General features: G+C 60.2%; 15 protein-coding genes and 2 long non-coding RNA genes across 30 annotated transcripts; 9 read left to right on the forward strand and 8 right to left on the reverse strand.

Moving 5' to 3' along the window:
• Positions 1-6,378: 6,378 nt before the first annotated feature.
• PAFAH2 (platelet activating factor acetylhydrolase 2) lies at positions 6,379-11,271 on the reverse strand. Of its 2 annotated transcripts, none has more exons than XM_076357686.1 (11): positions 11,267-11,271; positions 10,094-10,199; positions 9,778-9,928; positions 9,524-9,578; positions 9,254-9,322; positions 8,962-9,076; positions 8,037-8,150; positions 7,575-7,666; positions 7,290-7,460; positions 7,021-7,169; positions 6,379-6,796 (listed from the first exon to the last, which is right to left on the reverse strand). In XM_076357686.1, the coding sequence occupies exons 2-11, from the start codon at positions 10,181-10,183 to the stop codon at positions 6,702-6,704; spliced, it is 1,101 nt and encodes a 366-aa protein (XP_076213801.1). In that variant the 5' UTR covers positions 10,184-10,199; positions 11,267-11,271; the 3' UTR covers positions 6,379-6,701. The 2 variants fall into 2 exon arrangements, with proteins under 2 accessions (XP_076213801.1, XP_076213800.1); XM_076357685.1 differs by having other exon boundaries at positions 9,482-9,578.
• A 2,455-nt stretch (positions 11,272-13,726) lies between these two features.
• On the forward strand, positions 13,727-21,704 carry EXTL1 (exostosin like glycosyltransferase 1). 3 transcript variants are annotated; one of them, XM_076357358.1, is made up of 12 exons: positions 13,727-14,132; positions 14,339-15,622; positions 18,744-18,837; positions 18,921-19,028; positions 19,459-19,578; positions 19,660-19,792; positions 19,873-19,991; positions 20,371-20,466; positions 20,569-20,655; positions 20,874-21,034; positions 21,113-21,284; positions 21,372-21,704. In XM_076357358.1, the coding sequence occupies exons 2-12, from the start codon at positions 14,688-14,690 to the stop codon at positions 21,558-21,560; spliced, it is 2,214 nt and encodes a 737-aa protein (XP_076213473.1). In that variant the 5' UTR covers positions 13,727-14,132; positions 14,339-14,687; the 3' UTR covers positions 21,561-21,704. The 3 variants fall into 3 exon arrangements, with proteins under 3 accessions (XP_076213473.1, XP_076213474.1, XP_076213472.1); XM_076357359.1 differs by having other exon boundaries at positions 21,483-21,704; XM_076357357.1 differs by having other exon boundaries at positions 21,113-21,704.
• Positions 21,705-22,241: 537 nt separating this feature from the next.
• On the reverse strand, positions 22,242-24,599 carry SLC30A2 (solute carrier family 30 member 2). Its single transcript, XM_076357239.1, has 8 exons — positions 24,519-24,599; positions 24,134-24,333; positions 23,812-23,958; positions 23,324-23,477; positions 23,080-23,236; positions 22,788-22,893; positions 22,561-22,695; positions 22,242-22,471 (listed from the first exon to the last, which is right to left on the reverse strand). The coding sequence occupies exons 1-8, from the start codon at positions 24,566-24,568 to the stop codon at positions 22,326-22,328; spliced, it is 1,095 nt and encodes a 364-aa protein (XP_076213354.1). The 5' UTR covers positions 24,569-24,599; the 3' UTR covers positions 22,242-22,325.
• A 979-nt stretch (positions 24,600-25,578) lies between these two features.
• Positions 25,579-29,167, reverse strand: TRIM63 (tripartite motif containing 63). 3 transcript variants are annotated; one of them, XM_076357284.1, is made up of 9 exons: positions 28,975-29,167; positions 28,648-28,814; positions 27,341-27,506; positions 26,949-27,044; positions 26,562-26,795; positions 26,437-26,459; positions 26,141-26,265; positions 25,953-26,054; positions 25,579-25,841 (listed from the first exon to the last, which is right to left on the reverse strand). In XM_076357284.1, exons 1-9 carry the CDS (start codon positions 29,131-29,133, stop codon positions 25,831-25,833), a joined length of 1,083 nt encoding a protein of 360 aa, XP_076213399.1. In that variant the 5' UTR covers positions 29,134-29,167; the 3' UTR covers positions 25,579-25,830. The 3 variants fall into 3 exon arrangements, with proteins under 3 accessions (XP_076213399.1, XP_076213400.1, XP_076213398.1); XM_076357285.1 differs by having other exon boundaries at positions 25,953-26,030; positions 27,341-27,509; XM_076357283.1 differs by having other exon boundaries at positions 27,341-27,509.
• A 2,635-nt stretch (positions 29,168-31,802) lies between these two features.
• On the forward strand, positions 31,803-40,982 carry PDIK1L (PDLIM1 interacting kinase 1 like). 2 transcript variants are annotated; one of them, XM_076357630.1, is made up of 3 exons: positions 31,803-31,849; positions 33,019-34,445; positions 37,235-40,982. In XM_076357630.1, the coding sequence occupies exons 2-3, from the start codon at positions 34,161-34,163 to the stop codon at positions 37,973-37,975; spliced, it is 1,026 nt and encodes a 341-aa protein (XP_076213745.1). In that variant the 5' UTR covers positions 31,803-31,849; positions 33,019-34,160; the 3' UTR covers positions 37,976-40,982. The 2 variants fall into 2 exon arrangements, with proteins under 2 accessions (XP_076213745.1, XP_076213746.1); XM_076357631.1 differs by having other exon boundaries at positions 31,822-31,849; positions 34,144-34,445.
• A 6,238-nt stretch (positions 40,983-47,220) lies between these two features.
• On the forward strand, positions 47,221-50,071 carry FAM110D (family with sequence similarity 110 member D). The gene is made up of 2 exons (XM_076357629.1): positions 47,221-47,306; positions 48,431-50,071. Exon 2 carries the CDS (start codon positions 48,552-48,554, stop codon positions 49,578-49,580), a length of 1,029 nt encoding a protein of 342 aa, XP_076213744.1. The 5' UTR covers positions 47,221-47,306; positions 48,431-48,551; the 3' UTR covers positions 49,581-50,071.
• Positions 50,072-50,389: 318 nt separating this feature from the next.
• C21H1orf232 (chromosome 21 C1orf232 homolog) lies at positions 50,390-51,376 on the reverse strand. The gene is made up of 4 exons (XM_076357543.1): positions 51,290-51,376; positions 51,095-51,181; positions 50,906-51,003; positions 50,390-50,648 (listed from the first exon to the last, which is right to left on the reverse strand). The coding sequence occupies exons 1-4, from the start codon at positions 51,374-51,376 to the stop codon at positions 50,390-50,392; spliced, it is 531 nt and encodes a 176-aa protein (XP_076213658.1).
• An 804-nt stretch (positions 51,377-52,180) lies between these two features.
• Positions 52,181-53,582, forward strand: ZNF593 (zinc finger protein 593). The gene is made up of 3 exons (XM_076357124.1): positions 52,181-52,390; positions 52,877-52,939; positions 53,105-53,582. The coding sequence occupies exons 1-3, from the start codon at positions 52,194-52,196 to the stop codon at positions 53,244-53,246; spliced, it is 402 nt and encodes a 133-aa protein (XP_076213239.1). The 5' UTR covers positions 52,181-52,193; the 3' UTR covers positions 53,247-53,582.
• Positions 53,583-56,586: 3,004 nt separating this feature from the next.
• On the forward strand, positions 56,587-64,006 carry CNKSR1 (connector enhancer of kinase suppressor of Ras 1). Of its 3 annotated transcripts, none has more exons than XM_076357120.1 (21): positions 56,587-56,641; positions 57,088-57,245; positions 57,598-57,788; positions 57,867-57,951; positions 58,186-58,227; positions 58,314-58,562; positions 58,645-58,704; positions 59,172-59,240; positions 59,709-59,828; positions 59,942-60,078; positions 60,590-60,714; positions 60,800-60,963; positions 61,243-61,273; positions 61,372-61,547; positions 61,630-61,703; positions 62,157-62,228; positions 62,325-62,398; positions 62,681-62,745; positions 62,822-62,936; positions 63,175-63,356; positions 63,440-64,006. In XM_076357120.1, exons 1-21 carry the CDS (start codon positions 56,590-56,592, stop codon positions 63,638-63,640), a joined length of 2,442 nt encoding a protein of 813 aa, XP_076213235.1. In that variant the 5' UTR covers positions 56,587-56,589; the 3' UTR covers positions 63,641-64,006. The 3 variants fall into 3 exon arrangements, with proteins under 3 accessions (XP_076213235.1, XP_076213237.1, XP_076213236.1); XM_076357122.1 differs by having other exon boundaries at positions 59,993-60,078; positions 61,375-61,547; XM_076357121.1 differs by having other exon boundaries at positions 59,172-59,234.
• A 682-nt stretch (positions 64,007-64,688) lies between these two features.
• Positions 64,689-65,288, reverse strand: LOC143169885 (claudin-3-like). The gene has a single exon (XM_076357667.1). The coding sequence runs from the start codon at positions 65,286-65,288 to the stop codon at positions 64,689-64,691; it is 600 nt and encodes a 199-aa protein (XP_076213782.1).
• A 715-nt stretch (positions 65,289-66,003) lies between these two features.
• CEP85 (centrosomal protein 85) lies at positions 66,004-80,231 on the forward strand. 4 transcript variants are annotated; one of them, XM_076357505.1, is made up of 14 exons: positions 66,004-66,051; positions 67,592-67,663; positions 68,264-68,416; positions 70,672-71,399; positions 72,059-72,192; positions 73,026-73,143; positions 73,536-73,721; positions 74,087-74,239; positions 74,490-74,644; positions 75,164-75,284; positions 76,285-76,335; positions 76,422-76,529; positions 77,187-77,415; positions 77,694-80,231. In XM_076357505.1, exons 2-14 carry the CDS (start codon positions 67,609-67,611, stop codon positions 77,855-77,857), a joined length of 2,355 nt encoding a protein of 784 aa, XP_076213620.1. In that variant the 5' UTR covers positions 66,004-66,051; positions 67,592-67,608; the 3' UTR covers positions 77,858-80,231. The 4 variants fall into 4 exon arrangements, with proteins under 4 accessions (XP_076213620.1, XP_076213619.1, XP_076213621.1 ...); XM_076357504.1 differs by lacking the exon at positions 66,004-66,051 and adding an exon at positions 67,409-67,509; XM_076357506.1 differs by lacking the exons at positions 66,004-66,051; positions 67,592-67,663; positions 68,264-68,416 and adding an exon at positions 69,566-69,614.
• LOC143169825 (uncharacterized) lies at positions 78,224-80,231 on the forward strand. The gene is made up of 2 exons (XM_076357508.1): positions 78,224-78,456; positions 79,524-80,231. Exons 1-2 carry the CDS (start codon positions 78,224-78,226, stop codon positions 80,203-80,205), a joined length of 915 nt encoding a protein of 304 aa, XP_076213623.1. The 3' UTR covers positions 80,206-80,231.
• Positions 80,232-80,294: 63 nt separating this feature from the next.
• SH3BGRL3 (SH3 domain binding glutamate rich protein like 3) lies at positions 80,295-82,356 on the forward strand. Its single transcript, XM_076357509.1, is given in 4 exon segments — positions 80,295-80,377; positions 80,380-80,489; positions 80,865-81,032; positions 81,430-82,356. Coding segments are annotated over 4 exon segments (405 nt in total). The 5' UTR covers positions 80,295-80,316; the 3' UTR covers positions 81,496-82,356.
• Positions 82,357-84,047: 1,691 nt separating this feature from the next.
• On the reverse strand, positions 84,048-96,894 carry UBXN11 (UBX domain protein 11). The gene is given in 14 exon segments (XM_076357669.1): positions 84,048-84,080; positions 84,082-84,214; positions 85,028-85,174; positions 85,943-86,010; positions 86,256-86,359; positions 87,537-87,657; positions 89,112-89,189; positions 90,190-90,407; positions 91,839-91,953; positions 92,456-92,532; positions 93,592-93,646; positions 94,422-94,522; positions 94,833-94,925; positions 96,810-96,894. Coding segments are annotated over 14 exon segments (1,428 nt in total).
• An 82-nt stretch (positions 96,895-96,976) lies between these two features.
• On the forward strand, positions 96,977-100,541 carry LOC143169682 (uncharacterized). 2 transcript variants are annotated; one of them, XR_012996910.1, is made up of 4 exons: positions 96,977-97,101; positions 97,189-97,477; positions 97,565-98,409; positions 100,107-100,541. It is a non-coding gene; the product is annotated as an uncharacterized LOC143169682 (long non-coding RNA). The 2 variants fall into 2 exon arrangements; XR_012996909.1 differs by having other exon boundaries at positions 96,977-97,477.
• Positions 97,485-99,755, reverse strand: LOC143169683 (uncharacterized). 2 transcript variants are annotated; one of them, XR_012996912.1, is made up of 3 exons: positions 98,882-99,755; positions 98,374-98,497; positions 97,485-98,298 (listed from the first exon to the last, which is right to left on the reverse strand). It is a non-coding gene; the product is annotated as an uncharacterized LOC143169683 (long non-coding RNA). The 2 variants fall into 2 exon arrangements; XR_012996911.1 differs by having other exon boundaries at positions 98,374-99,755.
• A 1,879-nt stretch (positions 100,542-102,420) lies between the features above and the next one.
• Positions 102,421-110,969, reverse strand: CRYBG2 (crystallin beta-gamma domain containing 2). Its single transcript, XM_076357486.1, has 19 exons — positions 108,850-110,969; positions 108,211-108,258; positions 107,996-108,114; positions 107,559-107,715; positions 107,323-107,462; positions 107,109-107,235; positions 106,752-106,787; positions 106,545-106,672; positions 106,198-106,324; positions 105,747-105,889; positions 105,547-105,673; positions 105,408-105,440; positions 105,182-105,294; positions 104,859-104,988; positions 104,537-104,676; positions 104,263-104,386; positions 103,534-103,692; positions 102,994-103,153; positions 102,421-102,851 (listed from the first exon to the last, which is right to left on the reverse strand). Exons 1-19 carry the CDS (start codon positions 110,884-110,886, stop codon positions 102,763-102,765), a joined length of 4,137 nt encoding a protein of 1,378 aa, XP_076213601.1. The 5' UTR covers positions 110,887-110,969; the 3' UTR covers positions 102,421-102,762.
• Positions 110,970-124,993: the final 14,024 nt, after the last annotated feature.

Below are 124,993 nucleotides of genomic sequence, written 5' to 3' on the forward strand. Positions count from 1 at the left end.
GGTACAGTTTCAGAGCTGGTTGTTTTCTTCACGGCACCAAGCAGATCCTCCAAGACACTAATGTGCAGTTGTGCTCTCCTGGGAGCTACCTGCCAAATATAAGGACAGATCTATACGGATGCTGGCTCCCACCTCCACTACGTCCAGAAACATGCAATGAAAGCTGGCCCGGAGATCTCCTCGCATTGCTTTTCCCCCTTCCTTCCTCCCATAGCTCCCAACCGAGGCGGGAGCCTCGACCCATTTCTCTGCGTCCTGGCTGCTTTTCCCTTTCTGCTCCCAACCGTAGTCAACGAATTTGCATTTCCCATATGGAACACCAAGAGCTTTGCTATTCAAGGAAGCCCGTAAACAACTCACTTCCAAGGGTTCAAAAATAACTGCGCTGCACAGAGCTGCATCGCCCAGCGATAGCGAGCGGCTGGGAGAGAAGCACGAAGAAAGGGTTTATGGGTGGGGTTTTTTTTGCGTGTGAGCCAACGGGAGATGCACTAATTACATTTCAAAAGTGTCAGAGTCAGCCATTTCAGCTGGGATAGAGCAAAGGAGACAGCGTGATTTTGACAACCACATGGAATAGCAATGCATAGGGAAGCCATAAAATATTCAACAGCCAGAGAAGATTCCAGTAAAGACATTTGCTTCGGCTCTTTGAAAATGAAGCGGGGGGAAAGAAAAGCTGGGTATAGCACTAATTATTCCCCAGTTCCTAATTAGTTCCTTGAATTTAAAATATGGATTCAGCTCTACCAGCAGCTCAGCAAGCCTATTGTGCTATTAATACTTCCCCGGCATGATATAGTTAAAAATACTCCCACCCTTTCAAGACAAAATGTAGCTTGGAAGTGTCACGATGGGAGGAGTTCAGGGATGGAAATCCTCTTAAAGGAATACGGCTTCCCCGATGTCAAATAAACAATATGCATGAACTTGTAACGGCCCCGCTAAGAGCAAATTTGAAAATAACGCTCAACGCAGAGCTCTTGGGCCGCTTGCTATCAAAGCTGTTTCACTGACAAGATCGGTGCGCGGCCAAATGGTAACAGGTTTTACTTATTTTTCACAGAGATCTGCCGCCTGGGGAGCAGGTGCATTTGCAATTCTCAAGTGCCCGGCTTCCTTCAGACGGACAGCGCAAGGTCGAATTCAGATCAAAAGGCAGGATTTTGAAGCGTCCCCTCCCTCCTTGCACCCAACCCCGCGCTCAGGTAACGCAGGAGATCCTGACCTGCCCAGTGCAACAGCCACAGCTAATTATCCCATGGCGATATCTGTAGGTGCCGTGTATGGATGAGATCTGTCAGACACCACGAGCGGAATAAAACATGCCTCTTCCCACAGGATCTGTGAGCCAAGGAAACAAGTTTGTGGGGGTTTTTTACGGCACTTTTCGACTTCAGTCGGACGAGGAGGTCCATATCTATGCTTTCGCACTTTAGATCCTCTCAGGAGAATAAGCAGTTCCCCTCCCATCTCCACCGACAATTCTGCATCAAAATGGGTTAATTCCTGCTCCGTCCTGCTGGCTCTTCACCCGCTGCCTGTAATCGCTCAGCAATACCACCATGGAAACAATACCTGCACTTAACATTTGTTCGGTGCTGTTTGATCCCTTTTCCCCCCACTAATTTGAGTTCATAATAGACCAATATATATATATTAAAAGAAAAAAGACCAGACACATCCACTGCAGCTGTGAGAAGAGGCAAACAAAGCCAGCCTTCCTGGAGGAAAAACACATCTCTGTCTTTTATGCAATAAACCAGCAAACTGCTGCCGTACACTAAAATCAATACCCGGAGAGACACGCTCATGTTGCGATTGCCAACATAAGTGCTTCATTTTAATTAAAAAAAAAAAACAACCAAAAAACCACAGAAAAACTCAACCCAGGCTTTGCGTGATGAACGTCGTTAGAGAGCCGCTATCAACGCGAGGAGACGAAGGCATCCTGTAGCTGGTGGGTTCGGGGGGGTCCGGTGCCACGTGTCCCCCCGTGCCCCGGGGAGGGGTGCTGACAGTCTCAGCACCTCCCCGCACCCCGGTCCGGGGTGAAGACGTAAGCCAAAGGGTTAAAAAGGAGGATGGGACATTTGGGGTCCCCGCCTCACCCAGCCCCCTCCCCCCCCCGCCCTGTTCTCCCCCCCCCCCCCCCCCCCGGCTCAGGTGCAAAGCAGGAGTCGGCATCCACTGAGCTGAGCTCAGCCTGTCCTTCCTAAAATGGGGGAAATCTGGATATTGACCAAAACCCATCCCTCCAATCTGTTTCAGGGGCTTTTTTGGAATAGCCTGGAACTAGAGAGACCTCACGCAGCCCTTTCTCTCCTCCAGCACCTCAGTTTCCCTTCTCAGTCCTTTTTTCCCCTGTTTATTCAGGAATCATCTCTAGGGTCAGCAAGAGACTGGCTCCAGCCTGAAATGGGGCTTCTGCTGCGGAGTGAAAACTGTCGAAAAAACAGTTGTGCCCTCAAAATACCCTCGATGCCGCTGGCAGAGAGAACAGGAGCCCACTTGGCCTGTGGCATTGCATTTTAATGGCCCAGCAAGCACCGCGCCTGCAGCCCAGCCCTGCGGTGTTGCACCTCGAAGCCAGCAAGCACGTGCCCTGCGCCGAATCCTAAGGGTCTGCCCGCCTGGCAGAGCCCTGGTCCTACCCTGTAACCCAGCACGGGAGGAACTGGTGCTTGGGAAGATAACAGTATTGAGCTGAATCCCTCGTGACTGCGAGCATCCGGGGTTTCCAGCTCAAGGCAGCCTGGAAGCCGACGCATTAGATGATAACAATTGGCTTCGGAGATTAAGAAACTCGATTTTTTCTTTGGAACTTCACCCAGAGCAAAGTTTTGATTTGCCGATAGAAAAATCAACGTAAAAGCAAGTATATACTCACCGATCAAAGGAATCTAAGGAACTCTGCTCAAGCGGGTGCTGCCCGGGTTTGGGTTAGGAGCGGGGTCAGCACTGCACCTGCATCCACGCTCATCTTCGGGGCTGGTATCGCAGCCCACGGCCGGACTCCTCTACTAGAGCTCGTGCGGTTCTCACCGCACACACTGGGCTCAGCTTGCAGGGCCGTGGACCTTTATAAGCTGTTGTGAATCCAGGCCTTAGTATTTTCCTTAAAAATACAAGAAAAAGGAAAAAAAAAACCCCACGACAGTAAGTGTTACGGTAATTACAAGGAGGTTTTAACACATGTCTCAATTTGCATTAATTAAATCAACAGGGAAGCTTCAATTGAGTAAATGAGGTTTTTTCTAAGCAGCAGCAAATGCTGCGGCAGGCCGGAGCTGGCAACTCCAGTTTGCTGCATGCATGTGCGGTGGGATGGGGAGGGATCTGCCGGCTGGAAGGGGCTTCCCAGGAGGGAGGGAGCCGAAGGCAGGACGAGCTGGGGGTGGGGAAGACGAGAAGAAGACTCTCGGCTCTAAGATATTAAGAGCTCCAAGCGGGGTCTGTGCTGACACTGTCGGATTTCAGCCCCGAGCCCAGAGAGTGGAAAGCTTTGAAGCCGAAGCCGGTCAGAGAGCGGAGGTTGCTCTGCGGAGATAAGCCGTGGGTAAGAGGAATGCGTCCATTCATACCCCAGCCATGCTGCAAGCACAGCTGTGAGGAGAATATAAATGGGCAGCATTTTTTTTTTTTTTTTTATTTTTAAAGCCACCGGTTTGAATATTAAAGCAGATCAGGCACATTGAAATGCTTGGCTGGAAGTGAACTCTTTCCAACGCACAACCCTCCAGGGCAGGGGACGGTTGGGCTGCCAACCTGCAGGCGGGTGCCCCGGTTGCCGACCCCCCCGACATAACGGAGTCGGTGTTTCCTTCCCACGTCCCTGAGAAGCAAAATCCCTCTGTGGATAAAACACGGGGGATTTACGGATGTAAAACCCAGCTAGTTCACGTTCAAACCTGAACCTCTGCGTTGTGAGGACACAGCAACCGAGAGCTGGTGCCGGCGGGCTGCTGTGGCAGATCACGTACCAGGCTAACCCTTAACTCCTGCTTTTTGCCAGAAAACCTTCCAGCGTGGCACAGGCAAGCCTGGAGCAGCCCGGGCCACCCCAAAGACCGGAGGGTTCTCCCCTCCGGCCGTTGGCCTGGGTGGGTGGCAGGGAACGATGCTCTGTCCCTGCCCCACAGCTGGCCTGGGAAATGCTGGCTCCGGCAGAGCTGTCCCAGCCCCTTTCTTTCCGACCTCTCAGGCCCAGCAAAGCAATCCAAGCAAGCTGGGACGTGGGGAAAACACCTTCCTCGCGTGCTACGCCGGGGATTTGTGCCGCATCTTTCATGCACACTGCCTCCAGCCTCGAGGCTGGAGCACGTAATGAGGATCGGGAGGAAAGTGCTGCTTGCAAGGGGAGCCTGGTTGAAGAGATGGCTCCGGGCTGGATTTTAAAGTGGATGCAGTGAGTCAGTGAAGTAGAAAAGTGTTTGCAGAGCGCTCCCGCACCACCACTTCCCACAGAGAGCGGAGAGGGGACGATGGAGCGGAGGAAAGAGGGCGTTTGCCCTGCCCGAGTGACACCGGGGCTTTTCCAAACTCTCCTCTTTCTTCTAGCGGGGTTTTCCTCCAGAGGCGCAAAGACAATTGGGAACAGAAGGTGCAGAAATGGGTTCCGGAGTGGGGAGCAGCCCACGGGTGGGATGCGGGGCCAGGCAGAAGGACATACGCCTGCTTTCTCTCTCCCCCAGCCCCACGGGCACTGGGGATGGTAATAAGAAGCTTTCTGTGAACCGAAGGGTTAACGAATGTCAGAGCCACCCTCTGAGGTCAGTGGGTTTCTGCCACCCCCTTCCCGAAAGCCTTTACATAAGAGTCTTGCAGAATTTATAGCCTGCCTCAGCTGTGCCGTGCTGGAGCCACGACCAGGCTGCTCCCCTGGAACTGCCAGCGCAGATCCCTGGCCGTGCTAATTTGGGGAGGAAAATGGGATTTGATTTCTGCACCAGTCACTGTCTCTCACTGTTAAAACGGGACCTGATGGGCTCAGCCCCCCCTGGCTTGCCCACGCGATTCAGCGCATACATCGACCTTGAATGTCCCCCACCCACCCTCAGCATCTCAACAGAGCGGTCCTGAGGCTCCCTGGGTTGTCGCACCCCAGCCTGCTCCCAGGGCTAGAGATGGTGTTTTAGGTGTAAAACAATGAAAAAAAAAGTATCTGGAAGCCTCAAAAGCACCGTGGTCTTGCGGTTCTGTTCACATCAGTCCTTTGTGTCACTGGAGAGTGGAGGAGACGTTGAAAGATGTCCTGTCTGCTGCTGCACAGCGCTGCGCCTTCCCCCCGAGGCTATCCCGGAGCATCCTCAGCTCTAGGACTCGCCCTCGACTAAGAGGAGCCGGGGGCCACCAGCAAGGCGAGGACGCAGCCGTCACGGTGACACCAACAACTCGGGCACCGGAGGAGTGAGATGCTGCTTTTCCATTCCCCTTTCTTTCCCTGGGAGAAGGGCTTTGCTGGCGCCCGTGTCACCCGCTGTCACTGGGTGAGGAATAGCATGTGCCACCCAAACCCCCCTCTCCTCCAGCCTTGGCGCCCCAGGAAATCCTGCCTCCGCGCGGCACTGGGCGCTGTTGTCTGCAGCAGCTTCTCTCTGCGATGGCAGGAGGTGAAGCAAAGCCAGGGCTGCCGCTGCCGTTCCCCGCCACGTCCCCCAGCAGGAATGCCGCGCCGGCGGTGGCGGGGACAATGCAAAAGCAGATGGTGTGCCAGGAGCCCGGATGTTCCCAGCAGCTGCCGAGGCGGCGTGTCCAGGATTGCCTGCCGCCTCTCCCGCCGCAGTGCCAGCGAGGACCCTGGGGAGGGTCTCCGGCGGGCTAAATACGTGCAGCTCCACCGGCTTCAGCCCTTCCTTGGGATGGCCGAGGATCAGACCCCCCCTTAAAAAGTGCCCCTTGCTCTAACGTCTCTGGTGTTACCCAGGAATGTGCTGTAGGTACTTCCAAAGTACCTTATTCCCACCGCCAACATGTGCCTGCGCCGGCAGTCTGTTTGCAGCAGCGTTGCTCTTCATGGTGCAAAACCAGGCTGGACAGTTTTCCTGCCGTCCCCGGGGCTGATCTCAGTCCCCGTTTCACATCCCTGCGCTGCTGGGGTGCTCAGAGATACTTCCAGCCAGCCCCTTGTTTAAAACCGTCCTCTTTCTTTTTTCCCCCAGATTTTAGGCATGGAGTCAGGAATCTGGCCAGCTTTCCAGGACGACGATAAGATTTTCATTACCTTTCTGCTTGGAGCCCTGATGCTGCATCTCTTTGCGCTGGTTCTTTTGGCCGTGGTTGAACTACCCCCAACCCAGGATGAACGACCCCCCTGCCTGCTCCTGCCAGATGTGCCACAGCTGCAGCAGATCTAGCCAGGCCCAACGAGGGATCGATGCCCACCTACCCCCTGCGTGCAAGAAGGGTGTCACCTCGGGTCCAAGTGACAGCCAACTCAGTCTTTGTCCCCGGGGATTTTATTCCCTTAGCCCCACAGCCCTCACCGAAGGCAGCAGCCACAACAGGCAGCGCTTGAGCATGGAGGGCTCTCCTGGCACACTCGCTGAGCACCCTGGCCACCAGACGTCCTACGAGCACGGTCCCCAGGTCCTGGTGTCCCCGTGGGTCCTCCTGCCCTTGTTGGCTCCTGCGTGGCTCATTTTGGACAAGAAGCAGCTGCTTTCCTGGTACCTGGCTCCTGCCGGTGACCTTGGAGCAGGCTACAGGTTGGAGCGGCAGAATGGTGCTTCTGGAACAACCGAGTCTCCGATGCCTTCAAGAAGCTTGTCCCATTGATCGAACTCCTCTTCCAGGTCTGCACGGGGCAGAGATGGTGACAGGGTTACTACAGCGATTATCAGCCCGGCTCCAGGTGTAAAGGAGGAGCAGCCACCGGACCCCTTTGCTTTGTGCAACGGGATGGGAAGCACCAAACCCAAGTCCAGGGAGGCAGCGGCCACCCTGCAGCCCCCTGCAAGCCGGGGAGCTCTCGTGCCCTCCCGAGCCCCTGGCCAACGTGCCCTCCACCCCGTGCCGTACTGAGATGCCTTTGCAGGAAGGCCAGAGTCGCCCGGCTGGTGATGTCCAGACCCTTGTAGGGGTCGAGGGTCCCCCTCGCGCCGAAGATGCGGCTGACGAGCTTTCCGGTGAGAAAGGTGAAGTCGGTTTGGCTCTGGTGCACGGATCCCCTGGGACAGGGAAGGGATCTGCTTCAGTGGGAGTTGGGGAGAGGTCCTCCTGCTGGGACACAGCTCGTAGGTGCTCCCAGGAGGGTACCGGCAGGTGGGTGCCCCCAGCCCCTGACTCACAGGACGGTTATAATCTTCGTCTGGCTGTTTCTGGAGCTCAGCCTCTTCATTTTGGCAACGCTTTCTGGTGTCTGGAACTTCTCGGTGTTGATGAAGAGCACGGGCTTGGGCACCTCCGGGTACAGCGCGTTCTCCAGGGGGAACATCCAGGCATCGAGAGCCACTGCGCACCTGCAGCAGGACGGACGCCCGGCGCTGCCACCCACGCCACAGCTTCCCTTCCCACTGGGATGAGCCACGTGTCCCCGGAGCTTCCTGCGGCTCCTCGTCCCTGCTGTGGCTTACCTGAAGCCAGGCTCTTTCACCAAGGCCAGCACTGCTGTCACCCCGCCGAAGGAATGGCCCATGACGGCGACTTTGGTCAGATCAATGCTGTCCTGCAAAAAGGAGAAAGCTGAGTAGCCTGTGCCCAAACCTCGCTGCAGAAGGTGCCTAATTAGGGAAGAAAAAGCCAAGGGAAGAAGATCAGCAAAGCCCCACTGCTCTGCCCTCTGCAAGGGACACCGTGTCCTGTTTTCACTGCCGTTGCAATGGGACCCGGCTTCCCCGGCATGCATGGGGGAGAAAAAGAAGAGGGGCACCAAGAAGCCGAGACGTGGAAGGCTGTGGCTCTGCACAGACCCCGCTTGTCCCAGGAGGAAAAGTCTCACGCAACGAGGACTGATCCTGCCAGCAAAGGGCACCCAGACCCCCCCATCAGCCAAACGATCCCCCAGCTGGTCCTTCAGCACAGACAGACCCAGGTACCTTCAGGACGGAGAGATCAAAGTCCTGGTGAAGGACATTTGGGACAGATTTACCACTGCTGATGTCCTCGAAGAGCCGGAGCGCTCGCACGCATTCCTCCGCTCTCTGATGAACCTGGGAGTGAGAGTTGCCCCTTCCCCTGTTAACCCAGCTCCTCCACCCCGCGAGTTTGGGGCCAGATCCTCCCCCCCAACATCCCCCCGCGCTCGTCCCTTTAAAATCGCAGCGCTCAGATGCAACCTTTCCCTCTATTTATAATTTATTTCTCATTCACCCTCAACATTTATGCTCATGGGTTCATCTTTATAGGAAAACTGTTGCCCTTTGTGCAACGTGCCGTGAGGCAGCGCATACACAAAAATAAGAGGCTGGGAGGTGATTTAAGACTGCCAAAAGCACCTCCAACCACTACGTTTCCTAGAGAGCTTTTCTATGACAAATCTCGACTCGATGTTGTCCTTTTAAACGAGGCAGAAACAAGCAGGGGAGAACCTGGCTCAGCAGGAAACCTTCCTGCTCCCCAGAAAGCAGCTGTCCGGGGTAATCCCGGAGAGACAAAAATCAGAACGTGAACAAACCCAGCAGCCGGTCCGGAGCCTCGCCAGCCCGTGACGCTGGGCTGGGCAGAAAGCCCATTTCTCCCCCCGGGGTGCAGGTGACGTTAAGCATCTGGGGACATGGCAAAGCCCAGCCCGGCTCCTGCCAGGGTCAGCTGGAGCCGGACAGAGAAACCCCATGAAACAGAGATAAACAGGTCGAACAGATTTTTTTCAGCTTGCAAGGGGAAAGCTCAGCCCCAGCATCACGGCGGTACGGGTTTGGGAAGGGCAGGAAATTAAGACCCCAGGCATGGGGGGCCAGCTTGGCTTGCAGGAGGGATTTCACGCCTCTTGGGTTGCCCACCCTTAACCCCCCAGCCTGGTACCTGCTTGTTTCGGAAATAAAACTCCTTCTGCCCTTGGGGCACTCGTCGGTAGGGGATCCACTCCTCTCTCCCAGCCTCCACCGTGCAGAAATACGTCACGGCGGCAGAATGGTCCCTGCAGCGGCAGGAGGGCAGGCAGCCGCATCGCAGGGGGCACCAGCAGCTTCCCGGGGCACGGTGCCCTGCCAGCCCCATCCTGCTGGGCTGGCGGATGGGGAGCCACATGGGAAGCCCCAGCAGGATCGCTTGCCCCCTCACAGCTGCCAAATTCGGCAGGGACTGGGGCACCCACCTGTGCTCCAGCGCCGCCACCGCGAAGCCCCAGGATGCCAGCTCCGAGCAGACCGAGGAGTACAGGGTCCTGTCAGGGAGCCGGGGGAGAGCAGGGTCAGGGCTGCCCCGCCAACGCAAGGCAGGTCCGAGCGGGGCCACGGGGGGCCCAGGACAGCCGGGTCCCCATCCTGGCTCCAGCCCTGAGCAGGGGCTCAGCACCCCCGGCCCCGCTTGGGGACCGTCCTACCGAAAGGCTCCCAGGCCATGGGAGAAGATGATCAGTGGGTACCCGCTGCTGCAGGGCTTGAAAGGCCCGTTCCAGCTCACCGGCACTCTGCAGGAGCCTGCGGGGAAGAGAAACCCCCCAGGAAAAGGGGTGCTGCTGCTGCAGCGGGTTGCTGCTCGGCTCCATCCATCCCTGCCACCCAGCTCCCCTGAGCAGGGGGGACGGGCTTGGTGTCCTTGAACCCCGCTAAGGGAGCGGATGCCCAGGGGACGGGGGAGCACCCGGGATGGGGGACGGGGTGCTGGCCGCCCCCTTACCAATGGCGACGCTGAGCAGGGGCGCGCACCAGCGCCGGCTGCAGTGGGCAAAGTCGGCCAGCCCACCGCAGTACTCATAGCGCGGGATCCAGAGCGGCCGCTCGGCCCCTGCCTGGGGCAGGCAGGGGTAGAAGAGGCGGAGGAAGAGCCCCTGCAGGAGAGAGGGGAAGGGGGGACATGGTGGGGACAGCACAGAGCAGCGGTGGCCATGTCCTCGGCGAGCTCAGCCCTTGCAAATCCCGGCTGGCTGCAGCTACCCTGCTGTGCATGGAAGCCTGTCCCCGTCCCCATCCCTATCCCCGTCCCCGTCCCGTACCTGCCGCGTATGGCCCACCATGACATCCGCGCAGCCCACGTGGTGAGGACCCTTCCCCAGGGGCAGTGCCAGCGACTGCATCCCCCCCATGCTGCCGCGGCCAAGCCTAGGCAGAGGCACGGGGTCAGGGTCCGTCCCCCACCTGGGGGACCCCAACTCGGTCCCTCCTCCTTCCCCCACCCCTCTCCTGTTGCCCAGACACCGGGCATCCCTCCCAGCACCGTGCCAGCAAACACACCGGCAGCAAGAGGAGAAATGAGGCTCCCAATTCCCACCCCACCGAATTCCCACGGACGAAGACCCTCGGGGCTGCTCAGGGATGAAACCCCATGGTTTCTCTCCCACGCGCTGCCGGAGCGAGGCAGTGGGGCTGACAGCTGGTTGGTGACCGATGGGGCAGGTGGGGCTCAGCAGGACCTGCCCCACGGCTCCCCTGCTGCGGGGCAGCCGTCCCCGTCCCTGTCCCCCCCTGTGCCGGGGGATGCTGAGGGCTGGGGGGAGGCAGCACAGCCAGATGCTGCAGAGCTGGGGTGGCACAGGGGATGTGCGAGCAAGGGGTCAGCGCGGGGCTGACATGGCCGTCTGCCAGCCCTGAGCACCCACGGGACCCACCGAGGACACGGGGCGGGGGGGGACAGAGCCCTGCACCACCACCACCCCCCCAACCCCCCCTCAGTGCAGAACTACAGCTCCCAGCAGCCCCCGGGGCTGGGGAACCACAACTCCCAGGATGGCCCTGGCCTGGGACTACACCTCCCAGTATGCGCTGGGTCCCCGGACTACACCTCCCAGTATTCCCAGCTGGACTACAGATCCCAGTGCTTCCCAGTGCCCGTCTCCCAGAGCCCTCCCCTCAGCGCCCCCGGTTACCCCCGCAGCTCCCAGTACTCCCCCCAGCTCCCAGTGCCCCCCAGCTCCCCCCCCCAGCTCCCAGTGCCCCCCAGCTCCCCCCCCAGCTCCCAGTGCTCCCCAAGACCTCCCGGTGCCCCCCACCCCCAGCTCCCCCTGCGGCTCCCAGTGCCCCTCCAAAGCTCCCAGGGCTCCCCCAGCTCCCAGTTTCCCTCTGTGCCCCCCAGCACCCCCCCCCCACCCACCCAGTATCCCCCATTCCCCCCGTCCCCAGTCCCCCCCCCGCGCTCGCCGGTGCACCGGGTCACAGCTCCCAGCACGCACCAGTGCGCCCTGCGCGACAGCTCCCAGTGCCACCCGTGGCACGTGGACTACAGGTCCCAGTAGCCACCAGTACAGGACACGGCTCCCAGTGCCCCCAGCGCAACATGACAGCTCCCAGCGCCCCCAGTCCGGGGCACAACCCCAATCCCCCCCATCGCAGCCGCGGCCCCTCCGTGGGGGGGGGGGGGGCCTGTGGGGGACCGTACCCATGGGCAGCACCCTGACCCCGGGGCTGCCCTGTCCCTGTCTGCACCCCAGCCGGGTTCCTGCCCCCCGGGGTTGAGGACTGTCCCCATGTCCATCCCAAGAGCCCCAGAGGTGCCCCGGGGCTCCCGCTGCCTGTCCCCATGTTCCCTGTCCTTCGGTTAATCCGCTTTCTGCAGCTAAGGCGGCCCTGGGCCTGCGGTAATCCCCTCCGCGGCCGGGGATTAACTCCCCACAGGGCCAAACTGGCTGGGCCCGGCGAATAAATATCCAAAGATTTGGTAAAAAACGTCCCTACCAAGCTGCCACGCATGCAGCCCCACACCGGGGTCCCCAGCGTGGTCCCCTGGGTGCACAGGGAAACTGAGGCATGGGCTGGGCTCTGAATGGGGCCCTGGCGCTGTCACTCCGTGTGTGTCTCCTGGGTCCCACCTGGCTGCTGGGGCAGGGAGAGGGGACGCCAGCCCATACCCGCCAGCACAGCCACCCCGATGTGCACAGCTGGGGCTGGTGGCACCCGGCCCCGTGCCGAGCACCCGTCCTGCCCAGAAGCTCGTCCCCCTGCAAGGCTGAGGCCGGCCAGGTTGTTACACCCATGGATGGGATCCAGCACCCTGTCACATCCCGGCTTGCCCGGCAGGCGGGGCAGGGCAGAGGGCGGCTGGCATGGCCGGGGATGCCGGGGCAGGGTGGGAAAGGCAAGCCCTGACCTGCCCCTGCTACCCACGCCTGGCTCCCCGCGATGGGGATCAGCCCCCCCCAGCCCCCCCACACCGCCCCGGCAAAGCCGCCCCCCGGGAGAGGGTCCTGGCTGGAAATGATGGGGGCTGCTCAAGGCAGTGAGTCCGGCTGCTCGGGGCCATCCCGCTCTCACCTCTGATCAAGCCCTGCGGGACAGGGGTGTGGGGGTCCCACAGGTGAACTCCTGGGGTCCCGGTTATGTGGGTGCCGCTGGGGGAGCGCTGGGTGCTGGTTGGCTTTGCTGCTGTCCACGTCCCCCCCATGCTGGGCTCACACGGCGTTTACAGGGGCTTTCTTTAAAGGGATTAACTCGGCCCACGCTCCCGCTCCAGCGAGCCCGTCAAGAGTTTTCACAGCCGTGCGCTGTGGATGGGTGATTTGGAGGGGGTCAGGCCAGGCTGGGACCCCCATGTCTGCCCCGTGGGAGGGTGAACCCCGCAGTCCACCGCTGGCTTTGCGCCGTGGCCCTGGCTCCCGTCCGCGGCTGGGTTTGAAGCCGGGTTCGTCTTAGGCAAGAGCTGCAAAAAGGCGGGTCCCTCCCGCCCCGTGCTGGGAGCCCGGGGGTCGCTGGAGCCCCCGGGGGTCTCACTGGGGCCTGGGGGTGTCACTGGGACCCAGGGGTCACTGGAGCCCGGAGGTGACATCAGAGCCCGGGGGTGTCGCTGGTGGAGGTGGCCCCAGCTGTGTGTCTGTCCCTGCTCCCCATCGCTGCCCCATCGTGACCCCGTTGCTGCCCTATGACTGCCCCGTCCCTTTGGGGGTTCCCCGGGGGTCTCCAGGGCACGGAGGGGCTGGGGGGCTGAAGGCAGCCGCAGCCGAGGGCTGAGACCAGCGGGACGGGCCTCTCCTCTCGGGCCTCCCTGGCACCGGACGCCCCCGCGAGCAGGGACGCGAGTGGGGACACGGGGACGTGCGACGGCCCTCGCGTGGGGTCCCACAGAGAGCGGCCGGCGCAGGGACCCTGCGGAGCCCAGGCCCCCCCCCCCCGGGCACCCCCCCCCGCCGCGCGGGGAACCCCCGTCCCACGTGGGCGCTCTGCGGGCGGCAGGGCGCGGCCAATGGGAAGGCGCCGCAGGGGGGGGCCTCCGCGGGGTGCGCCCGCTGGCCGGCGCGGGCCACGCCCACGGGGGCGCGGACGGCCAATGGGAGGCGGGTGGGCGGGGCCAAGGGCGAATGTTGTGACGGTGGGACTAGGGCGCGGTGTAACAGATGCGGGCGGGGGGGGGTGATGGACCGGGGGGGGGTGATGGACCGGGGGGGGTGATGGACCGGGGGGGGGTGATGGACCACGGTGGGGTGATGGACCGGGGGGGGGTGATGGACCACGGGGACCGGCCGGGCAGCGGGGCCGGGCACTGACCGGGGAAAAGACGGGCAGGCAAGGGGACAGAGGGACGGGCAGCCCCGGGGGGGGACGGGGGACGGGGACAGACAGACGGACGGGGGACAGCCAGCCCCGGGGGGGGGGGGGACGGGGGGCAGGCGGCCTGACACGGGGGCAGGCGGACAGGCAGCCACGAGGGGTACGGGCAGCTGGAGTCTTGCACAGGCAGCCAGGGGGGACGCGGGGACAGACAGCCCAACGCAGGGACAGACGGACAAGGTGACAAGAGGGGGGGAGGACACCCCCAGCCCCCCCAGCCGGGCGCACCCCGCCGGGGGCACCCCCGGGGCAGGCGAGCGGAGGGGGAGACCCCCGCGACCGGGGCTGCGCGGAGCCTCCCGCAGCGGCAGCGGCTCCTCCGTGCGGCCGCGCACCGGGAGCGTTGCGCCGCGGGCGGGGAGAGCCCGGTAGGGCGGCACGGCGGCAGCTCCGCCGCCTTCCCCGGCCGGGGATGCAGCCCGGAGCCGCGGGGAGCCGTGTGTCGAGACTTCGGGGCACGGCGGCCCGAAACCCACCCAGGGCTGCGTGTCCCCAAAGGTAACGGGGGGGACCGGGCTTGGAGGCGGGGAAGGAGCAAGTTGGCGGGGGGGGGGGGGGGGGGGCGCTCCGGAGGGAGCGGGAGGTTTTATTCCTAGGAGGGGTCTGGGGAGGGGGGGTCCCGCCGCGAGGACGTGGGGAGCCGTTTGCGGTGACACGGTTGGCGGCGACAGGACGGCGACGGCGCGACCTCTCCCCGTCTCCAGGGATTTGAAGCTGGGCCAAGCGGCGATGGAAATGTCCTTGTCGCGGCACGGGGGCCCAGCAAAGTAAACGCTGCGCCGCAGGGAAGGGAGCAGGACGACGACGCACCGAGCTCTGCTCCCCAGCCGGAGAGAGGGACGGCCCCAAAAAGCCAGCCGCAGCCCTGGTCGGAGGGGGCAGCAAGAGGACTGTGGGGTTCATCCACGCTCCCACGGTCTGCAAGGGCCACGGGACAATACCTGGGGGCCGGGAGCCATCCCACCACCCGCTTGGGGTTCGGGACGTCGGCCTTTCGACTGGACTCCTGCGCCCATCTGAGCCCGATGAGGAGCCGGGGCTGCGCGTGAACCTATGCAGACCAGGAAGAAATACATTTTCCTGACTTTCCTTGCCTCTTGGCTCCTGCTTTTCTTCTTTGGAGGAGACCAGCTGCGCCGTTTCGGTTTCTTTTCCGAGAGGAAAGCCGAAGCTCGGAGGAACTGGCCCCGCTGGACTGATCGGTCCCTCCTCAAAAGCTTTGCAGACCCCGAGGAGCTCCAGAGCGATGGGGACCCCTCGCTGCCATCGCCCCGGGCACAGCGGGCGGCGCGGCTGAGCGTCTACAAGAACAGCAGATGCCGGATGGAAACCTGCTTCGACTTCTCCAGGTGCGAGAAGCGTGGCTTCAAAGTCTTCACCTACCCCCGGGAGAGGGACCAGCCCCTCTCGGAGAGTTACGGCAAAATCCTCGCCTCCATCAAGCGTTCTCGCTACTACACCCCGAACCCTGAGGAAGCCTGCCTCTTCATCCTCAGCATCGACACGCTGGACCGTGACCATCTCTCGGGTCAATACGTCCGTAATGTCGATGAGAAAATCCGCAGCTTCCCGCTCTGGAACGGCGGCCGTAACCACCTCATCTTCAACCTCTACTCGGGCACCTGGCCCAGTTACACCGAGGACCTGGGCTTCGACATCGGTCAGGCCATCCTGGCCAAAGCCAGCTTCTACACCAAGAGCTTCAGGCCCGGCTTCGACATCTCCATCCCTCTCTTCTCCAAGGACCACCCGCAGCGCGGCGGGGAGAGGGGGTGGTTGTATCAGGACTCGATCCCCCCGAAAAAGAAATACTTGTTGGTGTTCAAGGGGAAGCGGTACCTGACCGGCATCGGCTCCGGCACCAGGAACGCGCTGCACCACATCCACAACGGGAAGGACATCGTCTCGCTCACCACCTGCAAGCACGGCAAGGACTGGGAGAAGCACAAGGACGTGCGCTGTGACAAGGATAACGTCGACTACGAAAAGTGAGTCGGAGATGGGGTGGGAAAGGGGGTCTGGTGGGGGTGACACCCCACAAATGTTCCTGCCCCTCTGCGGGGTGCAGCCCTGCCTGTCTGTCGTGGCTGGACCTCCAGATGTGGGGAGAGAGGAAAGTTGTGGGCTCTCCCGAAATAGATGAGGGTTTCATTTCCATAGTGGGGAGCGAGGCGCTGGTTGTTCAGGGCTTTCCTGTTCTGTATTAAAGTTCGAGTAATCTGGCGAGAGCGGCTCTTATCTGCAATCACCGCGGCTGCCTCTAATACGATTTCCCTTTTTCCTAATGCTGATGAATGATGCTTTTCTTCTCCCCCCTCCTGCCCTCCCCTAACATAAACGTTTATCTTGGAGATGAGCCTGAAACATCCCCCCCTCACTGGCTCCGCTAAAAATCCCGCAAAATTGGCGGGTGGTTGGGCATCCCGGCGCGGGCGGCCCCGAGCTCACCCGGATGTGGTGGGGTGGGGGGTCCCCCTGCATCCCCCCCTCGCCGGCGCTGCAAATGGGGACGGTGGTGGCAGCGTGTGATGGACCCTGGTGGAAAAGTTGGAGGGACAAAGTTCTGAGAGTTTGGGGGGCCCCGTGCTCTGCGGAAGCATGCCGGCTCCTCGCCTTCCCGTCCTGCTGCTTGGGACCCGTCACCAGCTGCCTGCTCCAGGGCTGGTAAGCACAGACACCATCTCACCACCGATGGGCAGGTCCCCGTCCCGCTGCCTGGGGACATCCCGCAGCCACCCGGCCGGAGAGCAGATGGGGAGAGAGGCCACGTTGGGCATCATCCTCAAAGCGTCTTAGGAGGTGCCGGGAGGTAAAAGTGGAGCTGGGGTGCTGCGGGCACCAGGATTAGCCAGGGCTTCAGAGCGGCTCGGGCACCACGTGGCCCCGTCTGGTGGGTGCCACCAGCCCGGCAGGGTCAGCCCCTGCAGCAGAGCCTTTTTGGGGACGGGGAATCGCAGGATGGTGGGAGACACCGCGGGCTGGCGGGATGGGGGGGCCCAAGGTCAGCCCCGCGCTGTGCCGAGGGGCGGTGGGATGGGAAATCCCCTCCCGCTCGGCCCAGGTAATCCCCTAATGCTGTTTGCAAGTACAGGGAGATTTACGCCTCGCCCGGGATGGCTTTAGGTGGCAGATAGATGGGGAACACGTGGCGCAGGGCAGCGTGCTCATGTGTGACCCCAAGCCTCTGCCATTCTGCTTGTCCCCATGGGACACCCAGGCAAAAAGCCATTGGCATCTCCATCGCGCCGGGCCAGCTCTGCCCAACCTCACGTGGGACATTTATGCCTTCCTGCCCCGGGAGAAGATGTCCCCAGACCCAGAGTTGGGACAGTGGCAGAGTGACGATGGGGACAGGCCAGCAGGGAGGGGACACACCGCGGTTGGCAGTGAGACCCCAGCTGCCCCATTTGCCCAGTGCATTGGGGACGTCCCCATTTGCTCGGGGTGGCGGGTGCCGGCGCGGCGGAGGGCAGCACGGGGAGCAGAGGAAGGACTTGCTAGGGGCTCCATCACCCTCCTCACGCCTGGGGGGCTGCCTGAAACAAACCGGTTCTGTGCCCGGATAAAGGGCGGCTTGTAGCAGCGCCGCGGTCCGGCCCCGCTGTGGGCTGCCCCAGGTTTAAAGCAATCAAGGCGGGTCGGGAAAGGCTCTCTGGAGCCGACGGGTCCCCCGGTGGCACCGTGCCTGGCCGGAGCCACGGAGGGGCCGGGCGGAGGGAGCGTGGTGGGCGCCCGTCCCGGCTCCTAACAAAACAAGGAAGCCCTGACGGCATGATTACCCGGAAACCACAGCGCGTCAGGAGCAAAGTATTTCCATCGGGAGGTTTTGGCCCCGCAGCCCGGCCGGCGCCAGCCTCCCCGCGACGGCTGCCTGCAAGGGGAGGCTGCTTGCGGCTGCTCTGCCCCCCGGGACGCATCCTGCTGCCCGCCCAGCCCGGCAGTGGGAATGGCCCCGCAGAGGTGCTGGAGGTCATGGCCGGGCTGGGGTCCCCGAGGAGCGGGTGGCAGCGGGCCTGCCCCAAGGGCGAGCGCCGGCAGCGTCCGGCCCCAGGGATGTGGCCATCGCTGCTGTGGTTTCATGGCGGGGGTCTGGGCCCTGTTTGAGGCGCCTTCGCCCCTCCGGCAGGTCACTCGGCCAGGAGCTGGGGTGTTAATGGGGCAGGGTGCGCTCATGGGGTTTTCGGCATCCATTGGAGACGTTGGGGTGGTTCATCCAGAGGCGGGTTTTGATTGTAAAATTTTGTGCCTTGGGGCCGATTTCCCACATCCCGGGGCGCCGGGATGCTCCAGGTTGGCACCAGCCCCACATCCCCACTGCGGGGAGACCCTTCCCCCGGGGACCAGCACATTTCAAGCAGCCCTTTGACCTCGCGGCCCCCCCCCCGGGCTGGACCACGCGCGTCCCCCCTGGCCCATCCAGGACCCGGCTGCCCCATCTCTCCCTCCCCGCGGGCAGGAACAGACGGGGTCTGTCCCGACCTAATGTCAATATTGGATTTTCCGGCGCGGTCACAGGGACCCGGCAGCGGACGCGCCTCTCCCCACCGGCTGCACAGAAGGGGCTTTCATAGCCCCACTGCGCGAGCCCGGCCCGGAGGGGGCACACTGCCTGCACCCCTGTGGGCGGCCGGCCCTCTGCCCCTGGCCGAAACGCTGCCAGGGCAGGCACAGCCGGTCCTGCCCGGCAAGTCTGGGCACGGCGGCAGAGGAGTCGCCGCAGTTTCGGGCTCGGGGGTTCGGGCGCTGGCTTTGCATGGGGTTTCATTACAGGCAGGCGGAGGGAGCTGGGTAACACCATGGAAAGCCAAGCGCTGCCTGGGCACCAGAGTCCTATCCTGACCCCCTCTTCAAGCTGAATTTTGTTCCTGGCTCTGCCACAGGTTCCCTTTCTGACCATGCACACGTCCCTTCATCACCCAGGGCATCTCTGCTGCACCGGCCCCGTGGAGCCGGGGCTGTTCAGACCCAAAATCAGCCCAGATCAATCCTAACGCTTCCCTGGGCTGGCCCCGTGCCCCCCAGGAGGGATGCTCAGCCTTGCCGGGTGCCAGCGAGACGTCACGGGTTGGGGGTGCCCATGCCTGACCCCCACCCCATCTCCCACCCCAGGTTTGACTACCAGGAGCTGCTGCACAACTCCACCTTCTGCATCGTGCCCCGGGGCAGGCGCTTGGGCTCCTTCCGCTTCCTGGAGGCGCTGCAGGTACAGGGCGGGCGGGAGGGATGGGGAACCCCCACCCCAGGGTCTGGGGGCTCTGTCCCAGCCTGTGTGGGGTCCTGCTGCAGGCTGCCTGCATCCCGGTGCTGCTGAGCGACGGCTGGGAGCTGCCCTTCGCCGAGGCCATCGACTGGGGCAAAGCCGCTGTCGTGGGCAATGAGAGGCTGCTGCTGCAGGTACCGCGGCCGGATCCTGCCCCACGCCGGACACAAGGGACCCCCACGTAATGACGCCAGTGGTGGTGGAGCCCCTGGTCAAGCTTGGGGGTGAAACCTCCACAACCGAGCCCAGCAGCCCTCCAGCGGGTGGATGCAGGGGGGTCTCATCCAGCCCAGAGGGGGGGGTCCCGTCCCAACCGCAGCCCTGAGGCATCGTTCATCCTGGGGGGGGTCTTGAGCATCTCCACAAACCCAAAGCCCTTGGGGGGTCCTGGGCCAGATCCTGCTCCAGGGACAGGAGGTGGCAGAGCCGCAGCAGGGCGGTGGCACAGCATCCTTGGCCACGGGGTGTCCCTCGGGATGGCACGGAGGTCACAGAGGCAAGGCAACCCTGCCGGGGGGCTGGAGGAGGCCGAGGTGAGAAACCAGCTCCCCCCTGCCGCCACAGATCCCCTCCGCCATCCGCTGCATCCACCCCGAGCGCGTGCTGGCTTTCCAGCAGCAGACCCAGTTCCTCTGGGACGCGTACTTCTCCTCCGTCGACAAGATCGTGCACACCACGCTGGAGGTGAGCCCCCCCCCCCGAACCTCCCCCCAGCCCTTGGGGTCACAAGTGGGGTGCTGAGAGCATTTCTCCGGCCTCTGGCAGATCATCAAGGACCGGCTGCTCCCACATCGCTCTCGCTCCCGCTTCCTCTGGAACACGCTGCCCGGGGGGCTCCTGGCCCTGCCTGACTTCTCCACCCACCTCGGGGACTTTCCCTTCTACTACCTGCAGCATGGTAGGACCCCGCCTGCCACAGCTGAGCACGGCAAACTCAGTGCATGCCACAACACCTATCCTCTCTCCCCGCTTTTTCAGGCTCCGGCCCCTCCGAGAAGTTCACGGCTTTCATCCGGGCCGTCTCGCTGGCCTGTTCCCTCTCCCAGCCCATCCTCAGGCTCATCCAGGCCGTCTCCGGATCCCAGTACTGCGCCCAGGTGGGGGGAGCTGAGTCCCACGCTGCTCAGTGCAGCTCCTGGGGATGCAGCGGGAGGGACGGGGCAGGATCCCGTGGGCTGGGAAGGGCGAGGGTGGTGTTGGGGGTGAGAGGGGGTGGCTGATGGTGTCACACTTGGGTGGGCAGAGCTGTTTCCCCAGCCCGCTGGGGGGGAGGTGGGACCACCCCTGGGTTTATTGTGGTCCAAACCCCCGTGAGATGGTTTTGGGGTGAGCTGGGTTGGAGCAGGTCCCGCTGCGGTGCTGGGGGGGGTGGGGGGGGCTCAGCCCTGGCTGCCCTGCGAACACTGACGCACCAAAGCGCCCTGATGGGTCAGCCTGGCCAAACACCCCTGGACACGCTGGTCCTCCCCCCTGCAGATCCTGGTGCTCTGGAGCTGCGAGAAGCCGCCGCCGCCAAGTGGGAAATGGCCCCAGACCTCTGTGCCTCTGACCATCATCCAGGGCAGGAGGAAGGTGAGAGGAGCTGGGACACGGGCAGGGAGCTGGGATGCGGGCAGGGAGCTGGGGCATCCACCCCATGGCACATCCCAACCTGATTTTCCACCCCCCCTGTAGCTCAGCGACCGCTTCTTCCCCTACACGGCCATCCAGACGGACGCCGTGCTGAGCCTGGACGAGCACACCAGCCTCTCGACCAGCGAGGTGAGGCCATAGGAGCTGCGGTCCCCGGCGCCGTGGAGCCAGGGGACGAGCCAGGAAGGATGCTCAGTGGTCACTGCAGGGCTGGCAGGGAGCGGTGCCCACTGTCCCCATGTTCCCACGCCCAGGGCACACCTCCGGGGGAAGGCAGGGGCGGCGGTGAGCCCCCCCTCCCCGTAGGTTCCTGCAGCCGGGTGACACTGTCCCCCATCCCGTGCCAGGTGGACTTTGCCTTTGTGGTGTGGCGCAGCTTCCCCGAGCGCATCGTGGGCTTCCCCACGCGGAGCCACTTCTGGGACGCCGAGCAGAGGCGCTGGGGCTACACCTCCAAGTGGACCAACGAGCTCTCCATCGTCCTCACCGCCGCCGCCTTCTACCACAGGTACCCAGCTGGGGAGGGGCCGGCGGGACGGGGGGGGGCTCGGCCGCATCCTGCCCCCCCGCCTCGCTCCCTCCCCAGGTATTATCACAGCCTCTTCACGGAGTACCTGCCGGCGGGGCTGCGGGAGCTGGTGGACGGCCTGGCCGCCTGCGAGGACATCCTGATGAACGTCCTCGTGGCCGCCGTCACCAAGCTGCCGCCCATCAAGGTCACCCAGTGGAAGCAGCACAAGGAGACTGTGCCCCAGCAGGTAGGGTGCAGGGAGGGGGATGCGGGGGACCCCCTCCCCCCGGCCGGGGAGCGGAGCCCCTCACCCCTGTGCTCCCTTCCTGCCAAGGTGAAAGGCACGGCGGGGGCGGCCGGCGGCAGCCGGCGTTTCACCCAGCGGCAGGACTGCCTCAACCAGTTGGCGGACTGGTTCGGCTACATGCCCCTCGTGTCCTCCCAGCTGCGCCTCGACCCCGTCCTCTTCAAGGACCAGGTCTCCGTCCTGCGCAAGAAATACCCACGCTTGGAGAAACCCTGAGGGCTGCTGGGGATCGGGGTCGGGGCCGGCCCCGGGTGCCCCGTTCCTGGTGCACGGAGCCCTCCTGGAGCAGGCGGTCGCTGCTGACGGGGATTTTACTCGTTATTGGGTTTTACCAGTACAATAAAGGTGGGTGGAGAGGCAGAGTCCGGCCGGTGGCTGTAGGATGCGGGGGAGCAGGCTGTGCCCGGCGGGGAGCACCAGGAGCACCAGCGGTTTGGTGCACCGGTGCTTCTGCCATCGGCGGCCGCCCGTGCACCCTGGGAATAACCCGTGCAGCACCTGGCCGCGCACGCAGCCCCCCCCCCCCCGGCCCCCAGCCCCACGGGGAGGGCGAGTCCTTTGGCTTCCCGAGGGCAAACAGAGGAGCGATAAGAGGCGAGAGCAGGGCAACTGTGTCCGCCCTCCCCCCTGGGCTGGGATGGGTCCCCCCGCAGCCCCCAGGCACCCCAGCACCCCATTGCCTCGCAGCGCTTCCTGAAGAAAGGAAAAGGGTTGTTTCAGCTGCCTTTCCCCCCAGCTGAATAGAAATAGGGAAAATTAAGGCTGCTGGCCTCCTACAGCTGCTCTCCTCCGGCTGCTGCAGCCGTGGGTCCGTCCTTGCTGCCTTCGCTCCTAGCAGACACCCGAGATAACGCCCCGGCACCACCAGCCCAAACATCCCCCCCCTGCACGCACCCAGCCCTTTGCTCCACTTTATTTTCCACGAATGAAAATTCCCCCCAGGGACACGAGAGGGCTGCCGGGGGGGGGGGGGGGGGGGCCTCAGTCACGGGGGGGCTGGCACTCCCGGCAGTCCCGCATCTCCTCCGAGTAGCTCTCCACCTGGATGGTGGTGGTGTGGAAGCGGAAGGTGCCCTGCAGCCGGGAGCTGGCCTCCTCCAGCACCTCCTGCGCGCTGGCACCCGCGTCTGCAAGGAGCAAGGGAGGGGATGTCGGGGTGTGGATGAACCCCAAATCCCTCCCCGCCTCCATCGCTTCCCCAGGGAGCGACACTCACTGATGGCGATGTGCACCGAGAGCAGTGGCTGCGCCGCCGTCAGCGCCCAGATGTGGAGACTGTGCACGGCCTCCACCCCCCCCACCGCCAGCAGCGTCTCCCGCACGGCGTTGAAGTCCATCCCTTTGGGGGTGCCTGGGGAGGGAGAGCCGCAGGCGCTGGAGGGACGGGGGCCGCCGCACCCATGGGTGGCCCCATGGCCCGGACCCCCCCTGGTGGGTCCCTACCCTCCATGAGGACGAGGAGGACGTCGCGGAGGATGGTCAGCGTTGTCCCCAGCACCAGCGCGGAGAAGAGGAAGGTGCAGATGGGATCCACGTACTTGTACTCGGGCTGGGGGGGGTGGGAGAGGGTGGGGCCCTGCCGGCGCAGTCACCCCACCCCAAATCCCCATCGGCACCAGCAGGGAGGGGACACTGTCCCCTCTGTCTCGCCCCTGTGCCTGGCCAGGGCTGGCTGTAGCCACTGTCCCTGTGTCCCTGTACCCAGCATCCCCTCTGTCCCCGTGACCACCCAGACCTTAAAGAAGATGATGTAGGATGCAATGAGGACGCCAACGCTCTGCAGCAGGTCCCCCACGACGTGGACGAAGGCAGCGCGGACACTGGCATTGGGCTGCTCGCCGGCCGCTCCATGGCTGTGCCCGTGCCCCGTCTGGTGCAGGGCCACCCCCATCCTGCGGGCAGGGCAGCGGTGACGTCCCTGGGGCCACCAGGCATGGGGTGGGGGACACCCAGGGAGGGTGAGACCCGGCCGTACGTACACGACGTTGACGGCCACGGCGCAGGCGGAGGTGATGAGCATGACGCCACCCTCAATGTCATAGTCAGCCGAGAGCAGGCGCTGGGCCGCCAGGTAGACCAGGACGCCTGTCACCACCCAGATAGAAAGCACGGAGAGCAGGGCTCCCAGGATCTCTGTGGAGAGGACCCCACCGCCCCGTGTTGCCGCTTCACCCCGTGGAGCCGCCGCACCGAGCCCGAGCACCCTCCCAGCCCCCCTGGCAGCACTGGGGCTCAGCGTGGGCACCCGGCACCCATCCCCGGGGTTGCTCCCTGCACGGAGACGGCGGTGCCTGTGCCCTGCCCTGCCCGCGCACGTGGTGCTGGGGCTTTGCCAGGACTCCCCATGCCCCCCAGGGCTCTCCGAGGCACCCGGTCCCCGTGGGGAGGGCACTCTGGGATGCTCCGAGTGCTCCCTGGGGTCTCCGGGAGCTGGATGGCAGCCCTGGGGGTGGTGCCGCCCCGTTACCTGCCCGGTGCCAGCCGAAGTTCATGGTTTTGGTGGGGGGGCGTGAGGACACCCAGAGCGCAAAGAGGCTGATCATGATGCTGGCAAAGTCCGTCAGGAGGTGGGCTGCATCCGTCAGGATGGCCAGGCTGTGTGCCAGGTACCCGCCTGTGGAGAGGGGGCAGCGGGGACATCGGGGTGGCATCGGGGGGGGGGGGGGGGGCAGGTTCCCACCCCGAGCCGGGCACGGACCAGGTCACCCTGTGCTGCAGTGGGGGCCCCACTGGGCGCTTCGACCCCGCTGTGGGGACCACCCCGGCCAGGCCCTGCGCCCACCACTCACCCACGGCTTCCCCCACCATGAAGACGAGGCAGATGCCGGCGGCCAGGTAGAGCTTCCTGCGCGCCTGCTGCTGCTGGCCGGGGTGGCCGGTGGCCCCCGGCACGTGGCAATGCCGGCTGCGCCGTGCCCCCAGCTCCAGGGCGGGCGCCTGTCCCTGCACCGAGTTGTGCCCGTTCTTTTGCATGACCCCCAGGTAGGACCTGCCGGGGAGAGGCGTAGTCGGGGGCCGGAGCAGGGGGCCTGGGAGAATTTTGGGGAGCAGGTTGGACCCTGAACGCTCCCCCCTAGCCCCTTCCCCAGCCAGATGCCTCCAGGGGACCCCACCTGGGAGCCCCACAGGGAAGAGGGGACACCACATCCCCAGCCCCCCCGGGCACCCCCCTACCCGCCTGCGCCCTCGCTCAGCAGGTGCTGTTTCTCCTCGCCGGCTGCCATCCTCCTCCGGGGCGGGGGGCCGGGGCAGGTGACCCCGGTACGTGGCCGGCGCTGGTGGCAGCCGGTGGCCGCGGCCCGTGTGAAGTGCCGGGGACTCGTGTGCAAAGCCTGGTCGGGAGAGGGAGGGCCAGGCCGGCTGCAAAGCACCCATGGCCGCCTGCCCCGGGGTGGGCCTGCTCACCCAGCACCCGGGGGGCTGCTGATGGAGGGGGGGGGGATTGCTCTGGGACCCCTCATGGGCACCCCCCCAGGAACCATGCACCAGGGCATGGATGCAGCCCCTGAGACAGGAGGAGGATGGAGCATCCCCCTGCCCCCCCTAAAGGCAGCCGGTGACCCCCCCTCCCCGCTCCAGGGAGCCCTCGGGCCCCCCCAGTATAGATCCAGCCGTGGAGCAGCCACGTGACAGATAAGCCTGGGACCAGACACACACCCCCCAGCAGTGACTCCTGCCCACTGCCCTGGGGGAGCAGCGCTAATTGCCCTGGGGCTAATTGCAATTGTGGCACAGCCCAGAGCACCGCTGCGGGCGCTGCCTCAGTTTCCCCTTGGCCAGGCGCCAAGCCGGGCTTATGTTTTTGCAGGAGAAAAGCATTTGTGGTATATTTTTGCATTCATGGTGTATTTTTGCAGTCGTGTGAGCTCAGCCGGCAGCTCGATGCCGAGGCCGTCTCCATTTCGGGGACTGGCACAGCCCGGAGCATCCTCACCCCCCCTGTTACATCCCCAAGCCTGGGTGAGCACTGGCCCCGAGCACCCCATCGCCAGGAGATAAATCCTGCTGGGTGCCAACCTGTTATATCCCCGGGCAGGCGGCCAGGCGCGGGATGCCAGCGCTGCTGGAGGTGCTAACGAGACTGAAAATTAAGTGTTGGAGCGGGAGGTGTCCCTCTGCCACGCCGGGCGCTGGCAGGGACATCGGTGGTGGCACCAGCCCAGCAAACCCATACGCATCCCCAGTGCCCATCGCGGGACTGGCAAGCCAAGAAAGAGAGGCAAGGAAAAAAAAAAACCACCCAAAACACCAGTTTTCTTTACAAAATACACAAAATTCAAATCCGTGACAATTATATACAAAACAAGGAAGATACAAAACGTGCGGAATTGTCCTGTTTGCACCCGTATAGAAAAGTGTCCCGTGCTGGAGCAGGCGCCGGCTCACGAGGCCGCTGGCCCCCGCGGTGCGTCCCCCCTGTCCCGAGTCCCGTCGCCGGACATCCTGCGCCCGCGGCGTTTCTCCTGCGCCGGCAACGCTGCTGCGGCTACTGGGGAGCTGCCAGGAGGAGAGGAGAGGGGGATCAAGGGGGGGTCCAAGCCCCCGAAGCTCCCCCACGGGTGCTTGAGGGTGCCGGGGAGGTGTGCTTGGCCATGCCGCCCCTCTTACCCGTCACTGTCCTCTCGGGCGCCACGTCCTCCTCCACCTCTTCTTCCTCCCCATCGAAGTACTCCTCATCTTCCTCGGCTGCAAACAGGCAACCGAATATCACTGCGGGGCCACCGGGAAACACAGCGGGTGCCACCAGGTCGGTGGGAGTTGGTAAAGGGGGGTCGGGGGGTCAGGGGTTGAATTACCGGGGTTGAAGTCCAAGGCGCAGACCGCCTCGGTGAGGTGGTCCAGGCTCACCGAGAAGGCGTCCATGCTCTCGTAGCCATGCTCGATCTTCTCCAGCTTGCCGCCCTTGGAGGCCTCCACGATCCTGGGCAGGGAGAGCACGGCCGTGTTCCCCCCTGTCCCCCTGCCAGGCTGGGGGACCGCCGGGTGCCGGGGCATCCCCACGCTCACCACCTGGGTGCCCCATGGCCGAATCCTGCCCGGCTGCGGGACAGGGACTGAGGATGGCCGAATTTTCCCCAATTTGGGCACTTACGTTTTAATGAGCTGCTTGGCGTTCTGTGGGGAGCAAGAGGAGAGGTGAGTGGAGCCGTGCGACAGCCGCCGGGATGTCCCCGAGCCGGTGGGACCCCATGCCGGGGGGGGGGGGGGTCGTCTCACCATGAGGAAGGCGGCTCCCCCGGTCTCCTCCATCGCCTGGATGGCCGTCTCCACCAGCCGGCTTGACTTCTCCAGCTGCTCCTTGTACTGGCAGATGAGACCGTGGACGAAGCCCGTCTTGCCATCCTGCTCGCGGGTGATGCGCTGCAGCAGCTCCGACTTCTTCTCCTCCAGCAGCGCTGCCAAGGCGTCGAAACGAGCACACAGCTCCCGCTTGGCTGCCTCGCTGTTCTCCTGTGGGGACGAGAAGCAAGGGATGCCACGCGTGTGGCCCTCAGCACCAGCAGCATCCCGGGGCCTTCCCTGCTCCGTGGGTTCCAGCTCCGCCCCCCCCCGGCCGAGGTTTTACCCCCGGGTTTCAGAGGGCTCCTCTTCCCCCTTCCTCACCTCAGTGCTCCGGCATGAGTCCTCCAGCTGGGAGATGATCGTCTGGATCCGGTCGTTCCCCGCCACCAGCATGGAGATGCAGTTGTTCAGCTCAGTCTGGGCAGGGGGCGGACGGACAGAAACCGCTTGAACCCCAGCGGGGACGGGGACATCTCCCATCCTGACATGGGGATGGGCTGGGCATTGCCCGGCCACAGCTCTGCTCCCCCCATGTCGTCCCCCCCCCGAGCCGCAGCCGCTCTAAATATAGGCTGTCTCCTGGGCGAAGTCACCCGGGGGCTATTAATACCCCATGAGCGGGTCCCAGTACTATTTGTGGCCGTCCCAGCTCAGCACATCGCCCCGGGACTGGCCATGGTCCCCCCGGCCCCCCCGGCCCCCCCACACAGCACCTTCTGGCCCTGGAAGACAGTTTGCAGGGGGGCGACCTCGCAGTCCTTGTGGGCGCCAAAGACTTTGCACATGGAGCAGGTGGGGACCTCGCAGGTGACGCAGTAGATGTTGATCCGCTCGTCCTCGTGCTCCTTGCACATGGGGTGCTCCCCCTTCTTCAGCGGCCTGCTGGAGGGAGCGGCACGGCCGCAGTGATGTCCCCATCAGGGTGACGTCCCCATCAAGGTGACATCCCCATTGCGGTGACATCCCTGCCGCGATGATATCCCCGTTGCAGCATCATCCCCCCTGCGGTGACATCCCCCCTGATGCTGCAACACCCACCCCACAATCAGGTCCCCAGGCAAGAGGCCGGGTCCTGGCGTAACCCCACTCTTGCTCCTTCGGGAGCCACAAACCTCTACGCCTCCATAAGCTCCGAGCCCAGTAAGCCCCAGTTTAAACCAGTGCGGTGCTGGGCACGGCAGCAATCGGCACCGGCGGGTGGGGGGGCCCTGGGGCTGCACTCCAGGGACGCTGCACAAGCGCCTAATTTTAGCCTTGGGCTGCCGGGATTTACTGTTGTCACCCAACGCGTGACCAGGGTGGGGGTGTCCAGAAACCCCTGGGGGGTCCCAGCTGGGGGCTGCAGCCGAATCGTCCCCTCTGCAGCGAGGGGGGACATGGGGACAAGCCGACCCACCGAAGCAAACCTGGTGCTGGCCCCCCCCCGCCCCCCCCCCCCAAGGCTGCAGACACCTGCCACATGCCATCGTCCCCGTCCCCATGGCTCTCAAACAATATTTACAGCGGTTTGGGGAATTTGGCCAGGGCCACCGCCCCCCCCCCCCAGCTGCACGCTTTTCCCTAGTGGGCTCCCCCCCCCCCCAAACTGTTCTTCTGCCCCTTATCAGCCAGCAGTGCCCGCTGTCACAAGCAGAGCCTGGATTTGTCCCCCACACCTCTTATCTTCCACCGAACGCTCCAGCTGCAGAGCGCGGGGGGGGGGCAGGATCTGCCCTGCTGCCACCACCCCCCCCAGGGACCTACCATGCCCCTGAGCTGCCCACAGACCCAAACTGCTCTGGACAGGGGTGGGGATTTGAGTCGGGGGAGGAAGATTTGGGTCGGCGGAGGAAGATTTGGGTCAGGGGAGCAAGATTTGGATTGGGGACCATCGAGCCAGCAGAAAAGCCCCCCCAGTTTCTCGCCCAGCTGCAATCTCCTGCAGTCTCAGTGATGGTGCTGGGGCTCAGAAGGTGGGCATCCCCGCGTCCCCGCGTCCCCATGTCCCCGCCGGGGCAAGGCACAAGCCGCCCGTGCCCACCTGGAGCACTCCTGCTTGTAGATGTCGATGATGTTCTCCACCAGCAGGTTCCTCTGCAGCCCGTAGACGCCATGACGGTCCAGCAGCACCTCGTGGCGACACGACGGGCACCGGAACCGGCCCCCTGAAATCACGCTGCCCCGGCTCTGCCAGTACGGGTTGGCGGCCTGGGAGGGGGAGATGCACATCGGGGTGTCCATGAGCATCCCCACAGCACCACAAGCATCCCTGCAGCGCTGAGAGCGTTCCCACAGCACCACAAGCATCCCGGTGACCACCAGCCCGGGCAGGGGGGGGGGCGGAATGGGCACAGGGACCCCCTCTCACCTGGAAGACGTCGTTGGCACACTTGCGGCAGAGATTGTGCTGGCAGGGCAGGATCACCACCGGCTTGCTGAACATCTCCAGGCAGATGGGGCAGATGAGCTGCTTCTCCAGGCTCTCCATGGGGCTGCCATCCTGCAGGATGCCGGCTTGGAAATCCATCGGCACGATGGCGTGCTCCTCTCACCCGCTCTCGGCTGCCGGCGGCACCCCTCGTCCTGCTATTTATAAGTCGCTCCCCGGTCACGAGGAGCCAAATCCCTACGCGGGGTCGGGTGTCCGGGAAAGCAGCACCTGTCACACGGGACTGAGCCATCGGGATGCTGCTGGCGGCGGTAAACAAGCTGGGGACAAGCTGTCCAGGAGGCCCTGCCTGCCCGTGCTGCGGCTACCGGCACGCCGAAACCGGAGCTGGGGGGGTAAACAAGGCCAGGCTTTGCCCTGAGGCCAAGTGGCCGCACACCCCGGGGGGCAGCGTGGCCGGATCCTGGGGCTGGACCCCACAACGACATAGGGGTGGGGACATGGAGGGGCAAAAACCAGCCCCGCGGTCATTCAGACATTGTGATGGTGCCAGGAATGGGGCAGAGCCGCGGCCAGCAGCAGCGGGGGGTGGCTCATAAGGAGCATCTCCCTTTGCACCCCCAAAACGCGGCCACTGATGGGGCGCAAACACGCGCCTCGCCAGTGGGTCCCCAGGCTGTGCTTGGAGGGGAGAGGCAGCACCAGGGAGACGCAGTCCCCATGCCCAGTACGTGCACCAGGGTCCCCCCTTCCCTCCCCAGGAAGGGGTTAGGGGGCTCTTTTGTAACCCCAGATGCAGGGGCAGCCGCAGGGAGGGCTGCAAGAGCTGCTCCTCGTGCTGGCGCGCACGGCCATGACCCAACCTGCCCCTCCGTTCGGTTGCAAAACCTGACCCAGAAACTGCTGGGGGGGGACGGGAGGGGGGGAAGCGGCCGCGCACAGCCCCTCGGGACCCGCACCCGCCGGGGAAAACAGCCCTGGCACACGGTGCCCGGCTGGCGCAGCGATAAACAGGGTGTCGTGCCAAATGCCAGCGCCCGTCCACAGGGAGACCTGTAAATATTGGCAGCTGCACGAAGAGAGAGGGGTAATTATAGTGCCGTCGCCTATGGGTCACGCTGGCGGGGGGACAGGGTGGGGTGGGATGGTGGCTGCTGCTGCGCCCACAGCGACTGCGGGCAGGAGAGGATGAGTGCTGGGGTGCAGGAGTGTATGAGTGCACAAGTACAGGGGTATGTGGGTGCAGAGGTGCATGGGTGCAGGGGTACGTGGGTGCACAAGTGCAGGGGTATGTGGGTGCATGGGTAAATGGGTGCACAAGTGCATGAGTGCATGGGTACACAGGGTGCATGGGTGCAGAGGTATGTGGGTGCACAAGTGCAGGGGTATGTGGGTACATGGGTAAATGGGTGCACAAGTGCATGAGTGCATGGGTACACAGGGTGCATGGGTGCAGAGGTATGTGGGTGCATGGGGAAATGGGTGCACAAGTGCACGAGTGCATGGGTACACAGGGTACATGGGTGCAGGGGTACATGGGTCCATGAGTACATGGGTATAAGGGTGCAGGGATGCATGGGTACAGGGGTACACGGGTGCATGGGTACACGGGTGCGCAGGCCCCATTTTTGCTGCAGCCAGTCCCCCCTGGGGCAGGGCAGCCCCACAGCTGTTTTGGGTGCTCCTTCCGGGCAGGCTCACAAGTTGGCCAAGCGACTCTGCTGGGACCAGCCAAGCACATCTTGCAAAAATGTCCCCGTTTCGGCACTCGGGGCTCTTCCAGGGAGGTGCTGGCATGGAAGCAGGGCTGGCCGGGCACTCAGGAGGGCAGCGCGGGGGTCAGCCACCGACCGGAGCCAGGAGTGGGGCACCCCGATGTGCACCCACCCCACGCCCACAAGCTGGCCCTTGCCCGGGGGGTGGCATTGATTAACTAATTGCTTCTGGACTTGATTAAGGGGATTCGCGGGAATAGGGGGGGGGGGTGTAATGCCCTGATCAGCTTTCAAAACCCACTAGGGGCTCATCGGCCCCTAATTGGCTTGGGGCAGCTTAGGCAGGGCCTCGAGGCACTAACCACCACCGGGCTCCTTCCCAATTAACCGGGGAGAGATGCAAGAGCGCGTTGCTCTGGCAGGAGCGTACTTGAACGGCCTCTGCTCGCTCTCTGCAGGGCTCCAAGCAGCGGCAGGCCCTGGCCTCTCCCAAAATGACTGTGATGGCCCTATGGGTCGAGGGGACAGCGGGGACCGTGGCAGGACGCCCCATGCCCCCCAACTCCTGTGCACGGGGGGCACGTCCAGTCCTGCAGCCTGCAGAGCAAAGGGGGCAATGGCAGAGAGCGGGGCACAGGGAGGGGAGACAGCTCTCCGCTAGGAGCTGTGTCGCCGTCACACAAAGCCAGAGCGCAACCGAAGGCGTGAGGGACTCCTTTCTTAATGCCAAGCAATAAATCAATAAATAAATTTAAAAAAACACAAAACACCCCCAAAAAAGAGGAGAGCTGTCATTGCGAAGCGGGGTGAGCGCAGCGGTGGGGGATGCACAGGGCAGGGCGGAGAGCAGCCGGGGTGGGGGGGGGGGGGAGAAGGGGATGCACAAGGCGCCGGCATCGCCTTGCACGGGCGGCTGCACCCGCCGCGCGCGCCGCCAGGGAAGCGCGGGAACGGCACGCGCGCACCCCCCTGGGCGGAGGGGCGCGCGCGCTCCCCACTCCCCCTCGCCGCCGACCAATCAGGGGGCGCGGCGGCGGCGCGGGGGCGTGGCTGGCGCGGGGGTGTGGCGGCGGCGCAGGGGAGGGGAGGGGAGCCCTATAATGGCGGCCGGGCAGAGGCAGCGCGGCGGCGGCGTTGAGGTAACGCGGCGCCCGGCCCGGCCTGGCCCGGCCCGGGGGCGGCGGGGAGCGGGTCCGGGCGGTCGCCCCGGTGCGTCGTAGGGGGGGGGGCTTCACGGAGCGGCCCGCGCCGGGCCCACACGGGCGGGGAATCTCCGTCCCAGGTGTGCGTGAGGGCTGTGACGGGGCCCGGGTACCTGCTGAGGCGGCTGCGGGGCCCAGCGGGGCGGGCTCCCCTTCGGGCCGCGGCTGACGGGGTCAGACCCCGCTCCCGGCCTCCGCCCGAAGCGAGCGGTGCCTCGGTAATTTCCCTCTGGAGCAAGGTCCCCCTCGGTGCAGGTGGGGTCCCGGTGCGACAGCCGCTTGTGGGGCCTCCCTGGAGGAGCAGGGCGAAGGGGGGGTGGGGGGGTGTAATTTATTTTATTCCGTAATCGTTGCTGCTAACGAGGCAGCCAGGGAGGGAAAGCGCTTCCCGTGTGAGGTGCCGGCTGCAGCTTCCCAGGTCTGCAGGAGGGAGCAGGGGCAGGCCCGGCCTGTTTGCTTTGCGCTGCCGGGCCTGTGCCTGGCGCCGCTGCCGGGGCCCTGCCGCTCGGCGTGAGCTGCCCCGGTCGCTGCCCTGAGGAGCAGGCGGCGCTTCTCATGGGGTTAGGCAATAAACCTTGGTGGCGTTTCCAGACCAGCCTAGCCCGCTGTGGGGATGAAGGAAGGCAGGTAGCAACCCTGACGCTTGGCAGTATGACAGATCCTCTCTGGTAACAGCACACAGCTGACTGACTCTCAACACGGGGGGGGACGACGTTTTCTGCTCATTTTGAACCTGATGTGATAAGTGTTTGAGTAACACAATCTTTTCCTCAGGAGTTATTTGGCCGCTGGTGAGATTACAGACCCCGCTCTTCTCCCCTGCGTGGGAAGGGCTATTGGCCCATCAGATCAAATGTACAGGCTGTAATCTCAATCTGTTCCTCATGGTCCTGCTACAGCTGCAGGCTCAATGCATCCTGTGAGCAGAATCTCATGGTAATGCGTTTCTTGGGCACATCACATTTCAGTTCAAAATGTTCTCGTAAATGTGCATCACGGAGCTTTGCTAAAAGGTTAAAATGTCTGTGTAGTATTGCCATGAGACTGATGATACCTTTTTTTCTCTCTCTTTCTTTTTTTTTTTCTTTTTTCTAAAAAAAAAAAAGTACCTAAAACAGTGGAAATAGTTGAAAGCTTCCTACTAATAACAGGCTGTTTTGATGTGGTCCTTATTGCCTGGTTTACTGATATAGAGAATTACACTTATCACTGGCAATCTTACAAACTCTGATATACTAGCTGTGATATTATTTTTTGGTTTTTTTGTGTTTCATTCTGTTTGACCAGTGATAATTGGCTAGCCAAGCTTTTTTTTTTCCTGTTTATAGTCAGTGTCCCATTTTGGTTTGGTTGTGTGAAGGTGGTGCTGGTGTGTTTTAGTTTGTAATCTTGCAGGGAAGTGTGCAGGGAGGGTCATAAATCTGTAGCAGTGTTTGGTGGCTTTTTTTTTGTGTGTGTGTGTCTGTCTCTTGTTTTACTTATAGAGCAATATCTTAACTTTTGTCCCTGCCCTGTTGAGCAAAAGTGAAAGTTAGATGCTGGATATAAGCTTCTGCAATCAGGTACCCTTTCTAACTTTTTGTAACCGTAGACTTCTCGTTCAGAGGAGACTAGGTGAAAAATCATAGTAACATTAAAAAATAAATCGGAAGCAATCCAAAGCATCCTCTTGTCCTAGTATCAGTAAAAGAATTTCATGATTAAAGTATAACAGCAATGCTTACTTATGCAGTCACCTCCATAAAAGGCAGTGTTAATTAAATCTGTTACTGCCCAACCACAGGCTTCAACTAGAACCTCTCCTCTGCTATCCCAGGTGTGGATGGAGAGCATGATACCGTACTATTATTCCCGCAGATGTTCATGGAAGACACTGAGAGAAAGGAGCAGGAACATACGCGATAGTCCTGTCTCGGCACAATACAAGTCTAGGTTTGAATTGTTGCCACCTTGAAAACTGGGCTGTATTTGAAATCTTAATAGTCCCACCAAAATGATGTAATTTCACTTTTAACTAGTCCGTGGCAACAGGTACAGGTTTACAGAATAGCTTCTGGAACGTTCTAGCACTCGAATGCAGCGTTCCGTTCAGGGTAACGCTCGGAGGCACTGCCCTGTTAATTGCAGGGTTTTGGTAGGCCTAATATTGCCGCACCAAGCCGTATGGGGGAAAATACAGCCCAGTTCTTGTTCATAAGTTTTAGTTCTGTGGGTTTTTCCCCCTTCCCCAGAACCCTTGATCTTGAAGATGGTGAGTAGCCAGCCTAAGTACGATCTAATACGGGAGGTTGGTCGTGGCAGTTATGGTGTGGTGTACGAAGCAGTCGTCAGGAAGACCTCTGCACGGGTCGCGGTGAAAAAGATTCGGTGCCATGCTCCAGAGAACGTGGAACTAGCTCTGCGTGAGTTCTGGGCACTTAGCAGTATCAAGAGCCAGCATCCCAACGTCATTCACCTGGAGGAGTGCATCTTGCAGAAAGATGGTATGGTGCAGAAGATGTCCCATGGCTCCAGTTCCTCCCTTTATTTACAGGTACATGAAGCTGAGGTAATGGGGTGGAAGTAATTAATATGGATGTGTAGCTGGGAGGGAAGGAGGTGGGTAGCTAAGATCTCTTTTTTTTTTTTTTTTTTTTTGAGGTATGCCTAGTTAGGAGAGGGTATTGTTCACGTTGTTGACACCCAAAAATTATTATGTATCTTTAAAAGAGCGTATCTATTGAACAATCACCTGTATCTTGTGATTTCAAGCCATGCCAGTCTAAAAGACTCCAGGATTTTTTTTAATGCAAATCTGCTTTGATAATTTGAGGAAACACCACGGGTAAAGCACGAGGGAGGTGCAGGCTGTCGTATTACTTGGTAGAAGCCCTGCTGCAGGGTTAATGAGCAGACATGTACTGATGTCTTGGGACAGAGCTCTGAAGAATTTCTTAATCTCGGATGTCCTTGGAAGAGGAAGTAACCATCTTGATTTAGGAAGCCAACGCTTAAAATTCTTTCAGAAATAATAAGCAATTGGTAGCATGCCGGGAGCTGTTTTCTTTTTTGAATAAATAACTATTAGTTTCTTCAAAGAGAGGTAAAGGTATGATAAATAACGGAGTAAATATCACTCCCCCTATGTGGCTACTGAAAGCGTCCTTTAAGTCGCCTTTAAGTTTGAAGATGCATATTTTTGAAGAATAAGTAGCTCTGAAAAGACTTTGAAAGATAATCTGATTCATTCCCTTGTCAAGAAGCTGCCCCAGCTATAAATCATGCCCTGGCAGAAATTTGTGTCTCTGGTTTAAAAAGTCAGTAGCCTGCTCAATGTTTATTGTGTTATCCCTAGTCAGCTTTTATCATTTCAGTTTTTACTGTTGTCATTCTTGCATGTCTAATGTAGGACCTTTTGTTAGTGAACATTCATCTGACAACCCTTCACGGCTGTCCAGATCCCGTTGTGCCGAGTGCTGTACGAGCCTGAGAAAGAGGATTCTTGCCTTTGTAAACTCGCTGTAGCTTGGTAGTTGTTACTGACCTGCTTTCATGAAGGGATTAGGGTAAAATAATACTGGCCAGCTTGTGTGGGAGAAATGAGTGCCTTACCTTCCTGGTCGTTAGTGGATCTGTGAGAGATTGCATCAAACTTGTGGACAGCTGTACAGGGAGGAGCTTAAAAAAAAAAACAAACAAACCAACCAGGGTGGAACTGCAAGATGGGGAAGGGTTTCCAGATCACCTTGCAGCATTGGGTTTTGATGGTAGTGCCTGTTAACAATGCAGCACGTAGATCTCGCCCGTGTCACGCGCGAGCACTACAAATTGTTTTCCTGCTCCAGAGAGCAGCGAAGAGCAAAGGGCAGAGCTGAGCTGACTGTGAAGAGACTGGGATCATTTTATAATAGCATGTGCTAAAATAGAGAAAATCGGATCTCCCTTGGCTTGCCCTCCCCTCTCCCCACCCCAGGTGATATTACGTTACAGAGCTGAATGGGTGCAGTGTGTGAGGAGGCTGGCCGGGGCCGGCGGGTATTAGTGTCTCCTGAAGGGCTTTGGGGCAGACGCTTAGCCGGTGTCACCTGAACTAAGTCAGTAAAGTGAGAGTCCTAAACTAGCCTGGTCCTGTGGTGCTTGCTGCTGTCACAGACGTGGTAGTGGATTTTGTGGTCTTTAACGCTCTGAACTGAGATGCAAGTACAGCTTCTGTAAAGCCGTGTGGAGGGAAGAGCTGTGTGTTGGTGCTCGCTTGGCAAAGGAGGCTCCTCGCTGTCCTGTGATACCTTAATCTCACTGTTGTTGACTGTAAACCCTAAATATGTAGTTTTCTAGTTCTAACATGGATTTACTGTTTTAAGTTGGTCCGTACTAGTTGAGTACTAGTTGTGCTCGCAACTAAAGATAGCTATAAATTGCTAGTCATTTTGCTCTTGGATGGAAAAAGGTCACTTTTTTTAAATGCCTCTCTAAATACTAATAGCTACCTTAATTTTTGAAAGCCTGTAGGAGCTACATTTGGTTTAGTATATGTTGGTTTACTACTAACAGAAATAATTGCAAGACTTAACCTTCCAGAGCATACTAAGAGCCACCCCACAGGAGCTGAAGAGGCAAATGTGTAGTTGTGTAAACAGGATTAGTAAAACTGGTTGCTGGTTTTACTTTGCTTTTTGTTTGAAGCAGCTGTTAGAACCGGCTGCTCGAGCTACTCCCTGCTTATATTCTAGAAAACAGCTAGTGGATCGTGGCGGTGGGAGAGGTGTTACGTGCAGCAGCTGTTCAGCTGTGCCCGTAGTTTAGCGTTCTCCTGAGTTAAGGGATGCTGTGTTGACGCGTGCTAAAATACATTCGTGTGTAAGGAGTGGAGAATAGGCTTTAAAAAAACTTATTGCGGTGCTGCTTCATCAGCGAGGACAAATACAACCCCCTGGCACTGTATGGAGTTACTTCTTGAGACTTTGTTTGTACATTAAAGTTGTTAGCAGAATGGGTGGGACAGGCTTTGTCGGGGTGGGACACTGTCCAGCTGAAACAGATGGGAGCGCAATGGCCACTTAGTATCTTTCAAAATACTGTTATCTGGGTCAGGCTCTAGCTTCTGGGCAGGAGCATGAACTTGATATGCTTCTCACGCACGAAAATAAGGAGGCTGTCAAATACATTGTGATTTTTTTTTTTTTTTTTTACATCATAGATTTTGCGTAGTTTTATTTTCACCAGTTGCAATATCTTGCTGTCTGGGTTGTCGAGAGGAGGATCCATACTTCATGCATTTTTCCATCATATCTTTCTATTCTTGTGATCATCAGGTAGTTATGACATTTCTTTTCCTTGTTGCAGCTTGTAGAGACCTCATTAAAAGGAGAAATAGTCTTTGACCCCAGAAGTGCTTACTACCTCTGGTTTGTAATGGATTTCTGTGATGGAGGAGACATGAATGAGTATCTGTTGTCCCGAAAGCCAAACCGCAAGACCAACACCAGTTTCATGCTTCAGCTCAGCAGCGCGCTGGCGTTCCTGCACAAAAATCAGATTATTCATCGTGATCTCAAACCTGACAATATTCTGATATCTCAGAGCAGGATGGATGCTAGTGACTTGGAGCCTACCCTGAAAGTAGCTGATTTTGGGCTGAGTAAAGTATGTTCAGCCTCAGGACAGAATCCCGAGGAACCAGTCAACGTAAATAAGTGTTTTCTATCAACTGCATGTGGGACTGACTTCTATATGGCCCCCGAAGTCTGGGAAGGACACTACACTGCCAAAGCAGACATCTTTGCGTTGGGGATTATAATCTGGGCAATGTTGGAAAGAATCACATTCATAGATACGGAAACAAAGAAAGAACTTCTGGGGAGTTACGTCAAGCAGGGGACAGCGATCGTGCCTGTTGGAGAGGCGCTTCTAGAAAACCCTAAAATGGAACTGCTCATCCCCGTAAAGAAAAAATCCATGAATGCTCGAATGAAACAGCTGATCAAGGAAATGCTGGCTGCCAACCCGCAGGACCGACCTGATGCTTTTGAGCTAGAACTGCGGTTAGTCAACATAGCTTTTAAAGACAGCAGCTGGGACACGTGACCTGCCGAGTCCTGTCTCTCGAGAGAGCTCCTTCTCACCTAACTGATGGTGCAGCTTAATGGCAGTAAAAGAAACGAGCCTGAACTCAAACCTGCAGGGTGTAGTTTCTACCAAACGAATCTCTTCTGAGTTTCATAAATGATACGGATGTTGAGTTGGCCGCTGTGTTAATGATGCGTTGATGTGTATAATACCAGGATGTTACATGCAAGTGTAAGATGTGACGGTGTTCGTTTGTGTACGCTGGCAGTGGGATGTCTTGAGAGCTGAGACTTGATTTCCAGCACTATGTCGCGGAGTATTTTGTACATTCCAGTTTCCTATGTCAGTGTTAGGAACTCTCATGGAAGAAGAGATTTGCATGCTGGTAGTGCAAGTCTTCAGGCTTTGTAAAGTAATTCTGTGTATATGTTTATGTATACGAGTGACTGGGAGTGTATGCCACTTTTCTTAAATTATTTGCTGTGGGTCTGAATGATTGGGGTCTGCTAGAGAACTAGGTGAAGAAGATAGATGAGAAGCATTCTTTCTTCTCCAGGCCTGAATAACTTTATTATTTATTTTTGTTATCTGATGTCAAAGATAGGGTCCGAGATGTGACTTTGCAGACAAAAAAATGCAATGCAAGTGGATCAGCAGTTTTTAAAGTGCTGACATGGCCAAGCTTAGCACTTACAGCTTAATGAGCTCGTCACTGAGGGAGTCAAATTACAAAATGGAGGCAATCAGGTGCCAGCATGTTTGGCTAGTTCATTAATCATTTGATTTTGCTTTCTTCTAGTAATCAAATACTCTATTAATCAGTTAATCTACAGTTTCGCAATGTGCTCTCTACTCTTGTATCTATAATCCAGTAGCACCCTGGGTACTTCAAATAGGAGAGTACGTGAGCTCAGTTCATGGAAACGCGGATGAGGGAATCCAGCAGCGTAGAGGGTTATTTTTAAGATTCTTCAAAATATGGTTGCAGCACAGTTTTCCCGTTAACTGAATCTAATAATACTGGTCACGGTCTCTTCCTTTCTGGCACTGACTCTGACCTGGTAGTGATGAGGAGATAAAGGGCTGACTGTTTGTTTGTCTTGTAGAACACACCTATTCTCAAATACGGGAGAAAACCCAGTAACCGGTATGTGAAAGGGATCTCCGATTTGTGTGGCGACCTTGGCCGATTTTTTTTTTATTTCTTTCTTTTCTTCCTTTTAAAGAAGTAATATTTAAAACCACGGACAGTAGGATGGAAAGCCTTGAAGTAGTTGAAAGGCTGCTTATCCCCAGCTCTTAGTCCACAGAAGCAGATTGATACGCTAAGAGAGGTTTCACGAAGGCCACCTGACGCCGTACGGCAGTCAGAAGCTGCTTTGTAATAACACTTTGTTCTTTTGGGTGCAGGACCGTGACCAAATTCTCATCAATTTGACCTTTTGGAAAAAGTAGAGTCTTTAAAAAAAAAAAAAAAAAAGCCTTTAAAGGCAGATATATTAAAGCTGCAACAAAGGCCGGTTTTCTTAATAAAATGAATTTAATGTTTTTTCCCAAATCTTCCCCGAGAACTGCCATACGTATTCCCTTGTGTAACTTGCTTCTCGGATGCTATTGCCTCTTAGTGCTGTGAGAGCAGTTCTGATCAGTCAGTCTTTATTCTGCCCGAGTGTGAATAAACAGCACAAACAAAATACAGTATTTTTTTTTTTGTTCTTCTAAAAGCAAAGGATTCTGATTCTACCAAACTCCTGAGGCTTTACGGACTACAGCTGGTTCTTACCTGGTGCTGTGTAGAGCTGGTGGCAGTTACCCAGGGGGCCTTAGTCTTTAATTCTTGTTATTTTGCTTCACTTTATCGTTTCAGGCAAGTTGTCTAAACAGGGATTCTCAGGCAAGTACATTTTGCTGTCTCAAAACAATGTTTATTGTTCAGAAGATGCTATAGAAGTAACTTTTGAGTACGGCAGAGCGCCTTCGCTTCAGTGTAGATTGGCAGGGACGGAGGCGACTGCATCGCACCGAGGACACAGCCTGTTGCCTGCGTAGATGTCCCAGTGTCGCTCCTTCCCTGCAGAGAGCTTAGTCTGTAAAAGAAGAGTGGGAGCCTATCTGTGAGTAACGATAAGGAGAAATCTATTTATTCTTATGTTCTAGAAGCGGAGATCCAGGTTTTTTTCTCATATCTTAACTGAGTTCAGTACAACTGAAGCCTCAGCTTCTTACTGAAAGGAAGAAGAAAAACCTCTCGCTGTCTGTGCCAACGCTGCTTCACAGTACTTACATTTCAGCGTGGTCATTCGATGAGTAAAGTTTTAAGAGGTTATATAATTTTTCCATGTTAAAATTGAGAGCTTTTTAAAAATACATCGTTAACTTCCTCTTCTCTCCTGCCCACCCAAAAGTCAGAATCAACTATGTTATCTTAAAGTGTGAATCTACTACAGAATAATACTACTTACCTTTAAGGCGCTTTGCAAATCACCTGATTCTTCTCTGAAGTATTTCGAAGGATGAACACCAAGTGTGCTGCCTGCCTGCCGTGCAGAAACGAGTGCTAGTGAATGGCACGGGAAAGGTGTTTGGTTTTTTTGGGGGGGGGCGTGGTGGTGGTGGTTTTTTTGACTCCCAAAGTGTCTCTTTGCACTGATTGCCACTTTAAAGGGTGGGGGTACCCGAAATCCCTCTCATGGTGCTTAGCCTTGCTGTTGGGTGACACTGAGTGTTTCCTTGGTTAACACTGAATGGTAGTCCTTGAGCTCTGTGTTCCGTTTGATTTTTGTTGTTGTTGTCTGAGGTCTTTGTTTTAAAGCCTTTGATAAATCAAATTGTTGTAGCAGCTACAGAGTTATTCACCAGCATGACACAAAGTCAAGATACTTTTCAGCACTCAAAGATTTTTTTTTTCAAATCTTTCTTTAAAAACTGTAAAATATATTTTATGGAGAATTTATAATGAGGAAAATTATTGTGTAATTTATTAAGTTCATGACTGTTTTTGAAATAAAATCTGAATTTCGATGAAGCTTTTGAACTTTCTACAGAGAAATGCTGTCTCCTCAGTGAGCACAATGTCATCTAGCTGTCAGCAAAGCTACAGAAGGGTTTATTTGCTGTGCTAGGACAGAAGTAAGCTGTAGTACTTCATCACAGCCATACCGTAAGTGATTCTAAGCTTGTAAAAGCTGCTAGATTGGCTAATAGCTGTGCTGCCCGTCCTCTGTGGGTCGCGGCAGTGCCAAACTTCCAGTGATGTGTAACGCGCTGCTGGAGGACTTGGCAGAGCGAGGCCAAACTGGGTGTGAAAACAGAGCTGTCTCTGGGACCGCCTGAGGTGAGCCATGTCCCTGCGGACCCTGCGGCTTCTGCCCAGCCCTGTAAGAATCAAAACAGTGCTCTTCTGGGTGTGCTTCGTTTTCAAAGAGGGGATTAAAGACTAAAAAAAGCATTCTTGCATCCAGTACATACTTGAAGCTGTTATTACAAGCAAAGCGAGTACCACCCTGGGCTGTAAGGAAATCTCTGGCAGGATCTGCCTACCCCGCTGCTGGTACTACTGGATTTTTTGAGGCTGCAAATAGATGCTGCCGCTCTCCTGGACACTGACGTTCCTCCTGCTGAAGCGAGCCTTTCCCCCTCTAGTTCCTGCCTATGCTGGAGTAGGATTTCACCCAGAAAGCCGCCAGCCCTCGTTCTGTGGGTGAACCCCGTTTTTTTTTTCCCCCCCCTGAGCGCACCACGAGCCCCTGTGCAGAGGGCTGAAGGCAGCCCGGTGAGGGTGCGCTCTGCTGTGTTTCCCTCCCGCGTACGCGGGCCGAGCGGGCTGCTGGCTTCCTCTGGAGCTGGTGGAGGGAGCAGGCGCCTGCAGGCCCTCGGGGCAGCTCCTGGGGCTGAACCGGGTGTAAATGGTCTTCTGGAGGTTTGTGAGGGATGGTGGCCTGCTGGTCTCGCGTGCCCTGAGAAACCTTAGAAATAAAGGTGGGGAAACACCTTTGCTTATACGTGGTACAAGAGTCTAGGAGCCATTTGCGTGTCTTAATTAACAGTGCTCTGGAACAAAGGGTTGCGCAGACTGGGAGTGGGAATAACTGGAAATGCTGTAAACTGTTTTGTCTTGCCATTTGTTACCCCCACAACAAAACCAAGCCCAGTCATCTCCTGTGGGCCGTGCGCTTGCATCGTCGCCTGTGGTTTCCTGCGTATCCTGGTGCCAGAAATAGGCAGATTCCCCACCTGGCAGGAGCTGTGTGGTTGAGCCCTTCAGTCAATGCCATCGTTGCAAAAGAGAAAGGGATTGAAATTTAGATATTTTTTTTTTTTTTTTATTAAAGGCTAAGCACCTTAATTAAAAGAGAAAGTCACACCTCTTTGATTAGTTGTACGAGTGGTGATTTTAAATACAGACGCAAGCTAAATTCCTCCCCCACAAAATGAAGAAAACTAAGCCTACATACTGGAAATATATCTAGTCCATGGCGGGGGGGGCGGAATCTGCAAGGAAATGCCCTGGTGCAGAAATTAGCTGTAACTAAGGCTGCATCTCAACTCGAATAACCCAACCTCTGCTTTATTTTCCTTGTTCTGCAGAATGCTGAGGCCTCGGGCTCCAGCTTGCCCATCCTGTTTCCTCGGGCAGGGCTTGGCTGGGCGATCCCCACTCCGCAGCGCCGGGTTTGAGAACTCGCCTTGTTTGTATTTTCGCTTTGTGTTGGTTTAAACGGAGTTTACCTTTGCGCCAGCCAATCGCGGCCCCTGCGCAAACTGCAGCGTAATGGCAGATGTTGCTTTGCGGTCGAGATAAAGCCCTGTCTCGGGGAGCCTGCAGCCGCCTGCCCGCCCCTTGGAAGGGTGCCTTCGCTTCAGAGAAACAACTTTCCCCCCCCCCCCCCGGTGCCGTGGCTGGCTGAGCAGACGTGCTCGGATGGCCTTTGGACCGCGGGCAGCACGAACGTCCAAGTTTTTGCGTTGCCTTTGCCTTTGCTCCACCGATGTCCCGTGAATCCTTCTATGGGGTATCCTATCGCTAAGTGTTTTTAATATTTACTGCTGGTCTGCGTGTGAACACAAGGAGCTGTCCCACGGAGAACTAGTTAGGAGTATTTAAACACGAGCTCTGTTTAATGGGCACTGCTGAGCGCTGACTGTTTCATTTCCCTTTCGGTCTGAGGGGCTGGGGAGCAGTTCATGCAAAGTGCAATTTCTGTTCTTAAGTGCAATGAAGAGGGACGTATCTGAAATGCCACAAACCCTCCAGAGCGTCTACGCTGTTTGGGGTGGCCTGGGAGGTGGAAATACAAGACTGAGCTGCTGCAGATCTCTGTTGACTAGCTCTGTAAGTGTTTTTGGGGAGTCTGAGACCGCACGCTCTTACAAGCAGAGCAAGCGAAGCATGGAGAAGTCGAGTGACCTGAAGGATGAGCCAGCACCGTTGCTGCAAGAGGAGCCGCGGCCCAGACCATGTTCTTGTTAAATCCCTTTGTCCCCAAACGAATTTCCAAGATTATTTGGGTACCCGAAGCAGAAAGCGATTGCATAAGGGCTGCAGCTCGTAAGGAGCAGCCAGGGCCTGTGCAGGGGCCTGGGCCGAGCCACGGGGCTGAGCTGGCAGGTGGTGGTTGGAGCTGTGGCCGCTCTCTTTGGGGCGGCCCCACACGCCCAGCTCCCGTCCCACACTCCACCAGGTAAAGCGTGCCGGGCTGGGGTGCTGGAGGACGCAGCTGGCTTGCTTTGCGTTCTCCCGAAGAGGGCAAAGGGAGAACTGCTGCTAGAGTTGCAATTGCTCGGAGGCCTCTTTAATCTCTGGGATTTGAGATGAAAACAGATGCAACCTAAAAACCTTTGCAGGTCCCTTGCAGCAGGTGGTGGGTGCAGCCCTGATGCTCATCGTTGACCCTAGGGAGGCTTCCCTCAGTCCCGGTAGCTCCTTCCATCTCTCTCTGCCTTTCCTGTCTGTCCCTGCGGTCCCAGCACTGACCTCTTTTGCTTCGCAGACGCGGGAGAGCCGGCAGAAGTCAGCAAGGCCAGCCATCACCTGCCGTGGGTTTTGCAGCCCCCGTTGGGGGGATGAACATCCACGGGAGCCTCGGTGTCTTCTCCTGGGCCCAGCTGCTGTCTAGTTCCTACTTGCACAAACTTGTGGGTGGCTGCCTTAGATTAGGTGGTGGTTTCAGATTTATTCATGCCTATTTGAGCCCTTGATATTTTTAAACTTGTATAGCAAGCCTTCCACTCCTGCCTTCTCCCGAAGGAAAGCGTCTGCGTCCTGAGCCCGCTCTGGCTTGCAGCCACCCAGCTCCCGTGGGCTGCTCTCCAGGCGGTGGCATTTGCATGGACCTCAGACCAGAAAGGGCTTTTGTGGGTTGTGAAAGTAAACCAGCAAGTAGAAACGGATGGCTGTGTTACCGGGTGCTGCAGTCCTGTCTGCACCCAGTCATGGTGGAGTTAAAGTGATTTTTTTAAAAAAAAAAAATAATTTTTATTTATTTTTAAAGGAGAAATGCATCTGGAAAGGACTGAATGGGACACAGCTGGCTTCAGCCCTCCTGCTGCCTGCGGGCATGGCAGCCTCTGGCTTCCCCTGCCTGCTCGCCCAGATCCATCGGAGTAGCGCTGGGAGCCCTGCGCTGGCCGTGCTACTCTGCCGCTACTCTGCCGCTGCTCCTCAAGCCCGATGTGTAGGTTATGAGGTGGGGACGTAATTAGCAGGGCTGAGAGGGCCCTCTCCCCCTTACCACGAGCTGGGAGGGAGGAGAGCTTGCGGGGAGCAGGGCTGTTTAATCGGGGGCTAGACATGCTCTGAAAAATGGTGTTGGAAGGAGGATCTGTGCCCTGGGACTCGTGACCTTTGAGGACTTCCTTAGACTTTTCTCTCCCACCACGAGGCCTGGAAGTTTCCCATACCTGGCCCCAGACCCGAGATGGCTGGCAGAGGTTTTGCTCTCCAAACACCCCCTTTCTTGCACTTTTTGTCCTTAGGTATCTGGTGCTGGCTGCTCTCGGGAGCACGGGGGCTTGGGTTGAGCAGGTCGGATCTGGACTAGCAGTTCTCAGAGATCTTACGTGATTTTGCTGCTTGGCAGAAGCAGGCTCTTAGAAGGTGTCTGGAGCCGTGGCTGGGTTTTGCCCGGGATTGCTTCGCTTGCCTGGCACCGTGCTCGCTTCCCGGTGAGCCGGGAGGGGAGGGAAGCAGAGCCCCATCAAAGAGCAGAGAGCGCCTTGCGAGAGCTCTGAGTAACCTTAAATGAAAACAAGGGACTTAGAGCATCCATGTGACTAAGAAAAGCCACCTGGTGCTGAAGCCACCAGCTTCACAAGAGGCTGATTAGTTGGGTAAATCCCATCCTAGAAGTCGAAGTGACAAAACCCCCATCACCTCCCCAGGGGAAGCGGGAGCTGCCTGGGATGCCGATGCCAGGAAGGGCTCCCCACACCATCCCTTTTTGTATCCCAAAGGGAATCTGCCTTGTCCAAATATAACAGTTCAGCAGTAAGTGCCTGGCGGGTGCTCCGAGGAGGAGCCAGAGAGGACGGCTGCTCCGTCTGCCTCGCTTCAGGGTAGGAGCATCCCCCAGGAACACCCCGCATCAGCCAGAGAAAGGTGAATCAAGGGCTGCTCTTACTCACTTGTGGCTTTACCGGAATGGCTGCTGCAATTCCAGCTCGGAAAATAAAATCTGTCCTAATAAACAGTGATTCATGTTGCCTGGAGTTAAAGATAGGGTCCTGTCGGCTGGGAACCCAGCCATTCTCTTCCCGGGGGCAGATCCCAGGGCTGCCACGGGTTTCTCTGTCACTTGCCCCCATCCTTTTCCCCCATCTTCCTCTGGAGACGGTCGGATTTGCTCTGGCACGGCCGCGTGCTGCACACAGAGCCCGAGTGCTGCTGGGAGCACAGCTGCCTGCGTTGCTCCTCTCCAGGTTTATTAGAATAGAATAGGTGGTTTGTTCCTTCCTCACTTTCACTGGGATTTTTTCCGGTGCTGGCAGAGCTCGGACAAGCCCTGGCCGCTCTCATCCTGCTCAGCCTCCGTTTTAGCCTCCGTTTTCGTCAGCCCAGGGGTACTGGCTCCAGCCCCTTCCTGGCACCGGTGCCGTCACACAGGGAGGTGCTGGACGCCGACCTGGCCCCTGGTTCCCGGCACTGGCTCCCCAGCAGCGGCACTGCAGGAAGGAACTGGGGTGGGGGCCAGCAGCGCTCTGGCCGGGTCCCCTCTCGTCCAGCGACAGAGCGCCCTGGCCTGCGGGTCCCGGGCCGAATGCCATGGTTTTGTCCCCACTGGAGACTCCTGGTCCCCTCAGTCCCTGCAAGCAGCCTGGGCTGGGCTGTACCCCAGCTCTCCATCCAGAGGAGATGAGGAGGGATGGAGGGAGCGGCTGGTCCCCTCCGGCTGGGAGAGGGATGGAGGGAGCTGGCGGGTTCCTAGGGAGCACTGGGGGCTTTTCCAGTCCCGCTCCAAGGGGCTGGGAGCTGAACTTAGGGTGCAGCATGTCCTTCCCCACCGGCCGCTGCAGTGCCACCTTCGCAGCCGCCCGGGCAGGTGCTGGGGATGGAGAGGGGCCGGGGGCTGCCCCCCGTGGGAGGCAGCCTTCGGGAAGGGGAGAGGGCAGTGGTAAAAATAACCCCTGGGCCGGCTCCAGCCCGTTGTGGCTTCCTGCGATTTACAGCCCTTCCCGGGGGGGAAGAGGAGGCAGGAACTGGCCTGGCTCAGGGCTGGCTTTGACCCTTTCGCCACCAGCGGAGAAGGCGCCCCAAGGACCCTTCCTCCCTCCTTATCCCTCGCCGGCTGGGGCAGGATCCTGGGGAAGGGGATTGTGGTGGGCTCCTGCTCCTGAGCTGCACCCAGCATCTTGGGGTGGATATCGAAGGAGAAGCTGCCAGAGTGGACATGGTTTCCCTGTTCTGTTCCTGATGCCCCGTGTGCTGGGGGCACAGAGAGACTGAGTCCTGCCTGGGAAGAGGCAGAGATCTCTTGCTGTGGATCCCAAAATCCCAGCCAGGCTCTTGTAAGGAGGAGGAGGGAGGAGGAGAGCTGGCAGAGGTGAGCTGGGGCTGCTGGAGAAGGAGGGTTAATGCTGGCTGGGCAGGGGCAGGGCTCTGGGGTGTGAAGGCTGCGGCTGGGGCAGGGGGGTCATGCTGGCAGGGTGGGCATGGGGTGGGCTCCTGCTGACGGAGCTGGGCTGGCAGGGGTTAACGGGGTGGCTCTTCCTCTTCCTCACCCTCTATATGAGGCTCCTGCCGGCTCTGGGCTCAGTTTGCTGCTGGCGGCCAGAGGGGCAGGAGCTGAGCGAGACCGGAGCATCCCTGCATCCCACCATTGCATCCCATCCTTGCATCCCTGTGTGGGCTCAGGTGAGCAAGAGCATCCTCCACCCGCCCAGCCCAGTGGCTGGGCACAGATCCTGGCAGCGGGGCTGGGCCGGGGAGCGTGCAGGCGCACTGGCGTGGGCAGTTGCATCCTGGGCATGCTGGCTCTGCCAGGGCAAAGCCAGCGGGTGATGGGACCACGTGCCGGGGCCACCTTCCCTTGAACCACGGCAAAGCTCTGCCCCGCACCGGGGGAGGCTGGGGAGCTCGTTCCTTGGGAGCACAGGACCAGACAAACCCTGTGCCTCAGTTTCCCCATCTGTACACCAGGGGTGGATGCGGTGTTGGAGCCCATGGGCTGGGGGGAGGCGGTGCGTGGGCAGAAGGCTCCCCGGGCTGTTTGCTCTCTAGTGAGCCCTGCTCTGCCCGGCCCCATGTCCCTGCTGTCACCTGGGGAGGCTGCGGAGCTGGGTCAGCTGCTGGCGATGGGGCGGTTTTTCATGGCCGTTTGGGCCTCTTCTGCTCAGCAAAACCATCTGCTTTGGGCATTTACAGCCCCCGGGTCAGGCTCCAGACCCCCTTCCCCTGGCACCCACCTCCACCGCCGGATTCACGGCCCCGGTCCCACACGGATGCTCGTGTACAGCTGAGCAAGAGCCATCGCACCCCAGGGCTAATAAAAGCCCCTTTGGTCTATGCCCCCCCCACATCGAGCAGGAGAGGTACCTTCCCTCCCAGGTAGCCGAGCTCAGCCTGGCTGCGGGGAACAAGGCACGGAGACCCCAAAACATCCCCCAGCTCCTGCCCCGCTGCCGTCATGCACGGGCCCAGCTGGGGCAACTCGCCAGCTCTCCTGCACACGGGCTTTGTTCTGCTGTCCCTGCACTCGGAAAGATAAGGCGGCCGGCTCCGGTATTTTTTCCTGTTGGAAGCCGCTCCTGGGATGCGGGTGAAGCCGGCGGATACTCGGCGCTTCTCTCTTCCTGCCCGTAGATTGTTCCTGCCTGGGCTGGCAGGGCTCGCTGCCTGCTGCCTGCCTGCTTGGCCGAGGGCAGCGCTGCCCTGCCATGCGTGGGATTGAGGGGACCCCTGGCTCCACTTCCCCCCCCGTCCTCTCCCGCCACTGCTGCATCCTCGGTTCTAACCCCGGCTCTCCTCTCTCCTCCCAGGGCCGAATTTAGGAGCTGGGCGAAGCTTTGGGAGCCTCCCCGGCCGCAGCACCGGACACCCCCGCAGCCACCCCGGGGAGGAGCAGAGCGACCAGGGGTGCCGTTTTGGGGCTGGGGGACAATGGTGCCCCTGGGCAGCCCCCCTCTCACCATCTGTGCCTCCAGCAACCTGCGCCTCGTGGCCTCCAACCGTGGCTCCCCCCTGGCCTGGCTGAACCGGGGCCCCGAGTGCCCGCGGGAGCTGGGGGGTGATGGGGGCCGGGTGCCCAGCGCCGTGGAGCGGCTGGAGGCCGACAAGGCCAAATACGTCAAATCCCAGCAGGTCATCAACAGCCGGCAGGAGCCGGCGCTGCGGGGCTGCTCACCCCGGCTCTCCCCCCGTGGTCGGCGCCTCCTCGCCCGTCAGCAGTGTAGCGAGTTGTGTCAGGCCTCGGAGCTGGGCCGGGAGGGCCCCCGGAAGCTGCCGTGTCCCCAGTCCCCCGTGTCACGCCGGGCCGGCGGCAGGCGCCTGCTGAGACCCGACTCCCTCATCATCTACCGGCAGAAACGGGACTGCCCGGGGGGGGACAAGGAGAACGCCAAGGGCTCCGGGCTGGTGCGACGCCTCTTCCAGGGACCCCTCAGAGGCAAGCCCCCCACCTCCCCCCCAGCCAGGGGGCTGGATGAGAGGCCGCCAGCCCCCCAGAGCCCCGAGACCCCCATGCTGTGGGTGCCCGCGGAGAAGGAGGAGGTGAGGACGCCGGGTGCCAGCAGCAGCAGTGGCGGCGGTGGCATCTTCTCTCTGCCCAGCAGCCCGGTGGCGCGGCCCCCCGGCAAGCAGGCACTGGCTCTGCGCGTCTCCCTGCCGCTCTCGGAGCAGGAGCGGTTCTTCAACTACTGCGGGCTGGACCGGGCGCTGGTGGAGCTGCTGGGGCGGGAGCGGTTCGGGCCGGCGGGCTGGGACAACGCCTCAGCTCGGCTCCCCGGATCCTGCGAGTCGGAGCCTGGGCAGGCCTCGGGGGGCAGCGAGGGGGACGCGGGGCCAGGCGAGGAGGAGCCAGACGCCCGGCTGGGCTCTGCCGTCTCCGTGGTGGAGCGCAATGCCCGCGTCATCAAGTGGCTCTACGGCTGCCAGAGAGCCTGGGCGGCTGCCAAGGAGTCCACCGTCTGAGCGGAGGCAGCCCGGCTGGGGACGGGGACGCCCGCGTGGGTCCCGCTGGCTGGACGTGGCCCCTCGCCCTCGCTGGATGTGGCCAATGGACTGGTGGCATCCTCGGTCCCAGCACCACGGAGCTGCTGCTGGCTGGGAGGGCCACCAGGTCTACCCTGGACCCGGGGCTGAGGGCAGTGGGAGCACCTGAGGGGCAGGTGGGGAAGGGGCTCCCTTGGGTGAGTCTCTCCCCGGCTCTGGGCTCTAGCAGGCTGCTGTCCCCCCACTGCGGCCCCTCTTCTCCATCCTCCCCATCTCCAGCCCAGGGTGGTGGGATTGGGGCTGCAGCCCCCTGAGCGACGCGTGTCCTGCGCCGGCTGCAGGCTGGGGGGTGGGCAGCGCCTGAGCCCCCCACCACGGGCAGCGCCTGCCTGCAGCTCCCTCCTCCCTGAAAACGGGGCTGCTGGGGCCAGAGCAGCGCTCAATAAACTTGTGGGTTGTTTTTTTTTCTAGCCTGGCAGTGTGTGTGGTTTGTGCGGGCAGAGCCCAGGACGGCGGGGGATGCCTCGGGGCTGGGGGTGGCAGCTCCCCATCCCCATCCCCACCGCGGGGGCTGTACTGCTCCAGGGACAACAGGGCTGCCGGGGCGGGGGTGGGCGAGGGCGAAGAAAGCACCAGGCAGGGCTCGGGGAGAAGGGGCACCTCGGGGTCTTTAGTGCAGACACGTCACCGAAACCCACCGTGGAGCCACCCAGCGCGGGCAGGGGGCTGCCTGCCAGCGGTGGGGGGGTCGCCCACACTGCTGGAGGGTCCGGCTGGTGCCTCCTCCTCTAGTTGCCCTTGGGGGCATTTTTATTCCGGATTTCGGCCAGTTTGCTGGCCAGGAAGCCCCAGCGGAAGGCCCCTTCCTCCGGCTCCCGCAGGTCGCTGCCATCGTCACCCGGTGGCTCCCCAGGGCTCTCGCCTGGCTCCAGGGGGGGCACCCCCTTGTCCAGCCCCGACGCCTGCTGCCACTTGGTAGCAAAGAGATCCCAAAAGCCGGGTACCTTCTCGGAGGGGGGTGGTTCGGGCGGTGAGGCGGCCAGCGGGCTGGGGAGAGAGCGGGGATGGGGACATCGGTGTGGGGACCCTTCTCACCAGGTCCCACAGTGGCCAGGACTGGGACCCCCAAGCCCCCTGATGTCTCCCCTCCATGCCAGCTCTCCTCCTGCTGCTCCCCAGCCCAGCCCCATGGGTATAGGCAGGGGAGGGGGATGCAGGTGATGGGATGGGGGGATGCGGGGGCTCAGCAGCTCCCGGGGACCGGATCCAGGCTCTGGGGTCCCCCCCACCAAGATGCAACTTACTGGTCTGCGCAGGGCTCCGGGCTGAGCAGCTGGTGCTCGTCCTCATGGGTGAAGAGGGACGAAAGCGTCCGCCAGCCCCGGGCACCCACCCCCTGCACCTGCAGGGGAGGCAGCACCAGGCTCACCGGGGACCTCCAGGTCCCAGCGGCCCCCCCCCACCCCCCCCGCTTCCCCCGGCCTCCTCCTCACCTTCCTTGCCAGCTGGGACACAGGGCTGGGTCCCTCCTCCATCAGTGTGGGGGGCTCGGCCGTCTCCATCAGCTCGGGGGAGTCTCCCTGCAACGAAGCCCCCACATGAGGGCAGGGGTGCAGGCAGGGGGAGGGCAGGGAGGTTGGCCACCCTGCTTCAGGAGGACCCAGGCGTATCGGTACCCCCCATCCTACCTCCTCCTGCAGCACCCCGTCCGCCTGCCCCCCCCCCAGGGTCTGCAGCACTTTGGCCTTGTAGAGCCGCCAGAAGCCCTGGCTCATGGTGAGGGGCTCAGCGGGGCCAGGAGCCGGCAGGTGCCAAGGGGAGCGGGAGGGGTGCGGGGCCAGGCCCCCCCGCGCCGCCCTGGTGATCCGGTGGCTTCATTAAAGTTTCAGGGGCCACTTCCAATGCACAAAGGGGAACCTGAGCCCGGCCTGAGCGGGGGCAGCACAGCGGCGGCTGCTCCAGCCACCCCCAAACCTCCCCCCGTGCCCCAGCCCTCCAGTGCCCCTCGCTCATGGGGGACCCACAGGGTTGGGGCCACCCCAAGCCCACAGAGCGGAGCAGGCGCTGGGGCTCGGCGCTCCCCCCGCCGTGGGTCCCCATCTATAATTGATCACCCAGGGGGAAGGAAACGTGATCGGTGCCGGGGCACGGTGCGCTGAGCCCGCCCCGGCTCGTCACAGCAGTGACCGGGGCAGCACGGGCTCAGGTCACCCCCTGCCCCGAGGCCAGGCCCTGTGCCCCACGGCGGGGACAGCCTGGGGACGGCTGCCACCGGGTGCTGGGGTCCCCTGGGGACGCGGCTGTCCCCCGAGGCCATTCACCGGCCCGGGGAGGCGCGGGGCCGGGCGCGGCCGTCGGGCAGAGCTACGGGGGCTGAGCTGGGGGGCGTGGCCTGGCGCTGCATGGGCGTGGTCTGTCGTCCCACGGGCGTGGTCTCCCGTCTCGTGGGCGTGGCCCGCAGGCGCAGGGTAAGGTCTGCCCGCCTCGTGGGCGGAGTCTGCCGCCTCGTGGGCGGGGTGTACCGGCGCGGGGCGGGGCCTGCAGCCGCTTGCGCCTGCGCGCTGCGGAGAGCGGTCCCGGCGTGCGTCCGCCATGTCGCCGCGCAACGGCCGTCGCACCGGCGCCCACCGGGCGCACTCGCTGGCCCGGCAGTGGAAGACGAAGCGCCGCCGCCGCGACCTGGACGAGATCCACGGGGACCTGCAGCCCGAGAACGCCGCTCGGCTGCTGCGGCAGGAGCCCGACCCCGACCTGCCGGGCTGCGCCCAGTTCTACTGCCTGCACTGCGCGTGCGTGGGGCGGGGGGGCTGACCGGCCCGGGGTGGGGGTCCCCGCATCAGGGGTGGGGGGAGTCCCGGGGGGGGGGTCCCGGTCGCGGGGGGGGCTGGGGTGGGAGGGCTCTAACCCTTGGGGGGGCTTGCCCTGGTGCTGGGGGTTGCCTGGCCCCTGCGGAGGGGGACGTTGCCCTGGTCCTGGGGGGGTCCCTGGCCCCTGGGAGGGGGTTGTCCTGGTCCCGGGGGGGGGTCCCCCGCTTCTGGCGGGGGGGGGGGGGGGGGGCGCTAGTCCCGGCGAAGGGACCCGGGGGTGGATCTTGTCCTGGTCTCGGGAGGGACCCTGGCCCTTGCAGGGAGCTTGTTCTGGTCTCAGGGGGGACCCTGGCCCATGGAGGGGACTGGCCCCAGGGGTGTGGGGGGACCCTGGTCCCTCGGTAGGGCTCTCCCCAGCCCCTCTCCCATCTCGGGGCCCCCTGACCCCTGATCTGTTATCCCCCCCAGGCGCTACTTTGTGGACCTGACCAGCATGAAGGAGCACTTCAGGTCCAAGGTGCACAAGAAGAGGTAAGGGGGGCCCCGCTCGGGCCCCGTGGGCCTGTGCCCTGCCCCGGAGCAGGCTGTGGCCCCCTGCCCCGACTTCTTTGGGGTGAGGCGGGTGGCTGTGTCAGTTCAGGGCCGGTCTTGTTTTGAGGTGGAAGGCTTCAGCCCTCCTCTCTGCCTTCCCCGCAGGCTGAAGCAGCTGCGGGAGGCACCGTACACGCAGGAGGAGGCAGAGCGCGCCGCCGGGATGGGCTCCTACATCCCCCCAAAGAAGGTGGAAGTGCAGACCCAGCCGCTCGAGGAAGTCATCGAGATGGAGGCGTCCAGCTGAGCCTCCAGCGGACTGAGGGGCCGGGCGGCTCCGTGAGGGCGTCTTTGTCCTCAGCTTTGTGAGAAAAACATGCCCCGGCGCAGCCCGCCAGCAAGCAAACGCACCGCTCCTCCCGGCAGCCCTCCTCGCCGGAGCACTAATGAGGAGAAGGAGCCAGTGAGACCCTGGGTGCCCTCGCTGTGTGCCCTCCTTTTTGGGGAAGGGGCAAGCCGCTTGTTCCCTAAGCGCTGGCATGACTGTACGCTCGTCTCTTTGCTTTTAGAGCGGTTTTAGGCCTCTCTCCTTAGGTCAGAGGTTGACCCCGGTGGGTCGTCTATTAAAATATGTCAACCAAAAGGCCGGCAGTGTTGGGAGCTCTCTGTGAGCGTGACCCAGGCCCTGGCTGGAGGGCGGCAGCCGCTCCTCGGGGTGCGGGGCAACCTCTCGGTGTTGTGCTCTTCCTGATTGCACAAAGGGAAATACTGCCAGCGTCTGTGCCAGCCCGGAGGAACGGCCTCGTCCCGGTGCTGCTGCCCTGGCAGAGTGGTAAAGCTCCCTCTGCTTTGCCCTCCTGGCAGGGGGTTCCCAGCTTACTGGTAGCAGATACGGGGCTGCTTTTTCGGGGGAATATGTGCTTGAGCGAGCTCTTCATCAAGCACTTGGGCCTGTAGCGAGCAGCTCGTCATGGTGCTGGCCCTGCCTGTTTGGGCCTTGAGGGAGGAGTGCTGGTGTTCCCCTGGCCGGGACGCTTTTAGGCTCCTGTCCCCTAATACCCAACGCCTGTGAGGGATTTCATCTTCCTAAAGGGCTGGGGCTGCGCGTGTGGCGCGATCCAGCCTCCCCCCCTCACGTCCACCAGCCTGCCGCTCCTGTGATCCCTGCGTTGACCCTGCCTCCGCCTGCCTGGCTTTCGGGGGACTTTGTGTGACGATGCCACCGCTCGCTGCTGCGAATTCCTCCAGCGTCGGTCTCGCTGATGCAGCCCTGGCAGCAAAACCCTCAGGCTCGAGGTTCGTCCCTCCTGATGAGCCGGGGACGGGGGCGCTGGGCCGGAGCAGCAGAAAGGCAGTGCGACAACGCAGCTGTGCTTGGCAGGAAAGGGTTTATTTCCATGCAGCCTGCCCGGATTTGTTCCCCCCGCCAGCCCCCGGGGAGATGAAGGCGACTAAATCTAGCTGTTAGCATCTCACTAGGGGCAGCTCCGCGCTGCAGCTCTGCGCGCGTTTGGTGGGTGCGAGGGGGCCGGGGAGGTTGCAGACCCCATCCCAGCGGGATGCGCCTGCCCGGGGGACACGTCGCTGACCCTGTGGCCCCGTTTCCCCCCCCCCACACACGCACACCCCCTTTGTTGCAGAGGCTGGTCTGGTCCCAGCCCTCCCCGCCGCGTTACCTAACAGCACTCGGCGCTGACCTCCTTTCGGCGGGGCTGGGCTGGCTGCAGCCACAGCACGGTCCCCGCAGGGACGGGGCAGGGGGGGGCTGCGTGGCTGCTAGCGGGGTGCAAGAGGCCCCTCAGGCCTCTCTGCTTGGGGCGGGCGGGTGGGGGGGGGGGGGGGGCGCGATGGAGATGGACGCAGCACCCGGCTCCGCCATCCGTCTGTCTGTCCATTCAGCCTCTGGTGGTCTTGTGGCTGGATCCTGGTGTCTCGCAGGGGCTCAGCCGGCAGCTCCGGAGTCGGGAGGTGGCTTCTCCGTTCTCCATCCCAGTCGTTGAACCAGCTCCCAAAAGCAGGGACAGACGGGGACAGAGGCGCGCGTCCCCCGGCCCTGGGGCATCGCACCGCCCAGGCGTGGAGGGAAGGGCTGGAAATGGCGCAGATCAGCTGGAAAGGATCCGCATCCGGCAGCTCCGCTCAGGCGGGGGCCAGCGGGTGGAGGGGGACCCCAGCACCCTGCCTTGGGGACCAGCCCCGTTGGCCCCCTCCTCACGGCTCCGGGGGGGCCTTGGTGGGGCTGGCCATCCTCCGGGCGCTGTAGAAGGAGAGGCAGAGCCCGGCAGCCGCCAGCAGCAGGGCCAGGGGGGTCAGCAGCCGCCCCCCCGGCTCAGCCCCCCGCCCTGCCGCCAGCTGCACCTGCAGGGGGGGGAGAGGAGAGGAGAGGGGAGCGCTGTGAGATCCCAAGCCCCAAACCCCCCGGGGACAGGGACAGGGGACCTGAGGCTGTGCCCTGAACCTCCCCATTGCACCCGGCTGGGATGTAAAGGCGATGGGGGCAGCTTTGTGCCCCCCCCCCACGGGGCATGCGGGGGTGCTTTTGGGGTGCCCCGTGACGTGCTTGCAGGGCTCCACCAGCAGCACCCCTGCTGCCAGTCTGGAGCCAGGATACGGCCAGGCATGGCTCCCGTGGCTGGCAGGCCTGGTGGGCAGCACGGGCAGGGTTCTGGGGGTCCCCGTGGGCTCCCCCCTACCCTGCTCGGCCCTTACCTGGAGCAGACGGAAGTACCCCGGGGTTAAGCGTCTGGGGCGGATGATCATGGCGCGTCGGGGAGCAGCAGGATCAGGCCCCACGGGTCAGCAGCAGCAGCGGGGCTGAGCACCCCCAACCCCGGGACCCCCCGCCCTGGCCACCGGGAGGGGGTCTGCGTCTGTCACCTGCCTGCCGGCCCCGCAGCCCCCTCGGAAAGGGCGGCACGCACCCGGCGAGCACCGAGCAAGCTGTCAGCTGTGATCAGCGCCCGCTGCTCCCCCAAGCGCACACGCCGGGGCGGGAGGAGACGGGTGCCGAGGCGCTGGCGGGGGGGGCCAGCGCCAGCCCAGGTCAGATTTGGGGGGGCGGGAGAGCTGAGCTCGGGCTAGGGGGCAGCCCACATACAGGCCTGCAGAGGGGCTGCCCCCTGCCTCAGTTTCCCCACCTGCAAAGGAAGGGGTGGGAATTGTGCCTGGGGTGGGGGCGTGACCCCCCCCAAAATCCCCAGGTGGTGGGGAAGGGGCTGAGCAGGGGGTCCCCCAGGCTCTCCCGGGGATCTGTGGGGCCAAACCTCATGCCCACAGGGCACCTGGCTCCTGGGGGACTCCCACTAGCGTAACGAGTTCTGCTGGAACTCGGTCCTCGCTGCGTGCAGTGGTGGGAGGGGGACACCCCATCTCACAGGTGAGGGGAAACTGAGGCTGGGGGGTGAGGGGGTCCCCCTGGCTGGGTGCCATCCCCCGGGGGGTTTCGGCAGCCGTGCGTCACCATCCGGCCCGTGACTCACCGGGGTGCGTCGTGGGGCCTCGCCCCGCGGGGTCGTACTGGGCCTTACTGGGCGGGCGGCCCCGGGTGCGGCAGGAGGCCGCGGTGAGCGGCACGCAGGTGCGCCAATGGGGCTGCCCGTCCCTGGCGCAGGTGAGCGGCCGCTCCCGCCGCCGGTTCCGGCCTGGCCGCCATGGAGCCCGTGGGTGCCTGGGGTCCTGCGCGGGTGGCCGCCTGGCTCCGAGGTGAGGCCCCCTCCCCTCCCCGCCCCCCCCGCCCCACGCCCTGGCTGCCCCCCACCCGGCGGGGACCCCGCTGCCAGCCCTGGGGTGGGGGTCTGGGGTGGCTTGTCCCCTGTTTAGGGACACGCGGGTGGCCTGGTGGGGCTGGGGCGGGGGAGGGGGTGGCAGCCCTTTCCCATCCGTCAACCCTTGTCCCTGGGGAGGGGGCGGGGGGGGGTCGGTCCCTGGATCCAGCCTGTGGTGGGGTGGGGGTCCGGCCATCCCCACCGTCTGGGCTGAGACCGGGTGAACTCGTTGCATGGAGAGGGCTCTCCCAGCAGCCAGGCGTCACCCCCCCCCCCTCCCCGGGGTCACCCAGCTAGGGGCCAGCGGGGACACCGGTGGGGGGATGCCGGCCCCCCCCCCCTCCCCCCGGTGTCCGGCTGGTGCTAGGGCAGGGCTGTGGGCAGGGCTGGACGCAGCGGTGCAGGGGTACCCCTTCGAGGCCTGGGGGCTGGCGGGGCCCGACCTGCTGGGGCTGTCGGCGGGGGCCCTGGAGGCGCTGGGCGTGTGGCGCCTGGGGCACCAGGAGCTGCTGCTGGAGGCCGTGGAGCAGCTCCGCGCCCTGGTGAGTGCCGGCGCCCGTGGGTGCTGCGGGACTCCCGTGGCGGAAGGGGGGGATGTGGGGGCACCTTGGGCTGGGTGGAGGGGGAAAATGGGGAAACCCTTGGCTGGAGGCGGGGGGGACAGGGAGGCACCCAGAACTGGGTGGAGGTGGGGGACATGGGGGCACCCTGGGCTGGGTGGAGGGGGGACGCGGGAGCACCCTGGGCTGCGTGGAGGGGGGATGTGGGGGTACCCTGAGCTGGGTGGAGGAGGGATTCAGGGGCACCTGAGGTTGGGTGAAGATGGGGATGTGGGGGCAACCCGGAGACGCCCGCTGCCCTCCTGTCCCCTGGCGTCCGTGCGTCCCCCCCCAGGACGCGGGGCTGGCGAGCACCAGCCTGCGGACGCTGACGGAGAAGCTGCGGGAGCTGGCACAGAGCACCCAGAGCCTGGTGCTGGGGGGGCTGCCGGCGGGGGCTGCCCCCCGGCCGCCACCCCTCACCCTCCTGGCCCGCGTCGTCGACCTGGTCAGGGCTGCCAAGGGGCTCTTCTCCTGGCTCAACAGGTCCGGGGCAGGTGAGGGCACCCATGGGCACTGGGTCCCCCCCATGCCTGGGGCTGAGCTCTCTGCCCCCCCCCCCAGGTACCTCTTCTCCACCCTCAATGACTTTTCGGCCAGCCGGGACATCGTCGTGCTCTGCACCCAGCTTGCAGAGACGCTGCAGGAGGTGGGTGCCCAGGGCGGCCGCGCTGCCCCGAGGCCACGGTGATGGGCACGGTGTTTGGGGGGGAGACAACCATCTGCTCTCCTGTCCCCCAAAGCTCTGCCTGCTGGAGGGGGGGGGAGAGCTGGGGTGCGGGGGGATGTGGTACAGGGGGGGTTCCCCGCGGGGTCCCCCCAGCTGGGATTGAGGGGGGCTGAGCCACCCCGTCCCATTCAACTCTGCGTCTTGTCCCCCCAGGACTGTCCCGCGGCTGAGAGGGACGGCCGGATCCTGCGGATTGTAGGTGCTGGGTGTGGAGGGGGTGGCAGGCCTGGGGGGCCCAGTGCTGCCAGGGCTCCCCCTCAGCCCCCTGCTGTCACCCGCAGTGCCAGCACATCGTGGGCATCTGCGAGAGCATCGTGGGCTGCAGCCCCCCGGCGCTGCTGGACTGCAGGGCTGTGCTGCAGCGTGTGGGGCTGGCGCTGCCCCCCGGCCTGCAGGGCAGCCCCCCGATGTCCCCCGACACCCCGATGCTGCCCCCTGGCCTGTGGGAGAGCCCCCCAACATCCCCTGACACCTCAACGCTGCCCTCTGACCCCCTGGGGAGCCCCCCGCCGCTCCTCACCACCTCGCTGGTGAGTCCCCACTGCCCCGGTGCCCCCCGCTGCTCCGGGACCCCCCGGCACCCTCTGCACCCCACTCACGCCTCCCTCCCAGGGCCTCGAGATCACCTCCACCAGCTCCTGCCTGCACTTTGTGTCTGCGACCACCTCGGAGGTGAGTGAGGGGCTGCCCCAGTCTGATCTGTCCCTGCAGTCTGTCCCCCCCCTCCCCGTGCCACCCCATCCCTCAGTCACCCCCTTTTAGCGCCTGCTGTGGGGAATACCACCCATCCCAGCTGCAACCCATCCAGCCGGATCCTGCAAGCCTCTTAGGGCCCTAATCCACCCCCACCACCCCCCCCCGACCCAGAGCTTGGGGTGGCTGCCTGCAGCTGAGACCGTGCAACTCATCTCACGAGTGAGCACAGCCTGGGCCACGGTGGGAGCCCCCCCTCCACACCCCGATCCCACCAGCCTCTCCGGCCGGTGCTGTGCAAGGTCAGGCTGCTGGTTAATGGTTAACCGTCCCCCCCGCCCCGGTTCTCTCCAGCTGGGAGCTCTTGAGTGCGGATTAGCTGGGGGGTGGTGGTGGTACAAGCGCCCAGGGCCAGGAACCCCACTCCCACCCTGCCTCTGCCCCAGGCCCTGGCTGCCCACGGGGGTCACATCCTGCCCGGAGATGAGATCGTGCAGGTCAATGAGCAGGTTGTGGTGAGTCGGAGAGGACGGGGGTTCGAGGGTGGTGCTGGTTTCGGCAGTCAAGTCGTGGACAGGGAACTGCAGGGCCGGGAGGATTTGGGGGAACACGGGGGCTGTGGGTGGGAGGACGTGGGGGGACATGGGCGCTGTGATCTGCAGAATGCAGGAGCCGTGGCTGGGAAAGGTCTGGGGGACGCAGGAGCCACTGCTGGGGGGGATGTGGGAGCGGCTGCAGAGGAGGATTTGGGGGACGTGGGAGCTGTGGCTGGGGAAACGTGCAGGACACAGGAGCCATGGCCGGGGAGATCTGTGGGATGTGGGATCTGTGGCCGGGGAGGATGTGGGCGACGCCGGAGCTGCAGCCGGGGAGGGTTTTCAGGATGCAGGAGCCGTGGGGCTGGGAGGGTACATGGGGCCGGAGCCAGGTGGCCGTGGGGCAGCATGAGGCCGGGGCCACGGCTCACCAGGGTGTGTGTGCAGGTGGGTTGGACACGCGTCAACCTGGCAAAGAAGCTGCTGGAGAAGGTGAGCGGGATGACGCTGGTGCTGAAGAAGATCCCCCTCGACCTGCCTGGCTTGCCCCCCTCTCCCAGGCAGCAGGTGAGTGATCCCAGTGCTCCCAGTACAGCCCCAGTGCCACACTGGGCTCTGCTGGGAACCAGGCAGGGATGCTTGGAGCCGGGCATCTCCCATCATGCTGGTGGTCCCTAAAGCTCTGGGAGACCATGGTGGGATACAGGCTGGCCCTGACGCTCCATCCGCAGCTCCCGGGAGCATTTTCAGATGCTGCAGATCCCCCCAGCACCAGGAGCGGCGAGTGCCCAGGCAGCCCCGTGTCCCTGACCTCCAGGTGAGCCCCGTCCCCTGACACCCCAAGCCCAGCCAGCACGGAGGTGTTTGGGTGCACCCGAGACCCCTTTGCAGCTCTTTCTGGGGGGAGAGGTGCCAGCAGCGCGGCAGCTGCCTGCGAGCGACCCGGGAAGCTGCCAGTAGTCTTAAGGAACGAAAAAAAAGTGGTTGTGTTTGTAATTCATTCACTTGGTAACGTTTTAATGGGGTTGAAACTATATTTAGACATGACCCTTCTCCTCTCCCGGAATGGAAAGGCGTGCGCGGAGCCAGCGGCAGCACGGGCGAGCCGGGCAGGAGCCGCCAGGCTGGGCTCGGACCCTGCTGGGGAGCACGGAGGCCGGTGGAGCTGGTGCCGAACCACCGCCACCACGTCGCCTCCAGCCCCACTCCTCCTCGGGCAGGGAGAACCACGGGTGCCCCAAGCGAGTGCGGGGCCGGCTGGAGGCCGATAACGGGACCCCCGTGGCGGTCGAGGGGGTTTGCGTCTCAGGGATCCCTTTTTTTCCCAGCGCTGCTGCCGACCTGGACTCAGGGCCAGACTCGGCGCCGGACCCCATCACCGACGAAGAGGACGAGCAGGACTTAAGGCTGCCCGGGGCGGCCGCGGAGGAGCTGCCGGGGCTGACCAGCCGTGGTAGGAGGGGGGCGGAGGGGGCGTCTGGGGACGGAGCAGTTTCTCCCCTGGGACGGGAGGCTGCAGCCCCGCTCGCTGTTTGCAGGTGCTGCGGAGGAGGAGGCAGTGTGGGAGGGGGGCACCCCGCCGGGCACCCCGTGCTCCCCGGGTACCCTCGCTGCTGCCGGACCCTGCACCACGGAGCTCAGCCCCACGGCAGCCCCCGCCGCAGGGGCTGGGGGCGCAGAGCCCGGCCAGCTCCCCGGGGAGGTGAGAGCTGGTGGGGGAGGAGCGCTGAGCCTCAGGGGGGTCCCTGGGGGGACATCGATGGGGGACATGCAGGACTTCATGTCCTGCCTGAGCTGGGAGGCAAAACACCCACCCCTGGGGTGGGTTCCCCTCTGAGCTTGCTGCTGCGGGGTGTGCGAGTTGGGGGTCCTTAAGGGGCTGTGGGTGCTGCTTGGGGGGTGCGGGGGGGCTCGGCTAACGCTGCGGTGCCCTCACCCCTCTGCACGATCCCTAACCGCTCGTCTCTGTCTCCCTGTCCAGGGCAGCCCCCAGACAGGACGCAGACCAAAAGGTGAGCAGGACCCTGCCAGGGCCGGGGGCTCTCCTGGCCTCTCCCCGCTGCTCCCCCGTCCCTGCTCTTGACCCCCTCTCCCCCAACGCTGCGGCCAGCAGGAGTGGCGACCAGGCTGAGCCGCCGGCGGGTCTCGTGCCGGGACCTGGGCCGGGTGGACTGCGATGGCTGGCTCCTGAAGAAGAAGGACCACGTGGGCTTCATGGCCCAGAAGTGGAAGCGGTGCTGGTTTGTGCTGAAGGGCCACACGCTCTACTGGTACCACCACCCCAACGTGAGTGGGGATGCTGGGTGTCCTCGATCCCTACCTGGGGCAGCCGAAGCGGGCAGTGAACGCGGCTGTTTCTCCCTCGCAGGATGAGAAGGCTGCAGGTCTCATCAACGTGGCCACCTACGACCTGGAGAGCACGAGGGAGCAGAAGAAGAAATAGTGAGTGGAGTCTGTCTCACCGTGGACCTCCCAGCTGGCTGTGGAGGGGAGGATGCTGCCCCAAGGGCGCGTGCCGATGAGCCCTGCTGGGTACCACCTGCATGTCCCTGCGGTGATGGAGGGGTCCCCACAGGGCTGGTGGGGTACCCACAGGGCTGGCGGGGTCCCTGCAGTGCTGGCGGGATCCCTGCAGTGCTGGCAGGGTCCCTGCAGTGCTGGCAGGACCAGCTGTCGTGCAACACAGGAGCCCATGCTCTGAGCAAGACGTGCATTACGCTGCTGGTGTTATCTGGGCTGGGGCTGAGGACCGGAGCATCTCCGATGGCAGGGAAAAGCCCAAGCCCCTGGGCTGGGTTGGGACGGGGTGGCTGCGGCACAGGGGAGGCTGGATGGGGGCTCGGGGCTGGCTCCGGTGCTGGGTAGCCCCAGCAGCAGAGGCTTGTCCTCCTCCAGCGTGTTCCAGCTCTCCCATCAGAGGTACAAGCCCTTCGTCTTCGCCACAGAAACACTGGCTGATTTGAGCATGTGAGTAACGCGCCGGCCGGTGGCGGCCTGTGCCGGTCCCACCACACCGGGCTGACCATGACCCTCTGTCTGTCCGTCCATCCTTTCTTTCCCTAGGTGGGTCAGTCACCTGATAACAGCCAAAACAAAGTACGCGCTGGCCCATCAGTCGGTCCCGGACAGGGAGGAAGGTAACGGGCCCTTCCCAGGGTGGGAGATGGGGTCGGTTTCCTCGCAGGAGATGGGGACCCTGTGGGGAGCTGCAGGCTGGGGGTCCCGGTGGGGCAGCCATGCCTGGCGCTATGGCCCCTGCATGGGATCGCTGGGAGTTTTGCCCGTGATTTGGGGGAAATGTGAGAAATGCTCCCTGAGAGGAGGGCTGGGGTGATGCTCAGTGCTGGGGAGGGCTAGGGGGAGCAGCCTGGGGCTTCCCGCTCCCTCTGCTCCCACCGTCCTCCCCCCGTGGCCTCCAGACTGCTACAGCGAGACAGAAGCCGAGGACCCCGATGACGAGTCCCCCAGGCACGGATGCGACTCGGTGAGTGGCCCTAGGGGACATCCTGGGGAGGGGACGGAGCGTCCTTGTCTCACCTCCCGCCCCGTCTCTCCCCCAGCCAAAGAAGAGGCTGCAAAATGCTCCGGAGAAAGTCCAGCTCTTCCCGGCCGGCGGTGAGCCCAGCAGCGCAGCCAGCAGCCCCCAGGGCAGCCCCCGGCCCTGCTCGCCCATGGGTAGGTGCTGGGGGGTGACATCTGTCACCCTGTCACCCCCTGTGCACCCCTTAATCGAAGTTAGGGCCACCCTTTTGTGTGTCTGTGTGTGTGCAGGGGGGATAACTCGAGTTGGGATGTATTTGAGCGTCAGCCACGTAGTGTCTCGGGATACTCTTGGGGCAGGGTTGCGTGCAGGTGCAGCCCTGCCAGGATTTGGGGCTGCCCCCATCCTACGGTGCCCCCTCTCCTCGCCCAGACCCCGCCGGGGAGGATCTCGAGTGCCTGATGCGGTGCCTGAAGCAGGGGGGGGTGTCCCTCATTGGGCAGCAGCGGTTCCTGACGCAGGAGCAGTGCCGCAAGTCCTTCGTCCGGCGCAACAAGAACCCCCACATCAACGAGAAGGTGCACGCGGTGCGGGCCCTGCAGAGCACGCTCAAGGTGGGAGCCCGCGGCCCCCTGACCCTCCCAAAGCCCCCTGCCCATGGGTGGCCGCCCCCAAAACGTGCCCCTCTTCTCGGCAGGCGAAGCTGGCAGAGCTGCAGGCCCTGGAGCAGCTGCTCAGCGACGCCGCGCTCACCTCGGAGAAGTTCACGCACTGGAAGGAAGAGCACCAGGAGCTGTACCAGGAGCTGCAGGAGTGGTGGGCACAGCGGCAGGGCCAGGACGGCGACGGGGGACTCGGGGCTGAGCACGGCCCCCCCGAAGAGGCGGCCGAACCCTGACACCCCGCCGGGACCTCTCTGGCACGAATCGTTACCGATAAAAATCACGGTGCTGCGGGAGCAAAGCGGGCGCTCTGCCTGTGCTGGGGTGGGTGCATGGTGGGATTGACGACATTTCGGAAGACTCAGCCCCCAGTGTGGACTTGCCACAGGAGAATTGGCTTCTGCTACATCCTCCCCCTCCCTGGGGTGAGACGTTGCAGTGACAGTCTTGCTTTTTTCAAGGACGTTTTGCCTCGGCTGCACGTTGGCAACGGGGGCCTTTTCCTGGAGGAACGTGCCCCCGCCGTGCACACCGGCGCGGTGTCGCCAGCCGTCCTGGCCAGGGTCTCTTCTGCTGTAAATAAAACCGTATCGACGAGGGCTGATTGTGCCGTGTTTTTTCTTGGCGCTGAAATGTCCCTGCAGTGACAGCCAGCCGTGACCCGTGCCATGTGCCGCCATCCTCAAGGGGTTGCGGCGTCCCCCTGTGCCCCGCTCTCCTCTCCTCTCCCTGTGGGCTGCGCCAGCCCAGCTCGGGGCCGATGGCACCCACCCATGGGGTGGGGGGACAGGGACGGGCTCCGATGGCGCTGCGAGGCCAGGGAGGGCGATGAAGCGGGGAAGGTGTCCCAGGGAGGGCTGGGGGGCTCTGGGGGCTTTGTGCAGCTCACAAGGGGAGAGCGCGGGGCAGGAGGGGGAAGGAGATGTGGTCAGCCTGGAAATGTCGGAGGGGTCCTGCCCCTCCCTATGCCACCGGCCCCTTACAGACGTGCTACGGCTGGGTATGGGGACACTATTTATTTAGCAGCAGCTGCAGAGGCTAAAACCTGCATAAGGATTAAAGCACAATCAAGTAACAGGCAAGAACACTTGCTTTCAAGTGAAAAATTAAGAGTGAAAAGAGGTAAAGATGGGGAACGGACCCACCTCTTCCACTCAGTGATGGTCCAAGGGGCGTCCAGGGGTGCAGGATGGCCACGGCAGGAGGCTGAGGAGCCGCTGTCACCCAACAGTGAGCGGCATCGTCCCGTGATGCTCGCGGCAGGAACCAGTCCGTCCCAGCACCTCAATAATCCACCTCGTAAGGGGCAGCGGCTGGCCCCCCAACAAACTCCCTCTTCCTGCAGAAGCTGGTGGCCAGGCAGACGCCAGCCAGCACCTCTGCCACTCCGCTGCTCCAGCCCAGGTAGAGACACGTCCCCAGGTGGAAGCGGTCTGCCGGGAGGGTCTGCGGGCTGGCCAAGTCCTGCAGCACCCGATGAGCCATGTAGGAAGTGGCACCCAGGTACATGGCACCCGCCAGCATCAGCAGGAGCCCGGCAGTGGCCACCAGGTTGGGCCGTGGCGGGGGGGCCCACCACCGTGCCCCTAGCATGGCCAGGGTGTACGCCAGGGCCCCCAGCAGCAGCGAGCCCACGGTGGCCGCTCTCAGCACCCGCATGGGCCAGAAATGGGTCGTGTCCTCCGGGAGGGCGCGACAGGCTGAGCCCAGCTGGGCGAGCGCCTCCACGCAGCTCTCCCAGAGGCCATCGCTGAAGGAGAGGTCACGGGGGTAGCCGGGCCACCCGGACAGCTCCCGCCACCGCGGGGTGGCCGTGGCCGCCAGCAGCAGCACCCAGCCCATGGGGGCCAGCGCCAGACCCCACACCAGGGAGAGGGGCCCCATCGCCGGTGAGGCCTCGCTGCTGAGGCGGTGCCGCTGCTCCAGCTGGGGCTGGCCCTGCCTGTGGAGCCGGGGAAGGAAGGTGACCCCGTGCCACACGTGAGGAGCCCCGACGTGGCCGGGCATTAACGAAGGGCCCAGCGCCACGGCCTCTCTGCTGCCGGCACCCAGGGGCAGCGCTGACTTCCCCGGCCGAGAGGGGCGCGAAGGGGCTGAGGCTGGGGGCGGCTGACCCGGCCTCCCCCCTCAGCCTGGGGCCTGGGCTGGTTGGGGGGGCCCCGAGGGGGCGGTGGAGCCTGGGCGGTGAGGGAATGTGGGGTCAACGGTGGGGCTGGGGCAGCCTGGAGAGCGGGCAGGGCAGGCCCCGCTGCCCTATACGACCCTGGGCCGCGCCGGGCCGGGCCGGGCCCCGCCGCCCGCCCTCCGTCCCTCCCTCACACACCGCCCGGCGCCGCCGCGGTCGGCACTGCGCAGGCGCAGGGTTAAGCGGCCGGTGCCGCTCTTTCAGGCCCCGCCCTACGGGTGACGACTGCGCACAGTTTTCCTCCGCCAGAAGCCGTCGCTCCCTCCGGGAAGCTGCGGGGCGGGGATCAGCGTTCGGGCGAGCCAATGAGTGAGGGGCGGAGGAGGGGCCGGCGCGCTCGATAGGCTGCGGGGCAGGGAAGGGCGGGCGGGACCCTGCCCCTTTTCCCCTGCCACTCCCCCCACCCTCGCGGCTGTAACGGTCGCGGCGCGCGAGGCAGCGCGAGCGCCGCGGCGGAGCCAGGTGAGGGGGTCGGGCCCGCCCGGGAGCCGTCCCGCCGCCGGGCCTCGGGCCTCACGGGGCGGGCTCCGGCGTGGGGCAGCACCCCTCCCTGTGCTTCACCCCTCGGTGAAACCATCTCTCCTCCTCCTCCTCCGTCCCGGGCAGCTCGGCTGCCCCCTCTCCCCTCGGGGACCGGCCCCCCGCCCCTCAGGGACCGGCCCCTCGGGGTCAGGCTGCGCCTTCCAGGCGGTTGGGCCCCTCCACTCCCTCCGGGATCAACCGCCTTCCCCTCTTCCCCTCTGCCTCCACCCAAATCGCTGTTCTCCCCATCCCCTTCGGGGGTGGGGGGGGGGCGAAGGGCTCCCCTCCCGCACCCTGGCTTCACGCCGCTCCGCGTACCCGCCGAGCTCTTCCCCCTCCATCGGGTCAAATGCTGCTTCCCCCCCCCTTCGTGACCCCTCTTGCAGGGTCTGCCCTGTGCCCGCTGCTGGAAGGGGGGGTGGTTTGTAGGATGGCGTGGGTGCTCTCCGGGGTGCGTGTGTGTTTGTGAGAGGGTGGTGCTGGGTGAGGTGGGAATGCTTTGGTTGCTTTGTCTGTCTTATTTTAAAAGCCCATGCTTGAATTTCCCTGTTATAACTGACTGTAGTGCTGGAGACTGAGATTTAAACTCAGGAATTTCAGAAACATACCTAAATTAAACGTAATAAGCACTGCATTTCGCTAGAAGTGTTTTATTTCTTCGCTGAGTGAAATGCTGCCTCTGGTTCGTTATCCTATTGTATTCCCAATGTCTTCCTATGTTGTAAAATCCGTATATGTATGTTTTCTAAGAACTAACAGTTCCTGTGAGCTCTTTGAGTCAGTTCAGCAACCATCTGTAAGAGCTGGTAATCGAGGGTTTAGTATTTGACTGGTAGAGTAGAGAGAGGTCTTGAATTTCCACACTGAAGCCAGAGAGCTGTAAATCATGCTTGCATCATCAGAGGCAGGAAATTCACTGTCTGATGTACTCAGATAAACAGATAAATTAAATCAAAGCTCTGGATAGATAATGATTGCCATTTATGGAACAGCAACGCCAAGTTTTGAATGCCTGCATTTCTGCGTGTAGTTGCTCAGTGACCTCTACAGAGGGCAGAAATGAACTGGTTTAGAATTAAGACTTTGAAAGGGAAATTTTTAGTCTCTATAGACATAAAGCCAGCGTGGAGGTACCATGGTGACTGATGCTCTATAAATAACTACGATGGGGATAACACATGCCCCAGTTGAAAGGCGCTGCTGAACTGCTGCATACCTGGAGAATGTTGCAAACAGGAACTCTCCTCATTTCTCATGCATGAAGAAAACCTACAATAACTGCAAGGGTTTTTTAAGTATTGCCTCTGTTGCTGCAGGGATGAAACAGAGATACCCTTGGGAGGAGATGCTAATTAAATATGAAATACTGTGTTAGTCTGAATGAAGAGTAGCTGATGTGTATGTACCCTTCGCTTGGTTAGTGGAAACAGGGTTTGGTTCATGCTGATTTAAAATATGACTTTTATTTCTTGCCCTGTAGTTCACTGGATAGATAAGATGGCTGCTCTTGAGAAGCATCCAGACCTGAGGCTCCAGCAGAACAATCCATCGGGTAAGGACGGTCCTTTCTTTAACGCCCTGCTGCTGTCGGATCCTGTTTCAGTTCCTCTGAGGAGACGTGTGGCCCTGAGAAGAGTTCTTTGCCAAAAGCTTTTTATTAAAAAAACCAATGTCTTACTCCTGCAAAATAAAACAATCGCATGGGTATGCAAGGGTAGAGAATCATTTGATAATGAACCTCTCTCTTGAGTGATAACTGATAAAACGGGAAGAGTTCTTAACGGTTAATGCAAAAATGTGTCTTTACCAGTATCGCTGTGTGCCAACATTGCTGCTGCTCTTTTTAGTTCGAGAGCGTCAGCTGGGTGTAACATCACCAAATTTATCAATGGGAATATAATTTACTGCTTTTGCATTCCAACTTCCGTAACGAGATTGATTTTCAATCTCCTGTTGATATTATTTGATTTCCCTGTGCTTGCTGCCATTTCCTTTTGCAAAAGAGATTTCTTTAGCAACAACACGGGGAGTCAAGCAAGGATCAGTTTGGGTTTTGGTAGCACGGGTAATTAGATATGGCTTAATTAGGTGTATTAAAAGGCTTTTCAGTCTGTTGACTAAAACATAAATATCCCTGGCTTTTTCTCTCCAGATCCCAGCACCAGTCAGAAGAGTAATTTCTTGGAGACTGACTGGAAAACACCTATGTTGTCAGTGAAGTTCCAGAGCCGTGTCAGTCGCTGTTCAAGCGTGGCGGACAGTGGGGACGGGGGCATTGGGACCTCCTGCTCAGACAGCACAGAAGGTGATGGTCAGCATGGGATCACGCAGTAACAACCGAAGACTTTAAGTTTTCTTAGAAGACCGACAAGCATTAAATAGCCCCATATTACTGAGCCCTAGAATGTAAAACTTGGGGAGGGCAGAATCTGTAATGATGATTGGAGACTATTTCAAAACCAGTGCCTCAGTACGCAGATATGCTGCCTGAGATATACACAAGTGATTAAAGGGCTTGCTGTTTCTCTAAGCTGGTTTGGTTACCTTCTAACTGTAGTAAGCCTTTTTAACTGACTAAAAGAGCCACCTTGGTGACTTGCTGGTTCATATTGACCAACAAGTGATTTATCAGCAAGTCTGCTGTGCAATAATTTTTTTTTTTAAGAAATAATTTGTAGGTGCCTCTATAGAGACTTCAGATCAGTGTGCCTTTGTGCGTAAGTCTCCTCAGTGTAGAGCTGTGTGCTTCTCACTGAAGAATGCTGCAGCCTTGCCCTCAGCCGGGGCACGCTCTGTGAAATTGCTTGTCCCAGCAATCCTTTCCCACCTGTATTTTCATCTTCATCCCTGAAAGTGACATAAACCACTATTGATTCACTGATTCTTCTTTCAGCAGCGAGGAAGTTTGTGCTGTTCTTTAAAACAATGCACTTTGCACGTTCATGTGTTTCACAAGCTGCCTTTGAGCCTTTTGAATGAGCCATAGATCTTAATAATGTGTGAATTGAAAGGAAGGCTTTTTAGAAAGTCTGGCTTGTGGAAATATTGCTAGAAATATTACTAGAGCACATGTTTAAGTGTCCCATCTGGCCTCTCTCAGGATAATAAAGCATCCAGTTGCACGCTGAGGGCAGGGGAGATAATGATGGCCCTTTTGGAAATTGCCCTTCTGAACGTTTGTGATGTTGTAGCCTTGTTTTGTAAGAGCTGAGGCTGAACTGCGGCACTGACAGCTAGCTGAAGCACGCTGACTCTCAGGTCAGTACGTTACTCAGAAATGTTGTTGTGGACGACCCTTGGCACACTCAAGGAACCGATTGCAGCATCCGCACGTGGCGTGCTGGTCAGAGAACTCGAGTTTCCTGACAGTGATACTGGGATATAAATTTAGGGGCTGTAAAAGGAGATTGTACTGTCTCTTCTCCGTTTGCCAAGGTGAACGTGCTTGCAACTGCTTGGTAGCATGGTGTTCTCTGGAGTTCCTAGGCACAGCCAAGTAATGTGTAAGGGATTTTCTCCCCCTTCTGCTCGTTTTTGAGGAGAGGGTCTTGTGGCTTTATTGTGATAGTTTTTCTGCAGTTTGACCTTCTTTGCAGAATCTGGTTTCCGTCGCATGTAACCTTTTATTCTTTCTTGTAACAACGCTTTGAGGTTACAAACAGGTGGAAGAGTGACCTTGCAGTCCTGATGTTGGATAAAGAAACATCATGTGGGGATGGGCCTTCAGCCAAACCAATGAAGAAAACAAGTTTGTGTATCTGGGAGAAACCTGGAATTACTGTGATACACAATGTATCGCGAGGAGGAGTGGGAACAGGCACTTTGCTGTTTGCCTTTCTCAGCTCTTGCTGTTGCTGTATTGAAATCTGAGAGTTGCTAAGAATAACCCTGTATTTCCATGCAGCCAGGTTTGGTGCCCGTCTGACAGGACGGGCTCACGTTGGGGTGCATGCGCTGAACTCTATCATTTCCTGTGGCAATAAGGCGAGAGCCATTACCCTAGCCTCTAGAAAAAGCTCTTTTGCTGCAGCGTCCTGGAGGAGTTCGAAGGTCAACTGCTTGGTGATCTGGTGTCCAGCTATGTTTGAAGCTCATCATGGGCTTAGTGAAGGCTCCAGTTAGCTTTGGTTACGGTTCAGAGTCGCTGAGCTGTGGGACGGGCAGAACAGAATCAAGGTCTCAGTGTTCAGCTGAGTAAGTTTCAGCCTTTTTATTCAATTTAAAGGACTTGATTTCTAAACCTCTAGAAAGATAACCTTATTGATTTAAGATTATACTAGAGTAGCTTAAAAACAAGGGATTAAAAATGTGTACTGGACTAGACTTGGATTCTCCCTGTGGTTTACGGTGGTAGGAAAATGTCAGCAGGCTCCTGAAACTTGTAGTGAGAGGGAACATAGGTGTGCCTTAGTCTTGCTGCTGCTGCTTAGGGAGGACATGTTCAGGGGGGAAAAGAATCGGTTTTTAAAAATCTTTCAGAAAGCTCGGCAGAGGAGTGGCTGTTCGTGTCAGAATATTTTCAGGGTTGTAATTAGAGCATCACTCTTCTTCTTTCCCTAGACTTTTGCAATTCCAGTAACGGTTCCTCATTCCAGCCTATCAAAACCCAAGTGACCATCCCAACAGCCCATGTTATGCCTTCTACGCTGGGTGCCTCGCCCTCCAAGCTGTGCTCTGCAGGAGACCAGAGCTGTTCGCAGAGTACTTCAAAAACTGCTATGCCAGGATCTGCTTCTGAACACGCAGGGCTCGTGAGAAATGGAGACTTTAATGCCGGGAAGTCGTCTCAGGTGCCACCCAGGGATCTCTTGCGTCTCTACAGGACTTCAGGGGAGGAAAATGGTTTTGAGCAATCCTGGCATCCTGTTTCTGATCACATGAGAACGGAAGATACTTGGAAGTTTGACACCCCCGCCATTGAGCGCACCCTTAACCAGTCTCTCTTCCTGGATAGTTTGTGCACTGACCCTCTCCACAGGTTCCAGAAGTTCAATCCAAACTCTGGGGCAGCTGAGGCAGGAAAGGACCATTATAAGGTGCTGCCAGAGAGTAAGCAAGTGGCAGGGAGTAACGGAGCCTGTGAGCCCCAGGACGGAACGTGGCCAAGCGGGAGCAGACTGATGCCAACGGGACTCCAGGCCAACAATTTCTTTTCAAAACCTGTAACTCCTTCATCTCGAGCATGGATGCAAGAAGCCTGCACACTGCATCCACACGAGAGGGTCTGCGAGCTTGGTGCTTGGAAACAACAGCTGGAGAAAGTGCGATTGCAAATAGAGCAAATGCAGGTAGGGAGCTGCTTGTGTGAACATGAGAGTTTGAAACCCTTCCTGTCTCTTTAGTCGCGAACCGTTGTCCCAGACTTATGAAGCAGGGGGGAAAATGTCTCATGCTTCTCCCTGTCTTACACCGAAATGATCTTACACTCTTAATGATCTGTTTTTACAACACGTGGTGTCACAGGTATCATTTGACATGCTGCTTATGTAGAGTGGCCCTGTATTATGTTACAGCACTGCACAACAGTTCAGATCAAGAGGTGAAATATCCTGTCTGCTAGAAACTGCAAAGAAAAAGCACGCCAAGAAGTTCTTAACAGTTTCTAGAATAATTGTATTCTGTATCTAGAGTTAGGAAACAGACTTCTTCTGAAAAGATGCATAAAACTAACTGCAGTTTATTAGATGGAAACAGTTTGTCACCTCCCACCAGCTGTATCCTAATGGAGACAAATTGTTTCCAGTGAGCTAGCACAGTGATCTAAAATTATTTGTTAATCTCCAGTTGTGCTTGGGCAAAGTTACTTGTTCTTGGACATCAACAGAGACTGAAATAGCTATGTCCTGGCATGCAGATGAGCACACAGTGTGCAAAATAGCTCTAGCGATGTTGTAATTACCTCTGTGGAGCACAAACTTCTCCCTCCTTGTTTTGTCTCCTCTTCCAGTTACAAAATGGAGGCGCCTGCCACCATCCCTCGATGTATTCTCCTTCGCTGCCTACACCTGATCCAGCCCAGTGGATCAATATCCTGAACTCCAATGAAAACCTACTCAAGGAGAAAGAGCTTCTCATTGACAGGTGAGAGTTTGATACTAACATGTGGTTTAAGGACACCAGTGCATTTCCTTTTGGAAAGGGGGGGGGGTTTGAAATTACCAAGGAAAGCTCATATCTGAATCCCTTTTACCCGATTGAGCACTTCTTATTGCAAAGAACAACATAATGACCTTTGAGAACAGCTCTCCTCCCCTTCCTCTTGGAAGTAGGATGGTGATCCTGAAGGGTTCAAATAAATCAATTTTCATTATGGTTTTCTGTGTTTTGTAAGGGATAAAGATTTCTGTTTGCATCAGGATTATCTGGAACGTCAAAACTACTGCCTTTTTGCTTGAGAACTTTCTGGGAGCTCTTCGAGATCTTTATTTTAAATTTGTTCTTTGTGAGTTTGGGCTGGCAAACAATATTTCTCATACCTAACGCTAGTGGTCCATAAGCTTTTCGAAAAAGTAAGTCCTCGTGAAAACTACCTTCAGCATTTGGACTGTAAATACTTTTTCTGCTTGCTCATTTTGAGTCCTCTTTCTGTTCATTTTACTCATAAGCTCCCCAGCCAAGCTTGATCCTCCAAAGCATGTAAGGCTTGTGTGTTTTGTATATAATCATTGCTGAGGGGGAGGCTTTGAAGGGAGGGGAGGGAAGAAAAGTTAATACCAATTGTAGAAAGAAAAAAAAAAAGTCAGAATGGACATCTCAGATTATTTCTCTGCAGGTCAGTTCTGAGTTGCAGAGTTGTCTTTCTGTTCTGCTTGTCACTGTACGGAGCGTTAGAGTTGTGGTGGCACTGTTCATGTTGTATTGCTCTCTACTGTATGTTTGTGAACAGCGTGTTACCTGGTTTTTTTTTTTTACAGACAAAGACAACACATATCCCAGTTGGAGCAGAAGGTCCGTGAAAGTGAACTGCAGGTTCACAGTGCCCTGCTTGGCTGTCCAGCACCCTACGGAGATGTCTACATGTTGAGAATGCAGGTAATTGGGCGCGACAGGGTGTCAGAAATATGTATTGAATCCAACGGTCCTACGACTTCTCATTAGGTGTTTCCTGAGTAGGAGGGCTATGCAGAGTAACGCTATCCTTTGTATGGGGTCCCCATTACCTGTCATCTCTGAGATCTTCTGTGACTTGAGATTTCAAGCCCTGAAGTACTATGGTTTGTCTAGAAGCTGTGCTAGTGATGCAGACACCTGACAGCACTGACAAGTGCTATTTCAGATACTGCAGCGTATAAGATGGGCTGAATGATGTTTGGGAATTAGGAGGGCTGAGAACACAGCTCTGAGACAGCGCGGCTGCTTAGTGCCAGTTTGTAACTAACTGTTAGCCCTGACAGACAGAATTCACAGGCTGTCTCTGTTTGCAGGAGCTGCAGCGGGAGAACACGTTTCTTCGAGCACAGTTCACAGAGAAGACTGAATCCCTCAGTAAGGAGAAGATTGAACTGGAGAGAAAACTGGCTGCTGCAGAGGTGGATGCAAAGCTGATCCGGGAGTCGCTGAAGGAAACTATGCAGAAACATGCAGAGGAGTTAAAGAAACAGGAAGAAAGGGTATGATCCTATTGCTCTAGAGCTGGGAAAGTCTTTTTTCTTCTAGAAGCTAAAAGTCAATGTGTAGTGCGTAGGTGAAAGTTTTCTGTGGCAATGTGTTATTGTAGGTATTTTCTGATCTCCTTGTAGAATTCTTTGGTTTATAAGCAAAAGCCCTTCCTCCTGCAGTTAGAAGGATTTCGGTATCTCTTCTTTTAACCGGAGAAGCAGCCTGTCTTTAGCTGAGTGAGCAGAAATGCTGCTGAGTTAGTGATCTTGTATTTTGGTGTTGTGCTGTACAAAAAGGTAAATGAGTGGGCTTACAGAGGACTGAAGAATGGACAAGAAATTATATAAACTAAACTTGTATATAACTGTCCCTGCAGGTAAAGGGAAGAGACAAACACATTAATAATCTTAAAAAGAAATGCCAGAAGGAATCTGAACAAAACAGGGAGAGACAACAGAGAATTGAGACCCTGGAACGATACCTGGCTGATCTACCAACCCTTGAGGACCACCAGAAACAGAGTCAGAAGGTAAAACCTCCTCTGAGTTGTGATGGCAGCTCTTCACGTACTTGCTCAGGTGGCTTTTCTACAACTGCAGGTAATCCCCTGCACAAGTAAAGTCGTGGTCTGACCTTTTTGGAGGAGGAATGTTCTGAGCTATAGCTGAGAATTGCCACATACGTAGTAAAAATCTGCTTTGCGAATGTAGTTGAAACATGGTGTGTGTGGTGAAACCCCTGGGAGGTCTCTAGAGTGTTGTGATGGTCTTTTGTTGCAGCTGAAGGAATCTGAACTGAAGAGTACTGCTATGCAGGAAACAGTGCTGGCGCTGGAAACAGAGCTTGGAGATGTCCGGGCTGCTTTCAGGGAGCAAGAGATGCAGCTAGAAACCCAAAAACACAAAGAAATGGAGCTTCTTTCCACTGTGCGCAGGTAAAAATCTGGAGGATTAGAATAAGCTTCATCTTAGCACTGAAACAATCGCTGCAGCAGAACAGTAATGATTCAGCACAGCTGCTGTCCCACCTGTCAGAACCAGGTTACCATGGATTTGTGATGATTATGCGAGCGCTCACCAAAACACCGTGTACAAATTCTGCGTGCCAACAGCGGAGGGTGGGAGCAGAACCAGATGGCTGAAAGAAAGGGGGCCCTTGTTTTGTCACATGGGTTTGTCTGTGTCCTCAGGTTATTGCTCTCAACCGTAACTCCTTGCAAAATGGACCTACGTAATCCGCAATCGTTGCGTCTCTGCAGATGTGGCAATATCGTGGGCAGGGCTGTGTCCAGGGAGAGGGACTCCTTCCTTCACCGCCCTTGCAGTTTACAAGCTGGGATGCAAACAGGGCAACATTGACACCCGATATGAAAATCTTTCACTGCCTTATATTGTTTAGTGAGGGAAACACCCCAAATAAAGCTGGTTTTCCCATGGTGTTCTGCTAATTTCAGCCTGCAGGACAAGATGCAGCAGTGTGTAAAGAATGCAGAGCGAGGACCCCCTGCCCAGGATGGGGAGAGACAGAAAATAGAAAATGACTCTCTGAAGAAAGAATGCGACTGCCTCAGGAAGGTAACAGGCTGTCCCAACTGGGAATCACACATTTTTCCTTCCACTGAGTCACAGCAGGCACTAAAATGAAATCAAGGACTTTTGCAGTCATAGGCAGTCACAATTGCACTGAAGCAGTGGTTCCTGGAATGCCAAACTGAGGGGTTTTAAAAGCTGTTCTTGGTGTGATAACCGCACACTGCTACAGTAACACTGGAGAGAAGTTGCAGAATGAAGAAGAGGGGAAAGGAAAACCAGAAGAATGCAACTTCTCCAGTCTGTTTTTAGCTGATACTTCTAATGGTGCCTTTTATCAGGTGCCTTTCATCAGGGAATCTGAGTCCATTACTAACAGAGGCAGTGATTAAAGTAGTAAGTGGACAGGAAAGAAGGAGAGGAGATGCTGTCCTCCTGAAGGAGAAATCCTGGTGGTATTACTGAGTCTGTGTGGTCAGTTCTTGTCGTGGTTTAATCTCAGTCAGCAACTGAGCACCACGCAGCTGCTCGCTCACTCCCCCCCACCCGGTGGGATGGGGGAGAGAATTGGAAGAGCACAAGTGAGAAAAAAACTCGTGGGTTGAGATAAAAACAGTTTAATAATTGAAATAAAATGATAATAATAATAATATGATAATACACAAAACAAGTGATGCACAGTGCAATTGCTCACCACCTGCCGACCGATGCCCAGCCAGTCCCCGAGCAGCGGCCCCTCCCGGCCAGCTTTCCCCAGTTTATGTACTGAGCATGACGTCCCATGGTATGGAATGTCCCTTTGGCCAGTTTGGCTGTGCCCGCTCCCAGCTCCTTGTGCACCTCCAGCCTTCTCAGTCGGTAGAGCATGGGAAACTAAAAAGTCCTTGGCTAGTGTAAGCACTGCTTAGAAACAACTAAAACATTGGTGCGTTATCAACTTTGTTCTCATCCTAAATCCAAAACACTGTACCAGCTACTAGAAAGGAAATTAACTCTATCCCTGCCGAAACCAGGACAGTTCTGATGCCTCTGCTTTTGATTCCAGATTGTGGACAAACAGCAGAAGAAGATGGAGCAGTTGTCCTTGCAAGTAAAGGTGAGAGGTGACTGCGGAGGGACCTAGAACTTGAGAATCTGCTATGAAGTGAGTTAGACTTACTACTTTCCCATGGTCTGTTCCAGAACCTGGAAGAACAGGTGGCCCAGGAAGAGGGGACAAGCCAAGCCCTGAAAGAGGAGGCAATGAGAAGAGAAAATGCGCTGCAGCAGCTCCGGACCGCTGTGAAAGAGGTCAGAGCGGGAGCGTTTAGAGTGCCCGAGCATAGCAGTTGAATGAACAATGGATTGTCTTTTAGCAAGGCCCTTAATTTGCAGTCAGCAGCACAACCTCTCCCGCTTCCTGCCAGTCAGTTGCCCTGTCAGTGCCCTGAAAGGAGCTCTTCTCTGTTCAAAAGCAGGAGAAAGGCAAGTTTCTGCCTCGGGAACTTCAGCTGGGGCTGCGGCTTGTGGTGGAGGACGCTGAGCTTGCCAGCTGGGGGCAGCAAGGTGGCAAGCAGGAGTCCAAACTCGACTTCAGCCCTGGCTGAAGGGCAGGGCTGAGCCCCACTCTGAAGCCTAAAGGAAGCCAAGCACAATGGCAGCCCTTGAGGGAAGGGATGGCCAGTGCTGGGGGTGAGCGGCTGCTGCACAACCTCCTGGAAGCTTGTTGTGTCGTGCCTCGGCAGGGACAGCGCAGTGTCATGGGGCACTGCCTGTCTGAGCCAGGAAAGCTGAATGCTCGCACCCTGTAGGACTGACGCTCATCTGGCGAGAGTCTGGAGGGCTTGATGTAAACCAGCTCCTCCTGCCCTCGGTGCTCCCATCATCGTCGAGCGGTTGTGTTAAGCTGCTCTAAGTGTGCTAGTTCTGTACCAAGTGACCACTAACCCGCTGTGTCCGTTTGTTCAGCTTTCAGTCCAGAACCAGGATCTCATTGAGAAGAACCTGACCCTTCAGGAACGACTCCGGCAGGCAGAGCTAACGACCCAGCCGCTGCCTGCCGAGACAGCCCGCCTCGCCCAGGAGTTGCACGGCGAGCTGGCCAGTTGTCTGCGGGATTTGCAGTCTGTCTACAGCATTGTCACTCAGAGGGCTCAGGGCAAGGATCCCAACCTCTCTCTGCTCCTAGGCATTCACTGTAAGTACGCGGAGTGGTGGCAGAGCAAACCCTTCAGTTCCTGTGCTGTGGCAGAATTAAAGAACTCGCATGTAATATAGCATGGAAGGTTCTTATCTTCCTGGGATTCTGAACCTTCTTTCTATGGTTAGCTAGCTCTAAGGGTGTGTGCTGTAATAACTGAATGTTAAGTAGTACCTCTTTTGCAAGTGTGCGTTGGTTTTTCTGGCTCACTTGCAAATGTGTGTGATCCTTGGTCAGAATTGCATGTGAGGTAACTCCCTTTTCTGACTCCACAGCTGTGCAGTACTCTGCTAAGGAGAAGGACGACTTGCTGAGCCCTGATAGCCTTGCAAAGAAACTGGTGGAGGTAAAACAGCTTCACAAAGAGGTGGAGGACTTAAGGACGGCAATATCTGACAGATATGCTCAGGACATGGGAGACAACTGCATCACCCAGTAAAGAACACTCCCCAAAGTAAGGCAGGAAATGAAGACTTGAAACCCTCAGGAGTCTAGAGCTCCTACAACCCAAAACCTATTCAGCACTTTACCATCCCTTCGCTCGGGTACAAGATGGGTGACTTATCCAATCCGTGAGAAATCAGGGGGTTTGTTGCCAGAAGTGTTTAGCTGCTGACTGGCTAACTGGAATCGTTCAGGGCTTCGGTGTCGGGCTTTGCAGTAGCTTTGATCTTGTGGAATGCGTTTATGTTGTGTTTGCTGGAGCTGGTGTAGTCTCTGCTGGGAGATGAATTCTGAATTGCCTTCCAGGCATGTCAAATGCTGAACGTGCAAATGTGATGGTTAAAATCATCGCTAAAAGGAAATGTATGCCCTGGTCTTTCTGATAAATTCTCTGAGCAGATCCTGTGTGACTAATAAGACCAGAGGATTATCAGAGTGTTCAGGGGATATCTGTGGACTTCACAGGCAAGCAGGTGTGCCAGTTATCCCACTGCTGATTACATCAAGGTGCTACAGGCTCCTCGGATGCTGTGTGCACAGTTCTGGCTTCGATGCTTGTGTAGCCATTCGTGGAGCAGGACCTGCTTTCCTCAGGTAAACGCAGCCGGAGTCTTTCAGTAGCCAACAGGAGTTGGGGAATAAAGCAACACTAAAAGACGACTCTGAAAAAGCTCCCCCTGGGCACCGTTACCCCAGAAGCCTTAAGCCTTTTATCCCCCCCGAAAACGCACTCTGAGTGTGGGTATGATTCAGACTGCAGAGGAAGTGGATTGATGCTGAAGTGCCTTAATGTGCTAGAGAAACCTCCTGTCCCCATGCTGCTTCGTGCCTAATGCATCTGCTGGCAGGGTGAGGAACGGCCGTTTCTTGTAGCAGCCTTTAGAGCCATCGCAAACAATCCTGGGGAGCCTCGAATGTCTGTAGCCCCTGCCAGAGCCGCAGAGAGCCTCTGCGCCCCCGGGGGACCCTGCCGCAGGCCAGCGGGGAGACACACCTCTGCTTGGCTCTCTGCTTGCTGCTTGATAAGGGAGAAAGCCATTCTGGTCCTAACGTGGCAGGACGGTACAGCTGGATCTGAGAGCTCTTCCTGATGCCTGCAAGGCAGTGACCGCTCGGGCTTTGTTGTAGCCCTGCCCCTCGTTCTCCGGGAGCTCCCTGCTCTTCTGCTAAATAATGAGATTTCTAAATAAATCAGCATGGGATGTGGTTCACTTTGTCACAACCCTCCTTAACCTTAACAGGCAGCTTGACAGCATTGAGTGCTTGCTTGTGACAATGCTGTGGTGCTGAGGGTGGAACTACTTCGGTTTTCAGCTTGAGTTAAGAGCAAGATCAGAAGTTGGTTCTGTAACGGGGGGGGAAAGACTGCTGAAACTTCTGTCCGGTTGGTTGCTCTTGGTTCATGTTGGGGCTGCGAGCCCTAGGTTTTGGAGAAATGCTTTTGTTATTCCTTTGTGTTTAAAATTTAAGACCAAATCTGTTTTGTTCTTAGCGTTTGGCCGCCACAGCTGATGGTGGCAACAAATTGGTTAGTTTGCTGTCCCGAGCCACCCCTTGCACGGCACGGGGAGAGAGCGCGGCAGCGTCTGCCGGGCAGCCAGCTGTCTGCCCTGTTCTTTCCGCATCTGGTGTGTTACGTTTCTGGCTGTTTCTGTTCCCAGGCTGCTGATGCCATGTACTGAGCTAAATGTGGGCCAAGGCTATTTCTTGAAGTCATTTGTCCTGGCTGCTGGGAGGTCTCTAGGCGTTGGGGTACAGAGCAACACCAGCTGTGAAAGTTGCTCCCTCCCACAGGTTAGCAGGGTGCTGTTCAGCACCATCCCTGTTCCCTTGCACGCTCCTGGGGTGCGAGCAGGAGAGCTGGTTCCCAGCAGGAGAGCTGGTTCCCAGGTGTCGTGCGGGGACACGTTTGCCCTCTGCCCCTGCAGAGCTGGCTGTGCAAATGGGATGGCAGCTGAAACCCCGTCTCGGCCGATGCTTGGAGCCTTGCGCCTGGCCCTGTCCCAGCAGCTGGGCTGCCCAGGTGGGGAAGAGGAATGCCCCCATGTCATCCTCCTGCAAAACAGGACCCGTCCGGCCAAGATGGTGATCCCATGTGCCTGCTGCTCTCCACGCGGGAGAAATCTTGGGCCTTTCTTTACAGAGCACCCCAGACGGGCGGCAGGACCACGTTCCCACCCCGTCCCGCGTTCTCTCCCTGTCCCCTTGGGCAGTGGGTGTCTGCCCGGTTCCCTGCGCTCTGCCCGGTGCTGCGTGTCGTGTCCGTCCCCCCCCCCCCCCCTCGCGTTGGGCGCATTTACACCAGCCTTCGTCTCGCCCACTTCTTTGTACCGAGTATTTTGAGTATAAAATAAAGCTGCTCCGCTCCACTCGTGAGAAGCGGTCCCGTGCGGGGGGGGGTCGGGCTGCCCGCTGGGGCGGTGGCTGCCCGGGGCCGGGCCCCGGCGACGCCGCATGCCCGGGCCCGCCGGCCCCATTGGTCCCCGCAGTCACATGCCGGGCGGCGGCGGGACCGCCCGCTCCCTCCCTCCGAGCCTCCCTCCGCCGGGCTGAGCGCAGGGAGCGGCCGCGATCGCAGCATGAGCACCCTCAAGGTCTACAGCACCTCGGTGACCGGATCCCGGGAGGTGAGCGACGGCGGCGGCGGGGCCCCGGCGGGGCAGGGCTGGGTGCCCCGGGGCCCCTCTTCCCTGGGGTGGGCGTCTCTTCCCCGTGGGGCTGCGAAGCCCCCCCCCCCCCCCCCGCCCTATCCCAGGTGTCCCCTCCCCTGCTCACGCTGCCCTGTCCCCTTCTTCCCCCGAATCGCCGTGCTGGGTGTCCCGTCCGTCCCCCCCCCAGCGCAGGGCCGAGCCCCGTGGCCAGGTGGGGTCTGGACCGTGGCCCGTAAGGAGCGGTCGCTCTGTGAGCACTGTGCTGAGCGTGGCTGGCACGCTGGGGTGCGTGCCCATCCTTCGGGCTCCTCTCCAGTTCCCCGTAACCTGCCTTTCCCACCCGGGTTCCAGATCAAATCCCAACAGAGCGAAGTAACCAGAATCCTCGATGGGAAAAACATCAAGTACGAGCTGGTGGATATCTCCCAGGACAATGCTCTCCGGGAGGAGATGAGGGCGAAGGCAGGCAACCCCAAAGCCATCCCACCCCAGATCGTCAACGGAGACCACTACTGCGGGGTAAGGCTCACGCTCTGCGCTGGGGATGAGCACCCTGGAGGTTGGGTGGTGGGCAATAATCCCATCCCCTTGTTTTTGCTACAAATGGTGTCGAGGCGCCTTTCAAAAGGCATTTCTCGTGAGGTGCACGGACAAGGCGCTGCCAGGGTTAACGGGCATTTGGAGCACGGTGGCTCGTGAAAAGCGGGACCCAGGCAGGGGGACTCTGGGTGACGGTGGGCAGCGGGGCTGCACTGTGTGGGGCTGTCCTGGCTTCACCCTGTCGTCTTCCATGTGACTGTCGCCCGTGTCGTGAACCAGTTTGTGCTGTGTGCTCAGGGGACCCCGTGCTGCCTGACCGGCGGGAGTGTACAGCTCGCTCTTGCCTTGTGAGCGACCGTGTGGCTTTTCCCTGCAGGATTACGAGCTCTTTGTGGAAGCGGTGGAGCAAAACACTCTGCAGGAGTTCCTGAAGCTGGCCTGAGCCCTGGGCTCCCCTCCCATCCTGGACTCTACCTGCATTCCTGAGCACCCTCATCTCCGACCACCTTCACTTCCAGGTTGTCAGCGCTGTCCTGGCACCGCGACCTGTATCCCAGCGTAGGGAAACCCATGACCAAAACTACTCATTGCAGCTGCCTCCTGCCTAACCCTGATATCATCTCAGAGGGATCCAAAGAAAGTCCGATGCTCGCTGCGCATGGCCTTTGAACAACGCTGGGCCTGGCTCACACCGCAGCTTCCAGTGCCTCTGTAAACAGCAAAGCCTCTGGGGCTGTGCGAAGTGCAGCCGTCCGTCGGCCCTCTCTGCAGGGAGAGCTTCTGCTTCAGGAGGGAAGGGCTTAGGGTTGCATGTTACTTCCCACTTCTCCCAGTTGCTGTTAAAATTGTAAATCCTGCTGCCTCACTTCCTTTATTTTTTTTTTTTTCCCTTCTTCATCTCAACTGCAGAGATTAAGGCAACTAAGTTGATTTCTGTTCGTTTTGTTTTAATGCAAAAATACTGCACAAAGCTGGGGTCTGACCACCCACTGTGGAGAAGGCCGGGGCTGGGGGCGAAGGCCGGTGTCACTCGGCAGGCTGCCTGGGGGGGATGGATGGGCCTAGAAGCGGGACCCGCGCTGCTCCGTCTGCCCTCCGCCGTGATGTGGTGCCAGGGCTCCCTCGTGAGCGTTAATGGCTCAGGGCTGCTCCAGAACAGCTGATGCTCCAGCTGTCTTATCTTTCCTCTTTGAGTTGGCTTTTTTGCAACCTGGACCAAGTGCATTTTGTTTTCCTGCCAAAAAAGCAAGTTTATAACCAGTGTTGTCTTCCGAGATGCTATTAAACGTTACTGTACCTTTCACGTCGGTATCCGTGGGTTTCTTTTAAATTTGGTTTTATTTTGACTACAGGTTAAACATCGCCCTACGTAATGATTCTGAGTCATTTCCAGCTCAGAGAAGCTGAGTCAGTTGTACTCGCTGCTGCAGCCCGACACAAAGATCTTAACACCTTAGATTGCTGCCGCTAATCAAAGGCTCACAGGACCTGTCTGAATATCCTACAGCGCGGTAGTGACAGGTACCTCTCTCAAGCACTCTTCTCCTCTGCCTGGTAAGAACGGCAGCCCGGGGGAGGGACAGCTTCAGCCAGACACGTGAGCGAAAAACAAACCACCGGCACGAAGATTACCTGGTCGGTTAGAGACCAGGACATAGAGGGGCAGTGGAAAAGGCTGCCCTATAGGAGGGTCCCCTGTACGCTCCTATATCTGCTATAGGTGGAAAAAGGAGGAAACTAACTCGGAGCTGTGGGGACTGAGTCAGTGGTCACAGGGAGCCCGTGGAAGCGGCCGGTTTGCATGAGTGGTGCTTCCTGTATTTGAGTTGTGCAGGGTCCAGCTCTGGTCGGAGGGGTCCGGGAAGTGCTCTGGGCATCCTGCCCCGCTTCCGCAGCCAGCTGCGCCTTTGAAATCTTAATGGAAGCGGAAACTGCTACTTAAATAAATGGTTTTACTGGGAGCCTTTAACGAGGGCTGGGTGGCAGCGTGTGCAGGGCGTTTGCTGAAAGGGAACCTGCCAGAAGGCGCTGCCTTGCACAAGTGGGAGTGTCGTCAGCTGGGAGTCAAGTGGGAGCTTGTCACAGCTGAAACAGGAAGAATGTGCTGGGGAAAGGGGCCCGCAAAGCGCGGCCCCAGCCCGCGGGAGAGGGAGGAAGATGCTTTACTCAGGGATCAGCAGAGAAGCAGCGAAGGGATTACGCTCTTCTCCAATGACACGGTGTCCTGTTGCAGCATCCAGCTCCCGGCTGCAGCAGGCTGCCGAGGGAGGGAGGGAGGCTGGCTGGCAGCTCGGGGCTGTTGCAGGCGGGCTCGGCGTGGCTGCGGGCCTGGGCCCCGCTGGAGCTGGGGGCTGTCCAAGGGAAGGAGTTGTTCACGTACAGGAAACCCAGTAGCAGGATCTCCTGGCCGAGATGAGTCTGGCTCGGTCCCAGCACTGCAATGGCTCGAGGCCTTTTGGTTTAGCTTCACCGGGGACCATATAACTGAGCCTGTTTCTCTTGTGGTGCAAGTGCAATTGAAGTGTCTGGGGAGCAGCTGTGTGTGGAAAGCAAATTGACCCTGGCCGTTTGTCTGTCCTGCTGCTATAGAGAATCCCTGAGCCCAGCTAAGCAACTACTCAGTACCAGTGTAAAGCTGGCGGCCTTCCCCGGGGAGCGATCAGCCCGTGTAACCTTCAGCGGAGACAAGAAACCAGGCCTCGGGTTTGAGCTGACAGAAATGCCCCTGTGTTAGGAGCCCACCTCCTGTCTTGGGGGAAAAGCATCCACCCGTGAGGCAGCAGGACTGGGCCTGGCACCCTCTGCCGAAGGGAGAGGCCAAACTGCTGCCTCTGAGCTCTTCTCTCCATCCCTGGTAACGGCGCAGTGAAACTAAATCTGGAAAGACACCCTTCTCCTCTCTTCCCACCCAGGGGAGATTATAACACAGCTAGCGGTGCAAGGCAGCTCCTTCCTCCTGCAGAGCTTGGGGCGAGCAGCTCTTGCTAGGAGCTGTTAAGCTGTTTGCAGCCCTTTCCCCTCTTGTTGGGGAGGGGTCTCTTCTCCGCAGCAGCAACGAGGCATTGGGGATCAGGCCACATTCCTGCAGGCTCCTGGAGTCGTCTGCGTACACCCTCTGGGGAAAGGTACTGATGATCTCATACGAGTTGGAGTCTCCACCCCTAGGAAAGAACAGCACAATCTTTCCTACACACAGGATCCCCCAAGGTTTTGCTGAGATGCTCTGGCTGATCCAGCTGTGGTTATGCAAGAGCGGAGGGAGAGACTGTTTCACAAGCACAGGCTGAGCAGAAAAAAGGGCTTCCCGCCCGAACTGCGAACAGCCAGGCACGGAGCGGCCGTTCCAGGCTGCGCAGCTGCAGTGGGGAAGGAGGCTCTTGCATCCCAACAGCAGCGGGCTCAGACCGACACCAGAGTTACGGCCCGCAACAGGAGTGGGAAGAGGGGAGAGCAAAGGGGTCCCCTCAGCCATTTGGAACTGTCCCCAAGGGGACGTGTGAGACCTTGGGCAGCATTAAACGCGTTGGGATATAGAGCCGGCTGAGCAAAGGGGGGTGTTTGTCCAGCAGTGGATCCATCGGCCAAGCGGAAGGCTGCAGCTCAGCTTCCAGGCTGCACCAACACCTTGGGAACGGTGGCAACAGTCAGGCGAGTGCTGCTGAACAGCTGGAAGGAGGCAAAGGCAGTGATGGACCTGGGTCAGATGGCAATTTTGAGGGGACAAAAGAGACTTATCTCTGCTGCTGTGTCAGTTTTTTGGGAAAGGTGGGTATTAAATGCTCTGAGCTAAGCGTGACCCTGGCAGCGCTGCCCGGAGAGCATCTCGGGTGGTGGAGCCAAAGCAGCAGAGGGTGCCCAGCGGCTCCTGGGGCTAGGACTGTAACCCTCAGCCCTTGAGCGGCAGCTGAGAAACCTTCCCTGGGGCTTGACAGAGCCGGGTGGGGAGCGAGGAGGGGAGGAAGTCCTAGGCCTACCTGGCGTGGGCGAGGTGTTGGCGCAGGTCCCCTATGGTCTCCGTGAACAGCATTTTTACAGTGTACGTCTGCTCCCCGCTCTCGGATTTGATGCGGAGAGTGCAGATATCAGGGGCAAAAGCTTCAGCCTCTTCAGCTGCCTTCACCCTGGAGGTAAGAAAACCTCGTCAGCTGAGGAGTGAGGGCTCTGCCGGCGGCAGAGTCTGTGCTCTACTCAAGGGGCAGACCCCCGGGCTGCCAGGGTGATCCGGACGGGGGAGAGGTGTTTCGCATTTGGGAACGTCCTTGAGATGAACGAGGCCCCGTCTGACTGCGGGCGAGCAGACCGACCCACGGACCAAACCGCTGCTTTGCTTTCCCTGCTTAAAGGTGCCTCGAAAAGAGGGTTGCTGACCTTTTTTAGCTTTTTCATTTTAGATCAGGGCTGTCTGGTAAGTACTTTGCCCTACTTCTTTGATTAAAAATAATCTGCTTGGGGTTTTTTTCATTAGCTATTTGGGTCTTGTCTTGCCAGAAGACTATGAGTGGAAAAGTGCTGTTAGTGTGACCTCCCACTTGGGCATCAGTTTCCTGGAGGGATTCTCCCATTTAACGTGACCGCAAACAGCTTCTTAGATGGTTTCAAGCTCTTAGGCCTTGGCTTGCTGTTGGGAAAAGTATTTCACAGCAATAAGCAAGTAACATTTTGAACAACAAACTTTTGTTAGAGATGTAAAAGATGGCAGGTTTACCATGAACAATTCAGTGGTCTTCCCAAAAGACCAAGCTTGGCCTTTTTTTCTAATTATTTCTAAGGTATAAAAGAGGCAAGTCCATTTACTTCCTCAGCTGAAACCCCTGAAATAAACCCGCAGTGATGAAATAGGAGGAAGATGAGAGCCCGACAGGGCAGGGGTCGGGGGGCCGTGCCTGTACCTCTCCAGGGCAGACAGCCTGGGTGTCTCCACCAGGATCTCTTTGCTGCTCCGCATCCCACCAGAGCCCTGAAACCAAACCAGGTGAGCGTCACCGCTGCCTGCTCTGCACAGAGAGCAACCAGTGCCAGGAAAACCCAGGAGCAGGTGCCAAAGTGCCACGTGTGCTCTGGTGGAGCCTCTCTGGGAGGAGGAGGTTATGCAGAAACTGAGAGAGGCCTGAGGAGGGGGGAGCCAGCGCTGTGCAGGGCGCTGAGCCCAGGGAATTGCTGCCGGGCCTCATCCTGTGGGTGTTTGGGGGGGTCCACTCATACCTGCTGCGCTGCTCTGGCTGAGGCTCGGACACCGATAGCTTCTCCTCCGTGTTTCAAGGGCGTGGAAAGCTTGCTGAGAAGCTGCTCCGAGGAGGCTTTGGGACCTGCCAGAGCAGAGGGGAGAGGTGTCCACGTGTGACCTTTTTGACAAGCGATTTTCCCCCAGAATAGGCTGATTTGGTGAAACGAGAGAGCACAACAGCCGACAGGGAGAGCTCTAACCTCCCCTAGCTAGGCCGAGACTGGCTCTCAGTCTCCCCCGTTGAAGCTTGTCCCACTTTCTGGCCCGCTAAACGTTTGATTGTCAACATCAACGGTGAGCAACTGTGCAGCCTGTTCAGCACACAGCTGGGATGCACAACAGGTAGAAACCTGGTTAGCCCTGCTGGGAACAGGAAAAACTGAAACGACGACAATTTTTACAGACTTGGAAAATTGTTCGTCTTGCGAGGGTGTATTTGTAGGTGTCCTTTCCTTTTTCTGTGGTGTCACCGGGCAATTATTTTTTTTTGCTACTTGGATAAAGGAGGCATTTAGCACAGCTTCTGTTTGTGAATGGCCTTGAGATGAATGAGCAAGTAGTACGGTTCGATATGAAGCAGGAAGATGTTGCTGATGGGCAATGCACGTGTTCGGGTTATTTAGTTATGCATGCACAAAACCACTATTTTCTGTCTATACGACTGACTGCATTTGACTTTCACAGCCCCGACAGGTATTGCTCACGCAGACTGCTAGAGCCTAGAAGCAACGTGAGGAGTCTGTGGCCTGACTTTATGTCCCATACTCCCTTATGAAACTCTGAAGAGGAATTGGCCCGTATTCCGTACGGTTAAGATCGGTCTGGCTTGAAGATGTCCACCTTTACGGAATGAACTTGTAGGAGAACCAAAGGTTGTTTGCAAGCTACTCCCCCAAGAGCTGAATGGTTTCCCCGGCATCCTTTGATGCTGATAAGGGTGAGGCTAGAAGGAGCTTGGCCTTTCAGAAAGGTGCAGGGCAGATATGTTTTTGGAAACCCACTGATCTTCTGGTCTTTTACGGCTTGTCATGTCTCATTCTTTAGGAGGATTTAATGAGGAGAGGACACCACGTGTGCTGCCTGGCTCCCAGCTCCTGAAGCAACACTGAGGCTACAAGCAGAGGGCTTTGACCCAGCAGTGTTGCCGCCTTCTCTGAGACCCTACACATGCACCTCCTGCTAGCTGGACTTCCCAAGTAAGGTTTTGATTCTCCTCTTTGGGAGTTAGCTGCATTTTTAAGGCAGGTTTAAGAATTTACCTGGGATCTCGGTGGTTTCCTGCACCTCACTTGATTTTGAATGGCCAACCACTTGGCCGTGGCCAGGAAAACTCCCTGGAAGGTGTCTCTCCCGAAATACCACGTCCCTTCTGTCAGTGACCTGTTGAATTAAGGCCGACTGCCATAAGCAAATCTGACTGTTGCACAAGCTTGTTCTCACTGCATCAGAGCACAATAAACCACAGCAACGATAACCAAGAGTTGCAAACCCCAAATAAAACCAAGAGAGCTGCTTCTTTGGAAGCTGCTCCAGCTGTCCAAACTCAGTGAAATGCATTTTCAGCTCCTATAGGCTCTCTAACGAAGCAAATCCTGGTGGATCCCTCAATTCCCCGGGATGACCCACCCCAGACCGCAGGGTAGTTGTTCATCCATCTCGACAGGCACGGGGCAGCTGCTCCTTTCCACGAGTTGTAAGAAACGTGCTTGGACCCGACCTTTCCCCCGTGTCTGCTTCCACACTTGAAAAGGCTCTCCAGGTGGAAAGTGATGTGAAAGCAGCAGGTTGGGGGCAGAGAGGGATTTGGCAGTAAGAAGCTGCAGTGGGGACTGTCAGATGGCTCTAACAAACCGAGGAAGGCAGTGTGCTACCCCGAGGCCCCCAGCAGTGGGAAAAGCTGTGTAAATAGGGGCAATCTCTCTGTCTGGGTTCCACTTATGTTCCTCTTACACTGGCTGTCCACATCACAAGTGGATGCGCTCTGTGTCTGCATTTACCCCAGATTACCGTACTGTCCTGTGGCTTCCAGATGCGGCCAGCTATGCACGGATTATAGGGAACCACAGCCCCAAGAGCCTTGCACAATCCTCCTTCTTCCATCTGACTTTCCAACTACCACACCTACCAGCTCACTCTGGCTGTACTGACCTCACACTTGCCCGTGCAGTTGTGCCCTGCTTTCTTCGTGGCAGTGGGTAGGTGCACCCCTCTGCTCGTGCCTGCTTACGTTTCAGATGCACTTGAAGGCCTAGATTAGAGTCCTGTGAGGCTCTCTGCCTGCTTTCTGCCTGAAAATGTGGCCTTGGCTTTTTGCCATTTCTGAGAAACCAAAAAGTGGGGCCCAAAAGAACCTCAAGTGGCCAAATCCATTTGAATTGTGGCAAAATAAACTCTCCCGACATCCTCCTTGAGAGATACTTGTTCAATCTGGTTTTAGAAGCTTTTCCAGGGGAACTATCTAAGAACTTTTTTTCTCCTCTTTGTTACACAGCTCTTCAGCTGCACGTACTACTTCTAAGAGCATAGCAGGCTCTGCAGAAGAGAAGTCTTGTTCCAAGCCAAGATTCACTGAGGCAGAGAAACCATTCGGTCCTAATGCCGAAACGCTCCCTTACTTCCTGTAACGGCTCTCGCAGGTGTGCTCCCTGTCACTCTTTCCCCGAGACACACATGCACAGAATTCAGCTCTGTGTATGCTGTGTTCAGAAACTTCAAACTTAATTTGCTGTGGGGAGCATCCAGCAGACTGGTGAAAGAAACCTGAACAATTTTCTCGGGAAGCAAGAGAGCAATTTCTTCCAAAAAGCTGATGAATAGGGTTTTGCACTGCTTACCTGCAAAGGGATGCCATCTGGGTAGCGCATCTGCAACTCTGAAGGGAAATAGCCATCCATAATATCCTGCAGGCATTGCTGAAACAAAATGAGAGCTCGTGGTCATACCTCAGACTATTTATGTCAGGACTGAGATATTATCATAGAATCATGGAATAGTTTGGGTTGGAAGGGACCTCTAAAGGCCATCTAGTCCAACCCCCCTGCCGTGGGCAGGGACATCTTCAGCTAGATCAGGTTGCTCAGAGCCCCATCCAACCTGACCTGGAATGTTTCCAGGGATGGGGCATCCACCACCTCTCTGGGCAACCTGGGCCAGTGTCTCACCACACTCAGCATAAAATATTTCTTCCTTATATCTAGTCTGAATCTCCCTTCTTTCAGTTTAAAGCCATTCCCCCTTGTCCTGTTGCAACAGGCCCTGCTAAAAAGTTTGCCCCCATCTTTTTTGTAAGCCCCCTTTAAGTACTGACAGGCTGCAATAAGGTCTCCCTGAAGCCTTCTCTTCTCCAGGCTGAACAACCCCAACTCTCTCAGCCTTTCTTCATAGCAGAGGTGTTCCATCCCCCTGAGCATTTTCGTGACCCTCCTCTGGACCCGCTCCAACAGGTCCGTGTCTTTCTTATGCTGAGGGCTCCAGAGCTGGAGGCAGTGCTGCAGGTGGGGTCTCACCAGAGCAGAGCAGAGGGGCAGAATCCCCTCCCTCGACCTGCTGGCCACGCTGCTTTGGATGCAGCCCAGGATACAGTTGGCCTTCTGGGCTGCGAGCGCACATTGCTGGCTCATGTCCAGCTTTTCCATTCCTTCTGGGCTGCTCCTGTTTGTGTTGTTATTGCTGTGCAGAAAAGTCTGCATAAAAGACCCAGAATCTCCATCTCTAAAAATTACTACACAAAGACATACTAGTCTTTAAAGGCACCATGGGAACGCCGGTGAGAAGCGGGAGGTCTCAGTAGCTGCTCCTTTTTAGGACTGAGATGAGCTCACAAGCCCTATTCCTATACATTCCCTTTCCTGAGGCTTTGTGAACGACAGCAGGATGGCTCTAAGTCTAATTCCTCTACAGACCTTTCCATACCTGCGTGGATGGGTCCTCGTAGGGCCGAAAGGGTCCGTTGAACATGACGATCCCATTTTGATACAGCGTAAGAGGGAGGGGTTCTGGCTGTCTCAGCCGAGCACCCCCAGGCGTGTGCTCGATTTGAGAAACGCCTTCGCCAGCCAGTGCATTCAAATCCTTCACGTTTTCCAAGATTAGATCAAAATCAATCTGGTGTTTGGAAACAACTGCTTCACCTGTGGCAGAGGGATCAGAGTTACAGGGGGAAGGGGATGCCAGCTAAGCAGCTTTCACCTCTGTGTGAATTTGAGGTGCGTTTGAGTCCTAACATTTCGGGGCTGTCTGTGCCACCTCTCCACGCTTTGTCTTTTGCACTTCTGCAAAGTGCGGTGCAACGCTGCTGCTGCGGCGCAGCGCTGCCAGGTTTACATGGGTGTGTGCAAAAACCACAAGGGCAGGGCAGCAGGGCAACAGCCCTCTTGCTGCAAGGTAATGTGACTCCAGAGCCAGCTACAGATGCAGCCAGCTCTTCAGAGACCACGCTCAGCTCCTTGTCTTTGGTTGTAATTTCAGAAGTGTTGTGTTGTCCCTTCATGTGGTGCCGTAAAATTCACAGAGTGAGGAACTTAACTAGTTGGATTAACTAGGTTGGATAAATGGATCAGGGCAGACTTGCTGAAGAAACACCAGTGTAAACACAGCTGGCTTGCCTGCTCCTTGCCACCAGCAGATTGCTCTCTCTTGCTGGGACACTGCTGCGGGTGTTTATCCGGGTGCTTGAGGAGGGTGGTGGGGTGAAGCAGTAGAAGAGTTGTGATGGGATAGACGAATGAAATCAGAAGAGGAAATGAAAGAAGAGATGTAGACAGAGGTAAAGCCTTTGGTATTTTCTGTTCCGCTTTTTTATGATTTGATAAAGGAGGGCGGGGGAAATATCCCTTAAAAAGGGTAAGTGAGCTGAAAACAATGAAAATTCTTTCTACTGCTTCCCCCATCTTCTGCCCTCCTGCATCTAAGGGAGGGAAGGATTAGTTAACTAATATTTGCATGGTGGTTAGGAAGCAGCATTGGCTGTACAGCCCAAGTATTATTCTTTTTTTTTTCTCTGTTACCACTTCCTAAGAAGCCATTGCCAAGTATGCTTGGACCCCATACAGCACAATCACGTCTCAATTAAACCGCTCACGTGGTGGTTGGGAGGAAAGGCAAACAATACTCTCTGATGGAGCCAGACAATATGGGTAAGTTACTACAGCTACCATATACACAAAGCATCTGATTCAGTTTTCCACCCATTTTACGTCAATGTTATTAGAGCAATCAAGCTTCAAACGTTTAGGGTACGTGAACTCTTCAGGAAGCAGCTGCTGCGAGGGTATCCTTCCAAATGGCTGAGCCATTGGGTTCTCTCCTCTTCCCCTAGACGGGGCTTACAAAATATAGGTATGTAAAATACCAACATTCTGCCTGGTTTAGCTCCTGTTAAATTGCTCCGTTTCTCTGTCCCTGAGACGGACTGATGTGAAGACCTCAGCACAGGATCACAAATTCTGAAGACCCAAATTCTGGGTCTTTGATGCTTATCTACCCTGGGGAGTATCATACCTTCTCTAAGCATGCAGCACGATCTAGGATAGCTGCTTCAGCAGAGAGTGCTGGTGCTTTACCTGGCTTCCAGAGGCTCCTTGCTGGCAGCTCTTCTTTGTCCTTGAGCGATTCTAAATCTTCCAGCTGTTCATGTCTCTCTCCAACCCAAATCAGACCATAGTCATTTAGAAACCTCTGTAAGAGGAAAGTACAAGTCAGCGTTGTAGAACAGAGCTTCAGAAAACTAGAAATGGAAGCCTGAGAGTGGTGTGACCGTGACAAGCAGAAGGGGAGGTGAAAGAGAAGGTTTGTCTTGGGGCTCCTTGGCCCTGGCAGGCAGACAAACTCACTGGCAGAGTAGTAGTAGTAGCAGCTCTACTAGTAGTAGGCAAAAGGGAGAATGAAAGTACCTGTAGTGACACAGTAATCTCCCAAGACTGTGGTAGCTGCAAAGAATATTTCTACAGTACTAGAAATCAAAATGAAGAGGCTTGCAGGAGGCACAAATGCTTGTGTGTTAAAAAAACTCCTACTGCCCTGTAGCTCACATCCAACCTGTTCTTTCTTTTCAGAGGGGTGAGGTGAAGAATTGTGATGATTAAAAGTGGCAGCTTGAAAAAGACCAAGCAGCCCGGGACTGCGACGATCTCAAATCAAAGGTGCAGATGGCTTAGGGCAAGTGAAGCAGGTGTCTCACCTCCATCTCCCAGACCTGGGTCTGCAGCTGAAAGCACCTAATTTCCAGTTCCTCTGCTCTGGATGAGTCAGGAGCATCTGAAAGGGAAGACTTGGTTTTTCTATGTACAGCCTTAAAGAAGAGCTATAGGTAACCTGTGTCACACAGCGCAGATGCCCCAGCAGTAACTGCCTCTACCGTAAGTGAACTCAAGCCCATACGACACAGGAGCTGAACATGAGCTCTGCATGCCGGTCCCTGACAATTCAACCTGCAGCACTTTGAAAAAGATGCTGACGGACTGAAAGATAGTTGTGAATGACACTGGTGAAGTTTTACGCTGCGGGAAGCTGATGTGAGCGGTGCTGTTCGCAATTATACAATGAGAATTGCTTGGCTTACTCAGTCTTAAGGGACCTATTAAAAAAATGAGCAGGTGTCCACTAAAGCTGGATCCAGAAACCTAGGCTGAATGGCTAGAACAATGCATGATGAGGTACAAAACACATGTTTGTGGTTTGACAGGCATATTCTTGTTCTCTGCTCAGGAAATGGAGAACTTACCGCAGCTTTCTGCTAACAAGGTAGTCCAGCCATCATAGGAAACGTGTCTGGGCTCAGCTGGAAAGCTGCTGGATTCCAGGGAACTGAATGGAGGGGAAGACCTTCAGTGACTCACCCAAAGCTGGTTTCAATTTAAAGTTAGGCTGCCTTATGGGACAAGTGAGCCTGGACCTGTAATACTGTTTGAGACTCCAAGTCGATTTGTGGTTTCGCTTAGCTGTGAGTAGCCCTGTTTTTCCAGCACGACTGAACTCTGCATTATTTACCGTTCTTTTTTTCTGACCATCCTCAGGTATCTGTGTGGTTGGTCTATGCTCATGGAAACTTAGTAACCCACAGAAAATGGGTCAGGAAATAATGTTTTGCACTGCACCAGAAAAGCCAAGTAACAGATGCAAGTACAAAGTGCAGATCTGCTTTGGCAAACGGTACCACGTGTGTGTAACTGATACCCCTCGCTGAAGAGGCTCTTGGGCTTTGAAGGCAAGGATGGCTCAGAGAGGAGGTCTCCAAGCCTGCTCTGTTGCAGTACAAGGAGCTCTGTAGCTCTCCCACAGGTAGGAGCAAGGTGCCGAGGGTAGAACAATTTTTACCTTCTCCTTTCTGAAGAGTCTTCATCTTTTCTTCAAGTTCAGCAATCCTCCTTTCCTTCAGGACCAGAACAAATAATGACCTTGTTTAGTTCCTTGGCCTTCAGGACCTTGAGGCACAGTTTGCATAATTAGTCCTGGCTGGGTGAGTCAGTGGTGCACGTCCTCTCACCCCACTCAGAGACAGGCAAAATAAGGGTCAGAAAGGCCCTATCACCTCACAAATACCTTAATTAGACCCAAATGAGGGGTGGGATATAAATACACTGCTCTAAGAATAGGTGAGGGACACGCTGACCTATCTCCCCCACCTCCATCTGCACAAGAGCTGTAGGCAGGCACATGGACTCGTGCCCCTGCGCTTCCTGCTCAGGCACAGCTCATGCTCTGACCTGCGGCAAGCGGCTGATCTGGAAAAGAAACCAGCATCTCTGCAGCCACCCCTTTGGAGGGAAAAAAAAAAGAAAAAAAAAGGATATTTATTCCAAGCTGCAGTAATACAAAGAGGTCTGCTCCAGCGTGACCCTGCTGCATGAGCAGCTGTTGTTTCCGGAAGCAAAAGGAAGAAAAGAAAGGTCTGAAGCCGAACAGCTAATGATATCAGTGAAAGGGTGCTGAGGGTCTTTAAGAAGTCACAGCAGGGACTGTCTACTCTCCCACCCCAAGGACTGATACTCTGTTGCTTTGCAAAGGCTCGTTTGTGTAATTAACAGCGAAGGCTACAGATTAACTTGTTTTAGCCCAAACTAGGTCTGAGCAGGTGTAATGCTACCGTGGCTTCACCAGTCAAAGCACGGGCAGAGAACAGGTTCAGTAACGGGCAGGATTTTTACCTTCAGTTGGATTTCTTGTGCTTGTTTCTCTATTTTTTGTTCCAACAGAGTGATTTTTTGCATCATGGAGGTCATGAGGTCCGTGTCAGTGTGAGCTGCGCCTGAAAGCACGAACACGTGTTACCTCTCTAAAATGGTGATCGGTATTGGAGGCTCATCTGCGCCATAAGGGCCCCCACACAAGAATTCCTGTTCTGCCACAGCAGGTAGGACAAGGGTACCTTTTGGGGGGCGCTGGGTAGAGATCCCTTGGCTCCTGACTGGTAGGGAGATGGCTGTGTCACCGACAGCACGCTGTGTATGCGAGAGGGGGACCACAGGAATTAGCCCTGGCTTGGGGTATTGAGTCCATCAGACTGTCACCGAGAAACTGTGATAGCCCAGAATCCCCTAATCATTGAGGGACTTTACCCTGCATATTCTTTTTCAGTGTTGTCCCCCTTGAGCAGGAGGGGAGACTGCCTTGCACTGGATTCTTTGTCCTAGGAGACAGGCTGTCATCTTCTGAGAAGAGGCACGAAGAGCATGAAAGAAAGAAAACAGGTCAGTGTTTTGGATACGACTTCTCCAAAAGCAGGTAAAGAAATACTGGGGTTACGCTGAGGGAAAGAGAGGGCAGGAGAAAGCAGGGTGGGCCCTGTCCATTCAATCCCATAAGCACTCTCGGACTAATGAGTGTATGTGGGCACTCGTTATGAGCCAGGACCCAAGGGAAGGTGCAATCTCAGCAGCTGGGAAGAGTGAACACAAAATGGGGCTTGCAGAAAGAGACCATGACACTAGTACAGAGCATCCTGCGCTGCACAGTGAGGCAGAAAGTGGTAATATTGAGCTATTTTAACAAAAAGCACAACACTCTGGGATTAACAGAAGCAGCAAACTTCACTGGGAGTGGAAAGGGAGTTTTTGCTCTAAGATCTAGTAGGAAGGATGTGACCTAAAATGGAACTGTAAAAAATAGATGAAGCTCTAATGTGCTCTAGGGCTTGCTGAGGATGTGGAAACCTTTTTTACTTATCTAATTTTGGACACATGTAGGAGAGAAAGAGCTACAGTCATTGCAAAACATGTAGGATGGTAAGAAAAACCTTACCAGTGGAGTCAATGAACTTGGACAGCTCTGCCCTTTTAGTAAAAATAAGAGGCGATAATACGTAAAAATAAAGCATAGGTTCATTAACTTTGGGAGGATTTGCTTGATGGGCAAATTTTTTAAAATGTAATTGAAAAGGCTGTCCAAAAAAGCCCAAACTGTACATTTTTCTCATCAGCCCATCTTCCCAGTCCGTACATCCTTGCGTTCTGGGCAGAGTGAGTGCTCATACACCCACAACTTGTAGTAGGAGTTAAAATCCTTGAGCTGCCAACCTGTGAGAGCTGCCTGAGAGCAGAGGGGGTGAAACCCGGGTGAGTGAGGTGCAGCGGTGCCTGCTGCGTCAGGGCAGGGGCGGGTGAAAGAGCCGACGCTTGTGATGCCATTGCGGCTGCCGAAAGCAACTCTTCTCCTCTTGGAACTGAGGAAACGCAAATGCGATACGAACCTGCGCGAGACATGACTGACCAATGTCCCTGGTACCTGCTGGGGACCGATGCCGGCCAGGAGGCAGCAGATAAGAAATTTGGGGAGTTTCATTCGAGCTGGTGTTGTTTCTGAGCCTGTCACCGTCACGTGCAGCCCTGTGGGTCCCCAGAAGGCTGGTAGCGATCAGCTTTTTGAGGGATCGTTGGCAAAAAGGGGATCAAAATAACGGGGGTAACCGAGTACTGCCCGGGGGTGCCTGTGTGTGGGGGCTCTGGGGGGGCCCTGACGTGGGTGACAGCGCTGGGGGCACCCCGGAATGTGCTGGGGGCGAGCACCGTGTGTTGGGGGGACCCTCACGGTGGAGGGGGGCTCCCGAACCGCGGGGTGGGGGGGGTGTGGGGGGGTGTCCCCCCGCTCCCCCCCCCCGCTGGCGCAGCACTCACCCCGCGCTCAGCGCGCCGCCGCCATCTTGTTTACAGGCGGTTGCCACGGCGACGCGGGGCCGCTGCGATTGGCTCAGCCCTGGTCACGTGGAGGGCGAGGCAGCCCGAGGACTACACATCCCAGCATGCACCGCTCCGACCCCCCCCACACCCCTCCGGGAGGAGGGGGGCCCCGGCTATGGCGGGAGGGCGTCGGGGGGACCCCGGCTGGGGGCCGGGCCCGGGGCCCTGGCAGGACCCCTACGGGATCCGCCGTCGTCCCTGCTGCTCTCCCGGTGCCACCGGGCCCCAACGCGGCCCTGCCGGCCTGCCCGACCCCTCGGCGGGCTACCCCGAGGCCACCTGGGCCTGGGCTGTGGGTGATCCGGCCTCCCGGCCCGTGGCGGGGCCTTCCCGGCCTCCGCTGCCGGCTGCTCCCCGAACCCGCGTCTGGAGGAGGGATAAGCCGGGAGAAGCCCCCTCCGTTTGTCGCTTGGGGAGGGAGGCCCGGGCTGCCGGCAGGCTCCATTCTGCGCGGCCGCCAGCCAGGCCGAGCCGCTCCCTGCCTGGTCTCAGCCCTGCACGCCTGCCTGCAAAATGGTGCTTTTTTTTTGACCCCTCTTCACTTCAGAGCGTTTCAGACGTTTCCTGGTGCCGGGGCAGGAGCACAACAGGCAGCCACGCTTCCTTTCCTCAGCCACCCTCTGCACGCCCTCAGCTTCAGCTCGTAGACACGGTCTGTGGCACAGCCTGACCTGAGGCATCGCGCACCGTACAGCTGCTCCCGTATTCCTCACCTGCCTCTTCTGTCTCTCTTTTCCAGCAATGCTTTCCCTCACCCGGGTGCTACCACGCTCTCCTTTCGCTTCGCTGATGCTCTCCGGAGAGCTCGGCCTCGCCAGTTGGAGAAGAGCAGGACAGGCCGATTTTTAGCACCTTTTATGGGATGTTGGCTGTCCCCAAGAGACTTTCATTTTGACGCTTCTATGAAGTGCAAAAATTAACTGAATTTGGTGAAGCTTTGCCACAGAGGAGCCTTCAGCTCCGGGCAGAGGCTGGCGGCAGGCTCGCTGCGCTGTGATGCACTTCACCAACACAAAACCAGACAACAGGTGTATGTGCTCGGCGCATTTCAGTAGCTTTACTTATTTCAAACTGTCTTAAAATAACCAGATCCCTTTTGTTTCCTGCTGCTGCAGGTGAGTGGGTGAGGGAGCTCGGAGATCTACTGTGAGGAGACAGATGTCGGAGGGCTGGAAGGAAGCGTTTCCCTGCTCCATTACCCGGATCAGACAACCCCGGGGCTTGTAACTGAAATTCGGAGGGACAGATTGGACCCAGCTTCTGCCCCGAGTTGCAGGGAAGGAGGTTTGTTACATGGTGCAACGCAGAGCCCTTGTTGAAACGTTGGCCGCGATTTGCAAACCCTCCCAAGTGAACCAGGGGAGGTTTTTAAACCATAACCACTGTTAGTCCTTCACGGGTGTGGGGCACAGGACAGGGAGCCCCCGGGGAGAAGCAGAGCTCAACCTGGGGGGTTTCACGCTGCAGGCGGTATTTTGTGATGTGGGAAAAGGCAGGGTGAGGGGCTTGCTGCCTTTGCTGGAGACGGTGGCTAGGACGTCCCGCTCGGAGCTGGCTGTGCAGCCATGCTGGGGAACAGGGGGAGCAGGAGCCGCTCTCGTGTTGGGCGATGTAGATCGACGGCTCCGGAGAATTGAGGCCGAAAGAGCTGTATGGTGTTGTCCCCGCCTGGAGATCCCCCATGCCCGTGTCTTGCATCTTCTGCCTCGAGGCATCGGCAGCGGATGCGACTTCCCCAAATCACCCTGGGTTCAAACGGCCCTTTGGGGCGGTGGGGCCGGGGCAGGGAAGGAAGGTGTGATTGGTGAGACAGGGCCACGGCTGCGCTTAAAGCTTCCGACTGCAATCGCTACGAGCAGATGAGGAAGTGTCACGGCACACCGTGAGCCGAGCCCCGACCATGCAGCCCCTCCAGCGCACCCACCTGCTCCTCCTGCTCGCCCTGCTTGTCCTCTGCGTGGTAAGAGAAACCCCACGGCGCGGGGCCCTGCGAAGGCTGAGGGGTCCAGCCAGCTCTGTCCCACGGGTGTGACGGCAGTCGGGGGGAGCTGTAGGGTTCAACCAGTAGGAGAATTTCTGCTGAACTTCAGCTAGAAACCTGAGCATTTGACTTTCCATTTGACTCTAACCCTGGCTGTCTTACCAGGAGCTTTGCACTGTGGTCTGTAAGGTCTAAATACTTCCATACGTTGCTTTTTTTAAAGCATTTTTTTTTTTTTAACTTAAGAGCATCGTGCCTATCTGTAACCTTCGCACTTAGCTCTCCACCCCATCTTGCAGCCTCTCCTTTGCATGCGGGCCCCAGCCCTGTCCCCAGCCCGTGCCTGGTGTGGGGACACTGAGGATGGCTGCTGGGACACCGGGGAAGCCGAGCACGTCCGTGGGGCTGTGGGGACGCCGGGTGGGTGCACGGCTGTGTGGTTTCCTCTCACCTCTCCCCCCTGGACGTTGTTTTCCTTCCTGCTGGGAGGCTCCACGGGGGCTCGCTTCGAGCACCGCGCTGGTGGATGTCGGTTCTCTCCTGGGTGGGGACCGTTGTGTGGGAGGAATGAACGTGCCGGCACTTTCAGGGAAGGTGATGCTATTCGGAGCAGCTCTCGGGATGATTTTTTTTCTACAGCGTGTTGGTAACGGGGCCAGATTTGTCTGCGGTTGTTTCGCTCACAAACTCCACGCATCTGCAACCTGCTGCTGGCTCCACGGGGTGCATTTATGTTTCGGGAGTCCTGTTCTGTGGCTGGGCAAACCAGCTAAAACCCCCTCACAAGAGTGCCTGTGAGGGGGCAGAGCTGGGCGTTGGGGCCCCATCCCTGGCCCCGTCCTGGCTCCGGAGGGACCCGAGGAATGGTGCGAACCAGCGTGGGGGCTGGTTCACGGAGGGAAATGGTGTCCCTTTTTGCGCTTGTCGCTGTCGCTTGTCGCTGCAGTCACTGTTCACAGGCGTTAACGCGCAGCCGCTTGCACCAGGAGTCCCAGGAAAGGACCAAAAACCCAGAGAGAGTAGCCCTGCGCAGCCAGGGCAGGAGGGATTCACGCGAACACCTTAATTTGGAAGGTGCCAATCTTTAGAGACGGAAGGAAACTGCCCTGAAAGCACCATCCCAACTGTGTTACATTTCACACACCGACTGCACCCTCCCTGCTTGCGACAGCCTGGGGGGATGGGGGTCTCTCCTCCTCCTCCTCCCCCTCGCTTCCAGCACCGGTGTTTCTCAGCTCTGCTCCTGCAGCCCACATCCTCCGCCGCAGGACCCGTGGGCCGCCACGTCCCCAATGTCCCCAGCCGCTTCCTCGCAGCAGTCTGAGGGGCAGAGACCACCCCCCTGGCTTCTCCTCCTCCCCGCCCCCCCCAATTTCTAAAAGTCCCTGGCTAGAAATAGGGCAACGATGTGAGGGAGAGTTTGCTTCGCTCCCTGCGTTGGGAAAACCCCAAAGCCGATGGTGATTTCTGCGTGCGGTGTGAAAGAGAACCTGCTGGGGGAAGAGGAGGCCACGTGTTTCCCCTCTGGGAAGGGACAGCGTGGGCACCGGGGTGTCCCCAGCTTCTTTCTCCCCACCCCGGACAGCTGGTTGAGGGGCTCTCGGGGGGGTTTCCACCCCGCGCTGCTGTCTTCTCCAGTTTGGAGCGATGCCTGACTCTCTCGTTTTCTTTTCCAGCCCCTTGGCCAGGCGGACAAGGCGGTCACGACCACCGCCCCCCACATTTCAAACACCCCTGCGAGCAGCCTGAGCCCCCCCTGCGGCAGTCCACCCCTCCTCTCCCTCGCCCTGGGGCTGGCTGCGGCTTTCTTCCTGTGGCTGCGCTGACCCGGAGGGGGCCGCAGCGCACCCCCCCCCCCCCCCCCAAGAAGACACCCCCAGGATGGCGTCCCCTGCACCGGCACCTCCTTGGACCCTCGCAGCACGGAGGACCAGCCAGCATGACGCCATCAATCCCGTCCCTGCCTCCCTCTGCTCCGTGCTCCCGTTCCCCTCGCCCTCCGGCCTCGAAACGAAACCCCGAAGCTGCCCCGGTTCCAAGCAAGGCCCCGGGGCCGGTTCGGGAGCGGGCCTGCTGTCAGGCTCGGAAAAATAAAGCGCTGGTGTAGAGGCCGACCGGCTCGTCTCCGCTGTGGGGCTGGGGCAGGTTCGGTAACGGGACTGAGGGGTTGGCGTGGGGACCCCAGTACCGGTCGTTTACTCGGGGCCGGAGGGGCCGGGTGGAGCCAGGCCTGAGCTCCGCGGGTGAGGCGGTGAGATCGGGGTGCGCGGTCCGGCTCCTCCCCCGAGGACTTTCAACGGTCCCGCTGGGGCTCTGTGGGACCGAGAGGGACCGGCGGCCCCGGTCCCGGTCCCGAGGCCCGGCCCCGGGCGTAGGCCCGGGGCCGGGCCTCGGGACCGGGACCGGGGCCCGGGGCCGACACGCGTACGCAGCGCCCCCTGCAGGCCGGGCGGCCCCCCCCCTCCCTCGCAGCACCGCCCTCAGCCCCACGGTGAGTCCTGGCCAATCCCACGGCAGACGCTTGTGCTCCTCACCAATCCGGCGCTGCTAAACTCCCCGCTATTAGCCAATCCCGGCCTGGCGGGGGGTATATAAGGGCGGGTGAGGGAGAGACAAGCTTCCTGTCAGGCGCGGCGTTGGTGCGTTGCGGTGTCTCCGCTACGCGAGCTGGGCCGCGCTAAGGGGGTTTATTCCCCCCTCGGTAGCGTCCCTACTTGCCCAGCCGGGCTGAGCTTGTGTATTTCGACGTCCCTCCGGGCGCCTCAGCGGTGCCACAGGTCCAGCCCGGACTGTACGGGGTGGCGGCATCCTCCCCGCGTGTCTCCTGGGCCCTCGCTCCCCCTTCTCTGGTGGTCTCCCCTGCGCTCCCACCGGCGTTTCTTTAGAGGCTGGCAATGGGGTTGTGGTGCTTAACCCTGGCACTCGGTATCCGTGTGCCTGCCGGCTCTGCGGGCCTGGCGTTGCCCTCTCCGAGCAGCCCGTGGAAACACAGCCCTGCCTGTCGCCCTGCCTGTCGCGTGGTTTGGGCTTGGGCCAGCAAGACTCTGCTTGCCCGCTGGCCTGGCAGAGGAGCACGTCGGAGCTGGGCGTCCCTATGCAGCACGCTCCGTTCTCCTGTCCCGTGGTTACGTGTCCTCCTGCCCGAAACAGGTCTTGGGGCAACCGGGGACACGTTTTTGGCATAAAGATGGACGTTTGATGAAGGCTGTTGCTGAAAGCCAGAGCAGTCGCTGGCCAGCTGGAGACACCTGATGTAAGGACCTTTGTGCATCCGAGTCTGCCGAGGAAACCTCCTGGGGAGGCGCTGTGCTGTCTGTTGCCGCCAGAACAGCCTGTTTTCGCTGTGGGGTTGGTAAGTGATCACGGCCCGACTGCAGTGACTCTCCCCAAACTGGGCTCAACCTGCTCAGCAAACCGGGCCCTTGCCAGCAGCCGTCTCCTCTCCCCAGCAGTGAGGACAGAAGCGCTTGATGTCTCTGCGTGCGGATTTCTCACCCCACATCCCTTCTGGCTCTGAGTCACGTCCCCGGGGAGCTCCTGCCCTCACCCAGGTGGAGAAGACTTCTGTCCCAGGGACCTCAAAAGACGAGTGACCGGAGCTGTGACGCAGCTCTGCAGTGTGGACACTAAGCGCTGCCGAAGCAGAGCTCACCCTGGGGTGATACGACTGCAACACCCCCGAGCCCGCAGCACGAGCAGGCTGGGCTCCCCCCGGGGCTGGGGCTGGTGGGGTCCGGCAGCCCCCGGTGCTGCCGGGGGGCACAGCTTGGCCTGCGCCTCCCTTCTCAAAACCCAGGGCCCCGGTGCTGCCTGTGGCCGGTGGACACTAGAGGGCACCGGGCTCCCATCCTGGGAGCAGGATTGGGCCCAGGGCCGCGGGGCTGGCGGGGGACAAGGTGCTGGGACGGGGGGCAGCTCCTCGGCGTGGGGGCAGCCAGGCTGTGGCCAGTGCGAGGACAAGGACGAGGACACGGACACCAACCACCCAGGCAGAGCTGGCCCGGACGAGGGGGCCGTATCTTACACACATACATAAATACAGTTCGGAGGGGGAAGCTGGTGGGGAAGGGGCTCTGTCACTCTCCGGAGGGTCCCACGCCAGTCGTGTCCATGGGGTCCTTCGTGAGCCACGTATGGGGCTCCCCGGGAGGGAGGCGGGGTGGCTCCCCCTTGTGATGGAGGGCATCCTTCACGCCAGCAGCCGGGGCAGAGGGGTGTTTGGGGTGCAGTTGCGTTGGGTAGGAGGCCACCCGCCCCGGTGCGGGGCCGCTGGCAGGGCGTCCCCGTCCTGCCCCGTGGCACTTCTGGGCGCAAGAACCGCACGCCGCCCCCTCATAGCACCTGTATGTCCCAGATCTGCGTGGGTCTTTCCTCAGCCACGTCCCAAATGATGGCGTGGTCCCGGTCATAGGATCGGCCACCTGCAGAGCGAGGGGAGGGTTTCAGGAGGGCAGACCCCGCTCCTGATGGCGGTGAAGGGGTGGGTGCTCCATCTCACGGCCAAACACCCCGTTTTTGGGGGTTCCTGAGAAAGCAACCCCTGTGCCGGCGCCAAGGCCTCACCCTTTATATCAAGGATCATGTCCTCGAACATCTGGCTGTGGATCCGTCCCTGAGAATCGATGCTCCAGGTCTGACGCGGCATCCGGGTCTCAGACCACAGCACAGCCTTCGCGCCCTTCCCGGCTGGCCCGATGACCTGCAGGCTCATGTTGGGGGCCACCTGCAAGGAGCAGCGGTGGCCGGGTCAGCCCGCTCCTCTCCATCGCCTCCACCCGGCTCAAAGGCTTGGAGCTGGGAGGGGTTTCCCTGTAAATGCAGCTGGTTCTGGAGTGGGACATGGAAAACTTCTCAGTGAGAAGTGAGGATGATTAGGGTGATGAAAACCCCTCAGGGGAGGCAGAGATGCCTTCACATCTCCAGAGGAGACCTGGGGAGGAGAGAATCAACTGATCTTTGGGGACAAGGCTGAGGTCAGATGCTGGGAAAAGCCGTTATAAACCCTAAAAGATCGCTGTGGGGTGGGGAGTACCCCAGCAGGAGTCCTGCCAGGGGCTCCCCTGGTCCCCTCCGCGGCGCTGGCTGTCACATGTGAGCCCTGACCTGGTTTTTCATCAGCCCGTCCTCATAGTACCAGACGGAGCTGCTCTGCTCGCTGAGGCTGGAGACCACCACACGTCCTGCTTTCATGTCTTCCACGTCGTCGGGGACGGAGAGGTAGAGCTCCAGCTCCCTGCTCCTGAGGCGGAAATAGATCCGTCTCTGGAAAGAGAGAAACCTTTTTTGCACCGAAAAGCCCTGCTGCCTGCACCTCCGGCCCCACACGCCGCGGCTGGCCGAGGAAGGACCTCACCCAGCTTGTGGCTTTGGGAAGGGAGGACCCTGGTCCCATGGGGCAGCTGCCTGGAGGGTCCTCCTCATCCCCCCAGGGAGGTCCCTGCCTCTCCCCAGGGCGATGGCTGTGGCCCTGGCCTGTCTCTCGTAGCTGGCACGGGCACGGCTCTCCCCGCCGGCATGCTGGGGCGTTTTGCAAGGCGCCTGCCCACGGGGAGCATTTTGCCATTGCAGCGGCCACTCCGAGGGCGGGGGACCGGGATCTGGGGGTGACGGTGCTGGGCTGGTGGTGCCTTTCACGGGCCAGAGCTGTCAGCAGCGTGCTGCTGCTCTCCAGGCCGTGCCCCGCTGCCTCCCCCAGCTCACCCGGAGCCGCTACCACACCTTCCTCCCAGCCATCGGGACTGGCAGCTCTTCAGCTCCATGTGAGCCGCCTGCCTCGGGGTTTTGGGGATCACCTCCCCGAGTGCCAGCGCCCCACCCCGTCCCAGCACTCACCTGGCGGATGGGGTAGAGGGAGCCCACGTGCTGGAGCCCGCTGTACGTCAGCCAGTTGGTGATTTCGGTGCAGTCCAGCAGCCACTGGCGCCCGCGGAAGTCACCGTGTTCACACAGAACCCAGCTGCGGGGGACGGGATGGGATGGGATGGGATGGGATGGGATGGGATGGGATGGGATGGGATGGGACAAGATGGGATGGGATAGTGTCGGATGGGCAGAGCACGGTCACCTCTGGGCACGCCAGGGGAGAGTGGGGCTGGGGCTCACTTACATCCCGCCTTTGACGCGCACCGACAGCACGTGGTTGTTGAAACCCTCTGCCTGGAGACTCCGCACTTCGTTGTTCAGCTCAATCTCCTTCCCCTCAAAACACTCCAGCCCGTGCAGGAAGATGGAGGGCTCCGAGAAAAACTGCGGGATGGGGGAAGACGTGAGGCGTGAGGGGGCAGGCGGGAGGAGTGAGCACCCATGGGTGCGGAAGGGCTCCAAGGCCGGAGAGCCAGCGCCGTTGGGTACCCGTGGGAGGGGAAAAAGGTTCCTGGGGGGTTTCTGCCCCGGTGCTGGTGGGAAGGGAAGGAAGGGCTGGTACTCACCACTGGGACCTTCTTCAAGGAGCGGATGGCGGTGGAGGAGAGGCAGCCCATGGCGCTGAGCGTGGGGTACTCGCCCTCGGACAGCACGTGCTGCTCCCCCGCGAATGCCTGCCCGTCGAACAGGATCCAGCTGGTGGGGAGGAGCGTGCCCAGGCTGACGCGGCCATCGTGGTGGGCATCCATCCCACCTATGGCCCCCCAGCACCCCCTGGTCCTGCCCACCCTCCCGGGGAGTCCCCATGGGCACCTGTGGGGCTGCCGGCCAGGGTGATGTCCCTGTTCCCATCCCCAGATGGAAGCAGCGAGGCCCCGGGACACCCTACCTGCCCCCGTGGACTCTGCAGGAGTGTGGGACGAAGGTGGCAGGCAGGGCCTCCTGGTCCTCCTTGAAGGTGACGTGCTCCCCCAAGAAGTCGGGCTCTGAGAAGAGCAGGATCTGGGGAGGGGGAGCGGAGGGGCTCGGTGAGGGGGGCAAAGCATCGCCACCACCCCGCAAGGGGCCACGTCCCCCGGGGGGGCACATCCCCCTCCCCATCCGCCGCCCCTGACCTTGGAGACGAAATGGAGGTTGTGTTCCCCGACCTGGAAGCAAACAGAGCAGGGCTGGTTGGCGTCTTTGCCCTGGCCTGGCCCCCACCAGCCCCACGTAGGGTGCCGCGGCGAAGGAGGGGGTGTCCGGTGCTCTCACCTGCAGGATGGGCTGTGCCGAGGCGATGCGGCAATCTGCGGCACCCCAGTCTTCACAGCTGCGGTAGACCCCCTTCTCCAGGATGTACTGTTCGCCCGAGAAGCTGGTGCCCTCGTAGGCCACCCACCTGCCGGGAAAATGTGGGTGCTGGCTCAGCCCCCGCTTCGTCCAGCCCCTCGTCCCCCCGTCCCCGAACTCACACGCCGCTCAGCACATGGATGGACTGGGTGACGGTGCCGTAGCCGGCCAGCTGCGTGTCGGGGAGCGCCTCGCTCAGCTCCACACTCGGGCCCTCCTCAAAGTCCATGGCCTCGAAGAGGACCAGCGCTGGGTCGGAGAAGTCCTGTGGGGAGAAGGAGCCCCCCCGCCCCGAGCCCCTCGGTCTGTTGGGGGGAAAGGGCCATGGGCCAGGCGCTCTCCACACACACAGCCGGGGTCCTGCCTGGCCTCAGGGACCCCAGGGAGGGTGGGAGCAGCTCTGGGCACCTAGACCTATGCACGTGATGAGTTTGGGGGATCTCAGGCCATGCCCAGCTGCCTGACGCAGGCAGGGAAGGCTCCCTTTGGGGGATGAGGATGGGACCAGGGGGGCTGGCTCTCCCCGCCCACACTGGGTCCATCCCCAAGCGATGCCGCCACCGCTGTCCTCACCGTCCGTATCAGCCGTAAGGACACCAGCTCCTTGCTGTAGCCGCCCCACTGCCTCCAGTCCTGGTACTCCCCTTCCTCCAGCAGGTACTGGTGGCCACGAAAGCCCTCCTTCTCGTAGCCGACCCAGCTGTGGCACAGGCAGATGTGGGCAGTGAGGTCTCCGAAGCGGAGGATTTCCATGTGCCAGGACACAGGGACACCGTCCATGCCTCTCTAGTGCCACCCTCTCCCCCAAGCTGCCTGTGGCCATCCCACAGCTCCAGGCAGCTCCTCTGAGCCCTTTCCTGGGGGTGACTGTCACCTTCCCAGCCTGCTCCAGCCAGGATTGCCCACCCCGTGCCACTCACCAGCCGCCCAGGACACGCAGGGAGCCCACAGTGGGCAGTGCCGGCCCGGGCAGGCACTTCAGGTCGTAGATGTCTCGGTTGATGGTGAAGCTGCAGCCCTGGAAACCCACAGCCTCGTAGATCAGCACCTGGGGACACGGTGGGGTGAGCACGATCCCACGGCCATCCTGGCCCCACGGCCTCCCTGGGCGCTGGCCCAGTGCTCACCTGCGGCTCACCGGGTCTCTCCACAACGGGGCAGCCCTGGAAGGAGAAGGAGCCCCATTGAGGCCACAGTGGCAGGAGGGGACGGCATGGGGGCATCCAATCCCCCCCTTTAAAGCCTGAGCTGTTTTTTGGGTCATTTTCATTCAAGAACAAGCTCTTTTGGCCTTTGTTTTATTGCTTTCCTTCACCACTAACCCACAGGAGCACTTTCCAGAGCCATGCTCGGCACATTCCCACACTGAGCTCTCACTGATGTGAACCGGGAACCACCGGGAGATGCTCTCGCCTGTCATGCCCGGGGCTTGATACGGCCCTGGCACCCCAGTAACCAGTAACGCTCCAGCAACCGGCACTCACCAGCCTGATGGGGTGCATGGAGCAGATGGATGGGTCCTTTGCTCCCCAAGCCTTTAAATTGGGGTACCCGCCTGGCTCCAAAACGTAGGGGTCATCGTCGAAGAAAGGCTTGGAGTAAACCAGCCACCTGGGAAAGAGGGGGAAAGCATCACGCCCTGCTCCAGCCCTTGCTGGAGCCCACCCAGCGCCCACCCATCACCACGGTCCCACTCACAAGCCCGAGTGGACGATGATGGAGGCGGCGGTGAGCGCCTGGCCCTGCATGCGGGTGTCCTCGGCCGAGTCGGTGAACTTCAGCCGGGCGCCTTCGCCGTTCTCCTCTGCAAACAGGCTGATCTCGGGGGTACGGTAATCCTGACGTGGGGCAGAGCAGCGTTACTGGGGTCCGGCACCCCCTGCTTGCCGGGTGCTGGTAGGGAATGGGAGGCTCGGGGGTGTCCATGCGCTTACCCGCACCACCAACTTGAAGGAGCCGATGCGGAAGGGCCGGCTGCCGCAGGGCTGCCCGCTCTGCCCATACGCCGTCCAGGGGTTGTCGATCTCCACGTCCCCCTCGGCCAGCACGCACTTGCGCCCGTGAAACCGCGGCTTCTCGTACATCACCCACCTGGGAGCCGGGTGGGAGCAAAGCGGGGGGGGGGGGGGATCCTGCTTTTACCCACGGCCCTGCAGCTGTCGGGAGCCTCAGGATAGCGCATGGGTGGGGACATCCTGCCACCGCCGCGGTGCTGGATCGCAGCCACAGTAATTAGCACTGGCAGGACGGTCACTCCTGAACCTCAGGCTGGGAGCTGGCCACCATCCCCGGCACGGGGAACGTGCAATCCCCGGCCGAACCCTCCCCCTGCGTCCTCGCCGCGTGTCCTCGCCCTGCTGCCGTCCCCTACCCGCCTCGGATGACCCGGATGGAGATGGTGTGCGAGAGCTCCCAGGACGTGGCGTCGGGGATGTCGCCCCAGATCTCCCGTTTCTGGCCCACAAAGCCGGCCTCAGAGAAGAGGATGATCTGGGAGGGGGTGACACAGTGGAGAGGTGCTACCATATCGCACCGCACTATGCCCCAGCTGGCCAGCCCGGCCCGGCCCCGCCACGCTCCCTGTACCTTGCCAGGTCTCGTGTTGATCTTCTCGAAGCCCTCCTTGTCCTCCTGCTGTGAACACCCGAGGGGATGGGTGCGTGAAGAGCGTGGAGGGACATCGGCTGCACCAGCCATCTCCCCGCAGCCCAAGGAAGCCGCAGCCGCAGCCTCGCGTCTGGCGTCTGCCAATCCCTCCCACCGCCCCGAGCAGCCACACCTCGAGCATTCCTGCACTGCTGGGGATCAGCCTCCCCGCCTGCCCCGGGACCCTCCTGTCACCTGCCCCGGGACCCTCCCATCATCCGTGGTGGCACCGTTCCATCACTTGACCCGGTACCCTTCCGTCACTCACCCTGGTACCCTCCTGTCACCCAGGATGATACTCTCCCGTCGCCCATCCTGGTACCCTTCCATCACCCGTGCCAATACCCTCCCTCACCCGCGCTGGTACCCTCCTGTCACTCATCTCAGCACCCTCCCATCACCCATCCCAGTACTGTCCCATCGCACCAGGGGCTTTCACCCCATGGCCTCTCTGATGGGAAGCACAAGCCGTGTGCCGGGAACAGGGGGAGATGCTCCAGGGTTCAGACCCCACCACCCCGCCGCGTGCTCAGGAGGGCAGAGCATCTCCCCAGGTGCCGCGTTGCGGGATTCACTCACCAGGACATCAGTGGGGCACAGGGCCACGGCGCTCTCTGGCTCTTCGGTGACAGGAGGGATGCGGCTGGGACTCGGGGCTTCCAGCACGGCCATCTCGGGGCCAGGGTGTTCACCAGGGCCCAGCCCGTTGTGGTCCCTGGGGGTGGGCGAGCCTGTGCCCCCGCCGTCCCTGCCGGGCAGCTCAAGCGGGGCGGTGCTGGGGGAGACGAAGCGGCTGTAGAGCACACTGTTGTCCAGGCGTGAGTAGGGCTTCACCTCGTCAGCCGCAGTCGGCCGGTGCTCCAAGAAGTGGGAGAGCAGTGCCATGCCCTTGAGGACATTCCCTCGGAAGAGCACGCTCCGCTCAGCTAAGCCCCCGGCCACCAGTTTGGCCTTTTCCTCCGCTCCTGCCTGCCTCGGTGTCCCCGGGAGCAAGCCCCCCTCCACCCGGCCATTGCTGGTGGTGCTGGCATTGCTGGCGGTGCTGTCCCCAGGTGCCCCATGGAGGGTTCCCACCGGCGTCCGCTCATCAGGACTCAGGTAGGGGTTCTCGATCTCCACCTCCTCCTCGGGGCTCTCCTCCTGCAGCCCCGCCGGGCCCCGCGCCAGCAGCTCGCGCAGGGCCTCGGGGAGGGAGACGGGGGCGCGGGGGGCCACGCGGTCCTCCTGGATGGGGGGCAGAGCGGCACAGCGGCCCAGCGACGACGGCCGGGGCTGGCGCGGGGCCTTGGGCGCCTTCCGCATCTCCGAGGGCTCCATGTTGCGCAGCGTGTCCACGAAGATCTCCATGTCCACCAGCAGCTCAGGGTCCTCCTCGGTTGTGTCTGGGGGGCTCTCAGCCAGTGGGTCATTGGCTGGGGGCTCGGCAGGGGGCTCTGGGCTGCTCTCGGACTCTTGGGCCGTGCCCTGGGGGTCCCCCGTCGTCTCTCCCCCCTCCAACTCAACCTCAGCCTTTGGGGATGCTGGTGCTTCAGTTGAAGGCTCTGGACCATCGCTCACCTCTGAGGAGGGGTTTTCGGGGGTGCCGCCAGCTCCCGGGGGGCTCTCTGTCCTCGGTGGTGTGGCTGAAATGGTGCCATCCCCATCTGCCGCGCTTTCCTCTCCCACACCAGCCGGATCAGCCTGGCCACCGGTGTCTGCCACGGGACACTGCGGGGAGCTGGTTATACTGGTTTGTGGGTCCCCAGGCCTGTCGCCATCTCCCAGGGCTGCGTTCACCAGCACGGCTTCGGCTTGCGGCGAGTGTTTCTCCCTGGGGGATCCCTTGGCCGGGAGCCCGGCAGCCTCCGCGGTGCCCGGCGAGCACTTGCCGCCCGCTGCGGCCCCAGCAAAGCTGCTGCCGTCCTGCTCGCAGCTCTCCCGCTGCGGCAGGGCCATCGTGGTGCCGGCAGCATCGTGCATCCCCTTTTGGGCTTCTCTTCCCTCAGCCAGCCCCGGCTCAGGCCTGGCTGCGTCCCTGCCCGTCCGCAGCACCATGACGTGCCTGGCCCTGGGCAGGGCAGAGACGCAGCCGGGCTTGGCCCCGCACGGGGCACCGGGACCCTCGCCGGGACCCCCTGCGGGGCGCTCGGCGGGTTGGGTGGGGAGGAGGGCGCCATGCACGTAGCTCTCCCTGTGCACGGGCATCTCGCAGGGGGCACCCACTGGCGGGGGGATGCCATCACCGCCACCGTCGGCCCCCGCCTTCCCCCTCTCGTCCTGCCGCCGGGGCTTCTGCGCGGGGGAATACACCTGTGAGAAGACGGGGCCGTGCGTGGTGAAGTCCTTGAGGAGGTTGACGGAGGACGAGCGTTCCTGGTGCGTCAGGGTGGTGGGGCCGGCCGCTGTCTTCTCCACGATCTCCCTCTCCCAGGCCTGCAGCAGGAGGGAGACACGGGAGGGACTCCCCTCCCGGGCCCGCGCGCTCCCCGCGCTCTCCAGCCGCCGCGACACCAGCGAGACCTTCTGGAAGTGAGACCTGCCCTCAGGCTCCGGCGCGCTCAGCACTGCTTGCTTCATGCTCAGCTCCGTGCTGGAGACGAAGCCCCTCGTCTTGTTGTGCCGGAACGGCGAATCCATGCCGGGGGGCTGGGGAAGGGGCTGCTGTGGCCCCGTAACACCCTGCGCTGCTGGGCTCGGCCCCCGTGGCTGCCACGCTGGGGCTGGCGGAGCTGCAGAAAGAGAAGGAGACCCTGGGAGAGCCGAGCAGAAACCACCCTGAGAGGACCAGCCCTGGACCCCGAGCCAGACCCTAAAACCCCCTAGACCTCCCTCTGAGGGGACATTTTGAGGGGGTCCCATGAGCACAGGAGGTGGCTTTGGGGCTCTCTGCAATTCTCAGGGTGCTCATGTCATCCATCCTGGCATGTGCAGGACGTCGGGGGCACTGTGGGCCCCTCTGCCTGCCCATACCAACTCTTCTGCATCCAGCAGAGACGGCGGGGAGCTCTGCCACGCTGCCAAGGTGGGCTCCGGCAGAGCCCGGCGGGCCGGCACAGTGCAGGTGAGTGTGCAGGATCCGACCGGGCCATGCCGTGCCCTGAGCCGTGCCATGCCCTAAGCTGCAGGATGAGTCAGGCGGGCAGCAGGGCTGCGCCGAGTCAGCAAATGCAGCAAACAAACAAGCCTAAAAAGCAACAGGGAAGCTGCTCCGCAGGGGAAAAGGGCCTGGCCAGGACCGGGGCCGGGGCAGCCATGGGGTTCGCAGGAGGAGGTGGAGACCTGAGCAGCATCTTCCCTTGACCCTTCCCTATTGCTGCTTGGCAAAGGTGGGATGGCTCCGTCCACCTCTGCAGCCCCATCGGCACGAGAAAATGAGCTGCACTAATCACCCGGCGCTCGCACCCTGATCCAAGCCGGTGCCCAGCGCTCAGCTCCCGTGCCCTTGTGTTCAGTGCTGCAGGGTGGGCATCGCTGTGGTCCCCGGGGCACGGGGCAGGGGACAGGGACATCCACGCCTCCTCGGCTGGGGGGGGGATGCCGGCGGAGGCGTCGCTGTGCCGTGGTTGCATCCCTGCCCAAGAAGGGTTTTATTGCTGGGTTTGGGTTTGGGAAGCAGCTGACGCAGCAGGTGCTGGGGAGGGAGCCGGAAGCGTGCTGGCATCTCGGCAGCTCCCAATTAGGAGCTGTTTGGTGTCACCGCCTGGCTACGGGGACAGCGGCAGGGACGGGGCTTTGGGCTCAGCCCGAGGACAGGCTGAGCTTGGGGTCCCCCGGCCGGGGCCGGGGACACCTCCCTGCACAGCCCCCAGGGCTGGTTTCCCCAGGGGACATCTCGGGAGAGGGATTCATCCTGCACTGCCTGGGGCTGGGCCCCCTCCAACCCCCTCATCCCCTGACAGCTCCAGGTTGGGCTTTACCAGTCCCTAAAAGGGAGTCGGGGAGGCCGGGAGCAGGCAGAGAAGCACCGGGTGCAGGCAGCTGCCTGCCCCTTCTGCCAGCTCGCCACGCGCCCTCCGCATCTTGCTCTCCCCGGCCCGGCAGGTCTTTCCAGTACAGATAGGAAGAGTTTGTGTCATTTTCCAGGAGGCGATGAGGCCTCGTCTGGGACAGCCAGCGCTGCTCGAGGCTGGGACCAGCCCGGGCAGGGCCACACATCTGCATGGGCAAAGCCACAGCTGCATTGGCAAAGCCACAGCTGGATCCCCAGGGTCACAGCTGGATCCCCAGGGTCACAGCACCCGCCAGTGGAAAAGGGATGGGTGCACTTGGCAGTGCGGAGGAAAAGCTGCTTAAATCTGCTGGGGACAAGATGGGTGTCAGAGCAAACGGCCAAGAGCAGGGTTAGGCTGGAGGGAGCCCCAGCGCCCCGAGCCGGGAGCTCCGCAGTGGCACACGGGGACCCCCGCGCCGGGGAAGCTTTTGCCAGGGGCGGGGGTGCCAGGGCAGTGCGGTTTGCACGGGGACGTGGCCTCTCTCTGCCCTGCAATACTGCCGTCCCACTGGAGCTGGAGCCGGAGCCGCCTGGCACCTGGCTGCACCCAGGGCTTGCTTCAGCGCTGGTTTCCCAAGCACTTGCTGGCGGTGCCTGGCCCCGCCGTGCCCGTGGCCCCGGGGTGGCACCGGGACAGGGACGCCAGCTCCGCACAGCACCGGGGCGCTCGGGGGAGGCGGGAGCTGCTGACTCAACATCACGGCTGCCTCTCACCCGGAGCCGGATTTCCAAAGATCTCCAGGTCTGTCTTTCCCATCCCATCCCTGCAGCTGGATTTGGCACCCAGTGCCCCACCGGCCCTGGAAAAGGAGCTCACCCCGGAGCCCTGCTCTGTCCCAGCACCCCATTTTTTGCTAAAATATTTCCTACTGCAATGGTGGGCCAAGGACACAAGGACACGAGGACATGAGGACACGAGGATAAGACCCTGCAGCCTCCTGGCTGCTCCTGCTGGCCATCCCTGCCTGCCAGGACGTGCCGTGCTGGATCCCAGTGGTATTGGCACACCGGGACACCCGGCACAGCTAATTAATCTCCCCTGGCCAAGCCAAGCCAACCCGCTTAGCTCGTTTGCTGCCTCCCGTCATCCCAAAGGGTCTCCCAGCACCCAGCCCAGGTCTCCCAGCACCCAAGTAAAAGGCACAAGGTGCCGTTTAATATTTAGAAGAGACGGAGGGGGCAAGGGCAGCGGCTGCGGCTGCCTTTGAGCTGGTGACCACAGATTAAGCCGAGCCTCCGGCCATGTAGGGCTGAGCCCCGTTGCCGCGGGGTGAGAGCGGACCTGCCACCTTCAGGAAAATGAAGGATTTGGTCTGGGCGGCTGCTGCGCAGGCTGGGGTTCATAACAAGGGCAGGGGAGCTGCCATCTCCCCTCGCTGCCCCTGCCTCCCCCCCGCCGAGCCGTGTCACAGGCAGCCACGTGCCCTGCGGGGAGGAGGGGGACAGGGGTGACAGGGGAGCCCTTTTGTCCCCCCAGCCCGGGTTGTGAGGCCACCCGAGGTGGAGCCCTGGCTTGCTCCGATGGCTCTGGGGATGCACTTTGATGGCAGGAGTGGGTTTACAACCCCAGCAGCCCCCCGATGTCGGGGGCTGAAGGTGAGAGGGGCAGAGCTGGGCTCAGCACCCACCTCCCAGCCCTGTCCCCCCTCCCCGGCCAGTGCCGATCCCAATCCTGGGTGAGCGGGGACCCATCCCAGCACCCACTGGGCCAGTGCATGGGTCTGAGCACCAGGCAGCCCCCACGGGTGGCAGCCAGGACGGGAGCACCGGTGCCCTCCAGCTCCCAGCAATGCAAATCCTCCCTCCCTGCCAGCACCCATGCAAGCCAGGCCGGCCTGGGCAGCACCCCGCGCCTGGGGGCCCCCCACCCTGCACCCCCATGTACCTGACAGCTGAGGGTCCTGCCGCGCCGGCTGGGTGGCGAGCGGCGTGCGGTGCCGTGCCGTGCCGTGCCGTGCCGTGCCGAACGGGGCTGGGACTGCTGCTCCCTGCACGCCGCAGCTGGGTGGACCGGCAGAGTCACCCGGCGAGCACCCAGCCCTCACAGAGCACCCAGCCCTGAGCACCCAGCCCTGGCGCAGTGGAGGTTTGGCATTCCTCAGGTGCTGACAGCCGGGGAGCCGGTCAGGCTGGTTCCCCAGCACCCGGCTCCTCTGTTTCCTCCGACTCAGCAGCGCCGGGAGGGAGCCTGGCCGGCCTGGGTGGCTCTGGGCCCCCCTGGACCCCTGCCTGGCCACCTCCTCCCCGCCACCCATCTCTGTGAGGGTGATCGTAACCTTGGAGGGGATCTCAGTGCCCAGCTCTGCACCGCCAGCTTGCTGGGGCACCACGTTGGCCAGGCTCGGCTGGGCCGTGGGGCTGGCGGGGTCCCCACATGCTGCGGTGAGGGGCTGGTGGTCCCCAGGGCCATGACTGTACCCGGATTCATCGGCTACGCGGGGGTCCCAAGCGGAGCCCCCAGCATTGCAGTGCGTTCCCAAAAGGCACCCAGCGCTGGGAGGTCTCCCAGGTCTCGGAGAGCTGGCGGTCTCGGGTGGCTTCGTGCTGGCTTGGGGATGGAGCAGGGGTAACGGTGGCCCTGGGCCACTGCGGGAGACTTGACCCCGGGGCGCAGGGCCCTTTCCCAGCTGGGCTCGGAGCAACAGCAGAGCCAGCACCCACCCTGTATCTTTGCCCTGCCCTCCCGCTCCTCCCCAGCACCCACGGGTGCCCCGCCATGGTACCAGTCTCGCCCCAGGGCCACCACTCCTGGCTGCCTGCCCAGCCCGGGAGCCTCCTCGGCCACCGCTGGCCCGGCGCAAGTGGATGCAGTTTGACTCTGGTTGGGGTGCCCAGGGCCACACAGTTCTGGGTGCCACCACTCACACGCCAGGGAAACTGAGGCAGAGCCGAGCTCCCTCTGCACCTTGGCCAGCAGCGCCGGGGTCTGGCCGGGGATGGGGAGCTCATGGCTCGGTCATCCTCTGCCCACCGCTGCACCTGCTTTACCCATTCCGAAGACGTGCCAGGTCATGGCAGGGGCCGGCGCGGGTCGGCCAGACTCTGCCCTGTCCCTCCCCTGCTGCAGCTGGTGGGACGCGGTTGTGAAACCCCCGGGAGAAGAGCTGTGCATCGGTGAGGACACCCGTGGGGGCCGTGTCCCCGACCCCGCCTGGGGAAGGGTCTCTGAAGCCCCCCCTGCACCAGTCCCCAGTTGGGGGAATCAGCCCAATTGACCCCCAGAGCCACGGGGACAGGGGGCTCTGGGGAGCCCTGCCAGCCCCTGGCCCGGGGGGCCGTGGTGGCGGGGCACCGAGTCGTGCTGCCCGCTGGCACAGGAGGAAGCGGCTCCATCCCACGGCCCATGCCCTCCCAAGGGACACCCGCAGCGACGTCCTGGGGACCCTCTCTCCCCTCCCTGGGGAGCTCCACCGGGCTGGGGCCGGGCCCTGCCGAGGGCAGGTGAGCTGCAGAGGCAGAAATGTTTATTGAATAAAATCACAGGAGGGATGCCACTCACCGGCCCCAACCCCGGCAGCAGGTGAGGACAGCCGGGGCCATCGTGTCCTTTGGGTGTCAGCGAGATGCTCGGGGTGCCGGCAGGATGTGGGGATCAGCACCCAGAGGTATCGGAGATGGAGATGCCCACCCTGGCATGGCACCCCCAGACAGACCCCCGAGAGGGTTTGGCGGTGGCACCAAGCTGGGGAAAGCAGTGACAGGCAGAGCCGTGTCCCCGCGGTGCCACGGTGGTGGCACACTGGGAGCTCGGGGGTGCACCTGAGATTGGGGGAGGGCTGAGAAATTAAAGCTTTTTCCGTGGAAAGGGGGGTTTGTCGCACCCCAGGCGCAGCCCGCGGGCAGTAGTGCTGCAGGGTGGGCGTGCGGGCATGGCGTGGGATGTGGGGCCGGCCGAGGGGATGCCCTCCCCGAGGGCTTTGGGGACAGGGGGCTGCTCGGTGCTTTGGGGGGACCCTCCTCTGCCCTTGTCCCCGAGGCTGAGGCAGCATTGATGGAGCTGGGGGTTGCAGTGGATGATGGTCGTGGCTCCTCCTGGCCCTGAGGGTCCGGGGCTGGGGGGCAGCCCCCACCTGCGCAGCCCCCGGGGCCATTCCAGCTCAGACAGGCCCCGCCGGGGGACATTGCTGCTGCCTGGGGACACCGAGGAGGGTCCCCACATCCACCCCTGCCCAGGGCCGGGCAGCCCCTTCCCCACCTCCCCCAGCACGAAACCCTGCAGCAGCTCCATAGCCCGACCGGGCCGGCTCCCTCCTTCCTCCTCCTCTTCCTCTTGCTCCAGGCAGCCGGCACCCAGGCTGGAGCACCCACCTGCCCGGGCGAGGTGGCCGGGGTGGGCCTGGGGGCCAGGGGGTGGGCGCCAGCACTGGTGCAGGCGCCAGTGGAGCCGGAGGTGGATGTGCTGGGAGAAGCGGCTGCGGCACTGGTGGCACTGGAAGGGCTTCTCGAGTGCAGCCGCAGGTGGGTCTTCAGGTTGCTGCTGCTGCTGAAGCACTTGTGGCACGTCTGCGGGGCCGAGAGGATGGGGGGCTCGGGATGGGTGCTGCACCCTGGTTTGGGACCCCCCACCACCACCCTCCCGGCACCCAGCGGGCACCTACCGGGCACTGGTGGGGCTTCTCGCCGGTGTGCACCAGCTGGTGCTTCTGCAGGTGTGCCAGCTGCGTGAAGCGCTTCTTGCAGATGGGGCACTGGAAAGGCCGCTCACCGCTGTGCACCCTCAGGTGGACCTGCCCGGGGGGGCCACGAGCTACAGAGGGGCACCCGGGGAACCCAGGAGTCCGGGCTGCCCATCCTCCCCACTTCCCGGGAGCATTCCGCAACCCCCGGGGATGGTGCGGAACATGGCTGGAGCACAGGGGGGTATATCCGCAGCCAATCTCGGAGCACTTCACGCCGATGGGTGCTTTTCTGGGGGGAAACTGAGGCACGGGGAGAGGCCCGCAACCTGCCCGCACAGCTGGGACGAGCCCCCGCTGCCCCTTGTCCCCAGCATGGGCTGACCCTAAGGATGCAGGAGGGGTGTGACTGCCAGGCTCGGGGCTGGGGGAGAGCGGACGCCGGGGCACCCCGGGTACCTTGAGGTTGGAGAGCTGCCCGAAGCTCTTGGCGCAGAGGTTGCACTCGTACTTGCTCCTGCCAATGTCCTTCCCCAGCAGGTACGGCCCGGTGCTGGCAGGCGGCTTGTCCACGCCACGGCTGGGCACCTCCAGCTGCAGGGCAGAGCGGGGCATCCCCCCCTGCGGCGGCGGGCACCCCCCTGCCCCGCAGCCAGGGAAGGGGAAAGGCCCTTGGGAAAGATGGAGAAATCCCACCGGTGGCTTCAGCAGCCCGGGAGCGCCCTGCCCGTGGGGCAGGAGGGTCCCGCACGGCTGCAAGCAGGGTGGCAGCTGGAGGAGGGCACCGCCACAGCCCTGTGAAGGTGACACCGGGGTCCCTGTGTCACCCAGGTGGGCGAGGGGCAGCACGGGCTGTGGGGCCAGCAGGAGCGGGGGGCAGAGGGTGCCACAGAAGCAAAGGCACGGCTGGGGCAGGAGGAGGGGACACAGGCTGCCCAGGCAGACCCTCAGCTCCCTGGGCAGCGGGGGGGGTGGCTGGGACCCTGCCAGCACCGTCTCTGCTCGGCCAAAGGGCTCCTTCCTCCAGCCCTCCATGGCTCCCTGCAGGTCTTTGGCCTCGGTTCTTGCCGCCTCCTCCTCCTCCTCCTCCTCCATGCTGCCGGCGGGGACATCTTCGGTGCAGAGCGGCTGCGCTGGTGAAGGGGCCATGTCCAGCCCCACGGGGGTCCCGCAGCTGGTGGCCGTGGTGGCATTGGGGGCTGCGGGCAGAGGAGCAGCCGGGGGGGTCAGCGGGGAGCCCGGGGGGGACAGGGAGCTTGGGGTCGGGGGACCGGTGGCGGGAAGCCCAACACAGGCAGGAGCAAAACTGTGTCTGTGGGACAGGCAGAAGCACCCGCTGCCGGATTTGTGGGGCCAGGGGTGCAGGCAGCTGCGAGGGCAGGCAAGGGAGGCTCTGCTGCTGGGGGGGGTCTGCCGAGCCCTCGGCCCTGGGCAGGAGCCCTTTGGGGGCAGCCAGCAGCTTGGCCCCAGCGACAAGGGGGGAGAAACCGCCCACATCCCAGGGACGGGAGGGAAGAGGCAGAGGAGGGCAGGGAGGAAGAGCAGGGGGAGGAAGGAGCGCAGGAGAGCACGAACAGAGAGCACCATCCCCTTCCCAGCCACATCCTCATGGAGCCACGGGGGCCACGGTGGTGGTGGTGGGTGCCGGGTGGGCTGCCGGCTGTGGCCCGCGGGGAGCTCGGGGTGGGCGGGCAGCAGCCGCAGGCAGCAGAAGTAGACGCCGAGGCCGCTGGGGCAGAGCAGGAGGTGGGGGACCACGGGGCCCAGGTTCACATAGCACATCCAGGCACCGAGATGAGGGCTGGGGGTGGCAAGGGGGGGCAGGGGTTCCCTCTGGCCAGGAGACCTGCGGGGAGGGGGACACGAGCTGGGACCTGGAGCAGATTTATGGGGCCGGACCCTGCGGACACCAGTTCTCGGCACAGGGGTTTCGGGTTCAAACCCCAGCCCGGTGGCTTGGGGGTGGTTTTGGAAACAGGGGGGTGGCCAAGGGCCCCCCCACCTGTGGAGTAGGGTCTTTGGCTGTCACTATCCTGCCACCGCCCCACCCCAGTCGTGCCTCAGTTTGCCCCCTGCAGCAGCATCTGGGGAGGGCTGAGCCATTCCCCATGGAGCCCAGGGCTGGGGGGGGGTCGGGGTGTCCCCATGTGTACTCGGAGGTGAGAGGGAGGTTGTGGGGTGAGGGGGGACCACAGCGGTGGCAGTGGGGTCGGTACTCATCCACCAGGAGGGCTGCCCGTCACGTGTCCCCTCTAGGGTAGATGTCCCCGAGTGGCGACTGGACCTGCATGTCCTGCGGGATGCGTTCGCCACTCCCTACAGCCAGTCTGGGGGGGGCACTGGCCACCGCTCAGAGGGGGCTGGGGGGGCTCTGCCACCTCCTCACCCCATCCCGCACCCCCAGACCCAACAGGCTGAGCACCCTGAGCACTGAGGCTGGGGAGCGGAGCAGGACCCCATCCTGGCAGGGATGCACTGGGGGAATGCTTGGGGTGCGCAGAGCCTGGACATGTCCCAGTGCCCTGGGGATGGCTCTGGCACCCAGCCCCGGCGCCCTGGTGCCGACCCCGATCCCGAGCATGAAAAGGCATCACTGGGGGAAAAAAATGGCATTTACAGGAGGATTGTCCAAACCTGCCAAGCACAAACCGAGGGCCAGGCAGGGAGCAGAGCCGGGGCTGGGGCGCATCTGGGCAGGGCAGTGCCCTTGGCTCGGCCCCGCTTCCCCAGCCATCGAAAGGCAAACAGACATTTTTCCCCCCCTTTGCTTGTTTTTGGGGTAACTAAACCCAAAGCAACGGTCAAGCCTAAAGACCAGGTTTGCGGCGCGGGCTCGGGAAGCCAAAGCCCGGCAAGCAAAGCCACACACCACCCGGTATCACCATGTCCCGGCATCACCGTGTCCCGGCACCGAGGAGCTCTGTCCCCGCCAGCCGATGCTGTGCCCTGTAAGATGGCAAACAGCGGCGATGGCAGCCCCATGCGATGGGAGCTGGGTCTGCAGGGGAGGCGGAAAGGGCAGAAGAGCCGGCAGGGATGCCCGCGCATGGCGATGTCCCCGTGGGACACGGCAGCGCGGTGGCTCCTACCTGCTCCACTCCAGCGCCGCAGCCACCGATGTGCCCCAGCCACCACCGTGTTATGGTTCAGTGGCTGCTGGGAGAGAGTGAACAGGAAACCTCTGGGTTCGGGGGCCTTTGCTAAATTTGGAGAGGCGAGGTGAAGCCTCGGTATTTGCAGCTCCGCAGGGAGGAAGAGGAGGAGGTGGGACCGGGTTGTCTCTAATAGACACGGCCCCGTGGCTGGGGACTTGGCTCCCTCGCTAGGGCATGGCCCAGCTCCGGGAGACGCCGCCGGTGACACCATGACGGCGTCCCCCCGGAGAGAAAATCCCCAGGAAAGCAGAGGGAGGTCACCATCCCCTCCCCGGCCACCCACCTGCCACCGCTGCAGCTGGCAGAAACGCCCCACGTGGGGATGGGGACAGAGGGCTGAACCTGGCACTGGGGGCACTGGGCGCACTGGGGACACTGGGGGCACTGGGAGCCGTGCGGGATGGGATGGGGACGCAGCAGGGCCCCAGGCCCCACACATTCGGGCTCTCTTGTCCTGGCCTGGGGTGGCAGAGGTGCCATCGCCACCCACCACAGGGACAGCGGGACCTCGGCCACCCACCAGCTGGTGTCACCAGCCCCGGCTGCATGGGGAGCCTGAAAAAATGCCAGGAGCGGCAGCAGCCTTGGCTGGGGCTGGCCGACAGCCTGAGACCATGTGAATGGCTCCCCTTAAACAGGGTGTTAACTCTGAAACCTACTGGTGGCTAGCACGGTCACTGCTTTGAAGAAGCACTCAGTGAGCGCACAGAGCAGCTCCCAGCTGTGACGGCAGCCCTGGGTGGGGACCCTGACCCAGGGGGGCTGCCCTGCTCCTGTGACAGTGGGGAGGGGATGAGTCCCACACCCATTCCAGTACCTCCCAAAAAGCTGCCCCACCGGAGAAGACCAGAAAAAGCTGATTTCTCCTCCTCTGCCGGGTTTCACCGGAGCCTCTGGCCTCCCTCCAGCGCCCTTCACAGGAAACACAGTGGCTTGAGAAACCATGTGCAAAACACAACCAGGTGGGGAGTGGCAGGGGAAGAGTTTTGGGGCAGAAACCTCCTTTCACACTGGTTTGCTTCGGGAGGAAAATTTCCTGCGTGGGGTCCCGCAGCCGTAGCCCTTCCCTGGAGAAGGGGAACGCTGGCAGCTCCTGCCCGGCCGCCCCAGGGCTGTGGCCCCACTTCCGTGGTGGTACCAGTGAGTGCCAGTTGAGTCCCCTCAGGAACAGCCCCAGAGACAAAGGGGACACGGAGGGGTCCCCAGCAGCCCCAGGGAGCCCAAGGGTGGCTGAATGCCCACGCAGGGCCCGGCTGCCCATCCTCGTGGCCCTGGCACAGGAGCAGGATCCGGCCCCTGCATCCCTCCAGCGCCGTGGAGGGGCAGTGATGGGGAGGTCCTGGGAGGACCGGGGCTGGCTGCAATGTGTGAGTGTGTGTGTGTGTGTGTGCACGTGTGTGCAAGGGTGTGCATGCATGTGCAAGCGTGTGTACATGCCAAACCAGCCAAGCCAGCTGGCCGCGGCTCTGTGGGAAGCAGGAGCTCCCTGCCGCATCCCCCAGCACCGTCGGGGCTGGCCAGGGAGGATTTACTCAGCGCTGGGGAGGGTCCTCCCCAGGTCAAACCAGTTCCCCAGGCACTGGTGGAACTGGAGGGACACTGGGGCATGCCCAGGCCTTGAGTCACTACGTGCAAGGGGAGGGACACGGTATGGGGCAGACTGCGGGGACGGGGACAGGGATGGGCTCAGCTGCAGCACCCAGGGGGGAGACACGGGGCTGGAGGGAGCCCCACAACACCCTGGGGGGGGGGAGGGCTGCAGGGAGATCCCCACTGTCGCCCTCCCTCCAGGCAGGGGGAAACGGGAAGGTGACAGCAAGAAGGGGAAGGGAAAGGGAAAGAAAAAGGAGGTTGAGAGCGAGAATGAGCCATGAGACCGAAATAGTGCCGGGGTCGGCAGCGGGAGCGAGGCAGGGCTGGGATGGGGACGTGTGTCCTGGGACTCCAGAGCACCCCAGTGCCCTGGGGAGAGCCGGGGGATGCAGGGCCTGGAGGGGATGACAGGGTGACAGGGTGCCCAAGGGGGTGGCAGGGTGCCCAAGGGGGGGATGTCAGGGTGCTAGGGGGATGATAGGGTGCCCAAGAGCGTGGCAGGGTACCCAAAGAGGGGATGGCAGGGTGCTAGAGGGATGACAGGGTGCTCAAGAGGGTAGCAGGGTGCCCAAGGTGTGGGTGTCAGGATGCTGGGAGGATGACGGAATGCCCAAGGGGGGGATGGCAGGGTGCTGGGGGGATGATTGGGTGCCCGGGGTACCCAGGGGTGGCAGGTTTGCAGGTGTTTGGGTGTATTACGAGCACCCAGGTGATGGTTAGCAGTGGGAGGTTGGGACAGTGAGTGCCTGGGGACTGCAGCGAGATGTCACTGCTTCCTCCCTGCCAGCACTTCAAAAAGACAGCAACCACCACCATCACCCCTGCCTGCACCCCAAGCTCACAGCACCCAGCACCACACTCGGTGCTGCTCGGTGCCTGAGCATCTCCCCCTCCAAAATTTCACACCTTCCCTGCCTGCCTTCGATGGCTCAAGATAAGCGTGTCCGGTGGCAGCAGCTCATCAGCACACAGCCGGAGCTGAGACCTCACATGCTCATGCTACGTGTGACCTGCACAGCCCCCCCATATCCCCCCCACCTCGACTCCTCCAGCGAACAGGGATGTTGCTGGCATCCCGGCAGCAGCATCCAGCACCGGTCCCCGGACCATCGATGGAGCTGGAATTCCTGGCAGCATAGGGTGCTGGCGGTATCCCCATGCCCAGGGTTTGGGACAGCAGGTCCCCGACTTTCCCCCCCCCCGCCCCGTGCTCCCCCTTGGCCTGCGGTTGCTCTCGGTGCGGGGGCGGCCCTGGCAGCGGATGCTTTTCGGAAACACCCCCCCAGCCCTTCCCGGCCCTTTCTTGCTTCACTCGAGTTGGGTTTTCCTGGAAGGGCTTGAGAGCTTAAAATAACCCGGGGCGTTGATAAGAAACAGCTTTGGGTCTGGCCGCCCAGCTGGCACCCGGAGGGGAGAGCGGGGGCTTGCCGAGGTGCACCGAGCACATCGGGTCTCTGCAGCAGCACATGGAGACAGGGATGCTCCCACACCAGCTGCCCAGGAGAAGTCTTTGCCCATGTCCCCAGGGCTCTCGAGGCACCCGTGGTGGCAGGGACAGAGCCGCCCCAGCCCCTGGGCTTCCCCCGGGTGCTGCTCAGCTGGGGCCTGTCCCTGTGAAGGGGGCTGGCACGGGGGCATCTCCCCGCGGGGTGGTCTCAAAGCACCTGAAAGCTCCTGGGCATGAGGCCCATTTTGCGGGTAGGGAAACTGAGACACGGCAGGAGCAGGGACATGAGAAGGGTCCGTCTGGGCTGACCCAGACCCACGCTGCCTCCCCCCCCCGCCCCCCCAGGCTGTATTTTGGGGGCTTGAACCCCTGTGCCCATTTACACCCATGGGCACACAGGGCTGTATTGCCTGCAGGCAGATCTCCACCCCCCCACCCCCCGGGTGAACACTGGGTGCCCCCACCCTGTCCCCATGGGACAGGCACCTGGAGGGTGCCACTCCGGCCACACCTGCAATGAGTTTCCAGGTCTCAGCACTGGGGAAGGGGCTGAGGGCAGGGCCGTGTCGGCCGCGGCTGCTGGCATTTGGAGGTGATGGGTGCGGGTGTGCCAGCCAGCCCAGCTTCCCCTGCCCAGGGCTTTTGGGGGGGGGGGTCTCTAGCACCCCAAGAAGGAGGAAAACCCTCTTTGCCAGCCCACCGGTGAGAGGAGGAAGATGCAGGGCAGGCCGATGCTTTGGCAGGTGAGATTCAGCCACGGGAGGAGAGGCTCTGCCTCCTCTTCCCCAAGGTCCTGCCATGGTGCCCCCCCCCCCGACCAGCTCCCCCAAAGCAATTTTCTCTCCCACTGCCTGGGTTTGCTGTCAGGGGGAACAAGGCTTGAACTGGGGTGGGGGGATCTGGGGGGCGAGGGAAGGCTTGTGAGCCCTGGTCTGCTGGAGCCTGCTGCCTCGGAGGAATATCTCTTTCAGCTATTGATTTCCCTTTATCAGAGCAGGAATATGTATGGGGCTGAAATCCTGATCAATCCCCGCTCTGCAGCCGATCAATCAGCTGCTGCCCAAAGGCTTTTATCGAAGGGAGCTGGGGACGCGAAGGGGAGCTGCCGAATTTGGGCATGGCCCATCGCTCCAGGCCAGGACTGTCTCTACCCACCTTTACCCCCTCCTGCCTTATCCGAAAGGCAGCGAAGCCACGGGGAAGCCTGGCACTGGGCAGCAGCCCGGCGGGTCAACCCGCAGGCACAATCCTTGCCCTTCCCTTGTCAAGTGCCGATGCCCCGGGGAGCCCCATTTCTGATGGCAGCAGGATGGCCACGCTCCCTCCCCACCTCGGGGACCCTAGAGCCCCGAACCCAGAGGTGTGGGGCACCCACTGACACCCCGGAGCTGGAAAGCAGCCCCAGGGGAGCATTTTGGGGGTGGTGGGAAGGAAGTGCCTGGTTTAGGGCATTCTTGGGAGCACACCTGTGTCTTTGGTAATGCACCCCCAGCCCTGTGTCCCCAGCGCTGGGAGGTACCGGAGCATCCCTGAATCCCGGCCGGGCTCATTAGAGTCACGGGGTGAACGGGGGGTGCGGGGGGCCGGCAAGGGGGAGGAGCGGCACCGCGGCCTCTGTTATTGATTGCTTCTTAGCCAAAGGTCAGCGGCGAGTGTGCAAGGACGAGGAGGAGGGAGGTGGGTGGCTCTGGGATGCGAGGGGCTCGCTGCCGGCACCGGGGCTGTGCTGTGGGGGGCAAGCGCCAGCCTTGGGGAGTGCAGGGCACCAAGCCGGCGTGGAGAGCCTGGCATGGGTTCCCATTGCACAGCCACCCACTGGCCACAGATCCCCATTGTGCCTCAGTTTCTCCACCGGCAGATTGGGCGACGAGGCTGTGCGGCGGTCAGCAGCACCCTGGGCTGTGCGGGTGGGGAAGGAGGCGCTGGGGGCTGCAGGGAAGGG

The sequence above is a fragment of the Aptenodytes patagonicus genome, chromosome 21, assembly GCF_965638725.1.
Source record: "Aptenodytes patagonicus chromosome 21, bAptPat1.pri.cur, whole genome shotgun sequence".
Taxonomy (NCBI): Eukaryota; Metazoa; Chordata; class Aves; order Sphenisciformes; family Spheniscidae; genus Aptenodytes; species Aptenodytes patagonicus.

Bases quoted from the DNA above. Each gene is read 5' to 3' on its own strand.
- PAFAH2 (XM_076357685.1), bottom strand. From the start codon at position 10,183: ATGGGGGGGATGCAGTCGCTGGCACTGCCCCTGGGGAAGGGTCCTCAC. The intron at 9,579-9,777 runs GTAAGGGGGCGG...TCTTCCCCGCAG, and splicing joins CCTGCTCAGCGTCGCCATTG to GCTCCTGCAGAGTGCCGGTG. The intron at 6,797-7,020 runs GTACGGCACGGG...TGCCCCGTGCAG, and splicing joins CTTCCTGCAAAGGCATCTCA to ACCTGGAAGAGGAGTTCGAT.
- CEP85 (XM_076357504.1), top strand. The intron at 67,664-68,263 runs GTAAGGACGGTC...TTTTCTCTCCAG, and splicing joins CCAGCAGAACAATCCATCGG to ATCCCAGCACCAGTCAGAAG. The intron at 76,530-77,186 runs GTCAGAGCGGGA...CCGTTTGTTCAG, and splicing joins TCCGGACCGCTGTGAAAGAG to CTTTCAGTCCAGAACCAGGA.
- FAM110D (XM_076357629.1), top strand. From the start codon at position 48,552: ATGGTGCCCCTGGGCAGCCCCCCTCTCACCATCTGTGCCTCCAGCAAC.
- TRIM63 (XM_076357283.1), bottom strand. From the start codon at position 29,133: ATGGATTTCCAAGCCGGCATCCTGCAGGATGGCAGCCCCATGGAGAGC. The intron at 27,045-27,340 runs GTGCTGTGTGGG...CCCCCTGCCCAG, and splicing joins CTGTCTTCCAGGGCCAGAAG to ACTGAGCTGAACAACTGCAT. The intron at 26,460-26,561 runs GTGAGACGACCC...TGCTCCCCACAG, and splicing joins GGGGAGCCGCCTTCCTCATG to AACGCCAAGCAGCTCATTAA.
- PDIK1L (XM_076357630.1), top strand. From the start codon at position 34,161: ATGGTGAGTAGCCAGCCTAAGTACGATCTAATACGGGAGGTTGGTCGT. The intron at 34,446-37,234 runs GTACATGAAGCT...TCCTTGTTGCAG, and splicing joins GTTCCTCCCTTTATTTACAG to CTTGTAGAGACCTCATTAAA.
- CNKSR1 (XM_076357120.1), top strand. From the start codon at position 56,590: ATGGAGCCCGTGGGTGCCTGGGGTCCTGCGCGGGTGGCCGCCTGGCTC. The intron at 56,642-57,087 runs GTGAGGCCCCCT...GGCTGTGGGCAG, and splicing joins GGTGGCCGCCTGGCTCCGAG to GGCTGGACGCAGCGGTGCAG. The intron at 60,079-60,589 runs GTGAGCCCCGTC...TTTTTTTCCCAG, and splicing joins CCCGTGTCCCTGACCTCCAG to CGCTGCTGCCGACCTGGACT.
- C21H1orf232 (XM_076357543.1), bottom strand. From the start codon at position 51,376: ATGAGCCAGGGCTTCTGGCGGCTCTACAAGGCCAAAGTGCTGCAGACC. The intron at 51,182-51,289 runs GTAGGATGGGGG...GCTTCGTTGCAG, and splicing joins ACGGGGTGCTGCAGGAGGAG to GGAGACTCCCCCGAGCTGAT. The intron at 50,649-50,905 runs GTAAGTTGCATC...CTCTCTCCCCAG, and splicing joins CCGGAGCCCTGCGCAGACCA to CCCGCTGGCCGCCTCACCGC.
- EXTL1 (XM_076357357.1), top strand. From the start codon at position 14,688: ATGCAGACCAGGAAGAAATACATTTTCCTGACTTTCCTTGCCTCTTGG. The intron at 20,656-20,873 runs GTGAGGCCATAG...ATCCCGTGCCAG, and splicing joins CCAGCCTCTCGACCAGCGAG to GTGGACTTTGCCTTTGTGGT. The intron at 21,035-21,112 runs GTACCCAGCTGG...CTCCCTCCCCAG, and splicing joins GCCGCCGCCTTCTACCACAG to GTATTATCACAGCCTCTTCA.
- SLC30A2 (XM_076357239.1), bottom strand. From the start codon at position 24,568: ATGGCAGCCGGCGAGGAGAAACAGCACCTGCTGAGCGAGGGCGCAGGC. The intron at 23,237-23,323 runs GTACGTACGGCC...CCCTGCCCGCAG, and splicing joins GCCGTGGCCGTCAACGTCGT to GATGGGGGTGGCCCTGCACC. The intron at 22,472-22,560 runs GTGAGTGTCGCT...TGCTCCTTGCAG, and splicing joins CTCGGTGCACATCGCCATCA to ACGCGGGTGCCAGCGCGCAG.
- ZNF593 (XM_076357124.1), top strand. From the start codon at position 52,194: ATGTCGCCGCGCAACGGCCGTCGCACCGGCGCCCACCGGGCGCACTCG. The intron at 52,391-52,876 runs GTGCGTGGGGCG...TATCCCCCCCAG, and splicing joins TTCTACTGCCTGCACTGCGC to GCGCTACTTTGTGGACCTGA. The intron at 52,940-53,104 runs GTAAGGGGGGCC...CCTTCCCCGCAG, and splicing joins TCCAAGGTGCACAAGAAGAG to GCTGAAGCAGCTGCGGGAGG.
- LOC143169825 (XM_076357508.1), top strand. From the start codon at position 78,224: ATGTATGCCCTGGTCTTTCTGATAAATTCTCTGAGCAGATCCTGTGTG. The intron at 78,457-79,523 runs GTAAACGCAGCC...TTCTGTTCCCAG, and splicing joins GCAGGACCTGCTTTCCTCAG to GCTGCTGATGCCATGTACTG.
- CRYBG2 (XM_076357486.1), bottom strand. From the start codon at position 110,886: ATGGATTCGCCGTTCCGGCACAACAAGACGAGGGGCTTCGTCTCCAGC. The intron at 106,325-106,544 runs GTGAGTGGCACG...CCTGTGCCACAG, and splicing joins CTGCGTGTCCTGGGCGGCTG to CTGGGTCGGCTACGAGAAGG. The intron at 105,890-106,197 runs GTGAGGACAGCG...TTCTCCCCACAG, and splicing joins CCTTACGGCTGATACGGACG to GACTTCTCCGACCCAGCGCT.
- LOC143169885 (XM_076357667.1), bottom strand. From the start codon at position 65,288: ATGGGGCCCCTCTCCCTGGTGTGGGGTCTGGCGCTGGCCCCCATGGGC.